Here is a 144,179-nt window from a genome sequence, read left to right as displayed (position 1 = left end):
TTGATATAGCCAAAACAGATACGGTCGAGATATTGGATCAAACCAGCCCCAATATACCAAGTGTAGGCGATGAGTTCGCTTCTTACGGAAAAATATGCAAATCAAAAGTAGTTAATGCTGCTATAGACGCCGAATATTCAGTCAAAGAAATGTATTCATGCGAGAAACGAAGTGAATGTACTTCTTTACAGGGATTCTTGGATGATTTAACCTCAATGGATTTGGATAAAGTTGAAAAGGATACAAAACCCTCTGTTGAGTTTGCGGGGAGAGACGTAGTAGTGTATAAAAAGGGAATGGAATGGAACAAAGATAAGACTTCAAAGTCCGCCGGCTTTGCGCTTCCCGAGGTGCAAGCCAACCCCAATCAATCGCTAGAGGTGGAGAACTCACCCTTAATAGCTAGACGACACTTTGAAAATGCAGACTCATCGCAAATAAACTCAACTGGACAGCATCCCGCTAATCAGCCAACAAGAGTATCTTTCTCTGAAACTTATTTGCCGATGGGAGAAGCCTGGAAATATTGCTGTGAACTGCCTTCAAATATTAAAGAACGCACAGAAATGACGACAGGTTCCAGAGATATTGATAGACATGGTGCAAAGTGTGCGGACTCCCCATTAAATGATTATCAAAAATATACTGGCCTATCAATAACTATCACCTACAATGGCATTTCAAAATCATCAGTTTTTATTCCAAATAAAAAAATCGAAAATATATTTGAAAAGTTGATCTCCGTTGCTTCAGAGGATTCTTCAGATGATCAGGAAGAAAACGGCGTGCTGAGGAAGAATGTGCCAGGAGAAAACACCGCCAGGATTCAGACGAACGAAATAATTGACGAATCTTCTTCTGACCCTATATATGAAGAAATTCCTTGTTACCAACAGGATTTAAAATCCGATGAACCGCAACCTGGGCCTTCAAATGTAGAAGAATTAACAGAGAGAGAAGGGCCGCAATCTACGTGTCCTAACGCTGCTTGCACAAATCTTCTCGATGCTATTCTAAAATGCGGTAGACGTCTGTGTACCAGAGATTGCATTATTATGTAATCAATTAAATGCGGTTTGTATGAATGTATAGATAATATTAGTCATTTTTGAATGCTCCCATTGAAAGGCTCATCCTTATCGGAGATCGGTTTAATTCAACTATTTAAGCCAATCGATTAAGATTTATGTTATTTCTCATGTTCTTGTGGATATGTCCACTGCATAATGAATGTTTTTAACTGGATATTTTTCCCAGATTTTTGTAATATGCACCATTTGACGCTGTTTCCAATGATAGTTTCTCATGTTTATTTTCAGTTTAAAATAATCAAGATATGTATTTTCAAAAACTACTTTGTAATGTTTATGAAAATTTTATTTTATTCTATTTTCATTTCAAAATTTTATGGAAATAAATGATGCATTGAATTCAGAGTTCTCAAATTTTCATTCATCAAAATCATCACCTAACCTGATACCAATTATGTGATACAGGTATTTATTCTGCTATTTTTAATCTACCAAATAATTGCAGTCTTCATTGTACGTTTTCAGTAAGTAGTGCTAAATAAGATTTTTGAGAAAAGGGCCACGTTGTGAATCTATGAAGCATTGAAGAAAAAGGAAGAATTTTCCCGAAAAAGTACTTGTAATAATATCTTTTAAATTCACTCTTTCTACATTTCCATTCGATTAATGCATTGTTTACAAAATATATTACGTGATATTTCCAACTTTACAATCTACTTCTTAAATATGGAGTTGGCCTAAACATACAGCTAAGTAAAGTTATCGGTTATGACTATTATCAAATAAAGCACTTTGTGCTGAATCAATGAAGAATGGAGATCAACAAAATTAGCCACGACATACTTTGGAAATTGACGTCTTTTTTAGTGTGCCAAATATTTGTGTTCAAAATCATTATTTTAAAGTCCAAATTGGTGTCCTATATATACATTTAATAAATAACCATTTTCTGATTGAAAAACCTAACGTCTAATTCTTGAGATTGCAGTCTTTAAAATATTTATATAACAGTCTTCAACGTAGGGTTAGAATAAATAATGCTACTCTAAAAATTCAATCTACTAATTGCTCAATCAATGAAAAATGAAAGAATGAGAACGAATTTCCCAAAATACAGCACTATTTTAAACTCAAGGTTCTTTGATGAAAGAGCTCACCTCGGAAGGATTATCAAAGTGTTTCCCGGACCTTTCAGAATTCTGCCTCAGGAACTCACACTTCCTTTGGAATGAAAGGTACATTCTGCAGAAGGAAGGTGGGGCCATGGGATCACATCCCTCCCCTGTAGTAGCTGACATTTTCATGGAGAATTTTGAGAAGAAGGTAATAAAGGCTTACCGAAAGAAACCATCTCTTTGGATCCGTTATGTCGATAACACCTTTGTCATTTCGCCTCATGGAAAGGAACAACTAGAATTGTTCCTGAAACCCTTAAATCAGCAACATCCTGCCATAAAATGTACCATGTAATTGGAGCAGAATGGTGTCCTGCCCTTTTTAGATGTGTTAGTGACCAGAAAACCTAATGGCAGCCTTGGCCATGCAGTATGCTGCAAGATAACCCATACCGACCGGTATTTGGAAGCGCAATCTCACCACCATCCCGCCCAGAAGAGTTCGCTAGTAAATACACTAGTTCATCGCGCGTACATCATCTCAGACGCCGAATTGCTCCCATTAGAAAAGAGATACCTCATTTCAGCGCTGGTGAAAAACGGATACCCTGAACAATTGCACCAAAGAAAAAGACCGCCAAAAAATAAATGGAGTTGACGGAAGACACTACTGAATCTCATAAAAAGGAATATCTACAACATTATTGCATACACCAACTCATACACATATACCTACATAATCACACGCACACACATGAAAACACACAAAAACGCGCGGTTAGACTCATACGCACACGAGTATTCGCATGCTAACCCGGGCACAGACGAGCAAACGCTCACAAACACACACACGTACATTTGTATTGTTGCATGTAAAAGCTCTGGCAAACTTAGTACAAACTTAGTACATTGAAAGCACTTCAACATCGTGTGGAAAAGCATGGTAGGTAGGTAGCCTTATCTTGAAAAGGTTATAATAAATGATTTTAGCAGCTGCTGGGCATTCAAACATTTCGAAGATTGTTCGATCACATCGTGATCTCAAATTGTGCGAAGCCAATGGTTCTTTCAGAATATTACTCCGTTGTACTAAGTTTGCCAGCGTAACACTCGAATGAATACCAATATTCAAAATACATGTGTTAAGTCTCGCCTATGCAATGTTGTTTCTGTCCCTCAAATGAGGGGTGCCAATGAAGTTGCCATCCATTCTATTCGTTCATTTGTTTATTCTACACAAAATCAACTTTTATCCTTTGTCATTCCTGTTTCGAGGCTTATAAAAAGTAGATATAAAGGGTATTGCGAACATTTCCTCTCACCACATATCCTCTTCACACTCCGCCCCTTAACTCTTCCCCACCCTCCACACCCCTCTCCCACATATTCCCTCCTCTATTCCCCGCGAACGTCATTCGGAGCATCAACGCTGTACCTTCGAAAAAAATATTAGAGAGTGTACTTTTTGGTATTTTTATAAATATTTGTACTTTTAACCAGAGCTTTTACATGCAACAATACAAATGTGTGTGTGTATGTGTGTGTGTTTGTGAGCGTTTGCTCGTCTGTGCCCGGGTTAGCGTGCGAATACTCGTGCGCGTATGAGTCTAACCGCGCGTTTTTGTGTGTTTTCATGAGTGTGAGTGTGATTATGTAGGTATATGTGTATGAGTTGGTGTATGCAATAATGTTGTAGATATTCCTTTTTATGAGATTCACTAGTGTCTATGATGTAACTTGATGATGCCGGAGGGTACACCAAACTCCAAGGACGCCAATTACATTAGTGTTTTGAATATGTTCCCGCCAATAAGGATACGAACAGAGATTAACAAAACTCCTAATCCGGGTATTCAATCGAGTATTTGATTGGTGCTCGGAAAATGACATACATTAATGCACATGCACATTTTTTTTCGTTTTTGTTTACTGAAAATGGGGGCCGCGGTAGTCCAGGGATAGAGCGTTGGACAACTGATCGCAGGACCGGGTTTGCTTTACAGGCAAGCCTCTCTGGGCACTCTCATTTCCAACCAAGCTGTGTGATATTTCGGGTGCCAGATCTTCCTGGGAAAATATGAGCGACACGGGGAAAGAGACTGGCCCCCCTTTATGTGTGAATTACAGAGCAAAACATTACTGTACACCTTTCTGTACAGAAAGCCAAACGTTGCTGAAAGTGCCTATTCCCAATGCATTTTGTCGGCCTGAGAAATAATTTCTACTCATACAAATGCTTTGAGATAAGAAGAAAACTGAACAAAGAACAAAAATTGCATTTACAAGTGGTTACATGTCCATATTTTCGACATTGTACAAAAGGTGATTTCACCTAATTCCGAATGGTGGGTGAAATTAAAAGCATTACACACTACCTTAATAGCAATATAAATAAAACCTCACTAAACTTTTCCAATTATAAAAGATATATATGAGCACGTGTGTGCGTGTGTTCGTGTGCGCGCGCGCTCGCGCGAAGTTGCTATAAACACATTCCATTGGGTCCAGAATTATTTTGCATAATCGAGCGGAGCTCAGACTTTTTCAATGACTTCGACTACATTACAAACACACTAATTAAATCTTGAATCTTAATTAGAATTTCCTCACCAAGATAAATCGCTTTCGGTTTCTTTCATCGTAGATTTAAAGAATGTCAATACCTGCCTTTTAAATTCAATATAATATCATTAAATATCATAAAATCATAAAAAGTCATAAATCTGAAGGTGAGTTTATCACACGGACATCAGGGAATGGGGACAGATCTTTTCCCTGTGTTGCCCATGGTTTCCCAGGTATTTATGAGAAATGATTTGATGAAGAGGTGATAGAAGATTGGGAAAGAATAGGAATAGCTAAGAGAAGATGTTTAAAAAATAGGACACTATCAAGTGGAGACATTTACACTGATCTGGCAAAAAGGAAGGACCCTCTGTTTAATTGATCAACACCTTAGATCATCTAAAAGAGATCAATGGACCCTCTCTGCCTTGCTCACTCTTGTATTGACTCTCCTTGACACATCATCCACAGCCTTCCATAATGATCCAAAAGTTAACTTTCACCAAAAAACCGCATCCTTCCTTAATAACCGAGGTTTCTCTCTAGGTCTATTCATCTCTATTCCTTCAACCCTCATATCCCCCAGCTCCACATCCTTCCAATAATTAATTGATTTAATAATCCACACCAACCAATTTTTAGCTCCCCCAAAAATTGAATTGAACACATTTCCAGTTTTGTCGCTAACTATCCCTATCCAGTCAACATTGCCATATGTAATAGTTATCATTTCCTCGTGAAAGTAAATTCAAACTCTTTTCCACTGATAACAATCATAAGCATAGCCTTTATTGATATAACCTCACTAATCTCAACAAATTAGGAAGGCCTCATCTCCCTCAAATATTTACTTTTCAAATGCCCCACTTCACAAATTCCTGGGCGCAAATATACTTTCAAAGTTATATCCTATGCATGATAACTTCATTCACATTCAAAAACCCCAATACCTTCAAATAAAATTTTGTACCATGGGAAATAGATTCAGCCCATTTCATTCCAATATACACTTCAACCTCCTTGAAGAAAACATTTTTCTCGACCACTCCCTGAAACTCTTACTTGGACAAAGATATATGGATGACATTTTCCTCCTTTGGGAATAATAAACTTTGATTTCTTTAGTTTTAATCTTATATATCTTGAGATTGTACTTTTCCAACCCCTTCTCCACATTTGCCCATATCCCAGTCAGAACTTCTTTCTTGGCTGTTGCATCATATTCCAGCCAATATTGTGTAAAGCTTTCTCATAATCAAGGAATGTAATATAGGTTGGTTCAGCTTTTTCTACCATCTTTTCCATATTGAGAATGGAAGTGAAAATAGATTCTCTTGCTCCTCTGCTTATCCTAAATTCAAATCAGTCCTCACTTACATACTCTTCCACTTTCTTCTTCTTTCTTCAGTATATTATTCTTGCCAGAATCTTTGGTACATTGGTCATCAGATGTTTTGCTCAGAATTTTGTACATTCTCTTACCTTTATTTATGGTTTAGAGATGACTGCATCCTTCTTAAGTCATTCATAATCCTTCTGTCATGAAAATATCACTGACTAGGTTATGCATATTTCTCAGATTCCATTTTCCTGATTTTTTTATTAGTTCAAATAGGTTAGGAGAATCATTCATTCCTGGAGCCTTTTGATTCTTTTACCCCAATGTCAAATTTGGGCCAAAATATTATCTCTTTTCTCATCATAGTCAGAATTATTCTCCTCTTTGAGTATTTTTGCATACATTTCTTTCCTTCATAAAGTCATAAAGTTTCGCCTTCCATCTTTTCTTTTTGTCTTCATTTTCAGTTTGTATTCACCGTTGATATTCTGAACCACATTAAAATTTGCTCTGTATTCATTAACATTGTGTTTCACAGTTCTGAAAACAGCTTCAGTTTTCCCTTGACAAGGTTGGCTACACTTCTTTGCACAAGATCCATTATCCATTCTTTCCTGGCTCTTCTCCCTTTTCTGTTGATTTTTTTTCTCAATCATCTATAGTATATTTGTCCTCGTCAATTATTAAGTTTTTTAAATACTTCTCTGTTCTGTAAGGTCCAGTTTTTCATCACTGAACCATTTTTTACCTTTCACAAGTTTCCTCTTATCTTAGTTTTCCTCTCAGCTACTGAAACTCAAGTCATAATTTCCTGCCGCCTTTCTTTAATTGGTCTTATGTTGCTCAATTATTCTAATTCCTTTTCCTGTTTTCATTGGAATTCCAACCATGGCTTACTGATGCTTAATCTACCTAATATGCTTGAGTCTTCTCTTTCTCTTTTTTTAGCATCAAAAATTTCAATTGGCACTTAATTAGTACTACATTGCAAACCCTCCTGATATATGCCCCTGGGTAGCTCTTGTAGTTCCTCATTTGATTCCTTAATCCCTGCTTCACGAATTCTTGTACATTCTTATATTATTATTATTATTAAAAACACACATGTGCTGATAGACAGTGTCAGGTGGCACACAAGTCCCAAATAATGACAAAAGATAATATATAAAATCAGACTTCAAAACACTAATCTCTTTAACAAAACAAGGGAATCCCCATCTCATTTACATCCATCAATCAGCAAGAAAAAAAGATCAATTAAAAACAATTACGCTATTACGTATAATACAATACACCACACATCAATCAAATTTTTTCATATATTCCTTATATATTTTCTTAAAAGTATACACTCTGTAAGGAAAGGGCTTGAATATTTTTGCAGGCAAGGTATTCCAATCAACAATTGTTCTATTTAGAAAAGAAAATTTTTTTTATTTGTACTCTGTGCCCGGCATTTTACCTTAAATTTGTGGTCATTTCTCCCTATAAAATTTGGATTTCCCGCCTCTTTCCTAAGATCTGCCGAAGCTTTCTCCCCCTTCACAATGCAGAACATTCCACAAAGTCTGCTTACTTTCCTTCTAGTTTATAGAGGTTTCCAGCCCAGCGTTTCTAGCATGTCAGACACCCTCTCCATCCTCCTATGCTTCCCCAGTACATATCGGGCAGCCTTTCTTTGTACCTTTTCCAGTTTTTTGATTTGTCCTTCTTCATGAGGGTCCCATACTAGAGATGCGTACTCTAAAATTGGTCTTATCAGGGTCTGATATGCCTTCTCCTTAGTTGCTCTAACGCTCCCTTTGAGGTTTCTCATCACCCAATGAAGAGTTTTGAAAGCTTTCTTAAAGTTGTACTCCACATTTAGCCCCCACCCTAAGTCCTTAGCTAAGTATACACCTAAGTATTTGCAAGTATCACTTCTAGGAATAACATTTTCCGAGAATTTATATTCCCTATTGTTTCCATTTACCTAGTTACTAAAAGTGATGGATTTGCATTTGCTAACATTAATTTCCATCCCATTATTTGTCACACAATCCACCATTTTATTAATGTCCCTTTGAAGTATGTCGTGGTCTCTGTCATTTTCGACTTTCCAGTAGATAATACAGTCGTCTGCAAAAAGTCTAATCTGAGAATTAATATTTACTGGGAGATCATTTATATAGATTTATATCTCCCAGCATCTTCCTAATTATATCTTTTATTGTTGGTTCTTAAAGAGGATGTTTGTCATTTCTAATTAATATCGCTCACTAAACTTCAAAAACCTTTCTTCTCTTTCCTTTCACTTTCTTGAACCATTTCTTACATTTTTTTCTTTCTGGCCTACTCCAATGATTACATTTCAATCTTCAATAAGTTTTTTCTTTCTCTCACACTTTTGTTACTTTGGCAATATTGTGATGCACTACAATATTACATATCCTCTGCTTCATGATCACCATTGTCATGTGATAGAATGTAAATTTGTACCACTGTAGTAACTAAGGGTGGCCCATACTATGCATAGAGATCCTTTCATTGCATTGTAGGAAACTTCATTCTCATTGGAGCTGTTATCTTAATATTATGCCTACCCCAGGATTCCTACTTAAGAATTCTGTGTGAACGATTCTGTAGCTGCCACTCCAAAAGTCTCATTCTACAGTGAAGTCACCAGAGTCAGTGGAGATAACTGGAAGGAGAGGCCACCCTTAGGTTTAGATATCGTACATCAGTTCACAGTATTTTGTAAGCAGGTCAGAGAGTTGCAAAAATATAGCCCTTTCTTGATATTTTCTGTTTTCTCTTGATTAAACTAAAGGAATCAATGGAAAATGTGAAATGAACAGAAAGGGAAAGTAATGTGGAAGTGCTAGTCATGGTGGGGAGGACAGGAAATTGTCAGGAGAAATCCTAAGGGGGTAGGAAAGTCAGGACATTTGGATTGACAATATAATGATGAAGATTTTCTCAGAGGGGAGGATGTTTAGCAAGCATGGTGGAAGTAAGTAAAAGATGTTGGTATTGGATAGGACAAAGAGAAATAGAGTGCATATCATATGGAGTTGAAGCAGAGTTTATTGAAGCTTTTGGTGTCAGTTTTTGTTTTGTTTGGTGGAGCTAAGAAATGTAGAAGTGCACAGCCTATGTCCACCTACCTTAAATCATGGACTAAAAGTCCAATTATTTATCAGTTTTTAGCATAATTCTCTCTTCTCAATGAATTTTCCCCATTTTTCTATTTGCCAAAATTTCAAGTCTCAAATCTGAGTCTAATATTTAATGTCCCTATTTTTTCCCCAATGCCAGGTTTTGGAATGATAAACATCTGTATTTAGAAAATATTTATAAATGCCAGGTGTAATTTTACCCATTTATTTACCCAACAGTGATTTCGCCTATTTATACTCACAATGTAATTGAAATGTCTGATCATATAAATAAAAAATGATATTTATGTATTAATTTGGATGGGTTAGTTACATTTCCCTAGTCAGACTGATGACTATTTGAGCATGTAGCTATTGTTTCAGATGGATGATGGTTTTTTACTTAAGCAATCTTATCTCCCATAATAGTAGTAGTTTTTAGGGGAGGCAACCGACAGCTAAGGTCATTTGTACCATTAGGGATGGATGGGAAGGGAAAGGTTGAGAGAAACCCGGCATCAGCATTAGCCTACTCTTGTCAAAAGGTGCCAAGGGGTCCACAGTTTAACATCCCATCTGAAGGACGGCCTACTCACTCAAAGTTCCCTCCTCAAAGTACCTCAAGTATGGATTGGGATACCGCTGAAAAATATCTGCAGCCGCCAGGATTCGATTCCAGGCCCACTGACGTGGAAAGCATCTACATAAGCCACTGCACCATCCCAATCCCCTCATCTCCCATAAGCTATTGTAACTCAATGGAACCACCCATTATAAGAAGAATCATTAGTTTTATAAATGACTCTACAGTGTCAGAAAGAAATTTTGTACAGGTTAGAGTTCTAGCATACAATCCAAAAGATTCACATGTTTTGAGATTCTCAAACTTTATTTTGCTTGCAAAAAAAACCTTCTGTCCGAATGAGAGTCAATTCTTATAGAGGTAGTTTATTTGTTTAATCAACAAAATTATATACGAGGGTCATCCGGAAAATGGTACCCGTTCGTGAAATAAAGACACAAAAGTAAATATTAACAAACATAAAAAATTTTATTTGAAAGAGGATACTTTAAACTACTTCTCAACATAATCTCCAAGCAAATTAAGGCATTTGTCATAACGTGTGACAAGTTTCTGTATTCCTGCTGCATAGTCCTTCGCCGCCAGCTCATTGAGATACACGAGGGACCCATCTTGCACAAATTTTTGCATAATGCAGATGGTGTTTAACAATTTCATGAACAATTGTTCGAGAAACATTGGGAAAATGCTCACAGATGTCATCAATTGTGACGCGCCGATCGTTCCTCACGAATTCGTCAACTGAGCTCACCAGTTGGTCTGTAATGACAGACGGTCTCCCCGAACGCTCATCGTCGTGTGTGTTCCCCCTCCCCATGTTGAAGTTGCGACACCACCGCCGAACAGACGACTCGTCCATTACATTGTCTCCATACACCTCCTTTAATTGGCGATGAATATCACATGGGCGAACGTTTCTTGCATTGAGGAATTTAATCACTGCCCTCACTTCACAACTGGCGGCGTTCTCAATTTTTTTAAACATTGTAAACAATCACAGAAACAACACAGGCAATGCTAGCGTCACGCAACTTGGCTCAGAGAAGGCAGACAAGCCACTGAAGCTATCTGACCTCGTCCAGCGGCTACTCGCGTCGTCAGCACTTCATGCGGCACGAACGGGTACTACTTTCCGGATGACCCTCGTACATATACCTTATTGATGACAATATTTTATCATTTTCTATCATTTTTATTCTTAAATACATTTTTAGCTATTCTAAACAGATAAGTCATCTAATTTTTAATAGTGTACTTGCAAAAGAAAACTTGTCTGACAGGGTAGTAATTTTGTCAGCCATGGATGCACTAAAAGTCAAATAAAATGCTTCCAATTAAATTAGTAAATAATGGGCTTCAATCATTTAAGGTTATCAGGAAAATGTTTTGACTTGTTAAACAATTATCAATCATTTTGTTTGTCTCAGCTATCTAACCAATGATAACCTGTGTTATTTATGAAAGAAAGGTATCAATTTTATCACCTATGGACAGCCCCACTAACAGTATGGCAAGCTCCCAATCTGAATTCTTAAATGTTCAGTAGTGACTTATCATCCCCATCAGTGCTCCAGGAAGCTGCAGCAGAGAACCAGTGGAATATGTATGAGAGATTGCCTTACCATAGGTCCTTTTTGAAGTTGAAGGTCATGGAGTGCTATAAGCATACCATTCATTGAAATCTGACTTATCTGTAGCCACTATTAATGGTACAATTAGTTCTGTGCCAATTTAGTCAAAGATTATAGAACAGTAATATCTTCCTCTAGAGTTATTGAGGACAGGATTTGTATAATTTTTTTACTCAAAGACAGGGTGGTATACTGACCAAACTAGGTTGGAAACCATTTATATAAAAGGGTGTACTTTAAACTTCAAATTGTAACTAAAAAGTAGTCGAGATAGAAACTCAATTTTTATTTGTTATTCTTAAGACTTCACCTTGTCATTATCTAGAGTTATGTATTTCTCTCAGCATTTCTGGATCTTTCAAAGGCCATCATTGTAGAACAGCAGATTGCATCGAACACCAATGCACTACCTCTTGCATGATATCATTTGTGCTGACAAATCTCCACCCACACAATGATTTTTTGAGTTATGGGAATAAGATAAAATCAATTGTGGAAAGTCATGGTAGATGTGACAATACTTCAAAGCCGCATCGCTTTGGTCCCTCAACTGAACCTTGAGAACAGGGATCAGGTGAATTGTTGGCGAGAAGACAGATGTCTTTGGTGACTATACCATATCATTTCTTGGGGATCGAGATGGTGCGGGGGCTAACATACTAGCTTCCCACCCTGAGGGCGCGGGTTCAAATCCTGGCGGTGTTGAATATTTTTCAGAGATATCTCGATCCCTACTTGAGGTGCTTTGTGGAGGGCACTTTGAGTGAGTATGCTGTCCATCAGATGGGACGTTAAACTGCGGACCCCTTGGCGCCTTTCGTAAAGAGTAGGCTAATGCCGACGCCAGGTTTCTCCCCACCCTTCATCCTTTCCTGTCCTTCCTCTATGGCGCAAATAACCTTAGCTATCGGTCGCCTCCCCTCAAAACTACTACTACCCATATCATTTCTTTCTCAGAGCATCATACCATTTATTCAGCAGTGTGCAGTAATAGACACCAGAGATGTTCTGACCCTTTCCCAGTCAGGTTAAGATGCTCCCATGAAAGTCCCAAAAATCAGACACTATGACCTATCCCTGCAGACTTCTGCACCTTAGCCTTCTTGGGGGAGGTGAGTTGCTGTATTCCCACTCCTTGTTAATCTCTTAGATTTCTGGATCATATTTATAGATTCAAGATCCTTCCATTGTTACCAGATTGTCCAAAATTTCCTCCTCATCTTGCACCAAAATATTCAGCATCTCCCTTGACAAGTCAAGCCATGTTTGCTTCAGAAAAGGAGTCAGTAGTCATGGAGCCAAGTGTGCTGACAACTCTGACACATGCAGTTCTTTGTGAAAAATTTGCCATACACTGCCGTAACTAAGATCAGTCTCATTCATGATCAATTGGGTGGTTGCTCTTTGTTCTGAATGAATAAAATACACCACTTTCTTCACTGTGGCAGCATCAGCCGTGATAGATGGTCTTCCACTTCTTGGATCCTCTGTGAGGGACACATGGCCAGTTTGAAAATTCCTTTTCCCACTCACCACTGTGTCATATGTTGAGCTCTCATTATCATAAACTATCATCATTTCATCATGGATTTTCCAGGCATTGTAATCTTTCAAATGAAGGACCTTAATAACACTGCAATTTTCAATCTTCTCCATACTGGGAGTACTTCAATCTATGGCTTAATGAAACAAATTAAATCAACATTAATAGTTATAATTTATAAGATTATGTACCTAAGGATACATTAATGTGTAGAAGAAATTTTATCTATATGTCTTGGTTATTTCTTAGTAATAATCACTTATAAATTATGCACCCACATATGTCTTAAGGAATAAAAACTCCATTTAATGATACCCCAATAAAATGTTCAGGAAACTTGGTTAAATTTGTTCTTTTCATTTCTCATCAACAATACACTGGAATGCTTTCTCTGAGTTTTTCACTGATGAGAAAGAAACATATACCAGGTGGTTTTCACAAAATACTGGCTGGTTGGGTGCAGTTGAATAAAGGTGGGAGTATTATAAAAGATTAAATAAGAAGGAACAAATGAAATAATAGGCATAGCAAATAGGATAAGAATTGGTACCCTGTGGATTACAGAAAAATGGCAGTAAGATGGATGAGGAAAATGAATGCAATAAAATAAATACAGCATTGAGAGGAATAATGTACAGGGAGATAAAAAGATAAATTAGGCCAGGAAACTATTAGGGCAAAAGAAATGTGGTGGAAGTAGCAAAGTGGAAAGATTAGAAAAATGGTGAAATTGGTGACCTTTACAGGAAAGTAAAAGAACTTTCATGAAGAAAGAAAGGAAATGTTGGTCACAGTACAAGAGACACAACAGGGAAAGTTTTAACTGAGGAAGAAAAGATTCTGGCAAGAAGGAAAATATGCCTAAAACTACCTTTCTGATAAATATACTTGACCAGTGAGCCTAGACTTTTGATGCGGAGGACATAAGGAAAATATGTCATCAATTTGAGTATATTAGGTCAAAAAATACTAAACAGGGAGATAAAGAAATCATCAAAGGGAATAAAAAGGAGCATGACTGTGGGGATAAATGGAATTCATGCAGAAGTACTCAAGTGCTTAGAAAAAATAGAAGACAAGAGTTTTTATGGGCTCATTCAAGGCTTTTATTTCAGAGGAAGTTTGCCTTACGACTTTGAGATGTCAGCAATAATTCCCAATCAAAACATGAAAATACAGTATTATGTGAAAACTATAGGATTATAAGTTTTACTTCAAATGCAGCCAAAGTAGTACTTTGGATCATAACTAAAAGGATTGAGAAGAGATAAAATCATTATTAAGGGTATGATTGGTTGAATTTTTGAAATGATAGGGGCATATGATGCTATATAAGTAATGAGGTCAGTGACAGAAAAGAATATAGAATATAACCTGCAGTTAATTGCTTCATGAACTCCGGGAAGATACATTACAGGCTATATATATTATAGAGGAAATTGGTACAATTACTGAAAGTATTGTAGAATAAATGACTAGACAAGAGGGCAAGGTGACTTCTCTGAAACCTGTATAGATCTCAGACTGCACAGATACAGACAGTGGATTAAGAGCTTTGACTGGTATGTGTTAGGTAAGGTCATTATCATGTATGATTTTCAGAGGATATGTAGAGGGAAAAAGAAGTATGGGAAAAGCTGGAGAAAGAGATTAAATTGGGTAGGGAAATAAACAAGTCAGAATTCCAACTTATCCAGCTTTAGTTAGCCAGTCAGCTTAAGGATAGCAATTACCATATTTTCCCATCGATAACAGGTGCATTATCTAAACAAAAATGTTCAGGTGATAGAAAAAATGATAATGCGCGTTATGTAATGAAAATTGAAAAAATCCAAACAGAAGTATTTTTACACACACACATCTGATAGAGACGAATTTTTACACACACTATATATATATGTGTATATATATATATATATATATATATATATATATATATATATATATATATATATATATATATATATATATATATATATATATATATATATATACATATATATATACATATATATATACATATATATATACATATGCATATATTCAGATGCACGGCATCTATACAAATTCGCGATAGCTAAAAAGTTCTGGGTGCTCGTTACACATAAGGTGCACGTTAACGATGGGAAAATACGATATTAATGAGTAGATCAAGGTGACAGCTATAAGAAAAAATTAAAGAAAGCAATTAAGGGATCAAGAAATTAGAAAACTAAATTATTTATTACCTTTATGGATCATAAATTAGATCACATTGAGCAAGTCCCCTATTCAGGAAGAATGTTAGAATAAAGGGGTTAAAGTAAAAAGGCCATTGAAGGGTAATATGCAATATAAGGAAATAAGATTCAACATGTAATTATGTGACAGAAAAATACTTAAGTGCCTACTTAATTAGTTAAGACAAGTTATGCAATTTATTCAGAGAAAAACAGAAGAAGGGTTTTGAAAGCAGAGGACCCTCAACATTGAAAATGAATAATACATATCTCTTCAGAGTTTAATTCTTGTTGATATGTTTATGCACTAATTATCATCAATCTTGCAGCATTTATTGAGCATACTGTCCCAGATTTTATCCAGCCTGCAGGTCTCTTCCACTGTTTTCTTTTTTAAGCCATAATGGTTCTTTGAGTGAATGCTATTAAATTAATAATGACTGTGAAAACACTAATGCTTGTTGGCATAGAGTGGTACCAAAATGAACCTTTTTATTGGTCATTACATGAAACTTCATTATTTATTAAAAATGAAATGAAGATAATGTACTTGTAGAGCTTGGCAATCCCATTGAAGAATGGTTTGTTTACTGAAATACCCATTTCAACCCAGTATCATTGTTGTCATTATACACAACATTAAAACTTATTCTTGTAAAGTGAGACTAACATAAACATTAATATTAAATATGTGATATGCCAACAGATACTTGATGCCACACTTTCCTCAAACACCCACAGAAATAAAATTTTAATTGTGTCATATTCTTGTCAGTCTTAGTATATAGATGCAGAAATTCAATAGGTGTTTGGCATCTTCAAGTCTACAAGTCTCGTATTTAATCTCATCTTTTAATCAGCAACTGGGTTAGTTAGGTGAACAATGCACCCTCCTGCAAACCTAAGGATTGCAGGTTTTGGTCTTGCCTCAGGCATGGGTGTTTTGCCAATTCTGGTGGTTCAGTCTCTGAGAAACCTTATGACAAACTATCTAAGCGTTTATCAGAATCCTAAAGGGCGCATGAAATACCAGAGGCAACCAAAGGGCATAAGTTTTGAATTTTTTACTATGCATTAAAGTGATAGACTTCTTAAATGCAATTATATATATATTTACAATATGCAAATAATGAATAAAACTTGTCAAAATTCTCATTTTTTCTTATGTCAAAAATACATGTTTTTTTTCATTCTAAGAAGTTCAAACAAATATGCAAAAATTTGAAGAATTTGTCATTTCTAGACTTTTAAAAATGTAAAAATGATTGTGAAAATCACTAATGCTAAATATGTTGCCTCAATGAAATTGTTGCACCAAAATATTTAAAGAATTTTAAATATTAAATGCAAAAATATTTATTTATTAAATAGTAAGTGAGACAAGGTTGCCCCTATTATGTTAACTATGTGTATTTAATTTATTTATTGAAGAACCCATCGCAAGAATGAAAAAAAGGCTAAAGGCATTGAAGTGAATGGGAAAAGTATTCATATTATCCACTTTTCTGATAATGCAGAAAGGCTCACAGGCTCTGAAAAGCTCAAAATCCTGCCCAACTGCCTAGAAGAGTTTAAATTGAAAATCAATCAGAAAAAGTCCAAAGCAATAATAATAGACAAGAGTAAAGAAAATACCAAACCATTATAAAAAGAGACAACACAATTTTAGATCACATTTAATATTTTGCTACCTAGGGAGTATTATTGACAACAAAAATACATCTAAGACAGAGTTCAAGAGAAGAATATCAATGGTGGCACAAGCATTTCAAAACAAGACAAACTAATTTATTAACTTCTATATGAGCTTGGATACTGGAAAAAGCTCATCAAAGCATTTTTTTGTACTATTGCATGGATGTGATACATCGAAAATCATGAAAGTAGATAGAAACAAGCTGGAGGTGATGAAAATATTGATTTGCAGGAAATTAAGGTGCTACAACATTAAAATATTTCTAGTAGAGCAATGACATTTTATTCTGTAAATATGCCCAGTGAAATCTGTCACACTTGCAAAAATAGGTTTCCTTGAGAAAATGTATGAAAAAATAACTTAGTGCTTAACAAATGCTCTCTTCTGGAAAAGTGTTTGTGCTCATCTCTACTGAATGATGCCTTCATGGTTCCCAGACCACACAACTAACATACACCAGACAAACTACTTGCCTATGACTGCAGATAACTGGGTATAAGAAATGGAAAATTAGGTAGTTATTTTACACAAACCCTTGTGGAACAGGTTTCTGGGAGAAAATGGCACCATTTTACTGTACTGTACTGTATTTGTACTCTACTGTACTTTGATGTACTCTTATTTTCCAGATTGAGGACTCATTTAGTATATTTTCATTAGAGTATATATGTGTATACTCTTCACTATTTTTACTACAAGTAATATACTGGTTTGAGCAGGTTTTTGAAGGACCCAGGCAATGCACACTCTGCTGTACCTAAAATCACTGCATAAAATTCTGCAAATCCCATAATAAATTAAATCTTTTTTAGAACTGTGTGTAATCTATCTTCCTTAATTTCATCCAAATGCCAATTCTTTTCCTCCCTCTTACTTTCTCATCATTCTTCCCTTTATCAATCTAAAGCATAGCCGCTTCTGAATGATTTGTTCCTTTAATCCCGTATTTTCCTCAAATTTCTTCTACAAGCATTCTTCCTTCCACTGCCGTGCAAAGAGCTTCTTCAAATCATTTTTCTGGTGAAATTTAAATACTATCATATTGGATTATCTAGGGCAAATTTTAGGTTAAATAATATGAAGTTCATTCAGTTATTATTATATCCAGTGGGCAAAATGTACTATCACTTAAGCTAACATTTATACTTGAGCTAAAGTTTTCATTCAAAGTGAAATTTTCAGTTTAAGATTTGAAAAAATACTGTCCTACTCCTTATGTGGAGTTTGAAGTTCAATAATGGTTCAAATTCTTTTTGGAATGGTGGGGTGATAAAAAAATCTCCATTTTTATTTGGTTGGGCAATTTATAAACCTGGGAGGTATCTATTATGCAGGGGAAATCAATTATATGTGTCCATTTAATTCCATATGCAATTGATATTTATTTTTAAAAACTAGGAATATTTTAGGAACAATTTAGGGGCTAAAATTATTGCTCCAAGAAAATTATCAAAATCCTGGATCAAGCTATTTGTCCCCACGGAAACACAAAAGAATGCAAGCACTATTTCTATCACCAAAATATTGTCTAGATTTTTTGCAGCGAATAGGTTGTTTGAAAGAAATTTGATACCTTGTGCTGTGAAAGATATTAAAAAAGCACTTTTAATATGTACCTAATACGTTAGCTGAAGTGAATTCCCCCATATGTTACTATTGATGTAAAGAATTTAAACTTAGGTATTAGTTTTTGAGAAATTAGAAAGTGAAACTTCTGCAATCCTATACTCTTTATAATTCAATAGGTCAGATTAAAATTGAATCCAAGACTAGTATATTTGGGTGTGGTACTAATTTTGGACATTGAATCAGGCAGGAACTAATGATTATTTCCAAATGAAAAGATTGCCAACTAAATTGGCCAATAATAGGAGCTGGCTTTCCATAAAATGTTCTCCATAATGTCAAATAAACTGTAGTTGACAGTCTCACCATAGATATGCTGGGAATGGTAGTCAAACTTAAATTATATTACTGCTGTATCTTAATCTCCACTCTGTATGTTGCATCCTTTAAAGAATACTTTTTGTGAATAGGTGAATATGTCTTCTTAAGATGCAAAAAATAAAGCAAAAATGTGGCTCTGTTAATTGCCATTTATTAAAAGATGCATTGAGATTCAGGAACTATTGAGGCCATATTTCCTAACTCTGGATAGGTACCTACCCCAGAGTGGTAACTTTTTTCTATAAACTATGCCATATGTACAGGAAATTTGGGTTGGAAAATGATAGTTGGGTATATTTACTATCATGTAATACCTGTACATGTTCAGAGTTCTTTTTCAACTGTTTTTTGGAGGCAAAATATTACTCTGAATTGATAATTAGAGCCCAGAGACATTTTTCCGTAAATGGCCACAACAGAAAAGTGGAGAGAGTTTTTATTTCATGAATGAATACACCTTGGCAGGGCAAAATGATATGATTTTCAATAAATTCATTGATATCTTTCCTAAATACTCAGCAGCACATGTAGTAAATCAGCTGCTCATATTTTCACAAAATTATAAGAGATAAAGATAGAACTCTGGTCTTTGCTCAGCAATTACAAAAATACGACTGATACACAAGTTTAATAAAGGAGACTTGAAACAAAGAGTATATTTTATTGCGAAATGTGACTTTTGTTTTAGTTTTTATATTAATTAGATAGAGGCACTGGTCTGTGGAGAAAAATGATGCATTCTCAATATTTATTCCAGAAATTAGCATTCTGCAGATTATCCCCAGAACAATACCATTTTGCACAGATTTATCTTCTACCCACCATTATTATGGCACTACCATTTCCATTTATATTGGCATTAACACCAAATTACATAAGTTCAATTTGTATTATTTACTCCCATTCCCTAGTAAGTATCTTCAAGATATAAACTTCCCCTACCCCATCTTCTGCAATTATAAGCGCAAGCAGGTACCTTTTTTTTAAAATATACTGTTTGAGATTAGGTATAATGGAAGTTTTGTTTACTGCAACTATCCACGAATCACTTCAACTAGATGTCTGCTCAGAAAGAAAGCACACGATCATGAAATATATTTTTTATTTCATTGATATCAGAATGCATGAAATGAGATGAAACTAATACTTCAACATTATCATAACAGGTTGAGAAATACTTTGAAATATTAGCAACAACTTATATTGAATTTGCACAATAGATTGTTTGGTAATCAAGTATAATTTAAAATCAATCTTCATAAGAAATATTGCAAAAATTAATGCTTAGATAATATTCCTCCTGAATCATCCTCTTCACCTCCCTTAAGGAAATGCAATGAAATGGTTTCTCTTCCGAAAACCTGATGTAATTTAATCACGAATTGTGAGTTCATCTCCAAAAATAGATTATGAAAACTGAAAGATGAGGAATGCTCACTAGGTAAATTAGCAGCAGTGACCTAGTGACTTTGGCAGCAGCTCTCTTTGATACACTAGGCTCAATTGACAAATATGGGTGGATTTTTACAGTTTTCAGCAACTATGGGTGATACATTGGGTTTTTAGTAGCTGCTGAATGCTCAGCATTGTAACCATCAAGCTTTTAAAGCCATCGCAAATCCAACTAATATGAGTGATGATTATTTTTTTTAAATTAATAGTGTATTCATTTGGGCAAAAGGGACTATCCCCTGAGCCCTCATACATGGGGAGACCCTTACATGTCCCCTTTCCACAACGTCAAAATATATTAATGACCAAAATGAGAAATTGAATATTTTACTTTTTATCCACCACTTTTAGTCAAGGAAGACTATTTAATTTGGTTAAATATCTGCTATCCCATAGAGGTGTGCTCAGTTGATCTGGTCATGTTGATAGGGAGGACTCTTGTCAACATGACCTGATCAAGAATGGCAAAGCAAATATATTCAATGTGAAGAATAAATATTCATGAAAGGGAATTTTAGAAGTCTCAGAAAATTCTGTCATGAGCATACATAATAGGCATAAATAAGACAGAATGCAGTCAGATTATGGTAGTGTAAAAGATAAAAGGTACATTCGTTGAAAGGTAAAAGAGGGTACATTCGCTGAAATAAATTAAAATGAGGCTATTCGACTTAGCCTCCCCTGAAAAGTAAGTATGAAGAATGTGTAATGTATTTTATAAACAGTCAAATGAAACTATTTTTGCATCTCCAATTTTTCATACTTGTTGATTAATATTCCACTTCAGACTTTTCATTCAATAACTCTAATGAATTGGGTGAAAACTCTAAATAGAGCCAAAGTACTTGAAGACCATAATAGAGTACTGCCATGGTATCTATGGTAAACTAAACTTCACAAATTTTTTGGGTGAAAAATAAGCATTAATTTCAGGGACCAAATATTTCAATGATGGGTATTTCTGTGCTCATGCACTTTAAATGAACACTGAAAACTTAAAAGTACACCAGAATGCATAGAAAACCATATGGATTCAGGCGTCTATAGCAAATACTTTTCCGTTAATTATAAAATGTAACACAAAAATAAATTGACTCTGAATAATGGAATAACTTGGTTGTCCCACATAGGAACTTATTGATGTGACCCAGGTTTGAACTATGAATTCAACATCAGATATTGATGTCAGGGACTTTGTAACCAAAACCTGGGTCGTTTCAATAAATTCTTGCATTGAATGATGAAGTGTTTTTGTTAACCATAATGAATATATTCCACCAAGTTGCACAAGTAACCATCAATTTAATGAAGTGACTAGTTACCTAGGACACGTGAATTTTATAACCAGTCACCACGACACTGTTACAATACTTATGCTTGTATTAAGTGTCACAAAAATCTTTCATCCTTTCAATATATGGTTATTTCTTATTTTATCATAATTGAGTATTGAAAATTTCAGCTGTATGTAGCCGTAATTCCATGCCCAAACCTATTGTGGTTCCTGTGGTTTGGCAGTCCACTTACAAATGGGCAATCAAAGAGAAGGAAAATATCCAAGTAAGTTGGTAAAATCAGTAGTAGGTCTAAGGAAGGAAGACTTGTTTTATTTTGCATACTTTTGAGTGCATCTGAAGATGCTTATGAAGAAGTGGATAGAAACAGGGGTAGAGTGAAGTTAAGAGCTTTGAATTAAAGGAAGAATACTGTGCCATAAGAGCGTCGTGAGCGACATGCAGGAAAATGTAGGACCTGAAAGTTGAATCAATGTATGTTATCAGTGCAAACGAGCGTTAAAAGGGTATTCATGTATAGTTAGTGCTTATGTCATGCATAAATGCTCCGTGGTAGATTGCATGAAAGGGCATAAGGGTGGATCACAAAAAAGGCGTAACCTGCTTCTCCGAAAAAATCTCCACGATGCTTACACAAAGAGTGTGATGCCGGCGCGCCGCCGCTGACCGACACCACCGATACGCGCTCAAGTGCGGCGGCCTCCGGCGAAACCGCGGAAGCACGACGCATTCCTCGAGAACCGACGGTGTGTCTTAGAAACCACTGACTTCCGCCGGATTCTTTTTTTTTGGAGTATTTGAACCATAAATGCAGCGCCGGATCCAATATTTCCGTGAATGGAATTGTTCTAATCGTGGGAAAAACGGCTGAAAAACCTGTGGAATGGTGCAAAAGGGAGCTTCGCGACATTTGCTCCAGTAAAACAAACGAAGAATAACGATGACCGTTCCGTAACGATCCCGTGGAAAAAGGGAACAAAACGGTCTTCAGGCGCTGTTGACATTTCAGCTTCTTTGCTGCAATGTGAGGAAACTCCCAAGATACACTTAACTCTATCGCGGATGCATGCGCTATTATGAAATACGACGAGTACAATTAGAAATTTTTAATTCAATAAAAATTAATAAGAAATGCTTTATGAATAATACTGTAGATACGTATTTAGGCTCTTAATTTCCATCTCATATATTGTTCATGCCCTGTAAATCACCACTTGATGAGTAAATTTACGAGTAAGTATATGAGTAATGTCTTACCTCAAGTTACGAAATTTGGATTAACTGAGATCTGCAGTGCTGAGAGGTTGGTTGAAAGTGTGAAATATGGATTATGTGCTAGTGAGGAATGTCAAGGAATAATGCAAAGAGCATGAAATTGGTATTGTTTTCGTAATACTACCTCCCCAAAAAGGATTCTAGGGCCAACTAAATATCGTATCATACAAATCAGAATATATTTATATGCCATGATGGCATGAAAACTTGTTCAACTGGAATTTAGTTATCAGAATTAGTATTATGAGCCATAGTTTGGCAAAGCCTTTAGAGAGAATGTTAAATGTTAAGCGTATTGAACCCAACCTGCATCGGGTTTGCTTCACGAATAAAAGGAAGTTCATTCGGAATTGAATGGACGGTTAAGATGGTGATGCAAGGGGTCGGTTCTATACCAGGTCGTTGGTGTGGCTCTGGTTCCCGCGAGAATTATTATTAACAGTAGTCTACCCGGTTCTGAAAGGTATTTGATGGACCCTCGCGGAACAAAATATGGTGCTTGTGAGTCCTCAGGGGATCGAGATGGTGCGGGGGCTAACGTACTGGCTTCCCACCCTGAGGGCGCGAGTTCAAATCCCGGCGGTGTTGAATATTTTACAGAGGTATCTCGATCCCTACTTGAGGTGCTTTGTGGAGGGCACTTTGAGTGAGTACGCCGTCCGTCGGATGGGACGTTAAGCCGCGGACCCCTTGCGCCTTTCGTAAAGAGTAGGCTAATGCCGACGCCGGGTTTCTCTCCACCCTTCATCCTTTCCTGTCCTTCCCCTATGGCGCAAATGACCTTAGCTGTCGGTCGCCTCCCCTCAAAACTACTACTACTTGTGAGTCCTCAGTAACGTAACACAAAATAGAATTTAACCCCATTTCACCCATTACAATAACTCACTTTTAACTCTACATAATTTTTATCGGAACTGCTTCCATCCAAAATATCAATTATTTCCCCTTGTCTTGCTTTCCTGGAAACTGTCCACTTTGATATTCCTTTCCGCCCATTATATTTCATCCATTCTTCTCCACATTTACTGCTGAAAAACCACCAACCTACGATTATCCTCCCGTCTCAACGACCAAGTTTCCGAGCCAAATAAAACTGCTCATCATATTAAAATTATGGCTATTTTTCCATCACATCTTCATTGAAGATGCCTATCATCATCTCCCGCCTTCTTGTAAACATATTTTCACCTACGCTCACGCGCACACACCCACACACGCGCGCACTCGCAGACATTTAGCTATATGCACAGATTATACCCACGATCAGGCATTCAAAAATATGCGCACTCACGCATAAATTCGTAGACACAAAGACGCACGCGCGAGTGTTTCAGTACTAAAATACCCTCGTTTCGATGTTGGGGCCAGGGGACAGAGCATTGGGATCCTGACTAGAGAGCTCGAACAGGGGTGGCGGACGCTTCTGGCTACCCTCAGCTTCATCCATGTTGTGAAATTTTTCAGGTATCAGATCCTCCTGGAAAACCAGATGTAGCAGAGTGAAAGAAACTCCCCTCCCCTGCTCATATGGTAATTTCCCTTACCATTGGTCTTAGTATTACGTGGGCTCTTCGATCGCTTATCAAACCAACCTTCTTAGTGATTAATCTGATTTAGTGCAAATTTCTAAATGATGAATAACTAGATTATGGTCTATTCCTATGGGATTTTGGGCATGTGACACTGGATAACCACATTGGTTTGTGAATCTCCCATACTACGCCAATGGACATAAAGAACAGAAATGCGGACACATTGCAGGGTAATGTATTCTAGCAAGTGCAGTCACAAGACCGATTTATACCAAATAAAATACTTTATTCCACCAAATTCCAGAAAATTCCAAATCTCAACAATAGTATTTGTTTTAAAACGCTATCGCCCATGAAAACATATTTATTCTGATTTGAAACTTATTGCTAAGCTCATTATATTTATTAATCTTTCTAGTTACCCTGCTTGAATGGTTACAAAGAGCATTGGTGAACTCCATGCACATGGTGTGAGAAAATATCAGGCTACGTAATTTGTAGGAGTAGGATATTTGGGGAAGAGAGATAGACTGGTTAGAAACCCGGTGTCAGTATTAGCCCACTCTTAACAATGAAGTGAAACATATCGCTGAGTAGTTCTTAACGCTGAAACTGGTTTTTGAGGTAAGAGGAATTGCATAAATCGGAGTCTTCAGAGAACGCAAAGTAGGAGGAGAGAGAAAATCAGTTAAGTAGAGAGGTGAGAAAGTGACGAACTATTACACAGTAGCATGGCAGGAAATGTTTGTGGGAAATTTCAAGTGGACAGAAAAATTTTTTGAAAGAGACATAAAGAGGACGGAGGTTTTTGAGGTAGTCCTTAGAATGGAGAATTATTGGCGAGCCAGGAAGAGGAGCCAGGAAGGAATGAGAAAAATAAACAATTAAATGCAAGGGTAACTGGGAGCATGAGTAGTCAAAGAAGAATATAGTTGAGGAACAGGTATTTATGCAATGTTTACGAGTACGCTCTTTAGAATCCCATAAAAATTCAGTACTTTATTTTGTCCATTGGAAACCTATTGATAATCTAAGTAAAATGGCAATTTAGGATCCATATCCACGTCCACAGTTTTCTGTCCAGCGTAATAAGGCGGTCGCGTTCATTGTCCTCAATGACAGCATAGTAATTCTTAGTAGGACTGACCTAAATAGACATTCGTTCAAAGCAAGCATACGAGTACGAAAATACAAAGTGTATTAAGTATGTCTCACAAAATTGAGTATTTGCACAAATGGTTACTAAAAAAATATTTCTTTAGTCCAATATAAGTCTTTTGAGGTGTGAGTGTAGAGTAGGATGTAAAAGATAAAGTGAGCAGAAAATAAAATGAATGAAGTAATAGTCATGGTGGGGGACGTGAGAGGGTTGGTATAGATATCCTAAGAAGGCAGGAAAGGCGAATGCAGAGGGAATTGATTGGCGATAGAAGGTTGACAACTGTGATTAAAAAGAGAACGTTAAGCAAGCGAAGTAAGCTGAGGAAAAGATTATATACGCATACTGGACGAAAGAGAGGCAGAACATATAATGCTTTTAAGCAGGGTTTATCTTTATGTAGAATGCCAGGTTGTTGCGTGGTAGTTGAGGCTTAGAAATAATAGCAGAGGACACTGTGCCCATGAAGTACCTACCTTATATGGCAGACTACCAAATACAGTAATTATGTCCCAGGAGCCATCCAGAATCCACGCCCAGAAAAGAGATGAAAAATTGGGTGCTTCACCCAAGGATAATGAAAACAGAAAAACAAAAAAAATTCCTAATATTTTCAACATTAAAAAAACACATGAATATTTCTCGCAGTGTTAATCAATACATATTAGTGAAAAATTAAAAAAATAAAGTCCTAGAAGAAGAAAAACTTTGTTCCAATCCACCACTTTATTTCAGGTACAGTATTTCAGTACCTGAAATAAAGTGGTGGATTGGAACATAGTTTTTCTTTTTCATTTATTAAAATGAACTTCCACAAAGTTGAGGCTGAAACTATTGAGATAAGTCCTAGAAGGTTTACCGCGAAACAAAAAATTCAACGATTTAACATTACCACCAGAGTAAAGAATTGTTTGATAACCATGATACAAATGTCAAACAATAAACAAAAGATTAAGGAGTTTTTATGGAATTGAAATTTTACTCACACAAGAGTAATACAGTGTAACCGTGATTGCAACTTGTGACTTTTTTTATACCATCACATTACGGAGAACTTGAAGTCGATGCCAACTCGGAGTTAACAAATAACAGTTAAATCATGACTCACAAGTGAAAACATTAACCATTAATATCACGCGCCAACCTGTTATTACCATCTTGGCTCTTAAGTATCAGTCCAAACACACAAACAAGGAACTCAACAGAGTCATAAACAGAAACAGCAGCGTTTCACCTCACAAAGACCGATAAGTTCTTGGCTTTGTTTGGGTTCCAAAGCTTCCGGAGACCCTTCGCCGACGATTGCGATAACTGGGCTGGGGCAGTGGATGTGGGGCGTCAAGGTGGACGAATGGGTGGACGGGTGTGGGCAAAGTGCGGGTGGTAGCGGGGGAACTGCATGTGTGCCCACGAGGGAAGAAGACTCGCGCCGATTCCGCCGCCACCCGCCGCGTGTGTGCGCCTAGCGGTCTCTTTTAACCCGGTCGCCGTTTCCTCGAGGTCAGTGGCACCGTCTGAAGAATCTGAATGCCCACATAATTGCGCCAAGTACGAAAAGCCCCACAACGCGGCACCCTATATGGCATGAACTCAGTTTATTTATTAACTTTATGCGTTTGTTCTCGCATGCGCGTGATTGCTTACTATAATTTCTTGAGTGATTACTGTTAGTACTTCGCGTGATGGTACGTAAATATAATTCGCGGCACCTCTTCGGTGCCTCTTTTTCATGAGTAGTTTTACTAATTGCATGTAGCTTTCCATTTCTAGATTTCCTACTTTCCTATTGGATATGGTCGAAGCATAAATGTTACTTCTTATAGAAGCTTATCTCACCCATGTTTTTCTTCAACATTTCAATTGAACATAACAACACTGAATTGAATGGAAGAGTCGACCTCGTGGCCTCCAGTTTCATGAAATTATAAAATTATTCATACGAATTTTGTATGAGCTATCATAGCGGGCGAGACGTTCGAAGTAGTTAAGAGCCAATCCACGAAACTCAGGTCCCATTGGAGTATTGTGTCAATTAGGAGTTAACGGGGGTGGGCCTGGCCAAGTGCAAATCAGGATCATAACCGCAGTGTCTCATATTGGTGTTTCACTAAAATTTTGGAATAATAATTAGGCTTTTTCCATTAATGATCATGGGACGTGGCAGTCCGATAAGTAGAGCGTTGGTCTACTGGCTGGAGGACATTGGTTTAATTCCTGGAAAGCCTCTGGGCACCCTCGCTTATACCCAAGCTGTGTGGTTTTGTTCGGGTACCACCATTTCCTGGAAAACCATACGCGGCTCAGGGAAAGGGGACTGCCTACCTACCCTGATGCGATAGTTTGTATTTCCTTTTGTTTTCTCGCTTGAATTTCACCCGCCGTTAAGTTTAGTACTCGGTGGGTTCTACCCTCACCTAGGAAACCGACCTTCGGCTTGATAACGGTGACTTTTTAACAGTGAATAAGTAAAGAAATTTTAGACAAGGCATAGAACTTATGCCGGCCTGGGATGGATTCTGGGATTTATAAGATGGGTGATGCATTTTGTGCGTATGTGGGCGCGCATGTTTGTGCCTGCGTGAGTGCTTGTATTTTTGAGCGCCCGATCGTGAGCCTATGTAATCCGTCCATTACAGAAATTGCTACATGTCTCCGGAAATTAGACCAGTAATCGAGTGCGACTCACCTGTAACCGTTAGCACAGATTTTCCCTTCTTACTTCCCAATAGTGTTTTAACCTTCTTGTAAAACGCAACAATTTCACCCCTGCTCTGCAAACTTTCTATATCCTCACTCTACGTCTTCCACCAGCTTCTTTTGCTCTATTTATTATCCATCTTAATTTATTTCTAAACTCTTGGTAGTACCTTATGCCAAACTCTGTGTTTACATTCATCTATTTTCTTCTCTCATCTAACTTTCTAATCATTTCATCCGTGATCCATGGGTTTGTAGCTTTTTTTCTATTTTAAAAGATGATTCCACGCGCAAATTAGAGGCATTCATGTTCTTTAGCCTCTTTTTATTTTGACGCTCTGCAGCGCTGAATGAACTTTCGTTTCCGGCTTGCCTTCACTCGTTCTTCTCATTCACATGATTCATATTCAGTCCCTCACTTCGTACATCCCCGTCTCACTGGTCTCACTTCACTCCTTGTAGCCATCTTCTGCGGCGTCTACCTCTCTACCACGCATCTTCCATTTTTCCTTCTAGTTTAATTTCCTAATTCCTTTGCATCCATGTTTTAGCATGCTCAGTGAATTTTCAAGTCAACTAAATCTTCTTGCTTACATTAAACTCAACACATCCTGGCATTCAAGCACAACTAGCTCCCTTCATATTAGGTACCATAGAAAGTTATGCCATATTCAACCCAATTTGCTACCAATACACAACCGGTAGATTTATTACGAAATACATATAAGTAATTTTTACAAAGAGTAGTAAATTTGAAACTAGTAATTTTATATTCACGAAATAAATATTTTTTGTCTACATTCCTCAATACTGAAAATACATTTGTAAATTCCACGATTTATGGTTGATTTCGCTACATATCTTCTCTACTCTTCATTAACTTTCACAGTTCACGCTGAAATGTTACTGTTTATTTACTTGTTTCTCCCAACACTTAATCATCGGTCAATTGAAATTATAAGAAAAAGAAATACTAAGAAAGATTCAACGTGAATATTAGAATCTTATCACCATTAAACATTATAAGAATATAAATACCTTGCTTTTTCTAATTATCTGATGATGCTGCTTCTGGATTGCAACCAGTTTCGCCTCAACTAGCAAAACTAGTTTCAAGTGATATCAAAATTGTGCAATGTCCTTTATACTATCAATAAATACGTTTGGATTACAGCAAGAAATTCGGTAGTAAATTCATTTCTCAAGTAGTGGAAGTGTATGCTCAATTTCAAGAAGTGATCCTACTAATAGCAAGACATTTCGCATACATAAATCTGGCTTACAACGTCCGCTTTTCGATTTACGAGTGACTGACTGGTAATGCACAATGTGCGCGGGAATGCACGACTGAGTTCAAGGTGTTGTGATCTTCCTGTAATCACACATTGTTCAACATCTTCTTTCCTGCTTCCCTTTCTCTCATGTTAATGGGGTCAAATGATAACTACCCCGTCCCAAGAGGAAAGACAAGGAACAAAGGAAGCAAAATGACCCCGTACCCACACCACAGTGTGGGAAGCGTTCTACTGAGACGAGTGTCTTAGAAATTCTTGCTCGATATCACAGCATAAACGGTATGAAAACATGAAGATGAGAGATAGGGATGAAAGCTATAACGGTTTGATTTAATAATCATCTCATAAATGAGTCGATCTTGAACGCGCAGTTTTGCTCAGACCTCAAAAGATGCTCTTCGTCCATCGTGAGTAAATGCAAGAATGAAGCCAAGTTTTTGTTTTCATGGTTTGCCTGAGTTAGGATCCGTTGGAGGAATATGGGCCGATACTGAATTATAAGCGGCATTCATGGACTTGGAGAAGGCCTTCGACTATGACGAATGGAACAAAATGTTCAAGATACGAGAAGAGCTTCGATTGGAATACGGCAGAAGAATTATTTATAACCTCTACAAGAATCAGGTTACAACAATGCAAACGAAAAATAGAAGCCAAAAGAAACAAAGGAGTAAGACGAGAATGCAAACTCTCCCCAGTAACATTCAACGTATACCTGGAAGAGGCAATAAAAGGAACACAAGAATTGGGTATCTAAGGAATCATGCTAAATGGAGAAGAAATCGACATGCTCAGGTTTGTAGTTGACATCGCAGTAGTGGCGGAAACGCGAGAGGACCTGCAAACAACTCTAAGTGCTATGGACCAAGTGCTGGGGGAATATAAAATGAACTTCGACAGGAAGAAACCTAAAATCCTTGTATGTGTGGAAGAGAGAAGCTGAATGCAGATACCACAATTCTAGGGATAAAACTAGAGCAAGTGCAACTAGCGCAAGCCTTCATCTACCTGGACAGCAGCATAACATGTGATGGAAGAATTTCGACCGACATCAAGCGAAGAATAGCACATGCTAAGAGCTCATTCATAAAGAAGAGGCAATTACTATGTTCAAAGAACCTAAGGATGGAAACAAGGAAGAAATTCGTCAAGATTTTCGTGTGGAGCATGGCGCTCTATGGTTCCGAGACTTGGAGCATTGGAGAAGTGGACCAGCGAAGAATAGAAGCCTTTGAAACATGGCATGGGTGCTGGAGGATAATGCTGAGGGACAGAAAAATTAAGGAACGATGAAGTATATAGAAGAGCAGAAGGGGATATGACCATATGGAGAACTCTACGACAGAGAGGAAATAGATAGATTGGACACACATTGAGGCACAATGGTTTGATTAGGAATATAATAGAAGGAAAAATAGTTGAGAAGATTCAACGAGAAAGACCAAGAGACATGTACATAGGACAAATTAAGAAGGACGTAAAACAGAGAAGGTATCAGGGATTGAAGTACTTGACATTGAATAGAGTAGCATGGAGGGATGCAGAAAACTAATCCTAGGATTGAAATACAGATGATGATGATGCTGAATCACATATTGCAAGTCATCTGATAGTTGATTTAGTGGCCATCCTGTGCGTCATATATTTAGCTGGCATCTTCAAAAGTATAATTGGAAATCATGTAAAAGGTAGACTCAAAAACTCATAAAATAGCATTAGTTTCTATTTCTCGCTAATTGAGTGAAGCATTGCTCGATTGGGCGCCTGATCATGTCCATAAAGACGATGTTCAGCGTATTATATTCATGCATTAAAATCATGCTTGCCTGTATTTTCTTTCCTGCTCTCCTTATACCACAATGAAGTTAATCTTTACGATGCAAGTTAATCCTTCCCTTCCACTTGCTAGACTGTGACAGAGGTGCGAATGCCCCACCAGCTTCATAAGCCATTTATCTTTGGTATTTTTCACGTATCGTATTTTGCTGAATCAAAAAGCAATAGATATTGTCTATCATTTCCCGTGGGCAACATTTCTGTTCTAATGGACGACTAAGATTTCTAGAGAGAGCAACGAAATATGAAAAAATAGGAAAATTCAGTTTCCAGTGAAGCAAAGGACATGATAACATCTAGAAGCTCAAAATTAATAAATTCAAGTTTAAAAATGAAGGATACTTAACACGAGTAAACAGGGAAAAGTTCAAGCTCGGACTTAAGAACCAATGCGGGCCATTACTAGCTAACCCTGATTTTTGCATTCACTCTCCTCCTTTAATGAATCTCATTCAACATCTTTGAAATTTTGGGTTGAAATTAGTCTTTTGTCTCGGAGTTTTGAGCGTTGCTTTTAAAATTGTAACCTTGAATGCAAAACCAAATAAATGCTCGGGACACACACTCAACCAAACATTTTCACATTCGTGCATGCAATGCGCGGGTCATTTATATATTTGAAGCAGGCATTCGACAACTTAGAGAGGCAAACATTGTATCTGATCTTAAACGGTTTGGGCGTACGCAATAATCTAATAAAATCTCCATAGAATTAGGTCAAAACAACATTAAGGCTCAGATTAATTACAGAGGCAGCAGAAGCTTTGATATAACGAGATGAATTGGGGGAGGGAATACGTTTTTAACCTTTATAATCTGTATACTTGCTTTAAAGATAGCATAAGAAAAAACTGTTAGGAAAAGAAACATATTTTATCAGCCGTTTCGAATTAGCACATATGCTGAGAATACTGTTTTGATGGCTAACAATGAAAGAACACTGCAAGAAATGATTATTAAACTAGAAAATATGAGCTTAGAACCAAGTACTCAATTGGAAATAAGGTAACACCATGTACACTCGGATGCCAATCTCATTATCTCGTAGAACTCAACAAGATATAACCCTCGATGAAAACAATTTAGGAGTTAGAAACTTCCTGCATTCGGCTCTGTTTACCTAGGATGGCATCACTCAATAAGATATACAAAACAGAAAAATGCAGGGAATAGTAAGATAATAGTAAAACGCCGATAACACATTAAAAAATGGACACTCGCACAGGTAAGCGTTCCTAATATTTCGGGGTTCATGCCGTTTTCGTCAGGCGAACGCACGCATACTTCCATAAACACTCATTTTGGGTGCGGGGGCGATGTTGCGGCGAGGGAGAGGATAAGGACGAGGAGGTGCCCGCGTTTTCCCTTCCAACTCTCTTCAGGGCTGCCTCGGGTGATCGGAGGGACGGTGATTCAAATGGAAAGCAGGTCTAAGGATTGGATTGAGAATATTGAGGAATGACTCAAACAATGAAATTTCCTGGGAGAATGGAGGCGAAAATAGTTGAGAAGTTGTGTTTTAATGTGTGGGCCTTAGAGGAGATTTAAAAAATGCGGATTGGATTTTTTTAAGATCCATAGGTCGACAAATTCAGGGTGCCAACTCCAATAGCGAGTAGCGAATATCACCGTTAGAGAAGTTGCTGAGGACCTAAAAACATATCGATTGGCTCATGCCATTCGATTTATACCAATGATTTGGGCATGACGCGGGTTGCCGCGAAATTCGCACCAAAATTGCCCAATTTCGATCAAAAACAGCAAGCATTAACATTCCTAATGAGATGTTGGACTCTGTCCGCGACGACCCAAATTTACTCCAGGGGGTCATAACTGGTGACAAATCGTGGGTTAATGGTTATGATGTGGAAACTAAAGCTCATTCATCCCAATGGAAGTAGCAGCACGAGCCAAGACCGAAAAAAGCGCCCGAAGTTCAGTCAAATGTGAGATTTTTGCTCACAGTTTTCTTCGATTGCAGGGCCGTGGTGCACATGAGTCATTGCCACAGGGTAGAGCAGTAAATAAGAAATATTACCTGCAAGTTATGCGCAATTTGCGCGAAGCAATCCGCAACAAACGCCCTGATTTGTGGAAGAAAAAAAATTGGCTTTTGCACCATGACAACGCCCCTGCTCACACATCGTTACTTGTGCGCGAATTTTTGGCCAAAAACAACGCACTAATGATGCCGCAGCCACCATATTCCCCAGATCTGCCCCCCAGTGGCTTTTTCCCATGAAAGGACGACGCTAAGCTACGAATGACGAGATAAAGACTGCATCGAAGGAGGAGCTGAACAAGATCACAAAAAAATTATTTTTTGAAGTGCTACGAGGATTGGAAAAAACGTTGGCACAAGTGTATAATATCTAATGGGGATTACTTTGAAGGAGACAAAATGGATATTCATGAATAAATAAATAATTTTTGAAAAAACACCGAAGTCGCGATACTTTTTGAACAATAATTATTCAAACGAAGGAGCGAGATGGCGTTAGTCAACAAAAATTTAGAAACACATATAAAAAAGGTCACTCACACGTATTTCTGATCTTTGGCCAGCCAGGGATCAATATAAAACAACAGTTATCCCAACCTCCAGATATTTTCATTCCCCCTCCGCTCCCAAAACCTTCCATATCAATCCAACACTTCAAAAACATTCTTGCGGAACTACTGAAATGTTTAGGAAACTGTGGCAGGAAGAGGCTATATGGCCTGATCCGTACTATTTATGAGGAAGGAATCTGGCCGAAAGACTTTGTGAGATCAGTTTTAGTTCCTATTCCGAAAAAGGTAAAGGCTACATCGTGTGAGGACTACAGGACGATAAGTTTGATATCCCACGCAGCTAAAGTTGTTCTAAGGATCATAAACAAAAGGATAGAGAGTAGGGCAAGTAATTACTTAGGGGACAACCAGTTTCGGTCTAGGAAGGGGAGAGGTACGCGTGATGCCATTGCAGTAATGATATTATTAATCGAGAGGAATATAGAATAAAACCAGGAGGTATTCGCCTGTTTCGTAGATTTCGAAAAATCGTTTGATAGAGTGAATTGGGAAAAACTAATGAGTATTGCAGAAAAAAGGAATAGATTGGAGGGAGAGGAGGCTAACCCGCAAGCTTTGTCTCAGACTGCCCAGGTGTGAGTTGGGAACGGGGAGTCCGGATGGGCAATGTTAGGAAGAGGTGTAAGGCAGGGTTGCCCATTATCACCGTTGCTGTTCAACCTGCATGTAGAGAAAATGATTCAAGAGGCATGGGAAGATCTGGAGGTAGGAATGAAAGTGGGCGGGGAATTCGTAAAATCAGTTAGGTTCGCTGATGGCCAAGCTTTAGTTTGTCAGTCAGCCAAGGTGTTGCAAGCATTGCTGAGTGAATTGGAAATTCAGTGCGACAGGTATGGGATGAGAATCAATATTAATAAAACAAAGTTTATGCGATTTTCTAGAAAGAAAAAGGCTACGCTAAACATTAAAATAGGAGGGCAAAAACTAGAGCAAGTAGAACAGTTTATGTATCTCGGAAGTGTTTTGGACCAGCATGGTCAAAGTAGTAGGGACGCAAGGAGAAGAATTGCGCTAGGCAAAGAGGCTTTCACAAGGAGGAGGGAGTTGATGACAGGGACGTTGAGTAAGGATGTTAAGAAAAGACTCGTAAAAACTTTGATATGGAGCGTAGCTATGTGCGGCGCGGAAAAAAGGTCATTGAAGCAGAAGGATAGACGTAGACTGGAGGCTTTTGAAATGTGGGTGTGGAGAAGAATGGAAAAGGTGAAATGGACAGAGAAGAAAACAAATGAGGAAGTACTTGGTATGGTGGGCGAAGAGAGGGGTTTGTTGGGAGAAATCCTATGGAGGCAGGAAAAGTGGATGAAGGGGGTATTGACCGGCAGTGGGATGTTGAAGACTGTAATTGAGGGGAGAATGTTAGGCAAACGAGGAAAGGGAAGGAACAGGATAGAGATGTCGGACGGGATGAAGGGAGGAAGAAAGTACTCAGAGATGAAGAGGGATCTGATATAGAGTAGGATTCTGGATTTTTTGTTTTGTTAGGAGTCACAAAATGTTTTATTTAGTAGCTGTGTTCATCCAAAAACCTACCTTAACCGGTAGATTACCTTATAATAATATATATATATATATATATATATATATATATATATATATATATATATATAATATTTTTATTATTATCAGTAATCTACCTGTTAAGACAGATTTTTGCAAGGACACAAGCTGTTAAACGGTACAGCGGCAATGCCCTTGTCTCTCTTAACTAAATATAATCTGAAATCCAAAATTATAAGTCCCGCTTTGATTCCGGATACTTCTACCTTTCATTCCATCCAACATCCCTATCTTATTCCTACCGCTTCTTCATTTGCTTAACGTTCTCTCTTCTATCTCAGTCTTCAATATTTCATTCCCAATTAAAACCTTCTGCATCCATCTTTCCTGCTTCTTTTTGATTTCTTCCAACCATCCTCTCTCCTCTCCCACTATACCTGGCATTTCCTCTTTTTTCTTTTCATTCTACTCTACCTTTTCCATCCTTCTCCACATCCACATTTCAAAAACCTCCTATCTACGTATCATACCACGTTTCCGCGTTGTGCAAAACCAAACTTCGCATCAAAATTTATAGGATCCTTTTTTTAATATCCTTACGCAACGTTCCTGTTATCAACTCCCTCCTCCTGGTGAAAGATTCTTTGCCTAACACATTCTTCGTCTTTTTTTACTTTAATAGCTACCATTTCGGTGCAGAACACTTACGAGATGGTATGTTAACTGTTCCGCATGCTGTAATTTATGATCTCCTATTTTGGTATTTAACTTGGCCTTTCTCTGGCTGGAATCCTCAAAACTTTCATTTTGTTCACATTTTTTCCAGTGCCATACCTATCGCAATGACTTTCCAAGGCATTCAGCAATGCTTGCAACGCCTTGACTGTCTGACCACCTGAAGCTTGCCGCCAAACATCCGCAAAACGCGATTTTACAAAATACCCACCGACTTTCATTCACATCTCCAGTTCTTCCCATGCTTTTTTAGCCATTTTCTCCACATCCACAAATACCCTGTCTTACTCCTTTGCCTAACACTGACCATCCGGACTCATTAGCCCTTACTCGCACCTGAGCAGTCAGAGACATGTACAGATTGAGGATTAGCCTCCTATCCCTCCAATCTAACCTTATTGCCTGCAATAAATTCATTCATTCTAATATTTTTCCTCTACGCCTTTTCGAAATATAAGAAGTAGCCATATATATTCTGACTGTATTCTATATTCCCCTCTTCGTATTAGTGACCTAATTACTGTAATGGTATCATGTATGCCTCTCTCCCTACTGAAAATAAATTAATCGCCTCCTCAGTATGAGGTGTGTTCAAAAACTTCCTTAACTATTTTATTGCAACAAAATACTTGAATATCAAATTATTGGTCTAAATACCTTTCAAAGTAGTCTCCTACCCAACATAAACACTTATCCCAATGTTGTTTCCACTTTTTGAAATAGTCCTGCAACGCTTCTTCCGGAGTGCTCTTAAGCTTCTCCGTCGAAATTTTCTCTATCTCGAACTTTTTTTCTTTGAACCGGATTTTAGTTGGGGTAACAGGTAAACGTCACACTGGACCAGGTATTTTTATTTTTTTTATTTATTCAGCATTAGTCCGAAAACAGCACATTTTGGCCTTTACATCGAACTATTAATAACGATAACAATGGTCACATTTACAAACACCCAAGCCCTAGATGGAGGTAAACTCACCCAGGCGGGAATCGAACCCGCGACCCTTAGAATGGCAGACGAGGACGTTACCCCGCCGCCACCGGGGTCGGCAAGTGGTGAGTAGTGTGGGTTGGGAGCACAGCGATCTTGTTTTTGGCTAAAGACTCACGAGTTGTTACAGAGGAATGAATCGGCTCTTTGTCATGACGAAAAAACCACTCGCCGTTCCTCCAAATTTTGGGCCGTTTTCACCTGATTCTCTCTCTTAGGCGTTTTCTAACCCCCAGGTGGTACTCCGTGTTGACTATATGGTCTTTATGTGGATATTCGTGATTTAAAACCCCCTTTGCATTGAAAAAAACAGTCAACGTCACCTTGACATTCGAGCGAATTTGTCGAGCTTTTATAGGGCGGGGGATGCTCGCCAATTTATTGTGAAAATTGCAGTTTTGTTTCTATGATATAGCCATAAACCCACGACCTGTTATGATCCAGGACAAGGTGTCGTACTCTTCAGCTCGATCAAACGATTCCCGAGAGACTTGAACTCGATGTTGTTTCTGGTTTGCTGTCATCAGACGAAGCACGTTTTTGGCGGTGATGCGATGCATCCTCATTTTTTCAGTCAGGATTTCATAGCACGAAGTAATCGAGATACTACACTCTTTTGCAAGCTCCCTTAGAGTGAAACTTCGATTTGCACGATCGAGATGTTCACTTCTCGATGTGTGAGTCTTCAGTCGACGTTGATCGTCTTCCGGAACGTTCGTCGTCTTCCAACGGCTCTCGCCCCTTCCTGTATGGCAGCAAACCTCTCATATGGAGACACGCAGTACGTTTCATAGCATCTCACCATGAGCCTTGACAATCAACTCAAACTTTTCCGTGAACGATATGCAGTGGTTCCAGCAGAATTACACTGAACAACGTTGCTCCTTCAAAGAGCTCATTTCCGCGGATACGATTTTTCGCCGAACTTCACAAACACCTCATAAAAACGGCCGTAATGAATCAATAAAACAAGATATCAACAAAGTAATAAAAGGCCGTTATTTGGTATGTTTCCGCGGACACAACGCCTTCAAGCGCATGAAAAAGTAACCAGCTGGAGGTGTGCCATAAAAAAGTTCGAGAAACTTTTGAATAGACTTCGTAATCATTTACCCTTCTCTCAATTCTGTAATTGATGATCCTGAGAACCACTTTAGCTGCGGGTTGCTGCTAAATCGCAACCCACCTCTAGCCTCGTCGGTTGTGAATTACTGGCTTTTGACAGGATTTCATGGTGAAGAGGTGAATCCTGTTTAAAGGCTTGAAGGGCACAGATGTTCATAAAACCTGTGCAGACGAACGAGGTTTTTACTGCGGCAGGACTAGATGAAATGCGCATCCGCTTCCAGAGGGAGCGTAATACGCACTTCGGCTAAGGACGCGGCAGATGCGCTGGTCGCTCTACCTTCGATATTTAAGGGGAGGGGGGAGATATTTTTTGGCGGAATGGTCGGAAGTGGAAAGGGATGGAAAATTGGTCGGAAAGTGGTGAGGAGAGGGTGGATGGCATATGTTAGCTTAAATGTTGGCTCCAGTGCACCTACATGCACGTTAATAACGGTAGAGTGATTCCATACCAGCCATGGGGCCCGAGGTCATTCGTCTAAGTGATCCTTCCCTGTGGGGCAAAAGTTAACGTGGGACTTGAATATCAACTCATTATCAAACTGGTGAGTGGGAATGACTCCCGTTTTTACTGCGCGCGTCAATCACGGTATTAGAGGAAACACTTACGGAGGATGACGCGACGGGGCCGGGGAGAGGGGACAGAGGAGGGGAAAGGAGCGGAGGGGTTTAATGAGGAGGCGGGCGTTAATCAAAATTCTGCCAGCACTTTCATGCCCGCTGCGTAGTAATCAAACAACGGTCGGGGAAAACGAGTAGAGCCTGCGGTTTCGAGTGAATAAAACCTAAAAGTGAATAAAACCTCGTCGCCCGTTTCAATTAGCGCTCGTTGCTGCGGTGGCTGGGTAGGAAGAGAAGTGCTGAACTGCTTTCAAATTGAACGGCTCCAAGTTCATTTTGCCCAACAACGGGGGGTATCCGAAACGACCGCAATCGTCGCCCGTCCTGGGCGGCAAGTCGTTCTCCTCACCGAAAGTAGGTCACCGAATGTTTAATCATACAAGATTCGATCAACGATTACAATTTACGATTCACGAGTAATTTCAAATTAATGGAAATTTGCAAAGAAAATCTCTCTTATGGCTTACTCTGGTTCACCTGGATTTAGCAAGGTCAATTAAGAATGTGGGATTGAACCAGTAATAACCCCCAATTATCAGGGATGTATCCTGACCTTTAAAATAATACTTCTCTTTTTTGCCCCAGTACAGAGCGTAAGATTCCCATCCTTGTCATACTGTTATACATCCAAGCCATACTGCTAAAGCAAGTTTCATCTTTTAAATTAAAATATTAAAGTTTTTCTCAAATCGTTTAGACATGACAAAATTTCAACCGGAAAGGGTCAGCTAAAAATAGAGTATAGGGGTGATATTGATATGGCGAATAAAATCTCGAAATCTTTTCCAAGATGCAGTTTCAACTGGAAAGTATGTAATTTACACTACAAGTATCAAAGAGGGCGCTCAGTTACAGGCTATTAATCGGAGAGAAATTGTTTGAATGTTAGAATGCTATTTCGGAAAGTAATTATAAATGGGCAGGCTTTACATAAAATGGAATGGCATTAAAAATAGATGAGCTTTGAATGAAAAACATTTTTGAAGGTATCATTAAAAATAAATAACGTAATTAGTATCAAAAGGAACCTTAAAACATCATTAAAATGATGATCATTTATTTAGTCAATGTATGGTAGTGGGATATAATGGAATTGTACTAAAGTTCCGTGCTTTGCATTTAAAATATATATGAAAATCAATGAAAAATCAATTAAATGAAATCAACAAAAATTTGAAACTTAAGTCGAAAGATAATTTGGAGTGTAGCTCATAGCATTATTAATAATAAGAAATCCACTCCCTGAATTTTAAAATTAGAATTATTTAACCACACCAAAAAGAGTAGGTAGTGCGTGTCTGTGCATTTTTTGCCAGAGCAAATAAGAGAATGGGTATAACCACATAATGACTGCTCTTGGAGGAGAAGTAATCTTTATTGATGAGTGTTACCGGCTCGAATAATTTTCCTTGCAGAGAGTGCGAACATTCCATTCGTCGCCTCAGGGCATGAGAGGGAGGGGTTGGAGAGAGAGAGGGAAGAGGGAGTGGAGAGGAGGAGGTGGCGGACATCGCACACGCACCATCGACCGGGAACGGACTGAGCTGAGGAAGGGCGAGACGTACCCACCGCCGCCTTCCCTCCTCGGCCTCCCATCCAATCCCTCCCTTCACGGTCTCCCCACACGTCCCTCCGAGGAACGGCGCGACATATCACAGCCGTCGGTAGCCGTCACTCGGTGGGAAGCGCCACAGTTTCCTTTCCGTTGGGAGAGCGGTCGCGCAGGTCATTCGCGCCATTTATGATGCGTAGGTGTTTATGACTAGGGAGGGTCCTGAAAGTGCAAGAACCCGGCAGTAACCTGAAGGATTGACATAATTGTTCTCCTGGGCCCACGTTCCGTTTACTAGTGATTACTTACTATGTGCTCATAAGGTAACCATTCCTTTAACTCAAACGGCTAGAAACACAAGTTGAAAAAATTAAATAGTCATCAACAATTCTAAACCAAGCGATTTTTTTCAATTAAAAGCCTTAGCGCATGATCTGTGCAACAGATTACGAAAATTGATGTCGTGAGAATATTTTAGTATTTTATGGCTCTTGCAATCGGAATGAAACTGACTGAATTCGTACAACGGTATGGGGTATTCTTATTCAGAATGAACAGTTTACATGAAGAGAATAGGGAGTTGCTTAAAAAAATCGCCAAGTTTACAAACGCTCTTCCTCTCAGACGAATACCAGCTTGAAAGATATGCAGTAGGTTCGAAACGGATAAACTTTGGGCAAGAATTTTATTATTTCAAATTTGGAGTCTCTCCACTTATTATAAATAACAGTGGGGATGTGGGCGTGTAGGTAATTAAACGTCCTACATGAATGACGATACCCTTCAAGTGAATTTTTCAACACTTAGAACTTAAAAATGGGTCACCAGGAAACAGTCTCGTCATATTTCTACCACGGGAACATCGTGGGAAACTTATCCACTTAGCAATACTTCCATTCAATTTAACCGTACTTCAATGACTCTCTGATGTTATTCCTTTAAAAATTGGACGCTAAAATATATCGTCAATCCTCTAAACCTTCGCCGCACATATTAAAATAAATAGTACAGAGACGTTCGAATTTCTATTCCAAAATAACATTGTTTTCAAATGTTCCCCTGGAGTCAAGACCAGTGAAACTTTCGTTCATTACTGATCTATTGTTTGTATTAATTTGGAGTCCTTTTCAATCAAGTTATATGAATTAATTATAAAAATATTTCTCTTTTCTTAACCCACTGCGTGAGAAATTGTTTTATTTTTATTTTTAGTTCTTCCTACAGAGAATATGAGGTGAACATTGGTGATAAACTTACAGTATCACACGATATACTATATACATTCAGGACACGGACAAACAAGGACAAATACAGGACACGGACAGCGTCCACAAAGGAAATGTGGTAGCTTCATAAATATCCGCAAAAATAATGTAATGGGATCTCATTTTACCCGAGGATAAAACCTGGAAACTACAAGTAATAGAATTTACTTGCATATATGAATAATGTCAATCTTGGGATTCATAAATGTAAGTGATATTTTAGAATCAGATACGCATACGTAAGGTATATGGATTAAAGCTAAGTAAACTGTAGACCCGCACTTGCAGTTTTTACACCGCGCGTCCATTTGATCTTCATCCATCCTCCCTAAAAAAGCACCAATAAAAACATCAGTAATTTCAGAAACCATATTTTCATAGAGCTTATAATTATTCCAATTCCTTCATTGGATGTAACACCATGGAATTTACAATATGTTGCATGGAGATACCTTCAATTACACTTCTAAAACTGCACTAAAACTCCTCAATCATCAATCATGATTTTTAATTATGAGTTTCGATTGGAGGCATGAACAGGACTCACAGGTATATTGAAATTTTGATCAAAGCATTTGGAGTGCATGGGTAGTCTCAGTGCGGGTCTCCTCCAGTAATTCAAGCATCATGAGCCACCAAATTATCAAAATATTGGTCTATTGGCGAAAAACACTTCGAAGGAAACCAGTCATATATTTCTTACTAGTCAATGCAGTCAATAACTCATGACTTAATGAATTGAAACATATAAATCAACTACATGAGGAGGAAACAAATAAATCGCGGTTAGAATAAATTGGGTCTAGAAAGGAAAGGTGCATATTTTTAAGGAAATCTGGGCGAGAAAGGAAGATAGACTATAATCAGGAAGTATGTTTGCTGCGTGGATTTAGAGAAGTGGTACAACTTAAGACAAAAGAAATGAACATATTGTAGAAGATAGGAGTAGATTGCATGGATATAGGCGATTAATCTGAGCATGTGAACCCATGCATACAAGAGGGTATTTTATGAAGAATCAGACTGAAGAGTGACGCGCAGGGGAGTAATACGCGCGCGGAGGTTTCCTCTATCGCTCATGCTATACTATGCATATGCGGAGGAATCAGTAAGAAAGGAATAGGAAAGACTGCACCTAGGAATGAAAAGATTAAGTTAGATCAGTGGATGAACAAGCTCAAATTAGCCAGTCAGACAAGCAGCCCATGCTGGGCGTATGCAGAACCGATGTGGGATGATTATAATGAATCTCTCATGAAATATGAAGTCGAAGTTAAACATTAAACATCGAGACCATTACATGAATGAGTTAGGAATCACTAGTATTGGAAGTGTTTTGGATGAAAAGGGGAAGAGTATTAGTGGCATTAAGACAACAATTGCATCTGATAAAGAAAAATTTATTGAGAGGAGGGAGTTAATGACAAGCACCTAACTTGGACACTAAGGAAAACCTCAGAATTAAAATATCCATTAGTGCTGTCGGCACTACTTTGATATCATAACATACTTTTCGAATATCAACATTTAGTTTTCATTGTCGATTCTATAAGCATAATCAACAAAATGTTCATGCCCCTTCATCTCGGAGGCATGCATACAAGCGTCAGAGAGGAGCTCAGGGAAACTCATTATTATTTCGGTGGGTGGTGCGAATACACGAGTGTTTTCCTCACCGCCGAATCGGAAATCGACAGCAATGCTGCGTTTCAGTCTCAGTATGCCTCGTCCTTGATCCTTCACATTCCTCTGATGGAAATAGGAGATGAAGCGCATGTGGCTATCGTGAGGAGGGTCAATGCATCCACTTGACAGACTTGAGGAGGCTAATGCGTAATCCACCGGAAGCCCAGGGAGGCCCACGGCATCCTACTGATCCACATTTGGACAAGCCCATTTCGTTCCTTCGCCAAGTGGGATTCTCTGGATCCCACTTGGCAAAGAGGGACGATGAGGGGAAGCGAAAGGGGAGGTTGTCGGCCACTTCGATGGCACGGAGCTCGGAATCACGACCATAATAATCCCCCCAACCCCGTGGGAGCTCTCGGCACGCGGGGGACGTGGGAAGGGCGGTCTCGTGAGGCGGTGGTATCAGCCGCGACTCCGACGGCCGTGACCCAGCGCGGGCGTGGAGGCCGGAGGTTACGACGCCCACCGCGCTAGTGCGTTGCCGCCGCTTCCGTTAGGGCGGCCGCCCATCCGACGACCAAGCAAGGAATACGCGTACGGTACTACGGCGTCCCCTTTGCTCACCTTCCTTCCAATCCACCATCCTCCCTTACTCCGCTCCGCCCCCTTCCACGACTCCACGCCCGTCCCTCCTCCCACACGGTTGAGCAGGAGAGGCGAGGCCCCCGCAGAACCTAATGCCCCCGATCATCCTCTTCCTCGCGAGCCCCAAAGGGGTGGTCATTTCTTATTGAATAATTGGGTTTTCGGTTGGTATTCTTGTTATTGCTCCAGGAAGCGGTTTTGAGAGCTGAGCGCCCATAAGGGGTACGTAAAGCTTATGGCATATGAGGTCGCATTTGAAAAATGAATATTATTTAAATTGCGTTCAATATTTAAAAGATCTTTTAGAAAGGTTTCTACTATTTTTTTGAAGAGAGATACCCAGGGTGAACAGTAAGTAGCCTCGTGATTAAATCGATAGCGGCACGTGATGCTTCAGTCAGACACTTGGAGACGGGGGTGCGTCTATTAAAGAAAATTGGGAAACACTGCTGTGAGATAATCCTGTGCTGACGGTCGCAGAGAACAATATATTTTCTGTTTCCAAGTGCTACTGGCGTGAATTCCGAGAAATCGCTTTCGACTGGTTCCTCGTAAGTGGGATATACTAAACAAATAGTATTATTGTTCCCAGATGGCCAGCACGCTTTCCCATTGCGTCATTCACCTTCTACATACAGAAAAGAGAAATGTGCATGAAACGAGTAAAATTCTTCGAAATGAATGTAATAGAGTTGAGTATTTGCATACATTTACTAATGTACGGCATTCGTACGAAAAAAAATTGAATCTACTTAGGAAAATGAAATTAACAAATCTTGGATGATATATTTGCCTTAAGAACGGAAGAGCCTCTGATAAGGTTAGGTAAAATGAATGGGATTCATAAGTCAGTGATATAATTTTCTCTACTACACTTCCAAATAATACCTTGAGAGCATATCGCAAATAAATATTTTTTAAAAAGTTCGTAAATATTTTCGTTTTTGTTTATTATCGCATTAAATAATGCCATACTTTATGAATGTCTACCAGCTTCCAAGATATTTTAACACTTCCTCCTTCCCCTCCTGAGGTTTTTCGGACTAGGAATGGTATTTCATCAATTCCTTAAGAGTGGAGGGAATATACTATACTTTAACACCCTTAATTTCATATTTAAATTTGATACAAATACGAACATTTTCTATCCAATCAGATCAACTGCCTGATAGTTTAATAATTGCGAGGCTTCTGAAGGTTATATCGTTCGCGTTCTACAAGCATGTGTGCATTACTTTTCAGCCTACTCTCGTAACTCCAGAGAACGTTTCGACCACAAAACGTACGCGGGACTTAGGGGAAGTTACTTTGCGAGCGAAGGATTAGTTTTTCCTGCGCTTAGCGTCGTATTGCACTGTCACCATATACCAATTAATAATAATCAGCACATCATGTACCGCCTGGAAAGGATTCGAACTAATGCTGAGTCAGCCGGTGGGCAATGTACGTAGTATCCATTCCACTAACGGTGACGGAACGGGGTATTGGTGAACATTTATTATAACCACCGAAGAACATATCATTCCATATTAAATTGAAACGTAGAAGGCCGTCTTGTTCTCAAGACTGTACATATTGTATTAAAAAACGATTTTCTGCAACCCACGATTTAGTAGAATTAGGTTTGCTCAAGCGTCGCGCATGATAATTTACGTGGCAGTTATTAATTTTATTCTTTTCCTTTGCCATCCTCGGTATTCAAGATGTTTCCCATCTACTGATTGCGGGGCTACAGACTGTCTGGAACATACTATTAAATGTATGCATACAAGTTCCGCCACGTGATTGTCTTCCCGCGGGATTTCACTTAATATATGTTTTCACTACTGATTACTGACGTATCCTTTTACGAGAATACAATATTCTGCTTAATTCCGCTAGCTATTTTATTTTTGCCAGGAGTAAAACCCAAAATGTGCTTTATATATTTATTTATAATTCATAGTCTTTTTTATATTAATATGTCGCTTGCATCCAATAAGTTTTTATTAAATATATGTATTTTCTATGTACTGGCTTACCTCGAGTATCTTATTAAAGGACGTATTCTACGATCAATTCAAAATTAAACCGTAGTTCTTTAATACTTATAAATCGTCATAAACCCTCCTTATCCAGTCACATTTTACATATTCATTTCTAATTTATCAATAGTGAAATGCAGTTTTTTTAAGATACAGTTTGATATGAAATGGAATTCTACAATTCGAAAGAAAGAGTATTTAATACTTCATTTGATAATCCTAAGGATAATAAATTTGTAACGATTTTTTCTGACAACTTTACTGTTTGGAGTCGCTCCATGGGCACCATCCCAAAGGGATCCTTCCAAAAAACATCCTTATAAGTTATTCCGCGTAGGGAATGTACGTATTAAAAGGCAGCATGTAAGTGCCTAATGGAAACAGCTAGTCGGTGTCTACCAGAAACATTTTCCAGCTACTGAATCATCTATAAATATTGAATACCGTGTTCACGTCTAATTAATCCTGAATAAGGGAATTAATATGCTCTGGCATTTAGCTTTTAGGTCACCAATACTATAATTATAGCGAGAGTAAAAAGAGTTGAGATGAGGAACTCCAAATGATGAAATAGATTTCTGATGTGAGTAACAGATGCTGTGATCTTTCAATTGGTTTTGGGTTTCATTAATTTTACAGAATTTAAATGGCCGCTCAAATAGATGTGAGAAATTATTTGCCCAAGGTTTGTGCCTTAATATGCAGCTCATGGATATAATGCACGTTTTCCTCGAATTTTAATAACATTAAATATTAAGTCTTAAATCAATAGTTTATCCTGTACTCCCGTTAAATATTGATTTTACTTAATATAATTGACGTAAATGCTAATCAGCTCAATAGGTAAACACTTTAACGTTAATGGTTAGCTATTTAACTTATTTTATTAATTTCGACCACTAAAAACATCAAATTTACAAAACTATCTGCTAATTTAAATATTTTCAGGTTTTAATAACTTTTAAAAGTTCTGACAACATTTTTTCGGTGGAATGCAGTTTTTGATAGTATAGAAATAACTAAATTGAATTGATAAACATACCAATGGAAGTGGGATCAGATAAAGTTAAGGAGAAGTGCGACGCAATGTATGGGAGATACTAACTAATTAAATCAAGCAAGTAAAAATCTAATCGACTCGAATAAGTTATTCGTGGAGATGGATTGCCCAACGCCTTCGTTTATTTAGCACTGTTGAAGCAATCAGGGAAAATACCATGTGTCAGAACACTATAGACCATTTATCCCTGAGGTGGATTCAAACCCGCAAACTTCAAACTAGGTTGCGAGCACGCCACCCAACCGGTAGGGATAAGAATATACTCTACCTTATAAATATATCGCGATAAAGGAAACAAGATTAGTTTTACATATCAGTGCTCACTTTCATCGCGTGTGGCATCACACAAAATGTTTGCGGAACTCCCCAGGCGTACCCTTTTCCATGAGGTATGGATACTATGGCAAATTACAGTTATTTTGCATTATTAAGGTCTCTTGCAGCGATAGTCTCCTTCTCACACCCGTGTCCATGCACACACGCACGTCCTAACACACGGGATTTAAACAACCACCCCCCTCTCCACACCATAATTACCCTCTATTTTCCGTTAATGACGCCGCGTGGAATTACAAGCGCGTGGGAAGCTGAGGCTGGAGTCAGTCTCTCCTCAGGAAGTAGACCATCTTGATTTCAAAATTAATTACATTGCGGATCACGCTGATGAATGCCTCCAAACTTTTCTCCCAAACGGGAAGGCACCTCAGACTTGAAAACATTTGCCATCGCCTCCTTTGTACGAAAATGCTCCAGATCCATCTCCTTTTCATAAGCTCCAAGGTCACTTACCAAAATTCCTCTCAGTTCATTCACGATATTTGCACAGTTTTTTACTCTTCGACATTTCAACTTTTATACTCGGAAGAGCTCGAATATTCACAACCCAAATAAAATGGCTAGCTCTCTCTTTATAACTTGTCAATACTCCATTTGTTGCGAAATTATCATCATTTTTTAATCACTTTGAAAAATATCCGTGGTTTACGCAATTTTATTTTTTCTCTTAATTTTCTCTTTACATTTTGAACCCTGCCGATATTAGTACTCGTAGCTTGATTACTTTTGCTGGCATTACCGATGGACCATTATATGAATTACAATCCTTAACAAAACATATACAAAAAATTCCAAACAAATACATATATATATATATATATATATATATATATATATATATATATAATATAACCTTACATATCAATAAGTATAATGCAGCAATCTCCTTAAAGCATTTTCATTTGCCCATCTGCCATTTTTTCATCCGGGTCTTCCTCTGCAATTCCTCTCGTCCGCAATTCCCAACATGACCATAGTCCGATATTCCGATTAAATTTGCTCTTTTTTCAGTTTTCCAAAAGCTGTTTCTCCCGGGCACTACGCTAAAATGTATCATTTGTCCAGTCATATTGGTGTTGCTCCATGTTGTTGCTATTATTTGGGTAGGCCAGCGTTGGTGAATGTTACTAGGGTCATCGTGGAAACGTTAGTAGAATTGGTAGGATTTCGAGATGAGAAAGAAACCTAACGTCAGTATTATCCTACCAACGATGAACTGCCAATGGGTAAAGCTCTTATCAAACGAACGGAGCACGACAATACGATTGTCCCCCACAGGATGCCCAATTACAGACCGGGATTATGAATAACGGTAGTGTACCGGTTTAAGTAGTTGGGCACACAGTTTAACCGCAGCTACACTTCTATGCCTCAATTAGGTCCGACACAACGTAAAACCCAACACTGCCATAATCACCTCTTCCAATCCGCGTACTTTCTGCCTTACTTCCAAAGGAAGTCCAACGTACCTATTCTTTTCCTCCCCCTAACTCGCCTACCCAACATTCACCTCTCTGTTAGTCTTCAACATTCCATCGCAAATTAAAGCAATCTGCATCCACTTCTCCTGCTACCTCTGAAATTATCCCAGCGTCCCTCTCTCATCCCAGTGTTCTAATCCGATTTTCTTGAACTTAACCACTTTCCGGTGCTCCGCTTCAATAGCTTAAAGCTTTTCATTTGCGAATCTTAGCGACATAAAGAAACACTCGATACGGTTCGAAACGAAATAGCATTCATTTCAGTTGCAGACATTATTCTTTTTTTGTTCTCTTCTCAGTTCTAGAGGTTGGGCAAGAAATCTTGTGAGCAGTATATTACGTACAGCCTAGAGATATACACAGTGGTTCACCTAAGCAATCATCTACACATCGCCCATGCCATTTACCATCTCCCCACTTCCCCGGTCAATTGAGGCCGGTTATTTTGCTTCTTAACGGTGAATCAGTGTGATTAATCGCGTCCCGGAAAAGTTATGAGCCTTTCTTCAAATGCGAATACTGCCAATAAAATCTGCAAACTGCAAAAGAAGGAAGCCATAAATACCAACAGCAATAAATGACATTGGCCTGAGGTTCGTAGGCCCTTTCCTCTGTAAAACCGTCTAGAAGATGCTTTAAATCGAACTATGCCTCCAGCGTCTCCGTATGCAAAATTTTTATGTGTTTTCCCAAGTACCGTGTACGGAGGCATAGTTTTAAGAAGAGGTTTTATTTTGCTTTTGGTGCGTCTCTTCATGAGAATACCTTGATCGTTTAGTGCTCATGAGAGAAAGATTTGTTAAGCCAATTTTGAAAAAGGAAAGCCGCTAGATTTGTTGGAATTGTCACGAACGATCAGTCAGCACTCTCATTGCAAAATATCTGATAGAAATCTCTAGAAGCACGAAGATAACGTGCATACACGTATTCACCTACTGGGAAAACCAAATCGTGTGAGTTTAATGCTGACACCAAAGGAATGTTCACCTTAGAACCATACTGCATTGGTGGTCCGACCCAAATAGGGAATTTCACGGAATGGTCAATACAAAAAATAATATGGGGAATTATTTTCCGTGAACTCAATTCACAATATTAGAAAACGTTAGGTGCAGCCATAAAAATTACGCAAAAATTATTTCCCAACTGCGTCAACCATTTCATCTTCAAAGCGCAACTTCCTTTAGCATTCTGCAGGTCCCTCCAATACTAACAATGCAATACTCCCTGCTGCATATTTGTGGTGGCTATCGGAATTATCTGTTAATGCATAGGTATCTGAGGGCATAAAGTGTCTTCGGTAAAAAAAGTTGTTCTCGGAAACTCAAAGGAAACGTTACCAAAAAAATTGTGTGGATAAAAACAATGTCGGAATATTAGTATTTATGTATTGTGTTTGAAATTTCATATAACGAATGTTATCCTGCCTTAGGTATTGATAATTTTATTTTGAAACTCAGCTACTGACAATAAAAAGAGACGTTTCAGGCGTGATATGGTGGAATATCATGATTAATTAAAAATAGCAATTTTCCACAAAAATAAAATTTAATGCGACCGGTTTCAATGTTATTACATCATCATCAGGTGAATGATGATCCTGATGATGATGTAGTAACATTGAAACCGGTCGCATTAAATTTTATTTTTGTGGAAAATTTCTATTTTTAATTAATCAGCTACTGACTTTTGTTTCGAAAAAATACATCACGGTGCCGACTCAAGTGTAGCATCCCGGTTCCCCTATGGAATGTCGAACTCTTCGATAACTATGTACTGTTTAAACGAGCATACAAAATAGCCATTAAATTTTTAAATTCATTGAATTTTGTGACAGATGTAAAAATAACCTGTGGTAACCCCCATCAATGTATGACCCTCATTCTGTTGAATGAGGGTATCCGTACGAGACCACTTGGCGGCTTGTATCATTCATTGTCAAAGGAAAGCGCAGACTCATCGCAAGGATCACGGTCCAACAGCCTAAAAGCCGCTGTCGTCGCAAGTGTCGTGAGGGGAAGGCGGTGGAGCGGCTAGGGGTAGGCACCGTCCGACCACGCCCGCTCTCCACGCCCCAGCAGTACAATTGACCGTTCCGTCGCGGCCACTCCCACGGTTGGTCCTCCCAGATTCGGAGGACGCGAAGGGACGTTAGGGTGTACGGAGGGAAGAACGCGGTCGAAGGTGAGGGATGGGTAACACCCGAAAATGGATACTCATATCTGAGAATCCGCCGGTTAAAAGAAAAGGTTACTTTTTCGGCGGAAAATACCGTTTCGGGAGTACTTGATGAATTTTTTTACTCTAATCTGAAAGGAGACCCGATGGATGAAAAGGAAATGAAATGGATAAAATAACAGGAAAACCGTCTGCATGAAAAATAAGTAAAATTATGTGGAAAAATAATTCATATTCACAAAGCCTGTGGCCCAAAGAAGTAATAAGATGTAAAAATAAAACAAAAATACCCTAAAATGTCCTTGGAAAGTGGTAGAACGATGCTGCTTTGGCAATGGGTGACCAGCGACGTAAGAGTCTATAGAGAGAAATTGAGCAGAATAGCGTGGCGGTTCTCTATCAGTTTAAGTACCTAATGACGAAAAACAGCACTTGACTCGGCATTAGTAATGGTCCATTGGAGCTACCATACGGAGTTTTCTTCGCTTATGGCTGCGAAATATATTGCGGCGCTAGAGGAGAATGAAGACTAAAACGGAAAGGATAAGTGACTGATGAAGTTTTTCTCCATTTGATGCGAGCACTCTTATGGAAGACATCGGAAATACGGTCAAAAGTATAGCTATATGAAATACGAGGGTCATCCGGAAAGTAGTACCCGTTCGTGCCGCATGAAGTGCTGACGACGCGAGTAGCCGCTGGACGAGGTCAGATAGCTTCAGTGGCTTGTCTGCCTTCTCTGAGCCAAGTTGCGTGACGCTAGCATTGCCTGTGTTGTTTCTGTGATTGTTTACAATGTTTAAAAAAATTGAGAACGCCGCCAGTTGTGAAGTGAGGGCAGTGATTAAATTCCTCAATGCAAGAAACGTTCGCCCATGTGATATTCATCGCCAATTAAAGGAGGTGTATGGAGACAATGTAATGGACGAGTCGTCTGTTCGGCGGTGGTGTCGCAACTTCAACATGGGGAGGGGGAACACACACGACGATGAGCGTTCGGGGAGACCGTCTGTCATTACAGACCAACTGGTGAGCTCAGTTGACGAATTCGTGAGGAACGATCGGCCATCCACCGTATAGCCCGGACTTGGCCCCTTCAGATTTTCATCTCTTTACAAAGCTTAAAGACTTTTTGGCAGGAAAAAGATTTGACAGCGATGAAGAACTTAAAGAAGGAGTGACCCTGTATCTCAATGAGCTGGCGGCGAAGGACTATGCAGCAGGAATACAGAAACTTGTCACACGTTATGACAAATGCCTTAATTTGCTTGGAGATTATGTTGAGAAGTAGTTTAAAGTATCCTCTTTCAAATAAAATTTTTTATGTTTGTTAATATTTACTTTTGTGTCTTTATTTCACGAACGGGTACTACTTTCCGGATGACCCTCGTATAAGACTCAAATTGTAATTGAAATCCAATGGAACTGACTATTAAAGTGCCACAGAAGAAGTATAATGATGGATTCCAAGAAACTTGCCAAGACAACAGTGGAACGAGCAATGAAGGAATAAACAGATTGGCAAATACGTATGCTGCAGGGCATTTAGAATCTGTATACATTATTATTTTAGGTGATCTACTGGCTAAGGTAGGTTTTGGATGGACACAAATACCAAATAAATATCTTGTTTCTCCTAAAAAAGCACATCCCAAAATCCTACTCTAAAACGAAGTCCTTCTTCATCTCTGTACACTTCCTTCCTCCCTTCATCTCCTCTAGCATCCCTACCAACTCCTGCCCATTCCTCGTTTGCCCAACATTATTCCCTCTATCACGGCATTCAACATCCCATCGCCACTCAATATGCTTGTTATTCATTTTTCCTAGTAGTTGTACATCCCATTTAAGGGGAGGCGATCGACATCTAAGGTCATTTGCGCCATTAGGGATGGATGGGAAAGGAAGGGTGGAGAGAAACCCGGCATCGGCGTTAGCCAACGAACTCTTGTCAAAGGCGCCAAGGGGTTCGCAGGTTAACGTCCCATCCGACGGACGTCGTACTCACTCAGAGTGCTCAACGCTCCACAAAGTACCTCAAGTAGGGATCGCGATATCACTGAAAAATATCTGCCGCCTCCGGGATTCGAACTCGGGTTCTCTCGGTGAGGAGCCTGTACGTTAGCCATCGCACCATCCCCCATATGATTTCTCCTAAGAACCCCCTCTCCTTAACCCCATATCCAGTACTTCATCATTTGTTTTCCTTTCAGTTCACTTCACTACTCTCCATCCTTCTCCACACCTACGATATATTTCAAACGCTTCCAATTTACACCTATAATCCTGCTTCAATGACCATTTTTTCGTACCGTTCATGACTACGCTCCATATTAAAATTGAAAGAGTGTTTTCTTAATATCCCTACTCAACATCCCTGTCATTAATTCTCTCCTTATGAAAGCACCATTTCCTAACGCAATTCTTCTCCTAATGTCCATACTACTTTGACCGGTTTGCTCCAAAGCACTTCCGATATACGTAAACTGTTCCACCTATTCTAGTTTTTTCCCTCCTACTTTAACAGCGTTTAACTGATTTTGAGACACACCATGGCTACATGAAATATCAAAGTTATTGTCCTGTATTTCTTACAAGAAGTAGCCTTTGCCTTTTTTGGAATAGAAATTAGTACTGATCTGGCAACGTCTTCCAGCCAAATTCCTATTTAATAACTGCTACGTATTAGGTCATAAAAACTCTTCCTTCCACATTTTCCTAAACCTTTTAGTAGTTTCGCGGGAATGCTATCTACCTCCTCGGCCTTATTTGAGTTCATTTCCCTTAATGCCCTCTCTATCTCCCCGTCGAGTCACCCTCAGCAATCTTCATCGACGTCATATTGTGTTTCTATGTCTTACCTTGCTGGCTTAAGTTTTTAACCATGTACTTCTATATATTACTACCATCTCTCTTGGATTTTTCCTGGTTCAACTAGAATTTTTCCCCAGCTTATCTCTAATTGTTAACGAAGATTTTCTCTTCTTACTTCCCGATAGTGTTTCAACCTTCTTGTAAAACGCATCAATTCTCATCCCTCCTGCGTAAATTTTCCATATCCTCGCACTGCGTCTTCCATTACGCTTGTTTTAGTCTATTTGTCTTTGGCTTTCTTATCATCTCATAAGTGATCCATGGTTTCCTTGCCCTTTTCCTATTTACAGTCCCTATGGTTTATTTTGCGGTTTTTGATATTCCCTTTTGGTATACTCCCATTTTTCCTCGATAGTACTCAGCTCCTTTCCCTCACTCATGATTTTCTCCACCGCCAGCTGATACTCTTTCCTTGTCAACTCAGTTAATGCTTCTACACTCCAGTTCCTAACCAGCCGCCCTTGCCCTATCTTTTCGAATTTTATATTGCACTTCGTAACTACTAAATTGTGACCAGAGTCCGTACCCGCTCCCGGAAAAATGTGCGAAATGATCACGTTGTTCCTAAATCTGTGCCTAACCAAAATATAATCTATCTGATACCTTTCTATTTCACCTGGCATTGTCCATGCACACCGACGCCTTTTGTGGTGTCTAAACCAAGTGTTAGTGATGACTAACCCCTGTCTCCTACAGAATTGAATTACTTTCTCCACGCGGTCATTCCTCGTATCTAAACTGTAATCCCCCACCTCAGCATTATCCCTTCCTTCGCCTACCATCGCATTTCAATTACCTATCAAATGTTACCCTGCAGGAATACATGCGAGTATGTCCTCGTATTACCTATCAACTTCTTCCTCTTTATGATTTCTTGGTGGCATGTATTCTTGAATAATGTGCAAGTCCGTCGGTTCTGCTTTTACCTTTCCAAATAATATTCCGTTCGTTGTTTGTTTCCTGTTGACTACGCTTCTTCCTACCTTTTTATTCAATATTATGGCAACCCCTCGTGGGCTCTCGTCCCCTCCGCTGTATTTTTATTTCTCTATAACTATCACTCCAGTAATCCCTTCCCTTCCATATTACCTCGCATAGACCTGAAATATCTGTATTTCCTCTTCCCATCTCTCGATTTATATTCTCTAATTTTCGTACCCACAACATTTTCCTAATATTCCAAGTACCTATTTTAACTATTCCGGTCTTCTTCCGCGTCTTCTTCGCTGCTGCTATCGGTTTTGCTTTGCGAGGGTTTCGTGAGATGACAACCGCGGAAGCTTTACATCTGCTGCTACCGGGTACGGCTCACGGCCGACTGAGTCGAGTCCCGTAGTAGCCAGGACTCATTTTCTCTTTCTATGCTGTCCATCATATAAATATTGACAATGATTCGTCTTGGGAGGTGATTTACCGTTGCCTTCCTCAACAGTGTTTTTAACGTGACATCATCACTCAGTGACCGCCCTATGGTGTCCGACGCCTTTGCAGCCGCCTCACTGAGGTTCAGACACTGCGTGGACTACCTTTCGTCTGGCTCCTATCCTATGACCTATCTGGTATGGGTGACCCTACCAGGAGCAATTATCCTTGCTCCCGCCAGCACACCTCTAGGAGTCGTCGGAACGCATAAGCCGTTCCACTACGTCAAAGTCCATGGGTGAGAGCTGAATTATAGGCTTATTAATAAGTAATTCTGATGATGATGAATGAAATTTTATTCTTATCGCCGTATTATTAGTAAAAGTCAATCAAAACTTATTTTAATTTTGACCATCTATTCAATACCTCTTGTTTGAAGTAGCTTAGGTAATTGCACCAACTTCGCGACCTTAAGATACATGCACATCAAACAACTCCTTTAAATTTAAAAAACCTCGTTCCCGCTCCCCTCCACCGAGCAGGTAAAAATACTTTTAATGAACCTGAAAATGACGCTAAGATGCTGAAATACGTGAAGCACTAAAACTAAGCGTGAAAAATCTATTGGAATATCCACGAATAATATGGCGAGAATAATTGTTTTAAAAGCGCGCTTCATCATCACACCTGATTTCTTCGGTATTTTCTTCCTTTCTGCGATTTTTTCCAAGGTTAGGAACAAAAACACTATCTGCATTACCGATGACACACGAAGTCATAACACACGAAGACTTTTTCAAAAAAAACCAAACACATTTCACACGCAGTTTCTCTGAATCTCCTCTGCTTCCTTTTTTTTCTCACACCGTTCTCAAAAATACGCTTAATTTTCTTATTAAAAACTAACATTTTATAATTATTAATTTAACCCCAACCATAGAGTAACCAACTAAGTCCGTTCTGTAGGCACGGGAAACTGGCGGGTTGTGGACTTTTTCGTTCAAGAAATGGTCGGGAAAACGTTACAGCAGTCGATCGTTTACTCTCCAATTCGATTAAATGAACCCAGTCGAAGTTCATATATCGTTGCATTGTTCTGCTCTTCCTCTGCCTTAGTTTGGACATATGCTTCAACAAAATAATACAAGAAAACAGCAGGGACTTGAATAGAGGAGAGGGAGAGATAAGATATCAAACGCCTTCAAAGAAAATCCCGCATGTTTCGATGACAATAACAAATTATAGCTTTTTTATTTGACTAGGGTTAGGTGAATGATAGACATTCCCTCGACCTATATTCACCAAACTGACGCAAATATCAACCTGGGCAGAAGTAAAAAGCAAAAACGAAATTCGATCCGCTATGAGAAATTTCGGGATATGGCAAGAAGTTCGAGGAGGCTTATTAGGATTAGGTTTGACTAATATTACTCTATTAAAAGAACCATGGGCACACAATAACGACGAGACCGCTCGATGTGTAACCAATTCAGGCCAGAGGAAGAAGTGCTCCCTGTTGAAATTGTGGCATATACGAGGGTCATCCGGAAAGTAGTACCCGTTCGTGCCGCATGAAGTGCTGACGACGCGAGTAGCCGCTGGACGAGGTCAGATAGCTTCAGTGGCTTGTCTGCCTTCTCTGAGCCAAGTTGCGTGACGCTAGCATTGCCTGTGTTGTTTCTGTGATTGTTTACAATGTTTAAAAAAATTGAGAACGCCGCCAGTTGTGAAGTGAGGGCAGTGATTAAATTCCTCAATGCAAGAAACGTTCGCCCATGTGATATTCATCGCCAATTAAAGGAGGTGTATGGAGACAATGTAATGGACGAGTCGTCTGTTCGGCGGTGGTGTCGCAACTTCAACATGGGGAGGGGGAACACACACGACGATGAGCGTTCGGAGAGACCGTCTGTGATTACAGACCAACTGGTGAGCTCAGTTGACGAATTCGTGAGGAACGATCGGCGCGTCACAATTGATGACATCTGTGAGCATTTTCCCAATGTTTCTCGAACAATTGTTCATGAAATTGTTAAACACCATCTGCATTATGCAAAAATTTGTGCAAGATGGGTCCCTCGCGTATCTCAATGAGCTGGCGGCGAAGGACTATGCAGCAGGAATACAGAAACTTGTCACACGTTATGACAAATGCCTTAATTTGCTTGGAGATTATGTTGAGAAGTAGTTTAAAGTATCCTCTTTCAAATAAAATTTTTTATGTTTGTTAATATTTACTTTTGTGTCTTTATTTCACGAACGGGTACTACTTTCCGGATGACCCTCGTACGTACATACACTCGAGCATGGTTATACATCTCAATAGTACACATAGTAACAAACAGATAGGCAATATGTCATCTGCACCTTACAAACTTGACGATCAAGAAGCCCCTCGATTCATACATTCGTAACTACTGGCTGGCTTTTTTCCACAAACAGATAATTGGACGTTTTTGTATGCCAAAGCTGTCTATTCATACGGAGTATTCTAGCAAAAAAATGCTTACTGTTCCAGAAATCAACCAAAAATATGTCCCCAAATGTCCTTTTACATAATACCTCCTGTTTCTTCTTTTTTAATTAAATTATTTTACACGCGAATACAGTCTAAAAATTCAACGAACGACAATCAGCCGTTTTGGCTGAATAAAATCTTGAGATTACTGGAAAATAGGAAATCCAAGACCCTAAATGCTCTCTTGCTCACTTCAATTCCCCAATGAACTTCCTGAAATGTGTACTTCTACCCCAAACCACATGGTAATAAATTATAAGATCCCCCGAAAGTTGGGGGCCTAGGCTCGAGCCCCTGTGCCCTCCTTTCCCGCCTCGAAGATATCTCAGCATGGCCCCATAGGAAGTATGTAGCCCCGAAAGTATTCCTACAAACTCTTTTAGTTAGCGAATAATTGACAATAAATTTCAGTTTCCTGGGCGTCAGTAATTTCATCTATGTTTACATACACGTAATACCCTGCAAGCCAATATGTCGCATGGGTATGTTTGGAGGTGGTACCAGACTAGCAACACCAAAGGTAAGTGTTAATCAATTGTTAGTTTCAATTATAGTATAAAATGAAAATAATGATAATAACAGCTACGTACACTACTTACTTTAAGTTTAAAGCACTTCTCTATTGGGTTTTAACCCAGTCCACCCTTTCTTGTGCCTCCAATCTGTCTCCTACACTACGGGTACGATGGGCGGAAGCCACAAGTTGAGCATTCGCTTGCTAAAGCCTATCTGCAGTTTGATCCCGTGAAAACTGTGGGTCAGTTTCTCTGGAAGTCATTGGGTGAATTATAACCTTCCAAATAGAAGGATGTGACATGAAAATGTTGATTCCACATCAACATTCTTTCATAACATTATCATTATCAGTATTCTACCGGATTATCAATGCACTACACGCGTACGTCTAACCCTGATCTACTAATCACAAAATATTCTACAACACACGAGTGTGATAGTCGTTTAATGCACTGGTAAGTTCATATTGAGAGAATAGGTGAGGGTTGATTCCCCAAAGAATGTGAAAGAATTCCTCCATATGAGACAAAGGTAAATTGTTTCGGGGGAAATTTTACATCCCGAGTTATGGAGAAATTCGGTCGAAGAGACTCTCATGCCAAGAAATATTATAGAATCATAAAATCAACGTATAAAACAACACTTGAATATGACAGAGACGAGGAAAGTGTACAAGGGCGAAGGTGTATTGAAGAAGTTTGTTAATAGGGATGAGTTTTCTGAATAAACATCCGATCAAACTTTTTGATTTTGCTTACGTTGAATGGAAATGGAATCAAGGATATGAATTTCAATCCCAGTTTCGTGTTTCGTGCCGTTACATGCTAAAGTGCGGTGCATTGTGCGTGTGACGTTAAGTAGTGGATAACAAAGGTCTTTTATTAATAGTAGAAAGATGCGGCTTCGCTTCACTTTTGGTCGACTTTCTTATTCCTATCTTCTTCTTTTGTATAGATACTTGTACAGATAGAGGTGAAGTTTCATACCTATAGATCCAGGGATAACTGCGTTCTTCAATTAATTCAGCTTTACTTTGGAAGTAAAAATATTACTGCCAACGGTGACGCCTCTCTTAAGTATTAAGGAAAATATAATGTTGTCAAGTAAGCCGTCACAATATTAATATTTACAGACGTATTTGAAGGAGTTAGTTCCGATGACAGAAAAATAGGCAAAGATGTGTGTAACAACGAAGGAAATCAGAATTCCCATTCATACATATCTTTTTTTTTAATTTCACATTTTTATGAATGGCACAGAATTCACATTGTCTACGCAATTTAACGCCATTGTACTAATGTTGCCGAAATTTTTCTTCTTCTAAAATTAACTTGGTGTAAGCGAATCACCTAAATGGCCCTGAAGAGTAAATAAAAACATGTATTACATTTTTAATTCTGTGCAATACATGTGTACAGAAAACTATGAGCATTTGGATTAATTCAATGCTTTTAACACGAAAGATTACGCCATGAATCCTAGTAATGTACAGGTATAAAGCCGAAAATCAATTAGGTTGTTTGTTTCAGGGCTCATCACGCCAAGATGGTACGGAATATGGGCTCCTGATTTTTTGTCTAAATTTGGAAAAACTCCTAAAGAAACATAGACTGGATCCGATTTGGTACTTCGTACTTTTTCTGGAAATTTTTACAGATGGAAAAAATCAATGAGAAAATTTTGTTTCGCACAAATGGCAGCATACGTTTTACACAGAATTAAGGTTAAAATTCAATCGCTTCAACAAGGAGGTTGAATCAAACTCTTGCATCATTTCTCTATCGATTATATCTTTGATGAACGTACATTGTGATGTTTGCGGAGATCTGGGAAGACGCTTCGTACATTTCAAACAGCTGCCACAAACTCCGACTGTCTTGGATAACTCCTTAAATGTGCATTAATTTTTTTGGAAAACTCCTTCTGCGAAACTCGATGGTTTCGAATGATTTCTTTAAGAAAAAATGTATAAGTGCATTTTCGCTTTCCGAATTCAGTATTGGCAATTATACTTGGCAAAATCTATCTATCTACCTGGTAACCACAAACCACCGCTAGGGTGTGTGGCCAAAGATTATTACACATCAGGTATGAAGCATGAACAATTTATTTTTCTTAACTTTAACCTGGGTTGGGTTTTGGGGCCCTCTGATATGAATTATCTATATGGTAATTGCCCGCCATCGCTAGGGTGTGCGGCAGGGATGATTATACAATAAGCATGAGACATCAAACATTAAGTCTTTATTAAAATTTATTAACAATACATTTCTGTAAAATTTCTGATTTTATTTTGTACGGCGCGGAAACATTGTCATTGAATCAAAACGATTAGCGTCGATTTGAGGCTTTTGAAATGTGAGCGTGGAGAACGATGGATAAGGTGAAATCGACAAAAAGAAAAACAGATGAGGAACTGCTAGTCACGATGGGGAAGAAGAGAATATAGCTAGGACAAATCCAAAGGAAACAGGAAATATGGATTCTCAGAAGCAATCCGTATTCAAATTGCATTTGTCCCACAGAATCTGCAAAATCGTGTGCCCACAGACGATACCGTGATAATAAAACCGCCCAGGTTCATAAAATAGCCTATATTACGAGGTAAATCCAGTACAGCTGTACGGATAAATTGGTTCGGTGATGCCGGACATTGCCGCTAGTAATCGCATATCCATGTATGCAGGCTCGGCCTACAATAACCGAAAGACTTTCCCGCAGATTCAATTTTAGTTAGAAAAACGGGACTTCCCGCCTTCCTGAGCTTGAACAGATCTCTTGATGCGGCTCCAAGAGAGTTCTTAGTATTTCACAAACACTCTTTGCCTTTTTAATCCACTAAAATATACCTTCGCATGCCAGTGTAGCGAAGGGTCTCTCGCCACTGGTCTCCATGGGCCACAAATGACTCCGCGCGTGAAGGTCGGGTGCATGAAACCTGTCTACACAGCGCGAAGGGTTCTAACCTCTGAGGGCACGCATGCCTCCTAAGGTAAGTCTCACACCGATAGCATTTATCTTTGTCACAGAGTGCCTGTCCACATGAACCTTGCACTGGAATGTGACATAGAAAACTCACCAACGCATAGTTCGCTCTGTATACCAGCAGGCCCCGAGCAAAACGAGAGCCCAACTAACGAGCAAACACCGGTAAAATAAATACCAGAAAATTTCAATTATAGATGTGTGTATATATGTATATATATATATATATATATATATATATATATATATATATATATATATATATATATATATATATATATATATATATATATATATATATATATATAAATTATATATATATACGTATATTTAAGGTTATCTACCGGTTAAGGTAGGTTTTGGATGGACGGAACTACCAAATAAATATTTTGTGACTCCTAACAAAAGAAAATATTTTACCCTTTCTTATTTAATAATATCTTACTCTAAAACAAGTCCCTTTCAATGTGTATATGTGTGTGTGTACATACACCTAACAAAGATACGACACATTTTTTCTGAAATTTTCTGAAATGTTTGAGGTCGGAAACTTTTCAGACCACCCCCGTATGTGTGGGTCGCGGTAGTTTCTGGGGTAGAGCGTTGGACTACCGCGAGCCGGAAGGGCCCGGAATCGATTCCCGGGCAAGTCTCTGGGCACCTGCAGCTCCACTCAAGCTATGTGATTTTTCGGGTACCAGATCTTCCTCGGAAACCATAACCGGCACACGGAAAGGAACTGGACCCCCTACCCTGATATGTGAATTTCACACCCCGTTGGCCTTAATACTGGGTGAACTCTACCATTACCTGCCAAACCGACCTTCGGCTTGATTACTGTGTCTATGGTTTAATTATTTAAAATTATTTAAATTAGTTAAATAGCTCGTGGATGAAAACCAGAGCCACTAGTTATCGCATGCCATTGTCTATCATAGTGAGTGATAATAAAATAGATTTTAATCTACTTTAACCATCGATACCTGCAATGTCTTTATGTACGCTTATGTGAACTTTTTAAGATGATTTATTAATTTCAATAAAATAGGGTTTCCAGAAATGGTGAAGCTAAGTAACACAGTCACTTGCGCTCTATATTTCGATGCGTCTCAAATGGATGGGTAGGTTACATTGGTATGAGTTTTATTTATGCTTGGATGTTGAAGTAAACTCTTCCTACTGCACTATTTTCAATCTCAAATTGCTATTAATTATCGTCCCCAAATGCAGAATAGGTGCTGGAGACAAGATTCGAGACTTTTGGGTTGTTAATAACCTCTTAACGCACTGGGTTAACCAAGTGAGCAGTATTATCGTTGTTTTTAAATAAAATTATCGGGCAATATTAGCCATGAATGTTCATCTACATATACATCAATACCCTGCGAGCCACCAAAAAGGTGTATGGCAGGGTGTGCAGCGCCAGGAGGAAAGGGTAAGGGATGAGGGGGTTAGGGTTTTTCAAATGGATGGGGAAAGGTGGGGAAAACCTGCAAAAAAATATATAAATATACTAGTATAACCATGCGCAGTCGCTACCGCTATGTTTCGGGGCAGAAGTTCGTCGATTTCCTCACTGTAAGGCCAAACTAAAAGCGCATTAGGATTTTCCAGAGAGGCTTTATAGCATCGTAATGTAAATAACGCTGCTCTGTAAAAGCTTATGTTATTTTAATTACAAAAATTCCAATTTACGATTTCAAAGCAATATATTTTCCAGCATATGCATAGGCCAAATTCCTAATGCTAAATCTTTTTCAAAATAAGTTTAGCAGTGTGGATATACTCGATTTCTTGAAGTATTTAAGATAATTTACACCCTATGGAGGAGGCCTTCTACAACAGTGTAGCTCGCGAGGACCCATATTATTATCGTACCATCGAATGCTGCCCAGATTACCTTTACCGCTGGTTTATCAAGCCACAACGCTTAAAAAAATGATATCCAGCTTATAGCCAGTGTTCTTCACATTTGCAAATACTTTAAAGCCATATGCACTAACTCATCAACCGATGACCCTCAAGATTTTATCATAGGAATTTTGGTTTTGCGAGACAGCATGTAATGAAATGGAAAACGCTAAGTTAACAGTGAAGATTCCATAATGATCCAAACCAATGCCAATCCAATCTAATAGGAAAGAAGGGCATGCACAACTGTGGAGTACAAAAAAAGTGCATGTGCAAATAGGCGCATACTTACAATCCTTATACACATGTCCACCTCCTCCATCTGGTGAATCTAGCTGCAACTGATATTCTTCAAAGCAATGATTGAAACAAAGAAAATCAAATACCATTCACCGAATCGGCCTTTGACAAATTAAATTTTCACTTGAAAAAATCGATTTTCGTCAGTATCCATTCCGAAACTCTATGCTTAAACCTAATCAAAATGTTACTTACTTCATATTGCCGTAATATAATTCTATAAGCAATTCCATACAGTACCTCAGGGGCTACCGCTAAAGAATATATTGATATTTTTCTGGTGGTAGTAGTGTTTAGGGGAGGTGAACGACAGCTGAGGTCATTATCGCCATTAGGGATGGACAGGGAAGGATAAGGGTGGAGAGAAAACCGGCGTCGGCATTAGCCTACTCTAAACGAAAGGCGCCAAGGGGTCCGCAGCTTAACGTCCCATCCGACGGACGGCGTACTCACTCGAAGTGTCCTCCACAAAGCACCCCAAGTAGGGATCGAGATATCACTGAAAAATATCTGCCGCCTCCGGGATTCAAACCCGGGCCTTCTGGGTTGAAGCCCAATACGTTGGCCACGGCACCATCCCGATTCCCATGTTTTACTAATGATCTCAAATTTTTCGAAATATGAGTCACGTTCTTGGTGCCACAATATACACGTATGTATAATGCGATGAGTACATTGAAGAATGAAAGAAAATTATTGATTTGACATGGCCAATAAAAATCATGAAATATCTAGGGATTCAGAAACAATCTGTACGAGTGTCAAATCTTTTTCATTATAAATTTAATTCATTTTTGTGATATTCGTTGATTCTGGGGAGTAAAAGCAATTCCTCCATTTCGTTAATAGTAACTGTAACCACTTCGACGCTGCAATCGTTAATTCTTATATTGCCAACATTTGATATACTTTATTAGGGGGTAGGTATGGTGTTGCATAATATGTGCGACTTTTGCTGTACCTTCATGAACTTATTCGGAAAAATACCTTGAAAATGTTTAATGTTAACTTAGATTTATTTTATTCAAAATCGGGCAGGTTCTTGTTAACTTATTCAATGCGAAATCCTAGAAAACTTTAACAGTATCGGCAGAGAAGACTTCATCTTTCCTTCCATTTACCAATGCATCAAATTTCCCCACAATTACAGAACTAAAGGCGGGTGACCCAAACACGGCCCACGTCGTTACTCGCGCCGCACGCAGTGCAGTCAGATATAGAGAGAAGTTGAAGAGGTTACACGTACGCAGGAGAATTAAGTCACTCTGCAGGGTATCCTCACTCTGGCCTGTAGTCCTGACTAAGTATGGAAGCGGCGTCCATGATTTTGGCGGACACTCTCTCACTCGTTCGATCCTAAGCGATGCGCTTCTCCCGTAGTGGCAGGGAGCTGGCGGGAGAGCTGCTCTAGCGGACGCCGTGGAACATTGGGCAGAGTTGGCCGCTAAGGATCAAGAAATATACTCGATATACTATCACCGATATCCGATTTAAATCCTATGATCAACAGTATCGGTCATGGATGGTGAGAAAGACACGAGTATGAAGAGCTATGATTGTTATTTACGGTTAAAAACAGTTAAAAATTTTAAATAGAATATTTTTCAAAACCGATAAAACCTGTGATGCTGTGATTTTTCCATTTTTAAATAAATTTCTATATCTTTGATAATGGTGCGTATATGACATATATTTGTCGATTGGCCTTCAGCGCAAGGTGCAACAATCTTCTCATCAAAAGTGCTTCAATAGCCAATGATTTACTACCAACCGAAATATGCTTGTTAAATTACGTAAGTGAGTTGTCTCTTACGCCAGAACAATAGGCCTTCTTTTACTCTTGATAGAAATTATTTTTCGCTGCGGATGGTGGAATCGATAGTTCGCCAACAATCCTCGCCGAGGTTGACGCTATGAACGCGGAAACCCGGGTCGCTTGGATGCAAAATGAATTCGCCAGCGGAGGGGTCAGCTTCCGTGGCGGAGGGTCACTCTTAAGAAGGCCTGGGTGCCGAAATAGCTTAGGCTCGCCCACTGCTAAGATTGTGAGGAAATATCAGTATTTATATCGATTGAGAGCGTGAAATTACACGCATCCGTAGACACGGAGAGCTCTCAGTGCCTTTCCTTCTCCCTGCTATTCGACCACCGTGTCGGCCATTTTCACCGAACAAAGGGGACCATGGACTTGATTGAGGGTTGTGAGTCGGCCCTTTCGGTGGCCTCTGTCCACTTTGGGTGGTGCTGCAAAAGCACACCCGGCAATCATTTGAGAGAAAGAAACTCCGCCTCCTGTGCAAAAACGGCCAAATTGATAGCAACGCTTATGTGTGCAAGTCGCATACTTGCGGCCGCAGTGTCTCAAATACTCTTGAGACTTCTTTAGCATGCTTCTAATGATGGGAAACACTCGAGATACCCCGGTTCGCAAGGCTTAGTCTTTCAACCATGAAATAATATAGGCAGAAATAGTTTCCCCTGGCGGCCGTTTCACCTTTTACATTTAACTTCCCGTCGCATATGTGATTTTGTTGTTTCCTGTGGCGTTTTTGTGAATAATAAGAACGGAAAGAGGCAATGACATCTGCGAGATATGTTTTGACTTTTTTGACAAACTGTATGTGAAAAGGATGGTTTGCATTGATAATGGAAGACATACTTTAAAGATATAACGTTATTATCGCCGTAAAATGCTTACCAATTTATCATCTTTCATTACGTGTGCGTGTTTCTTATTTGAGGAGAACTACTCTAAAATCTCTTTGCACAAATTTCTATCCTAGGTATTAATTCAACGTCTATTCATTGTAATGACAATGAAGCATCCTCAAAACAATATTCATAAAAAATAAGGACTTCGATGAAAATATACAGTTATGAAATAAAATATGTACTGCTTCATGCAGACATTTCTGCTCATTTGATGTTCCCCCAAATATTAATATTTCAGCATTAAGGGGGTACAGAATTTCTGTATCAGTACTTATTGTTTCTCGAATAGGACTCTGTCATTTTAAATTAAACTAATAATGAAGAATCAAGGACACAAATTTTTGATTAATTTCTTAATTATAGCCCAACATATCCCTCAAAGTACTGGGAACTAAAGCAAGATTTTAAATCTTGCGAATATAGTTATGAGAGAGCATTAAAAATGTCGCTATATTTATAGAGTAAAGTGGATTGGATATATTTTCAATACAAAACGCAATTCAATTCAAAAGATGATGCATGATGAGATAGTCAAGAGCACGATAATTTAAACTTTACTTGGGAAATTTTAGGCAATGATTATATGGCTGTCTTTAATTGACTCTCCTGATCATGAAGGTCATTGAAAAAATAATGGTTCATGCTATATGAAAGCTTAAGGCAAACAATACAGTAATTTGGGAAGCACTCTTCACGTGTTTGACAACATTTCAAAAGGGAAATTACGTCAAATACGATATAGGATTTAGCAGGCACGTTTTCACCACGCTAGACGCAATATTAGAGATTTAAGAAAGCTTCTAGATAAAATCGTGAGTTAATTTACTAATTGCATGGAAAATTTTCAAGAATTTGTTTTTTAAAAAGTTTAGCAGTCCCCATTTAGTTTTAACAGTCCCTTGAAAGACAACTAAAGATGAGTTTCCTTCGACTTCATATAACTTGTATAATATTTAGGCTACCAGTGTGTTTTTGGCAATAATGTATTGTTTTCCATCATTTTATATGGAATATCAATTAACGACATATATGAGTTCAAAAATGTAATATTGCACAATCATTACTAGGGACTAGGTAGAAAATGAAAACTCTCAGTTACAACTACATGCATATATAAATGGATCTTCCTCCACACAATTTTCACAGTTATTGATAATAAATATAAGTCAAATGCATGGCTGCCTAGTGTTTGGCCTAATCATTCCACTTTTTCTGAAATTAAATCCTGCTATTACTGCTGGTAAATATATGAACAAATTGCATTCGAAAAATGTACCAACGCAATAAATACGATGTTTCTAGGAAAGAGATCGATACCTACCGTGTTCGACCACCAGCCTCCTCAGTAACTCCTTTACTTGGGAACATTCATTTATTTTACCAATGCTTCCTATATTCCCTTCATAAATTACTTTTTTACGCACTTCAACTGTCTCCCTCCTTGTTTCGTAGATGGATGCATTTTTCCCGTTCCTTAATAGCATTCCGATAACTCCAACGGTAAATTCCCTCAATAAATGTTCATTATCTTGTATTTTAAAATGCTATGGCAATCTATCGAATAAATAGCAACTCTTACTACCTGGGATATATCGTAAATAAGCACAAGGAAATTGGGTATATCATATAGTGAGAGAATTTACTCTTAGAAGTGAGAATTGTAAATATTTAGAGGTTACCCTACATTAAATGTTGAAGATGGCCGCACATATACAAGGTGCATGTAATTTTTTTATTCTGAATTTGGTCAACGAGAAATTTTAAGGGAAGTAATTGGATCGCTAAAGAAGCATCCTATTTATCTTTTGCTTGGACTATAATGTTGTGGGCAACGACGGTTTGGCATCCTCGTGATATGGTCTATGCTAAAAACCTGGATATCGAGACAAAGTGTTACGTTTTAGGCAAGCATAAAAGAGCAGACAGCGTGACAATTAAGATAAAAATTGCTTTCAGAAATTTATTCACTTTCCCAATTAGTTCATTAACACAAATAAAAAAAGAGATCTGAAGCGTGGGACTCACGCAAGGGCCCGCGATGCATGGGTAGGCGCAGGATTGCAATCGACTCGAAAATGTAAAAAGATGGTTTTTCACGCCCAGTTACCCATGCACGGTACTAAAAACAACACGAAAATCAAAACTGTTGCGAGAGGTCTGCAGAAAAACGATTAACGGCGGGCTCACGCAACTTATGGCGGCCGCGCGGGGCATCGGGATTACCGAAATGTGTCGCGGGGGTAACCGGTTGCGCAGCGGCGCGTCAGCCGACGAGAGAGGGGCGGAATGTGAGACGAGGCTCCCTCCGCTGAGGAAGACGGTCGGTCGGAGATTCGATCGCGCATATTTCCTCGCTCCGGAGGGACGATGCAAATCTGGCGCCACAACTGAGGGCGAGCGAGGTGGATGAAGGAGGCAAGGAGCCCTAGGCGGTGCGGGAACCAGTTGGCCGTTGCTCGAGAATGGGGGCGTAGGAGATGGGGAGGAGAAGCATCGATACCTCGCTCGCATCGATGCTTCACAGTAAACCGGCCACACACCATGGCCGACAGGTTCACGCATCGGTCGTACCGATATTCCCAGGCTGATGCGATTGCTTAATATTCGATGCATGAAAAAGCAACTTCAGGATATTAACATGAATGAGAACACATACGAGTTCAGCTTAAGCGGCCGTTTGTAAACACCTCTTTAAATAACTGTTTCCCCGTGCGTCATAAAAAGGTAGACTAAATAGTCACATGAAAACGATCTTAATAGCCGTAATAACCCTTTTCCATAAGCGGGCTATGAAGAAAGAATTTGGTATTCGTCGCGTCAAGAAGGAAACTACAATAGGTTACTATGCAGTCGTTGTTTAATGCTAAGATTTAAGTTGTTATTGAAATTTTAAAATATCCATCAGTTCCTCAGGTTTTTCTGGAGCAAAAGGTTGGACAGCATTCTTCCAAGGGAGTATAATAATACCAAGAAAGTATGTGATGGTATATATCGTAATTACATAGTCCTATCTCCTAAATTGTTTCTTGCTGATATATTTTCGAGATCAATTGCGAAGCTGATATCTATCAAAATCCGACACAATATCTTTGATAACAGAATCAGGAGGTGCGCCCACTCTAAACCAAGTATGATCTAGGCATCGATTTCAATATCGAGAGATTTCTCAATATACTTAGCAAACAATTCGGTAAGGTTTGAACACAGCCTCCGAGGCATGATTACATTTATTTCAAGCAGTATAATGGACACCTTGGCCATTCCAAATAGCTCTAATAGGTACTAATTAAGAAAGAACCACTATTTATTAACGCATCTGATGCATGAGAATGAAATACTTATGCAACTTATTTATGAATTTTCGCGAACCAAATCTCGACACAATATGACACATTGAGATAAATTTTGAGAAATTGGGACATAAAAAGTATTTTTAATTTTCTTTCTCAACAACTAAGGAGTTCGACACAGCAATACTGAAATCGCGCGCTCTCCTTCTGGCATTATTTAAATATGCGTAGGATTTTTTCAGCAGTTGATATATGCACATATGCTCAGGGCTGCGAAGTTTGATAGTAACAGAGAGGTAAGCAAAACAACAAATCGATAGCCTGCACAAATATGCAAAAGTGCCAGAGGAGAAAACTTAGACGTGAGCAGAAGACAACAGAGAAAAAAGAATAGGACTGACGCTGCTCATGCTACGACGAAGTAAGGCACAAGAAAAAAAAACCATGGTCCGACGGTTGGGGAAGAAGAAATGTAACTTGTGAATCGGGAAAACGGGTTGGTTTTCCGAGAATCTTTCATAAAGGAACGGCACCCATAAAATTGTGAAAATCCTTGGTCATTATGGTCATTGGTCTCCTGCACCATAATGTGATATCAATATGGAAAATTTATTGATATATACACGCATTCAAAAATATTTTCACGGACGCATGGGAAATTTGTAGATATTAAATACAATTCAGTTTTCCGGTTCGACTCAATAACAGAAATAATACATTTGTGAGGAAAAAAAACCTGATGGACGACAAATCGAACGTGTCCATACGAACTGTAAAGGAAAATAACGAATGCGTGAAAACGCAGATCAAGAGCGAGAGGATTCTCGGGCGAATTTGAAGCCTCTCTTCCGTTCTTCCGCCACGGTGTGTCAGGATGAAAGAAATTTACGAGCGCATTTCGTTAACCTCGAAAAGGCATAGTCGTCCCAGAGCCATTTTTTTTCATCGAAAAGTACAATACCGACAATTGAATATTTTTTGCCACCCTCCATTCCACCCCTATGGACAGTGGAGTCGAACATTCCCACAGGGGTGAGGATGGTGTGTGGGAGGGGTGCGTGGGGGGGAAGGAAGGGGTGCCACGGAGGCATGGTGAGAGAGCAGCCCGTCGTGTCGCCGGAGAGACAGCAGTGTGTGGATGAAGAAAGGAGGGCAGAGGGTGAGGGGAGGGGGAAGGGAGGGTTGGTGCGGGGAGGGAGGGATGGACGACTAGGGGGAGGAGCTTTGTGCACGGAGCACGGCGTGGGTGATGCGGAACCTCCTCGCACAGCGGTTCCTGGTTTGCCGTTCAACTGGTGACCGACTCCGGCGCTTCACCGCGCCGCGTCACGGGTCAAGGTGATCCCCGCCCGGATTGGCGGCGAGCGGAGGGGATCGGGAGGGGACATGGGGAAGGAGGAGGGGAGAGTAAGGGGTGCACCCCGCGGTCCCACCTCTACCCGCTTGGCGGCTAAATGATCGGGACTCTTCGCCCACAGCACCATTCTCCATCCACTGCGACTCCGCGGCGGTTACTTCGCGATACCCTGAACCTCCATCCTCGCCGCCCTTCCCCGGAGACGACTGGAGCACGCCGTGCCTGCGCCCTCAGAGCTTTGTTGGACAGACGCGTCGGCGAGCGGCGACTTTGACGCGTGAGCGGCACCGCGCTCTCGGCACGGTTATTGGTGAAAGGGCAGACGCCCGCCCATGGGCTGCTGAAGAGCGCGCCCACCGCTTACCATGGAGGGCCGACTGGTGGCCCTGTTCGTGTCTGTGCTGACGGCCGTGCAGCAGGCGGCCTCCTTGCCTTGCGCCGCCGAGGACTTGGCCTTCGAGCTGATCACGGGCCACGTGCTTAGCAGCCCCAAGGACCTCATCGACACTAAGGCTGGCATTCTGCGGTTCGGGGAGTGCATTGACAAATGCCGCCGCAACGCTAAGTGCAAGGCTGTCAACTTCGAGACAGGACTGTGCCTGCTGATGGCCGCCAACCTTGAGGACCAGCCAGGTGAGCCCTTGTACCTCCTCCACACGCTTCTTGCGGCACGGCCGCGATATTAAATCCAGACGCAAATGCCTTCAAGCCCACCGGAGTATTCTTCGTCTCCTGGATAAACCCTTCTGGATTTAGTTTGTCCATGTCTTTTCTTAATAAAATAGTCAAACTCCTCATGGTAATTCGCAGTACATTTCTCAGTAGCAGTTTATCAGTTGCGCTAAATATTGAATTTCAAATTCATTCGAAAAATTGTTTAGTCAAAAAAACTCCGAGTGGACTTAATCCGTCGGAACGATTTTGGAAGCGACTGCTTTTCAGTGCTACGGCCGAGATACCTTTTTGTTGTAAATGTGAATATTAAATGCTAATATTAAAGCAAATTGTCATTTCTGAAATATTTTCTGATCCAAAGTTCTTTCAATAGATCGGTGCTAACAAAACCCAACGAATTAACCTTGCCTAGGTCGCTTACTTGGTAAATATTCATACAATTAAATTTAAGACTGAATTTAATTTCACCCGAGAAAGCTAATATCAATTAGTGCAAAATTTGTTACGCCACCGTTAAGTAAAAATCAGTTCGATGGCTCACACCGGGCTATGTAAGAGATTATCAGGGTAGGTCGCCGTCATGCAATTCGACGTGAGGTTAAAATACCGACACCGACTCTTGATACAGAATCATTTACTGTAAATGGGAGCATTTTCTCTGCTTACCTCTCTTTTTCCTTCTGAATTTTCAATGCAACAATTTCAGAGTGTAAAAATCATTCGCCTTGACTGGGATTCGAACCCAGATCCCTCAATATCCGGTCGAGTGCTTTAACCACTTAAGCTACCGAGGCGTCCTAAAAAAGCTTAAGTGGTTAAAGCACTCGACCGGATATTGAGGGATCTGGGTTCGAATCCCAGTCAAGGCGAATGATTTTTACACTCTGAAATTGTTGCATTGAAATGCACATTAGCGGATGACTCCGTTAAAAGTTACTGTTGCGGCATCTCCCGCAGTTTCTTTGGAATTCTTCTGAATTTTGCTTTATCAATACGATCGTCAGTCACATCAGTTGTGAAAGCAATATTTTTAGTTTTTGAACGACTTGTTTTCCAGTCAATTATGGTGTATTCATGGAAAAAGCATATTAAAAGATGTGTATGCCCTAAAAACTCCTGATCATTATTTTTTCTGGACAGTGAGTTTTTGGTATTTCATCATCACTTCAAAAACATAAAAATTAAGTGCCGAAGAAGTAGGTTTAACATTTAAGTATAGTATTCATGAATATGTTATAACGCAAGTACCGCGGCTATGAGCATATTCCCCATTTACTAAATAAGCAAAAATATAATCACAATTTATGGTTATTCAATTTTGTTCTTAATACTATTTCAAATTCTTAGGTTCTACGGAACAGAGTAGTTTCCTTCGTGCATAATAAAGGCAGCATGCTGCCGCTGATATAATAATGGCAATAACTTGTCGACTATCTGGAATGTATTCAATGTGATATATAACACCCTATGAATTCAAAGTATTACAATGTAACATACAAAATCACAAACACAAGAAATAAGACTGGAATGTGTCAAACTCTCCCAGGCGTGATACTGCCATATTCTATGTTTCGGCTTATCTTTACCCCTAAGTGACCGACCACTCGTGCTGAGAGTCGTACCGACTGCCTTCCTACAGCCCCGATCCTTTGCACATCTCCATAAACTGGGAGACGGAGCAGGAATGCGACCTACTGATCAACATGTTAACAAGATGCCCCTTCGAGAAAAATTTTGGTATGCCACCGGGAGCGGCGTCACTCGCATATTGACAACGGTAAATGATACCGAAAATAGAGGCGCGCGATTACGTAATGCGGACGGAGTCCGGGGTGGGAAAAGAGGGCCGCATTCCCCTCCCCCTCTCCCGTCGCTCTTCGCCACGCCATAAAAATAAATTTAAGTCGCTGAAAAAATTCGACGAATCTATTCGCAGTTAACTCACGTCGTAAAATTCGGCTCTAGCATCAGCGATTGGCCGGAGGGTTGTCACTTGGCCTCCGCGCCGGCACCACGAAGCTCCACAGCCGAAACACAAGGGAATTCGTCGCAATCACGACACAATCCCTTCCTCCAGATTCCGCCATCGGTCGAATCGTACGAACTGAGCTCCGTATTTGATTATTAATTTCACATCCGACCAATTACCGTAATTAATTCAATGGTGATTGTCTAATTCCTCTCAGCCGGCATTGGGCTAGTTACTGATAGAAAACTTGTTTGCTTCATACGACGATTAGAATGATAATAATAGTCCGTATCACTGACCGGTAGAAGGAAGGTTTATTTGTTTTAAATCTTTAATTTTGTGTTTCCTTGGCGAGTGAATACTTTCGAGTAGACACCATAAAGCATCCGACTTCTACTTATCCGTTTGTTACTTTTGAAGAGAATATTAGCAGTAAAATGTTTCAGATGGCTGGGATATTAATCTCCACTTTTCCCATGCTCATTCAAAAACTCCAGTGTCTCAGGAACTATGGGTCAAAACGCTACCCGAAATCCATTAGTATACGATTGATTAACTTGATATAAATATATCCGACAAGGAAAGAAACTGGCTTTCCTAATCTAATGTGTGAATTTCACACACAGCTGGGCTTAGTGCTAGTTGGGCTCAAACCAATCTTTCTGCCAAACTATCAAACCAATCTTCCGGTTGATAACTCTGGTTTAAATATACCCACCATTCAAACATAATTCAGGGCCGTATCGGTCGCGTGGTTAGAGCGGCCGGCAAATGACCGGAGGGTTCTGGGTCCAACTTCTCGGCGATTCTTTTAGACAGCCCAGCCTAAAGATCCAAGCGATGCGATTTTCTAGTCAGAAGAACTTCACCTCAAACAGAATGCACAGGGAAAGGGGCTGACCTTCTACTAATCCGCTTACCTTGGGTGCGTGAAATCCACACACTTAAGGTGAGGACGGCATTCACAGTAAATGGGGAAGCCAAGCTCTATTATCACCTATCCAAAGCAATCATTCAGTTGATTACCGGGGATTGATTGAGGCGATTGAATACTCCTTTTTGATTCGGGGAATCACTGAATGTAATAATTTTGCGCTTGTTCACCCTGTTCATCAAAACGAAAGAAATGCACATACGAAATGAATAATCAACATGAATTCAGTTCTTATTCGAATGTTCAGGGTGTTATTTGAATGACTATTATTTGGTCGTCTACCGTTTACGGTAGGTTTTGGCTGAAAACCGGCTTTGAATAATTAATAGCCTTAAAAGCGAAATTTATTTGCGTAGTTGAATATTACTGGGAGAAAAGTTAGTAGTTCAAATCGTTATCCTCAAGATATGCGTCGCGAGTTTTTCAGAACCCTATGTACGAGGAAATTAAATCAATCGATCTGAGTTGCCTAATTTTTTTTGGTAAATTGCATTAATATTTCTGGTTTTACTTCTGGACGTATCAACGCAAGAAAATATATATTAATACTGCGTAGCGTAGCAGCTTCATGTTTGGTGAATTTTGACGGGAAAAAACATTGGACAACACATTCATAAGACAAAAATGAGCAACACTTAAATTCCGCACCACAAAATCTACCATTGTGTAATTTCAGGTTATTTGAAAATAGTTTCTCCATATTTTCGTCGTAAATCACGTTAGACCAAAACTCTGGAAATGTTCAAAACTGAAAACAGGTTTTTTTTTGCTTTTGTCTCTTCAAGCTCTCTGAAACTATTTGACTAAGCACTCGCCGTTCCCAAATGTAGGTATGACTGACCACTGAGAAAGCAACGAGTTCCCAAATACATATTAAAAAAAACGCCATATAAGCGTCGGGAAGCACAAAAGCAACGGAATGCACACGAATTCCAGAAAACGGGATAAAATCACAGATATTGGCCGAAAAAAAACAATATTGCTTAGTTTTTTGGACCCTCTTGGGAATTTCGCAACGGCTTCCAGACACCAACCGAGCGGAGGACGGATATTGAATCGAACATTCTTTGACTTGACCAGGAGTTGGAATTCAGAGCTTATCGCCAAAGAGGGGGCACGGTAAGCTGAATTGAGGGAATGCTAGCCAGCACTTCACGCATCGAATCGTGCCTGTCTGCTTTTTATGGTTGTTGACTGCCTTTTAAGTTAGAATAATTTAGGTGACAAAAGACGAGATATGATAGAGGGCACATTCATAATTTCAATTCACCGCTTCTACCATTTTAACTACTCGTCAATGAATATTCTCATTAATATGCGAACGGTTAATTTTACCCGAGCCTCCCATTTCGGACATCTCAAATGGATTACATGAAAATCCTAATAATTTTGAAATTTAAACTATTAAACTCAAAGTAATGTTCAGCTTGGATGAAATATACCCGTTACTCGACCAAGAAATCAAAAATGTGAGTTGACTCCCCTAATGCCAGTTTTTTGTACGTTTATGATATATGAATTCACTATTATAGAAATAATTAATAAAAACCTTAATTAATTTCAACACTGAAATGGTGTTTATTTAATGAGGCACGAACACTATTACCGGATATTGAACTTAGAACTTATCATTTGGACATTTCTGATGCAAAAGCATTCGGTTCTTCATTGCTGAAATTTCCAGGGAACGTATTACAAGTATATTAACAAGTTAGAGGAAAAAATTGCAGTTGCAAATAATAATTAAAAATAGAATAAGGGGATTTCATTGTTTTTCAAAGCGTACCGTAGCGTCTATATTTATCTGTAATATTTAATTAATCTGAAATGTTAAATTAATAAATCATTTTTTTTTTAACTCCGGGTGCTCTCTTTCATTTAATTTAGGTCTACAATTTCAACATTTGTTGAATGAATTCATTGTGCACGGATTTTCTATGCTGGGTCATGTTCCCAAAATTGATGTCGCATATTTTATAACGTTTCTTACACAAGCAAGTTTGTCTTTCCTTATATATAACGCACTCAAAAGATATTTGGGGCTTTTTTATATTTTCTTTATTTTCATACCATTTCCCCAGCATATCACTCTATGAGAAGAAACAATTTCCTCATGAAATGAATTCTAGATAAGAGTAAACCTATTTTTTTCCGGATTAAACCACGGAATTCTATGCTTGTCGGAAATCACACCGCTGAGTTTTTATTTATTTTTCGGAAGTCAAGTTTTCGGAAGCCTCCTTTTGCATGGAATATTTAATAATTGTTCATAGTTTTATTGTATGCGGCAGTAGTGTAGCTTATTTTTGTGCAATTTGTATGATGTATTTGATTATAAATTAAAATAAATAACAAGTGCTCGCAGCCCAAGGAATTAGAATTTTATTAACCTCAGCATGAGGCAGCAGTTTTTTACTCCGGCACTGTTGGTACTTCACGTACTACTTAGTTTAAATTCATAAAAGGACAGGAGTCATTTTCAAGAAAATTGGAAAAAGTATATTATCCCTTCGGGATAACGGTGAAAAAAATCAAGGAGCTACGCAGAACAGCGCACTAGCTGTGGTTTGGCTCTCCATTTTCAAACACAAGAGAGTTATTCTTTCATTACGAAAACGATTGTATTTCATGCGGAAATCAAGCAATGGAACTAACATAAGACATATATTTTGCATCGATTTGGTATCCCCTCGGCAGAAAAAATGGCTAAATTATGCCCAATTGACTGCCATTACTTGATGAGGTTTTCCATTTACGGAATAATAAATTCCCAATCGCATCCAGTGAGGTTTGCGTAGGAGTTGGAAGAAATTATTTCTCGAAACTTGGGGCTCGATTCAAAAAAGCTAAACCAGCACCATCTTTCCATGAGCAGCATAGAGAGAATGTTGTTTTTGCTACAAGGGTTCATCCTAAGATTTCGCGGTTTCTATTGGAGGACGTTCTGAGGGAAGCAGGGACGGAGCTATCGAGAATATTTCCACGAAGGTGTTTCCAATCCCAAGGCGTCTCACGCCGCGCTGACAAATGGGTTGACCTGCTTCCTCTACGGCGAACGTGAATGTTTGGAGGTTCCGGGTTGGGGGAGGTTGAGGGCATCATGAGTCAAGTCCCCCCTCACTGACAACCGTTTGACCTTTTTCCTTGGGGATTAAAAAGCCATGAGGGAGTATTAACAGAGGTGTCATCCCGATATTTTATTCTCAAGACAGCTAAGAACGAATTTTCTCGGTGTTTTAATGGTTAATGACTGCCTACAATTTCTGTATGAACTATGGTTACAAATTGATACAAATAAAACCTCCTCATTGCAATAACCAGTATTTAAAGGCTTGAGTAGTTATTTAAATTCCCAATAGCAGGTTTCAACCACTGGTTTCAACAGCAGTGTCACCAATTTTCTTGTTTGATATTCTATCATTTTCTGAATTTAAAATGGGCTTTGCATTGATAAATGCGCACATATTTTCTTGAATATATAATATGATTGGGATTTTGCGTGCATGGCTGGTGATATAACACCCCCCGTCACACGCCCTTGCCGCGGCTTGCGGGGTATTGTTGTCTCTCTCTCTCTCTCTCTCTCTCTATATATATATATATATATATATATATATATATATATATATATATATATATATATATATATAGTTTATATGGCATTTTTAGAGCTAGATTCATGAAAAATATGATGTAGGTGCCACAATGGAAAGCGATAAAGTATTTATCAACGGCCATTTAAGTTTGCATTAACTGGAAGTTTACTTTTAGATGGAAGCACCGAATAACATTCTACACACAAAACATTCCTGGTCCTAAATATGGGAATGGGTTTTATGTGCGACATTGTCCATATTAGTGTGACTCACCTTTTTAGTTGATTAGCGGCATTCCCACCAGCGGTACGGAACTAATTTCTGAGCTATCTCTACAAATTGGTGGCATGCCTGCATTGAAAAATACTACCGGAAGAGTAGATTTCGAGGAAGTATTGTGATATTATGGCCAGATTTTGCTACACTGGGGGTGGAAAGTAGGCTGTAACAGCCCACGGGATACCTTTTCACCCTTCAAGGGTCAAGCGATGGCGTGACGGCCCCTATCGACCGGAGACGTGGGCATGTGCCGAAAGAGGGCAGTGAATGTTATGAGTTAACCTTCATCATCAGCCACACACTACTAATATCCTTCGTTTGCTTAAATGGCATCAACTCCTGGTACGTATTTTTGAAGTCGTAGTCGCCGTCGACGAACTCCACGTAAAGCCTCTTAATTCTTCATTTCCTAACCGCACTCTAGGGGTTGGGGATTGCAGAATTTTTTAATTTTGTGTACTACATCAAGAAATGGCCTTGCTTACCTTGAAACTTCACTTGAGTCGCCCAAAGAATGCATTATTGGTGAAAACTCTCAAATATTTTGGATAATGGATGAATCCTGGCGTAAGCACTAATATTAATTCCTCTTAACCTTTAACTTACAGAAATTTTCAATAAAACGAGCAGGGATTCAACGATAAATGTTTGGAGAAAGCTAGCTGAGTATATCATTAATATAATGCATATTTGGATTTCCAACGACAGCGAAAAACGTCTTAGAACACTGTGCAAAATTCTATGTGAATGAATCAACAAAATAATCAAAACCTCTTAAAATAAATTGCTAGTAGGCGCACTTTTTCAACATTCTTATACCTCCATTCCGATCGTCTCCGAAAACAAATGTGACAAGGGAACAAAAAGAGCGAGAGACAAAACAATGAAACTGCATAACGGCAAAAGGCGGAAAAAGGGAGTTGTTCGGTGAGGGAAGAGCGGAAGAGACTAGCGAAGCGAAAAAGACACAGAATGGTATTCTGTGTTAACAACTGTAATGAACGCAGTAGTTTGCAGAATTTAAATTTGGCAGTTAGTAGCAGTGCAGCATGAAATCGTGTGAAGCACGAAGCAGAAAACTTTTCGCCGAGACCAGAAAGGCGTGGTGTTTGGTAATGTTCCCACGCCCAATTGTTCCGGAGGATTATAGGGAGGGAGGGTTCGTATTTTTCGGTGCGTCCCGTACCGTCGCCTTACAGAAAGCCGTGTGAGTACCACTCAAAGTACAACAATCCTCGCCGGATCAGGCGCCTTCAACCGGAGAGGACACCCTGGAATCTTTCAATGGCAGCAGATAACATAAAACCGCCGATGAATTTTTCTCCAACATCCGCCTCTAGTCAATTCCAAGTCGTCAGACATTCTCATAAAAATGGTGGAATTGACCTTCAACTCCACAGTGGTAAATAATTTGATGTTTACTTCAGAGCCAGACGAAAGAGTTTTGCCGTAAATAGTGATTTAATACGCATAAAACGCGACTTAAGCATGCTAGTTATATATTCAGCAGATTCAGGCGAAATGTAAAGGAAGTTCGTCATTATGAAAAAATGCAAAACGTGCAAATTTGTTTCTCATTATGCTAGTTATGGTAACGTAATATTTTTAACTAAGGAGAATTTGCAAATTCGCATCTTCACATGTCAGCTGGGCAAAATTTGATACCAATTTCATGGTTATCTCACCCGAGTACTCCTCTACTTCTTATTTCTATAGGAATTTGTCTTTTTTTTAATGTTTTGCGTAGCTTCCATAGGCGCTTGTGCTGCCCGGGGAATTTTCGGGAATTCATTGCAAAAACCTTGTTCCTTCGAGATAAGTATTTTTGAGAGATAATATAGAGAGAGAATTTCGGGGCTCTCGCCGAATCGTACGACGCTCGAAAACGGGAGCGCCTTGCCTACAAGTCCCCGCTGGCGGTGTCCCGCGGCCGGCCCTGTGCTACGGTGGTCCCTCCCCATGTACGTGCAACACCTGCCCCCTTGCGAAGGTAAGGCAGTCCCCAGGGGCTTCGACCCAAATCCGAGCATTTCCTCCTCCCGGGGTAATTACACGTTCGGGGAACAAAAGGAGCAGCGCGGCGAAATAAGAACCGTCGGCGTAGTTTCCCAAAAGCATTCCAATTCCGGGAGGACGGCTGTTGGTGAGGTATTGTTTTCGGGGGCGAAGTGTGTCGACGGATGTGGGGGGAGAAGGAGGGTCATCGGCGTCGGAGGGTTTCCTGGGGAACGGGGCGGACGGAATGTGCTCACAGAGACGGTCGCCACATCTCGAGAGCCCCTCGCCCCCCCCCCCCCAATCTCCCCGAGGGCATGCTTAAAGCTCTCCCTTGTCCAATTTCGAATAATATAATGCCGTTCCATTTGAAAATGCGGACGTATAAATTGTCCATTAATTGTCCCTTCGACTTCATTTTTCTCTCACCGGAAATCAAAATTCGCATGAAGAGCAGTCGCAGCTTAAAAAAAACTCCCTTCGTTTTTTTCATATTGAGAGCGCGATCGTGATCTTTCTATTCATGAAAAAAAGGTCGAAACCCATTCCGCCTGAGGTGATTTCCGCCATTCTACGTCTTATTTGAATTTCCGAATTCAAATTACGCTTTAAAAAAAGCGGCATAATACACGAAAGCACGGAAAATTATTTTGCCATTTTTCATTGCTATAAAACATAAGTGAAGTAATGAGGCGATTTCCTTTCCAACAAATTAGCTTCATAGCGCAAATGCAGTGGCATCAGTTGTACGACCAATCCGATTGACAATAGATGCAAAACTGGTATTGAGCGAAGTCAATGAACTCAAGACTAAACGTTGCCTGATTGCAGCTGCGAATGCTTACCTACACAATTTAGTTGAAGAATTAGTTGTATATCTAAGCTGTAACGGGATATGAATTGTTGTATATCTACCTGAAACGGAATCAAAGCCGGGTCATGCGAGAGCGCTGCGTTGATTTTAGCTGGGTCATTTACTGCAAGCTTGGCATGTTTCCATATAGAAGGAAAAATAACTAAGTATATATTATCTTTTTTTTACCGTCTATTAAGTCAACTTGTAAATTTATGTAACGGAAAAATAAAAGGAAAAATACTTATGAAAAGGACTCTTGGAATCCATAGCAGCGTCGGATGTAGAAATATGAGTATTTATTTATGCAGAGCGTTCACGTAGGTCATCCCATTGTTGCTAAATTTGCTCAATAATTTCCATTGCATCATCGATTGCGTCTAGCTCTTAAAGTTATAAAATTGAGGTCACCGCTCGCACGATGTGGTCATACCTAATGCGTAACACACCTCCATAGGTCCGGACTAACAGTTTTCTTTCACGTGGGTAGGTTTTAATTTGGTCCTCTCGGTTAAAAGCCGTCTCACTTAACCGCCGACACATGAAAGAGACATGGTTTGTGGAATGGATGCCTCCCACATGTGGCCAACGGCAACAACACGGATGAACCACAAGCATTCTCCTCGCCCTCCAGTCCAAGAGGATCCCGCGAGTTATATCCACTTAACCCCCCTCTACCGAAGTGTTTTTATTTGCTTCACCTGTGTTTTCCTTGTCTTTAAAGGTTTTTTTTTTCGTGGAACTCCACAAAATAACTATAGGTTTGAGCCGATTGCTTCAGTGATAGCCTTAGGACAGAGGAAAATCCGATATCCAAAAGCCAGGAATCTTAGATTATGGCGAGACTTTGATTTTAATATTTATGAATGATTTGGTGAATAATTTTCAGAATTTTTAGATAGCGCAAAACAAATACCTACTTGCAGCATATTTTTCATTTTTAAGGTACCCAGAAAAAGTTAACTTATCCAAAGTTAATATATTTTCATGGAGTTTCAAAAATGTATGCATCTAACATACTATTTTGAATTCACACCTAGTTTGAATAAACTGTGGATAGAGTTTAATAATACTAGTAATATTAATTTTAGTGCCCTAACTTATTTCTGCAAAATGGTCATTGAACATCATTTGTATTCACGCAATACCTCATAGCTTGAAATCTGAGAGAGCGAAAAACAAATGACGCTTCTAATTGGTCACCTTTCCTTTCACCCTATATGTTTTCTAGATGACATTTTCTTTTATTACGAATATATTCTTGGTAAATTTAAGTGATCAGGTTGTTAAACAAAACTTGGTGCCTCTGAATTGTATGTGGGCTCCGAAACTATATGGGAAAAACAATCATTCCTCCTAGCTCCCTGATGCTGGCGACCATACACGTATACCACTTGTTGACTTCATCGCAAATTTTCTTTGAGCCATAAATCTTGGAAATAGATACCTGAATACAGAACTGTTCCCTTTCTAGAACACATATTAATAAATTTAATTAACATTTTCTCATTTTTTTGGAGGCTGTGGCTATTTGTATGATATGAGAGGTTAATGGATAATGCTCTGAGATAACCAGTCGCCCATTGGCACCTAGAGGGTGCAGAGGGGGAAGATAGTTCCCCCGACCGGCATCAAACCTTGACGGTTGACTAGGGAAGCAGAGCAGATGGACGCATTAGGCTATTCCATTCCCACTCGCGATATATGTACCAGGGAGTTCTTCGGTGCGATAACTTTTTCTCCGCCATGTATATCATACGCTCTACACCAGTTGCTCGGAACGAATCTGACCATTGTTTCGCAAAATCTCAGACAACGGCATAGCACTCCCACGCTCCCTTATCTCAGACGCTTCCCACGCCCCCGATGTCGCCTCATAACGGAAGAGCGTCATGCTACTTTACCCTTCCCATCCCTATCCGCCCACCCCCGTGCCATATCCACGGAGTTGAGTCAATCTGGGCAGCGTCCAATCACCCAAATTACAGTGCACATTGCAAACTCCGAGAGCAATCTCGTTATTACATCGTTCGCGAACAGGGTATTCCATCCCATCTTTAGGATCATCGCTGTAATCAGCCTTCGGCGCAGTTGAGTAAAACTCGCCTTCGGTCAATATGAAAGTAATTTCGAGGCGTGATTTGACACTCCCGACGCAGGTTTTGCGGGTTGCAAGGAGCGTTGCTTTACAAGGAATGAGTACTTATCGTACGAATCTCACAAACTCTCTGTACAATTTATCCGCAGCGAGATGGCATCATCACGTCAACTCTTCCGAATCCGTAAAATGATGTCGCATGTTCTATTCATAAAAAAAAGTATCTCGCATGCCAGCGGCGATATATTTAGAACGCCGAACAACTTTCTTGTATATTAAATCGTGCGAATGGAACGCACCGAGTGGCTAAAAATCTTATTTCAGCACTCCAGATGCAACTCTTAGAGGAGGCGAGAGGAAATGAGTAGGGATAAGAATATGATGAGCAAAGTAGGGGAGTGGAGGTTCCCGAAATGACGATTTACAGAGTAGGAGGTTATACTCTAAGATGGAATGATAAGACACATAGAGGGTTAATCACGAATTGATATAGTGGGGAAAGTGCAAGCGCATATGTGTGGGAATGACAAGAGCTGGGATTCTATGTGTTAAAAAAGTACAGCACCGATACCAATCAATGGATGAAAACGTGTAGTAAAAACGTAAGGACTTATCATGAGCCAAGCCTTCCTTCGCCAAAATATTTCTTCACATTAGTCCAAGTTCTCCTTGAGATGACATCGTTATCACGGAATGCATACTTTTGTACGACCGCTATTATTTCTTATGAAATCTGAAACAACATCTAACTTGCAATGAGAAGGTTTCAGTACACGTATTTAGTAATTTTCTGGTGGGAATACCTCTTACCTCTTCTCATAAAGAGGATGCAATGTCATTACGGCGCCCATTTTATTTCTAGTATAGGCTCTCGGGGGCGATTACTTCGGCGCCCATGTTGTGATCACAGATGAGTTCAATTATTTTTCAGAAATACGAATGCCCGAAAATGGTAACTTATTAATTTGTGCAGTATTTTCATAATGGAGACGTATTTTAATGGTAATCGAAGTTAGTAAAATATGATGGATTTGCAAATAAGTATCTATATGATATCTCTTTTAGTTTTAAAATATATTGAGTGTAATGTTTTTCAAACTCAATTGATAATATTGGCTGAGTAGTGTAATCTGTTGGTGAAGTATTGGTTCAGTGTTGATTGTGAGGGATGCAATGATTCCCCTGCGATATTAACTCCAAAAGTCTCATTAATTACCTTTTTCGGACTGCCAAATCAAGAGGACTCCACTTAATAAAACAAGCAATAGCAATTATCGATTGAATAAAAACCTGAAGCACGTATTCACTTCGAGCGTCTAAATTAATTTTTCATGCACACGATCTTTCGATTTTTATCTTATTCCTTGATAATAACCTTCTCCCATGATTCCCAAGCTCTTTCAGAGAAAATCACATTAATTAACTTTGTGATAGACCGAATTTAGGTTCATCACAAAATTTGAACAGGGAATACTTTAATTTGCCATCACGAATGACTTTTGTTCTCATTTAGTAGAACCCTGCAGGAATTTAAATACCCAAGAGGAAAAATATTTATTTTTATTAAGAATAATTTCAAATATTCGCTTGAAAAACTCGAAAATTAATTGCAAAATATTTAATGAGAAAATTATCAAAAATTTAACGGAGCACATGATACGATTTCTTTCAACCACTCGTGGATTAAATTATTTTAAGTGCAGGGTGCGGCAACATAACTTCATTTTTTGAAAGCGTTTCGGGTTTGGAAAAAGGAAGTTATGTTGCCGCACTCTTACATTATTAACATACTATCATGCATAATACTATTACATTATAAATAAAAATATTTTATTTATATATGCAATTATACTGAAAAACCTTATATTATAACCGTACTGTGTAGAGGAAAATCACAGTTTCCATGGTAAATGGCTATATTTATTCCTTAAATTAATATGTTGAGTGTGATTTTCTGCTATGTCTTTAAATGTCCCAGACAGTAAAATAGGCCATATGATACATCGATGTTGCTTGTGTTTGTTTAGAGCGCATTAAATTTGAGATGATCCCTTGGTGAGCCACACCTTCAGTACACCAACGAATTCATGAATTCATTGTTTTCATATTAGTTGCACATGATGAAAAATTCTGGAGAAAAACTTCAAAAATTAAAAATATTCGTAAACAATCCGGGTGACATTATTCGAGCGGGCATCATATCATGTGAAGGGACATTAAATTATCATTTTCTCTGCGGCATAATGGCACCATTTTTTAGCAAATCTTATTTTGAGTGCGATCAGCAAAGTAAATATGGCATAGAATGGTTTGAGGCGTCACTTTGTGGAAGCAATTCATATCGGAAAAGAAAATGCTTTTTTCTTCCACATATATTTTATTATACGCGACCTAGGTTTCAACTTACAGAGTCATCATCTGGTGATGCCTGATGCTGACTTAGTAAGTCGGTCGTGTATAATAAAATATATGCGGAAGAACAAATTATGTTCTTTTCCGATATAAATAGAGCATATTAAACTGCAATAAGCAGTGAAAAATTTGAACTTGAAAAATTTTTTGGCTACTCTCCCAAATACGGACACAGTATGCCATCATAAGTGCAGAGAAATGACACTTTTCCTGTTTTTTTCATACTACAGAATGAAAAATATAAATTCTAAGGGTTGACATGGTGTAGGACTGGTAACCGACAAACGAGTGCGTGGGTGAGGGATTGAAAGTCCTTTCGAAAGTCAAGTTAGGGCCCCTGTAAAAACAGATATGCAAAGGTAATGGCTCTATCCTTCTAAATACTCCCTGGAAGTAGAGATAGGGAAGAATGTACTTATGAGAACGCTATCGCACAGGAAATGAATAGTTTCTCGCAGGTTTACTTAATCGAAGATCTCTCAGCACTCCGATTCAAATTTGCGAGGGAGAAACTCCGCGTTAGTTATGGGTCCCGTAAACATCGCCGGAAAAAAGTAATTACGGGTAAGTCCGGAAAAGCATGATTATTGTTCGTCTCACTTTTTAGAGCGTCCAACAAGGCAATCAACCGAAGCACGCTTTGTCTTAATGGACGGAAAATTTACCTGAAAGGTGAAATTTTCAATCGGCCCATAAAAAAGCTAGGTTTTCCTCACACAATACTGTGATCATTGATTGATTCCCATCAAAATACTGAGTGCTTTTTTGTGCACCTGAAGACAGAGGATCATCAAATGTCATCTCTTTTTTGGAACACTTTGGCCGCACTTAATCCAGTTACCTCTCGAACCAAATTGTTCATATGCCCTGCAGGTGTAAATTCTAGCGTAAATAGAGAGCTAAACAAGATTCCGAGTCAGCTTTGTGCAGTGTTGTCACCCCCTCATACGCCGTTCCCGGAACACGGTTGCTGCAAAAAAGGAAAGGTGAAAGGCCTTAAAGAAGACTTGCGATGCTTATACACTTATTATGTAGACGAAAATCCTAGATAAAAGAAAATCCTTGGAAGGGAATTGAATGACCAGAGCATATTTCGCAGATTGTCAGTATTCTAATTAATGGATGTGACATTTTCGAAGAGACATGACAGTGTAAATGCAACCCCTATTTTAATCAAATATTTCAATAAGGCACTATTGAAACATTTGAATCACAACTTAAATTAAACAAGTTTTTCGATAAATTAAATATGTAAATTTCTATACTTAAATTCAATTTCTATACTTAAATTCAATTTCTATACTGTAAAACAGAAACTGATTGCTTACGTCGCGGAGTGAAACAATGTGGGAATGGGGGCCTGGAATACTGAAACGGTGCATCACATAGTTTTTATGCTCAAGTACAATGAACATGTTTTTTTCCTTTAATTGGTTACACCGGCTATGGACGAGTAAGAGAAACCTTCGATGAGCTCTAACTAGGGCATTTGCAGTTGACAGAGCCACAGACAGCTAGGGGAGGTGTTGGGAGGGACTTTAGAGGAAGAGTTTCCTAATGTGCAGTGAATCGTGCCATAATGACAATGCTCGAACCATCCAAAGGTCTCGGGCGAGGGGCGGGAGACGAGTCGAGCGGGGCGAGGCTGGAGCGAGGTAGGGCGAGGCAGGAGGGGAAGGCAGGAGGACGTGGGAGTAACCGAAGCAGTCACGCCGTTGAGTGTGTGACGGAAAAAGCTAATCGGCTTGCTAGTTCCTTTGTGAGCGGGTTTTTTCACTGTCCCGCCGATAGAGGGAATAAAAGCGGAAGTATATTTTCGTGAAAGTGTGAGGTGGACAATGTAAACTCGTGGGAGGACTGGAATCAGATTGAAACGTCTCTCGTAAAAATGAGGCTGGTTAATAAATGGAAGAGCAAGCTTTCATTATTTCGTCGTGATAGGAAAGTTGCTTACAGCCTGGTGAGCGGAACTCAAGCCCTTTGCGGCTTAATCTTAGAGCTAACACGCGCAAATGTGTAGTATGAACTAGACCCCGGTGAAGTTTGAGTTCAATTGTTATAATTAAGAGACTTAAAAATCCGAATTAACCGTATTGGGATTCATGTATCTTAGGTCAGTTAATTATTTTTCTATTCAGTCAAATATTTTACCTCAGTGCCATAAAAATGCGAAACACCCGGAAGTCACTGGTTACATGAATGGAGGAATTGTGCTCGGGAGAAGATAAGTAATTCTAGTTTGATGGATGTTTGCTTGCCCTTCGAGAATATGCTAAATGCTTTGGTAACGTCTTCTCGATAATATATAGAATTTATGGCGCGTGACTGACATATGTCCCCCGCTCATAAAGAGAGAGGGGGGATATGCCAGTCACGCGCCCTTATGCGTGCTGGAGTTTGCATCAAGATTGATTGATTCTGTCACGCAGGTGATGGATTCTCTCCAACATTCCGAAACACTTTCGCCACCAACTGCGTTATGGAGACATTATACTTACTGTAGTGGTGGACCAATGACAAAAATTAGCTTTCAAGGTCATCTTCACCTCTGACTTCAACCAGCTATAATAATTTCTAAACTATGCTTTTCGGTACGCTAAGTATTCGAACACTCGGGCTAGAGCATTCATATATCCGTCCCCATGTCTTTTCAGAGAATATTCTGGTATTATACATCTGCATATAGTACACGAGTTTACGTGTAAATCTATAAATAATACAGTATAATAATACGTTTGCATTTTTTTACTAAATGTATGCACTGAATTATAAATGATTTGGCATATGATAAAGCAGCTAAGTGCAATTTAGTGTAATTTTATCCTATTAATATCCATCGTGTCAAAGTTATTCTGGCAAATCAAAATGTAATTTGTCGATTCAAGATGTAACTCTTCATCGACATAATATCCCGCAAGCCGCCGCAAGGGCGTGTGGCGTGGGGATCAATCATCTTTCAATAGCACTGATACTATACTAATTACGCTGCTGCACACTCAATTATGGCTCGTTTTTGACGAAATATTTTTAGTTTATTATTGATTTGAAAAGGAGGCCTGCAAAGGATCCTCACAAAAACTAAGCAAAGAGCTTCGCGAGGGAATGGAGAATGAAAACGTAGCTTTTTGGCTGACTTGGCTAATACGTGCAAGAATGCAGTGGATATTGGCATTGTTCCTTGTTTGCACACGTCTCAGAGGGTCTTTTCAAACTCACGGCAATGACTGAAGAGAAAGAAAGAGTAGGACGTTTTGGCAAGCAATAAAACTTGGCACCGATTACCTGTAGCTCGGATGTAGCACCAAAGTTTGAGCGCTCATCTATGATTCTTTTTTTACAAATCTTCATGATGGCAATTGGTTTAATCAGTGAAGTTTCCGTTTTATTATTAAGCTGGTAATAATATAGCCTTTCTGTTGTCTACTGAGATTTTGTCTATGGCACGTTATAATTTATGAACAGACGTGGATAAAAAAGTATAGGTCAAAAAGCATTTATGATTTTAGCATTGAATTCTTGAAAACTTCAAATAGTGTTATTGGTAGCTCTCAAAGCAAAGCAAGCCTGACATTAAATAGAGGTGCACGAAACTCTCATATTTCTTCCGGCACCCATGGGCGAGCGACAGAGCACCCAGGTGACAGCCGGAATGAGCAACTTACCGTCCCCTCGTAAACGTGGCATGTATCACAACCACGGCGAAGGAGGAGCGCTGGCGACACCCTTTCACTGGCCCACCCTTCACTCGTGAAACGGTCTCAACCTCTTGGAGCGCATCAGCACCTCGCCGAGCTACGGCAGGTATTACTTTCCGGCCGGCGATATGATCACTCCCGACATAACCACTGCTTCCACTCGTCTGCCCGATCAATCAAATTGCCCCAGCGATCGTACCATACTTGGCTTAACTGGCTTCTCCATCTCCGGACATATTTAAATTACCGTTTATTCAACCATTATGGTATCGTGATTACCGCCGGAATTCCTTCATCGTTGCCTCCTCATCATCCTGTTTCCTATTACATATAAAAGATATAGACATGAAAATTACTGAAAAATTTCTTTTCACTCTGAAGCATATAAATTGGAATAAAATCGGAAATGAAAAAATATTGACTTTGTGATTCCACTGAAAATTTATTACGAGGCGACCCTGGTTTCGAGGTTCTACGTCATCTTCAGGTGAAGATGACGTCACCTGAAGATGACGTTGAGCGTCGAAACCCGGGTCGTCTCGCAATGAATTTTCAGTGGAATCAGAAAGTTACTATTTTTTCATTTCCAATATGAATCGATTCCATAAAGTTACGCCGGAAACCATCAATCATGGAATAAAATCTTTGTTTAATGCTCTGCGAGTGGCATGCCTATATTAACACATCCAGTTCCATTTTAATGGAGAATTCCTGATTTATGTTCGGACTTTCACTGTGCTTAGTAAAGTCGCGGGTCTTAATTTCTATGTCCTTCATTTTGAATAGTGTAAAATCATTAAGACTTCTGACTGTTGAAAAGCTTTTATTGGCCGTTTGTATCCAGTTCGACAAGCATCATGACGTCCACTTGAAATTTAATCAAATATTACACGCATGCACGTGCCTTAGTCCTTACAGGTATATAAGTATTTCTAATTCAACCACTTCCAACCCTTTAGAAATCATATATATTTTAAGCGAGCAGTTAACCATCCTAATTTAACGTCTCGAGCATAATATCCATTTTTTAAAGCCCTACACACTATATTTCCCCCTAAATGGTATCGTAAAATAATAGTGATTTTTATAAATTTCTTTTACAGAATATGATATAATCCATTTGATAGCATCTCTATGTATGTTTACAGGAGCTGAAAAATTTTATTTGCAAACATCAGCGTGCATTTTTCAATTTGAACCTCTCACCCTCAATCTTTCTCTAATTGTTAGTTTTTCCACTTGTGTCTGATATTCTTTTCGCTTACCCCATTATCATTTACATTTTGCCATCTGATTAAAATTAAGAACGATCTCTACCCCCTCTACATTTCAAAGGCTTTGAAAAATATTCTGAGAATCCAGTTTACGTCTACCCTTACCGATTCAGTTTATCACATGAACCAAAATACGGCCTAAAATGTTTATTGTTCACAGATGCAACAGCTTTTAATTTTGCAAGCAGTATATGCTTTGGCATAAAAATAAATAAAAATATATCAGGCAACTCTTTAATATTAGTCAACGCTTCAGGCACAAATGGCCATGTTAATCTCTTGAATAAATATATGGAAATTTGGCAATGTATTAAATTATACCCTTTTAATCGCCTATATCTTGCTATCAACTCCAAATTTATACGGTCACAGCCAAGTAAAAATCTAGTATTGACAACTGCAGTAACCATAGTGACAACCGTTCGAAGATAACTGGCATTTTAAATTAATGTAAATGGTTATTTCATATATAAATATGAAGCCAATAAAAAAATGTATGCTTTAAACTCCTCACCTGATACCAATGAAGACAAAACGTGAGCTAATAACAACTACCAGTACAACAATCAATGCATGGCAGAATATTGTTTCGAAAACTACCTCGACTGAACTAAATTGAAACCGCCTCTGTAAAATTTTGCACAAAGTGCGTCCTCATGCATATACTAACTCTATTCCTCAAATCTAATGGTAAAGCCAATGGAATTTCCACATCTACCAAATTTTATGGCGTTCTTGTAAAAGAGAGGTTGAACATTCTCCCTATGCATAGGAAAAAATAATTGTTATGACATATTTCCATAAGAGAAAAATGAATGCTTGCTCTGTCCTTTTTGGCATCCTTAAATGACATACTATGTCATTATCCAGAGTTTTTCACTTGGCTAAGGTGTTCTTTAGAAATCCTTTAGAAAATCCTTTAGAACTATTCCAGTAATACAGCAAACGATTTTTCGATTCAATGTCATGCCGTGATAGTAATGTATTAGAAATATTAATGAACCGCGTGACAAATGCCTGCATTCGGACAACAGTCAACTTTATTTAAAGTAATCGGCACTTGGCGCCGCCCTTGGGAGTATAACTTGAAGTCCAGACCGGGCATTGGACGTTTTTGATTATGGCCTAGGTAGCGACTAAAATTTGGGAGCTCTCCCTCCGCGGTGAGCTCTTTGTTGGGAGCATGCTCCACGCCCACACACCACGGCAGAAGACACGTCGCGCCAAGCGTGTCTCTCGCATCACGCGAGTGGACGTAGAAACGGCATCGAAAATTATCTGCGACCCGGGAATTAAATCAGGGTGCATAGTATGGGGGAGGGCGGGTCGTTAACCTTCCCTCTTGTGCGGCGAATTTTCAAGTAATATTCTCTCGACTCAATGCCTACGCAGACACAAGAGAGCTGGTACGCTTGCCTATTCATTGTGATGCATGTGGGGTGGCGTATCAAGATTCGGTCAAGATTTACTAAATTCAATATAGTGAATAATTTGAAAGGTAATTTGTGCGCCGATGATTCTGCGAGCTTCTTCCCTTTCCCTTTACTTTGCAAATACGTAGTTTCTCCATAATGGTTAGGAATGTTGCTATACTTGCCCAGAATTTTAAATTTGGAGAGTATTAATAGAGCACATTCCGGGCATTGGCGTCACTCTGAGTGGATCAGGATTACAAATCATTTTATTTCTACCCCAAGGTGACTGAAGGCGGTTTGGGGAGAGCCCATGAGTTTTCGTAAGGGGCCAGGACCTCTCTTAGTCCACTTTGGCTCCTCCCCTGATTAAGGAAAACTTCTTAGGACACTCGATGGAATGAATACCCAAAGGATTCCACGCTCCAGACGAGGATTCCAAATGCGTCACGCTTTCGAAACAAAAATCTCACATAGGAATAAGTGCCAAGTAGTAGGCTAAGTTTCTCTTAGGTTAGCGTCCACTTCGTGAGGTGGGAAAAATTGAAACTAATGTAAGCAAATTAGATGGAAATTGTGGAGCGTACTACACGTGTGTTTGTGTGTGTGTGTTGCAATTCCATCCCTCGTGGCTCGAATTCAGAGCCACGAGATGGAGAGACCAAATGCATTGATACATGTGGATGAACCTGTTTTCCCACGAGGTCCTTTTGAAGAAACACTCACTCCATCCAATTGCAGTGCTCCCCTCGTGCCTTGACCCTGAAGGCGGTTAGGAGAGCACCTGGTTTCGCAGACGCTCCAGTGGAATGCATTGCACGCATTAACGTGCCAGCCTCGCGGGCAGCATCGCACGAACTGCCATCTTACATCCCCATGCACACAACTCAGGGGATTCTACGTTTAATCTATTTGAGACTTTTTTCCGCGAGCAGCACGTATATATGTGCATGTGAGCATCCTAATGCACCGCTGCAACGCAAGCAACTTCGCAAAGGGAAATACATATTATCTTATGCATGACTTGCCTTCCTCATTACAGTACCGCAAACGCATCAACTTCGACTTACGCGTTTCTGACGATTGAGTTTTACTTTAAAATTTCCTAAGAAATGAAGTTTTAAGTTTCTTGATTAAAACTCATATTGATTCCGGCCTCGGCGACTGCAAAGTAACTCCCTCGAACCTGTTAATCAAGAGACCGCTCCAGCTTAGGGCTTGAGCTTTGGTAATTGCCATCGTCGACGTAAACCTATCATTCAATGTCCCGATTATAACTCTGAGTAAATGCCAAATTTGTTGTTACTTTTGGTTTATCATGAAATAAATATTAACGGTGTAGTTTCTTTAATATTATCATTTCCTTGCTCGATTAGTAACGATGTACAAATTGAATCAAGTGCTAGTTATCATTTAATTTAGAAATCAAAATGTATTTATGAGAATGTACATATATGTAACAAATGTAATATTTCAAATTAATAATTGATGATAATTTTGTAACTTATTTTAATTAAATTTGCATAGTTAGCTAGGCAAACAAACGCAAGATACGCCTGAAAATATGATCTTTATGGAAAAGAATCTTGAATAGAAAAGGATCTTCCCCCGCCCATTTCGCCTTTTTACATTAACCTTTTTCATCACTGTGATATTCATTAGTTTTATTTTTTTATTGACACAAAGTCTGCATTCATTTCTTTATTAACAGCATATTTGTGTAGAAGTCGAGCTATCTCTTAGAACTCTACCAAAGATCGTGTCATATATCAAAATGCGACTGTGAATAATTCCACTTAAAAATTTGAGTTCAACTAATATGCAATCACAAAAAAATGTACGGAGACAAATATTTAGAGATCTGATAGCCACTGACCCCTAACGTCAGCGTGCTTTCGAAGTTACTTGGGAAACTCATGTATTTGCACTCTCCCTTTAGCTCTACTCGGAAAAGTGTAACACTTTCTCTACAATGGTATTATTATGAAGAATATGAAGCCAAAGCAAACAACAAACGCACCGTGAGGTTTAAAGCATTTTGTCAATACGGCTGTTTATTTAAAATACACTCTGAATAGGTCTTGGATACCACTTACTTAACGGCACGAGTACTAATTGCAGAGGGATCACCAGCTGTATATTCGATATTGATAGTTGAGTCCCTGTAATAAGAAGATATAACAGTTATAATGATAACCTAAATTTACATCCTGTATATATGCGATAGGTACAATAAAAAAAGGCATTCAGACTCATGGCGCCGGTGAAAAAATGTGGGGGATTGTGCATGAGAAACGACAATGTAGAAAAGTACTTATGAAGATTAACATAAAATAAAAAGATCGTGAGCATGAGAAAATGGGGTGTGCTAATGATTTAAAAAAATCTAAATATGTATTCTTAATGGCAGGACATATTGCATGCAATTTACTAAATTTCAATCTAATTATGTTCGTCCAGAATTTATTCTCTTTTTATTCATGAAAAAATCACGCTGAGTACATTTCCGTAGTGAGAATTGGAATCCGTGATAACTGACTCAGGAATGGAGTTCAGTCCGGAATCGAATATACAAAACATACAAGAGAGTACAATTTAACGTTTTGCAATAACACATTGACGTTATTTTCTGTTGCAAATGCACGGACGGCTATTAGTACCCCGGGAGCGCAATGAATAGTATGCGGGACGACGCACTTTTAATGGAATTCTACTCCTCATTTCCCGCATCGGTGACCGTGCATCTCACATAAATAAAGCTCTTCCTTGCATACACACTTCAAGTATAATGGAACAGCCAACGGTTAAAAGACTTCTAGGCATACCCTGAGCTCTCTGCTCCATTTCTTTTCCCGGACTTAAGTTATTCCCAAATCAACGAAGCCACGTTTCAGAGGAGTGGTGTAATTAGTGTTTTTTCGATCTCAACGTATTACTATTTCGTCTCCTTTTGTAATTACTGCGTGAGATGGCCAGTTAACTACCACGTGCGAATAATAGTCATTACCGCCGCAACCCTCGCATTTTTCTCACCGGAGAAACCTTAGAACGCCCTGGCTCCCATACATGCTTCCATTTTCATATGCCGTGAAAATAATTTCTTATGCTAGATCTAATGTTACTCATCCAGGGAATTTATAAGGTAATCTACGGTGAAATATATGATGCAAATACGCGTACTTTATTGAGGAATTTTCGCATAAGTTGATGAGATGAGCTTGTTTCACCCTTGATAATGATTAATTTTTAACTTCTCACAAATAGACTCATCAATGTGGCCATGGAAATTTAGTTATATACGCAATGAAACTTGTTCTAAATATTTTGAATATCTGTATGCGTACTTTAACAATTATGTAACAGTTGTTTTTTTTTCAAGATGAATCTCTCTAACAGCATGCCTTAAATGCAAAATTGGCAAGAGCTTATTTTTCAAGCTCAATAATGAAAATATTCGATAAGACCCGCCACAATACTTTGAGTTAAGCTTTTTCTTGTCATTTAACTTGATTACACCGCGCATGAAGCTTTCATCGGTTTCCTCGGCATTTTTCCCATCATAAACTACTCTTTTATCTGCCATCATATCTGTTTCAATGGATAATTTTCCCGGATGACGAAGATACTTGTTTTAAATTCCAAGTCTCGTTTTCTTTAGCCATGCACATATTCTCCGTTTCTTCAAAAAAATTATTTGATTTTCCCATTAGCTTTGGAGTGTATTGAAATGATGCCTGCTGAATATTTCCAAAGGTTATTTCTCAGTAAGAAAAATTCGATCTCATCCGAAAATTGCATTTCATATTCTAGTGCCATATCCCTAATTGCTTGCATCTCATTCCATGAGTTTTGAAATTATCGTATGCGGCGACTTTCATCTTTCATAGTTTCATTAAGAATCGGACAGATTTACCACTTGTGACTGCTCCAGCGGGCTTTCATTTTTTTTTATCGTTGCACGGCCTCACAATTGCCTTAGGTGGCGTCATTTCAGCCTCCAAATACGTAAATGGAGACTAAATTTGCTTCCCGGCACTCATAAACATATAATGGCGCACTATCTTTATTCACTACTGACAGTTCTCACCTCGGAACTGTATCCTTCAGACGGCAATAAAATTGGCATTTTAAAATTGCGGCGGTGAATCAAAGGTGAATATTCATTGTCCATAGTGCTACCGAGAGAATTAGTTTCCGATTACATATGCGTTTAAAAAACGGCCATACGGACCATCGGCGCCGCAGATCTCATTACCTAGACTCATGAAAAGAACTAAACACAAGGTTCGATTCAAAGACCAGCGTATAGAGTCACTCTCAGATAGGCCGGCAGTCGTAAAATTTGCCAAGCCGTGGTTTTCGATTCGCACCTTTTGCACCCCTGGCCGTCGCTCTCGACTGACTGGGTGAGAACCATTCCACCTAACGGGTAGACACAAGTATCAACGATCTGTCTCATCGCCGTAGTCGTAAGGAATTTGCTCGTGCGGAACGACCTCAAATGACGCCTCACAGTTCTTGCCGCACTGCTTAAAGGTAGTTTTCAAAAAACGGCCAATATCTAGTGAGTTAGTTTTTTCCAAGCGGTCATATCCCCCAACCCCTATAAAACTTCATCCCCACATTTTACCGTTCTAACAGCACTAAATATTTCGTATATAAGTCACTTGGAAAGCATGAAAAGTGCGCATGTTTGAAGCGTTCCGGGGCAATATGAGAAAAAATCCCAGTACACATTCCGCGAGTACTGTAAAACCGTGCGTATTTCTTGCGCCGGAGGAAAATATTTTTCCAATTCTGTGAATAAAATCCGCGGTCTCTAGCTTAACGTTTTGGAACAGTCATGATTGAAAAATGATTTAATAGCCGTCCCGTGAGTGAACATAATTATCAGTGGCTGCATACCCATGGCATGCGGACCTGATGTACTCCGACTCCGAGTGGATCAAAGCCGAGAATGAAACCGTCCATTTATTGTAACCATGCTCCAGTAGACTTAGTGTTCCTACCAATACGCATTATATGGCCCGAAGCCTCAATCACCAATTTCATTTTGGGCGAGTAATCCAGCAGTTTCGAAGTTAACTATTTAAGTTACACTATATAAATTAATTTTTATCTCCTCATGCTCATAATATGTTATCTTTCATTCAATAAGTATATGTGGGTCGCGGTAGTCCAGGGGGTAGACCGTTGGACCACTGACTGAAGAGTCCCCGGTTCGATTCCCGGACAAGACACTCTGGGCACCTGCAGCTCCACCCTAGCTATGTGATTTTTTGGGTACCAGATCTTCCTGGGAAACCATAAAGGGAAAGGAACTGGCCCCCCTACCCTGATGAGTGAATTTCACACGCCGTCGGGCTTAGTACTGGGTGAACTCTACCATCACCTACCAAACCGACCTTCGGGTTGATTACTGTGTTTATGGTATATATATATATATATATATATATATATATATACCATACTACTCTTATTTATATATATATATATGGTATATATACCATATATATATATATCAAATAATGTCATCTCGATTTACCTTAATGAAATATTCGTAGACCATGACAGTCGATATATTTGAATTCATAAACCTAAATTTCCTCCATACTCGATTTTGAAACGACGCTTTTATGAAGATTGAAGCGAATTTTTCATTGCCGACAGCCTACACCAGCCCATTGAACGACCAGTGCAGTGGTGTTAATGGAGACACCGAATTCAAGCTTGCCAAGCTTTTATTTTAAACCTGTGCACTCGTTCTACAGCTGTAAGACACATTGACCATTAACAAGTTTCAATCTACCTCTTAATATTACAATAGTTATAATTTGTGGACGTGACATCTCTTGTAATTTTGTTGCGAGAATTTTGTTTTGGCGTGACCTAACACGATAAATCGTCAATATATCTTATGAAACACAATTTATACCAAAAAAACTGAGGACACGACCTGAATCTATATATTTTACTTTAAATGGTGAATTATTTGTCCCGAATATTATCATAAAAATTACTCTACGACCATTGACATCAGGGACGGATCCACGGGAAAGGGTTAATATACACTTTCACGCATTCAGTTTTGCGTTGCATCTTCGCCGCATTGTAATTCGTCGGCCTACGGCAGAAGGCAACAGAATGCAACGATAATCTGTGTTTTGCCGAGGGATGAACAAATGACAGACGCCGAGCGTCAATTTCGCTCGCCGCAGCAACCGCGACGCTGCAGCCTGCGGGGTAACTTGAGAGATGAAAAACTTATTCAAAGTCGCAACCTGCGGCATCTATGTGTGTGCTGATTGGCTGGGCAGTCTATGTCAACGAGAAAAACCTGGCTTAAGAAGACTATCCCCCCTCCCAAAATAAATACTTTTCCTCCTTTAGCAAAATCTTCCTTAAAATGCCAGACCCATTTCAGAATTAACTCTATCACAAGGGGAATAACCACAAAACATTACTTATACAAGAGCTGAAAAGAGTGCTGTGAATTTTCGTATCATCGTAAATCCATCCCTCAGCCAGACCAAGATTTTAGATCCTTTTCCAAACAATAACATCAAAATTCCTATTCTCGTGGCTGCAGCCCTACAGTCTTTTCTTGTAATGCCTACTCCCATACTCCATGATAGGTCTTCCTCCTAACGTCTCTCTTTGCTAGTCCGACGTTTTGGTCCCCTGGAATCCCTCATGGATTTTTGCCTTCCATTTTTCGCTCTAATATGTTCATGAAAAGTTTATTACTTCAAAATTTGCCTAATCATCTGGTTCTTCTTCTATTCCTAAACATAGCACTTCATTTTGTCTTTCCCGTCTGCACTCCATTTTATGCTTCTTCATTTCTTATTTTATCTGTCAATTTATCCTTTATCATCCGCCTCCAGTACCAGGTTTTTCAATCTTCTCTGATCTGCTCTTCCAACGGTGCATGTCTTTTGTCAATAGGGCACCATTCCTCATGCGATTATTTTAATACCGGCAAAGGATCTCATTATAGTATTTCGAAATGGCATACAAAATGGAGATTGGAACTTAATAATAACAAATGTTCGCTGGCATATTACTTTGAAAGATCCACGTGTTGTGTGTAAAAATTTATTGGAGTGGGCATAGAAATGGTTGATACGGTAAAATACCGAAGTGAAAATATCACAGAGGACTTATCATGGAGCCCTCACATGCGTAAAATCTGCGAGCAAGCATATGAAAAGTTGGGATTCTTTAGACAAATTGTTTGCAGGAGCGAATATAAAGTCAAGGAACGTTGCTATAATGCACTCATGAGACCCCATTTAAAATATGTATGTAGTGCATGGGATCCGACGGAAGAAAGCCTTATTCAAGAAATTGATCTGGTTCAACACAGAGTGACTCATTTCATTAAAAACTGTTACGACAAAACGAAATTTTGCCTTTTTCCGAAAAATCCGTTTGTTTCAGCACGGCAGACTCGTCAAATACTCTTACTCCAACTCGTACATTGGTCGTTTGGATCATGAATATAAAATTCCAGAAATTGACGCCAGAGTTAAGCTAAACTCAAGGAGTCCTAATTCCAATGAACGATTTTAGATGGTAACAGTGGAATTTTATCTATCAAGAATGCCACTCGCCCCTCGCAAAATCTAGGGAATAAATAGTTTTACTTGTTTGCATGCATTTTAAACTGATCACACATGTTTTGTTGGCAAATCCCTTCCCATATGATCGAGTAGGGCCAGAGTAACTTCTAACAAGGGCATTTAAAAATACTCTCCCTTTAAAAACAAGCTCCCTCTTTCATCCCTCGTCCCTCTCCGTTGCGATGATGCCTCAAGCCATCCACTGCCATCAGCAGGGTGGCTCATTTTTGTATGTGACGTCAGGGATTGGTACCTTAAATTGCATGGCCGTGGGTTAATAGAATTTTCCCTTCTTGCTTTCCAGTTCCCCAAGACCTTTCTTAGTGTGGTGGTTGTCTATCGTATTAATTGATTGGTTGACATTCATTCCTATCGCGTACTATTTAACCTGTGAACTTTAAATTATAGATTTTCTGGGTTTGTTCTGAGTTTTTCTAGGTTCAATACTTCGGTCAATATTTATATTGCATTCCCTGTGGGAAAAGGTGCGAACTTATGGAACATTCCATTGAGTAGTATCAACCAAAAAGATGTTTGAAGCATTGACTTTAAGTATGGTCAGTTTTTATACAATGGCTTGATTGCTAGGTACATGACTTTTTCTTCATACAGAAATTCCGATGAAATTGCACAGTATATTACAACTTCATGCTTCTCTAAATTTTTCGAAGTAATTCAATTCGAAATTTTCATGCCTTCCGGCAAAGTTGACTTTACATGGAGAATGTTAAAGCAATTTAATATAAAATATTTAATTTTACCATGCACATCCTTTATGTATGATATTAGACCAACATGTTAAGACCTAGAAAGAGGATATGATGCTGAGGATAATGGCAAATATTCATACACATTGATTGCAAGATACAAGTAGATGAGGCAATTAAGATTGTGAAATTGAGAAAGGTGATGGGAGTAGATAATTAAGGTGGGTATTGATAATAAGGAGGTAAGATAGGTGCAGGTTAGGATAAGAAAAGTAGGCTGTTCATGATCACCAGTGTTTCCAACACATAGGCGGAGTAACCTAGAGAGACATGGGAGGAGCTGGAGGTTGAAATTAAAATATAAAGGGGGCTAATTAATCCGGGTAGATTACAGGTGATCGAACTTCAGTTAATCAGCCACGGGATTGCAGTTATTGCTGAGCTCAGCACAGAAACAGTGTACATTGTGTGGAAAAAAATATCGGGAACAATTTTTTCCCTGACGCGACTGTACGTTGTACTGCGCAGGCTCAGTGGTGGAGGGTTTGATCTTCACCAAGCGCCAACCGCCGGCGGGCGTTTGTTCAGGCTAGATCGTGTTCTTAGTGGACCCATGTCGCGTGACAAGGTGCAAGCACAAAATGCAGCGAACGATTGAACAGCGGTACGCCATTAAATTTTGTGTTGGACTGGGGTAATGGGGTACAGGGACGTTAGGCCTGAGTCGCCAAGTGTTCAAGGATGAAAGCATGTCACAAACTGCAGTTTTAAGTGGCACAAGCTCTTCAAAGATGACCGAGAGATTGCGGAGGACGAGCCCAGCGCTGGACGCCATTGACGTCAAGAACCGACGACAACGTGCAACGTGTGGGTGAAGTGGTGATTCCAGACCGTTAGTTAAGTGCGCGCATTATTGCAGACCGTATTGGTATTAATAAGACGATAGTATACACCATTATCACTAGAAATTTGGCAATGCGAAAGATCTGTGCCAAACTCGTCCCGAAGGTCTTGACGGACGACCAAAGTAGAGTGGAGTATCTGTTTGCTGGACTTTCTGCAATACTTTGTGACGATTCTGCAACCCCCTTATACTCGTAGTCCCGACCTGGCACCAGCAGACTATTTCCTCTTCCCAAAGGTGAAATCACCATCAAAGGACACCACCCAATGGACCCCGTCAAAGTTTACACGAATACCCTTAAGGACTTTCCGGTATCCGCCAACCAGGGAGCCTTTAAGTCGTGGAAAAGCCGCTGGCAAAATTGTGTCGATGCTAAAGAGATGTGCTTTGAAGAATTTTGACGCATTGTAGCAATAGCTGAAATAAATCTATTTCTCTGAAACTTTTCCCGATACTTTATATACAAACCTTGTATGTATGGGTGATAATAAATTATAAGAAAGTAAATATGGTGAGGATCTCCAGAAAATGGGTAAAGTAGTAAGACTTAAAAGTAGTCATAACATTGGATAAAAAAGTTTTAAACGAGAGGAGGCAGTTGAGCTGGCAGTGGCTTTAAGTTAAGATTAAAAAAGAGAATAGTGATTTTTGGCGAATTACTATATTTTATGGCTAGAATATTTGGCCGTTGTGACAAGAGAAGAGGCGTACATCCACATCCACATTATACCCTAAAAAACCACCGCTAGGGTGTGCGGCAGGGGGTGATTACACATCAGGCGTATTACATCAAAAATTTCAGTTTTTCTCAATTGTCAGTGACAATTCACTACGGTATCTAAGTGATTTATAGTTTTCTACGCAAACCCAGGAAGCTGTAGGTGACAATACGGATAAAAACTAAAACTAGACGAGATAAAGACAACATACACGCTCTAGGTTTGGTCGAGAGAAAAAAGACAAACAATTTTCCATCAGAATGAGTTATTCTGACCTCTTATCGTTCGTGGGAAAAACGGCATCATAAATCTATCCTTTCTACACCTATTCTTCTAATTTTATTGGCATGATACCTCCTACCATATTTTGATTGGGCTAATAATACACTTTCAACATCATCGCTTAAGAGACCGCCTTCCAATTTATGCAAGAGATTTAATCAGTAATTAACTTTCACTCCGCTCCGTGAGTGATGCCCAACCCATCTCCTCTAATAATCTTGATAAGTTACTCAGGTTACCATTACATTTTTTAAATCTAGCTCCTTTACGCTGCTCGCGGTATAATTTGGCAATAACTCCAACTTCATGAGGATGTCATATACTTGCAGCATATTTAAATGACAACTAACTAGCGAAAGATGGCATCGCTCCGTAAACCTTCTCGTCACATTTCCTCAAAGTGCTAATAAATCCTACATGTTGCTAGCTCGAAGGGCGTAGATCGGGGGGTTTCGATATTTTGCTATTGAAAAAAATGAATAAATTAAATTGAGCAGAAAGGAAACAAATAAAAAAGTGCAACACATATTGGGGAGAAGAGTTTTCTTGGAAGAAACTCGAAGAAGGCAGGAAAAATATATGCCGTAGATACCTAGAGAGAGGAGATACAGAGCAGATAAAGATGTTAAAAATGGAGTTGAGAATTTTTGCTAGCGGAACAAGAGGGAGGAAAGGATTTGGCATATTGGATGAAATAAAGGGATACAGAAAACATGTGAAGTTAAAAATGTTGTATCATGCATGGTTTGAGGGCATTTGACGACATGTTGTGAAGAGCTTTTGAGTGTAGAAGCACTTAGACAATCAATCCATTCAAGCCAACTTGAGTGATAAATTACTGTTGAAAATGATAACAAAAAAATTTTAACGCAACTGCGCCCGTGACATGGACCGTTTAAGGGGGAGAATTTCGTCATCACGATCTAAGTTTTATATCACGTCACGGTTGGAACATTTTCAGGTGAATAAATTCATCAAATGCATTTACTTTCCTCCATGTGGAAAAAACTTTACATTGCTCGACCGTGACATTCGAGTTACATTTCGTACCAGGGTCATCTCGATGAAGTCACCTATCATTTCGAGTATCTCTCCCCCCGCTGACACTATCACAGAAGCGATAAACTAAAAACTAACACCTCTGCCCCTCTCGCTGATGAGCACTCATTACGAAAAATGACCTGGCTCCCAGACCATGACCATTCGCTCACATGCCCGTCTCTCTCTCTATCTCTCCATCCCGATACGCAGATGCCCTCGTCCCGTCGCAGTTCCCCGTTTTCACGCTCTTCGCGCAGAAAACGTGCCTCAGCGGGAGCGGCCAGGCGTGCATCATGGGCCGCCGAAGGAGGCCCTGGGCCGTGGAACTGGTCCCAGGCTACCGTCTGAACCACGACGCCCCGCGACGCCAGCGGCAGGCCAAGACGCGGCAGCATTGCGAGCAGTATTGCCTCGGGGAGAAAGGATTCACATGCAGGTAAAAGGCGCAGCCCAGAGTGTTTGCTCTCGTGTCTGTGGTGAATTCTGGGCTTAACATTCCCAACGGTTTCTTTAAACCCATGTGCACGCATGTATGTGTCACAAGTAACGCTGAATGTGCAATTATATAAAACAACAGCCAGAGCATTTCATTTGATTTGAATGAAAATACATGGAAATAGCTTACATTTTACTTTCATTTTATTTAAAAGGACTTTATTAAAAACGGAACATATTTTTTAAGCAGATTAGAACAGTTTTTGGAAATAAACGCGCACGTCCCCAGTAATTTGATTTAAAAGAAACTCCCGCCCATTCCACGCTAGTTGGCTAGTTATGTTAGCTGCGTTATCACATTGTCAATAACTCTGATTCTCTAAGTGAGCTGCTTTATAATAACTATGAAAAATTCAGGAATCCACGTATTCCTCTTCATAAGCCCAATTAAAGCCGGTCGGTGAATTTAAGGGCAGGTCATTCCAACGGCACTTCGAGCCGGAGTCGTAACTGTAACTCACGGTCTCGAGTATTGAGAAATGAAATATTTTTGCATAAAATAAAATATCATCGTTCAAATCTTTATCGAAAGATATTTATTTACGTCCTTTACAAGACTGTAAACATTAATCCGAGATGAATTTCCATTTAATTCAAATCATGAATTGGCCAACTAAAAGTCTTGACCACCTTCTGGATCCTCACAATTACCAATCCTAATAACCTTCATTTGTCAATGGTCAATGATCCGAGTGACAAGCATTATAATCTGACTCACAGTGCTCTCAGTACATCGCAACAGTTTACCGTTATAACGCGAAATTCGTTTTAAACCCAGATAAATGTTATTCGCCGCAAATTTTTACCTTTTCAACCACAATCAATTGCTATTCAAAAGCTAAGAGAGCGACACTTTCTCGCATTCTTGCATCAGTTAATTCAGGTTAAATCAGGTTGAGAGGTCAATCCATTGGTCAACTACCTGTATGTATAATCTAAATCATAACGATATACCTGCTGCATCCGCTGAAATTAAGTTTCCCGTCTTTATCCTGTCTCACAAGGCATTGCTGACTATAGTTGTCGACATTATGAAAAGTTAGACCTTCCCTATGTCTCCATTATCCTTACCTATGTATTATCTAGATCTAAATTTTACAAAAATAAGCCAAAAACTGCAGGCTTCGGATGAAGTTGATTTCCCTTTGAAGGTAGACCGGCACTAGTCCACGAATATGGTTTCTGCATTCAAATGCTACCTTGATCAAAATTTATACGCTGAGGAATAAGAATAAAGTTTTATGAATTCCTAACAGCATATGGCTGTTGGGAATATAGATAAAAGATGAAACTCAACGGGAGTTTTCGGCCTGGAGGGAGCCCTTCCTTTCGTCAGCAGCAAAAATAAGTGTAGAATATAAGAGTGTGGCGTAAAATCTCACGAACTTGAATAACAAACTTAGTGGTCAATCATTCAACACGTAAAAACCCAAAATGAAAATTTTTCTTTGGATTTTAGGCTTCTGTACAACCATTGTCAGAAGAAAGAGAAGTAATATAGGAAGTAGAGTGGTTATAGGACAAGAAGGGGAGACAAGAATTTCGGGTAGGAAGCCAAGGAATAGTGATATAAAGGCAAGAGGGGGAAGGCTGCTAAGAGGAAAATAGGGTTAAAGAATTGGTCGTACTGGTAGGTAGCAGGGTAGGCGCGGTGATTCGCGAGAAGATTTCAATGCGATATATTGAGTTCCGGGAAATTATATGCTGGGAAAATCGAAATACATGCCTTTTCTATTGTTTTGAGGCCAATGGGTGTGTCTGTAGAGGAGAGATGGCACGATGGGTACATTCCAGTAGTTACCTGCATCCAGGCCATGAAGGAAGCGTGTTCTGGAACTGGGAGAAAGAAGAAAAAGAAAGTTGTATTGCAGGAGGCTCTGTGTTATAAATACGGATGTTAAGAGGTGTGGAGCATCGACCAATGAAAAATGCAGGGCCGAGTTTGCATTTAAGAAAATAGGCAATGCTGCTTGTGGTGCAGAAAGCGTTGGAAGGAATGTGAGGGGATTCTGTTATGAAATGGAGTGAGGAGTCAGAATGGGAGAGGTTTTTCATCTTACGTTAGAGTCATTGCGATATTTGGTGGAGAAAATGACACCCTTCATTACCTTAATTAATAAAACTAATAGGTAGAGTGATACGAGAAAATATTTCAAAGCAATTGACGCCATTATTTTCCATGTACATATGACCCTGCATGCTACTAAACTCCCATTCGTAAGCTAGTTTAACTATCTTCTAATTTTGAGCGCCCACTAATAATGTGTCGATGGCATAGGATTTAATATCAAGCAGTTTGCCAAAGTTTCAAAGTTCTTTCTTGCTCTTTTCTTTCCCCTTTACTGAGTCCTATAGAAGTTTCTTTGCTCTTAATGGTAAATATTACTGAGATTATATTCTAATTGCCTGACAGATAATTCCATTAGGAGTATATCGATTGATTGATTGTAGGTTTTCTGGGTGCGTCAACTTGTGAATTATTAGTACGATTTGATACAAGGTTTGCATGAAAAGTATCACTAAAAATTTTTTCCTACCGTGTGCGTAATGTGCTGCATTCAGACGTTGTTTAAGTGTGAGCATGATCGTAGATTGCCATAGATAAGATAACAGTGTACACTATTATCACTGAAAATGTGGCGATGCGAAAGATCTGCGCTAAGCTCCTACCGATGGTCTTCCAAGAGCTGAGTCGAGTGTCTGCTTGCGAAGACCTGCAGTTCTTCGAGACAATTCCCCAACCACCTTATAGTCCCGACTTAACGCTGGTAGACTTCCTGTTCCCAAAAGTGAAATCCTCCCTCAAAGGACACCACTGTGGGACCCGAAGTGCCGTCAAAGAAGCTTGCTCGTATACCCTTAAGGACCTTCCGGAATTCGCCAACCCGGGAGCCTTAGAATCGTGGAGGAGCCGCTGGCAAAAGTGTATTGACGCTAAAGAGATGTGCGTTGAAGAATTTTGACGGATTGTAACAGTATCTGAAATTAATCCATTTTTCCGAACATTTTCCCGATACTTTTTTTTAAAACTATGAATATTGTAAAACCAAATAAACTTTTCAGTATCTTTATTTTTATTAAATTACTCAGAATTTATGTAAGTATATTTCTATACGTTTCCATACACAATTAGTTTTGAATTGAGGAAAATAGTGTCAATACTAACGTGAATCTTACATAACTAGACGTAGGAAACCGTTCCCGTGAACCAACAATAAATCGAAATAATACGGAGATATAGGAAAGCATAAATTAATAGTCTTCATGGACGCAAAAAAGGCAATGACGATGAGCCCGTAGGCTGATTTGTTAGTTCAGATGCATCCCCAAAGTCTATTTGCCTCCTCTGCTCTAGGCAGACTACCACGACTCCTTCTCTGCTCAACCGTCAAGATGGGCGGGAGATCTCTGCCAAACTGAAGGCTGGAATGTTGCTCCCTAGCCTAAAAGATCCTCTTGTATGCATTCTCAATTCATGTCCAAAATCAATCTTGTAAACTCTGCCAATACTAATGCATAATCAATTGCTCAATTGAAATGTTGAGCAATTAAGGTAAATATTCATTTATGATTAAGATAAGGTACAACGAATTTGTTGCTATTGGTAGGTAGTGTCGGGGCGAGAAACCGTTGAAATGTTGAGCAATATAACCTGACATATGTTGCACGTGTAACAGGCTACGCTGGTATATTGTATCGCCGTCGTACTCAGTGGCTGGGATCAGTCTGTGTCACGATGATCGGTCGGAAGTTGCTACTGTACCCCATAGGACATGCATGGTAAACGTGAATTAATAGTGTTTTGTCATGTTGATCTTACCTTAATTATAATAAACAACTATTCCAAGTCCTTACGAAGCAAAGCAGAATCGGTATGCGGGAAAACAGAAACTTTGACCGACATTGTATACGTACTTAACTAACTAGTTAAAAGGTGTAGCGCAACGTATCTTACAACTGGAAAAATCATTTGGCGGTTACCTAAGGTTAATGGGTATTTCAAAAGCAATCTCCTCAACCGACTCACAAAAGCCCGAGCGCGCGAAGTGAATTAGGAATGGTCTGTCAAAAAGTGTGCCCAAGTGATAGGTTGGTGAACTTTCGTTTATCTAAAGAGGGAGGAAGCCGTTGGATCGGACAGACGTCTCTCGTCTTTCGAGTGCTCGCGTGTGGCCCGAGGCGGCGCTGGTGGCCAGCCGTTAAAAGACCCCGAAAAAGACAGACGGGTCTCTTTCGAGGTGTTTTAACGGCTGACAGGGCGCAACGCGTTTCGTGAAAACGTTCCCGTCCATACGCCTGCGCGGTCAAGTCTCCGCCACCGTTAATGCACCTTCTAACAATACTTGACCGGCATTCATAATGCGATATTCTGAGAGCAAATCTTCAGCCAGGAAGCATAAGCCGAAATCTGGAAAATGCCCTTCTAACTGAATTCTATCACTTAGAGGTAGGTATTCTATCTCAAGATATACATTACGACGCTATACAGTACGACGCTAACAATGCTTGGTAAAGCCAATCACACCCCAACATTATCTTCTTTCCCAGAGCTGGACTCAAACCCAGGACCTTAACTTGACCGTGCATTAATACTCCTCTGAAAACTAATAATTTTAGCATACGTTCATTAGTTTCTTATACACTTGGCGTTCAAGAGCATGGGACATGGTATCGTTCGATTACTTATATGCGGTTACACAAATACCCCGCAATCCACCAAAAATGTACGTGGCAGAGGGTGCAAGCACCAGGTGAAAAGGGTAAGGGTGAGAAAGAGGGATTTGAGGGTTTTAATGGCAGTGGGAAAGGGAAATTTCTCCCACGGGCGTAATGAGTTCGCCATAAACGGGCTAATTGAAGGAGAGGACGTTGTGTGGAGCTATAGGGAGAAATGTAATCCTTCGCCAAGAGGTAACACAAGAAGGAAGCGCTCACACAGACTAGTCTGCCAATGGCGACATATTCATTTTTCCCGTAAATAGACACAAAAACGTGTGTACGTACGTTGAGTGAATGTTTGTATTGTTGTCGCCTGTGTGATACCTGCGTGTGCTAAACCCTGGCGAGGGATTTAAATTCCCCAAATTCAGTCACCATTAAACATCCTCAACTATACTTATTTAGTTGGTTCAAGACACTCTACAGCCCAAGGAGCATCTCCCGGCCTTATTTAATTTATCATTTCTCCCTTTATTATAATTCTGGAGTTATTCCACTACTCAAATGATCATCCAACCAAATAATAAATGGAATAATTCATAAAGCGGAAACTGGGGATGTCCTCGGTTAAATATCGCCGCTGCGCTCATTCTTGTCACACATTCCCCCGTAAGAGAAGGTATGAAATGGATGTCAGAGGTGCATACATATATTAGCTCTTTAATCCGATTGCTATCCTCGTGGTTGTCACGTTCATCAATTAACTGTTAAGAGGTAAAGTTGAATTATTATGCTTTTATATTTTTCGCCGACGTTATGCATGTTCCTCAATTACAATGAAGGTACGAAAATGAGGTAAGCCGTTCGAGTTCCTTCAAGAAAATGCTGACGGCACTTCATTTAAATACTCGCTTGAGTAGAATAATGTCAGTTAACCGGTCACGGGGGTCAAGTCTTAAATAAGGCCCTTGGTGAATTGCGCAGATGCCTCTGAACTTGACCTTTGGGCTGAAACCGGAGGATAAACCGGTCGTGTTAGTTTGCAGGGTGTCGCTTGGACTGATTTTGCTTCCTCTTCAACCAACCAAAACGTTCCATTTCGGGATGCTGATTCAGGAGGACAATTGGAAGGGAGCAATGAACGAATCTGTTCTGTGTCAGCACTCATGGTTTTTGAGGTGCGGAGTAATGACGAAACAAAAAGACTGTGCAATTGCCATGTAAATGCTGTTTCGTGAATAAAAATCGTGTCAACACTAATTTTCCCGAGCATAAAAAAACTGCTTTCTTCGCTGATGAATGACGAGCACAATGGAAAGTTAATCGAAATTTTATGAATAAATAATTTTCAATCGAATCACTGAAGGATCAGGGGGAACAATGAGAAATAGAGCCGAAAATTACATTTGGGATGAGACCATAGTGTCCCGCAGCCCATTCCAAATCCTAGTTCCAATGTTATCACATGGTTGGCATACTAAAAACAAAGTCGAATTTTCTCGAATCGGTGTAAGTGTCGGAATAAACTGTAAGGACATACGTGCATATACATCTGATATTGTATGCCTTTGCGTTGGTAAATGGTGGTTAGAAGAGGAAATCACTCACGAGGTAATAATCATTAAGGCATGCGGATAAATAAGCACCAGGTCCTCTATTATGGAACTTTTACGTGTATATATTTCCAGTGAGAAACCTTGTAGTGTTATTAACTTTCGCACTTTATATATTTGATTTAGAGAAACATTATCGTTTATGATAGAAATAGGACAAAAATGATCGCCACGCCGTTTGATTAATATCGAAATAAAAAGTTTCATAATAGATGCTCTTAACTCTGTTCCATTTCCTGGATCTCATTTAACTTGCGTTCTCAATTCAAAAAATATATATTTGTCTTTATGCATGGTGTTGACTGTTTGCTGATGGGAGAGGGCCCCTTTCGCAGGTCATCAATTACGGTAGAGCGGTAATGCGATTTATGACAATGGGGCATCTCTGTGAAATTTATCTCAACAGGAAGCAAATAAAGGCTCACTCTTTCGTGCAGGTGAATTCTCTAAATAATTTATCCTTTTGGTGCAAAAACGGCCATAAATGCACCCCAGTGAAAAATTTGTCTTCGTAGCCCATAAATCTCATTCGGCTTAATGCATCCAGGTTGGATTCGTTTTTATTCACCTGTCATCAGACAGATATCCTTGGGGTTCTCAACGTATTTATCTGGAATCATTTTCCCACTTCCAATCACAAGAAGAATGTTATTCCCAGTGGTCATCCTCCGTCCCCCTTCCAGTTCTTCTCAATTATCCCTCCTCCATAGCGCCAATAGACTTCAGTTATTGCGAGCCTCTTACTGCAACTTTCTCTCATCCCACCGAGAAAATAATGTCACCATAGGATTTTATCATGCATTCACTCCATGACAGTATATTTGAAACGGCTGATACGCCATTCATGATGTTCACTTGATATTCATGATACCGGAAGAATTTCCTCGTAACTCTTTCAGCTTTCTTCCAGCGTTAGTGTTCTCGCTGGATATAGTCCTCAGATCATGAAACACTCGAATGATCCTCTCGCTTAAAAATTTAATTTACATTTTGCTGTTAAGTCAATTTGTTATTATTTTAAACTCAATCTATGCACGCACAAAAAGGTTAACGTCCACAATTAAGTTCGCAGTCCGCGGGGACTCCTTACTTTTGAAACGAGCCCTTGAATATGTTCGAGAACAAGTGATTGTAAAGTCTTCCGCCGCTAAGTGGTCGAGGGCGCGATGATAGAAGAGCACCCGGAAAAGAACACCCATTCATTTAGTTTAATGAAATTTTTTTTCGATGGGGCTGCTTAAAACGTCGCGTGGATAACCCGCGCGCGGAACAAGGACAAGAAATGAGCGTAATAATAGGTCGCGCCTCGCCCCTGATGGAGCAGAGCGAGGCATCGGAACTGGGTGGAAAGGGAAGCACGGCGTGATCGGGGAGAATGATGGCTTCGGGTTTGGGGAGAAGGTTGGGCCTACCATTAGCATAGGGTCACAAACGGCCTGCAAAAAAAGCCCCTCTTTCTTTCCCTCTCTCTCTCTCCCACTGCCTCCCTTCCAACCCGACCTTCCCACCCACCAGCTAGCGACTGATTCCCCCTCTCCTTCCCCCTCCTCAAAGCACGCGCTCCGCCCCCTTTCCACATTCCCCACACTCTCTCGAAGTGTCGAGGGGGCAGAAACGGTACAGCCGAGAGAGGGGAGGCGGAGGGGAGAGGTGGCCTGTTGGAAAGTGCGGCGGGGGGACGAGAGGCGGGGGAAGGAGAAGAGTGGAGATTTCTCGACCATAAGCGAGCGGCTTCATGCGTTGCCGTTATGTGCTCTGTGCGGGCGGGAAGGATTCGGTTCGTGGATGGCACGGGGGCGGCGGCGCGCGTCCACCGCCCCAAAGTTTGGTGTCGGCCGCGGCTGATTGAAAGAGTTGAGGACGCCTACAACATCTGCGACGCCGAAGGGAGGGGGTGGGATTCGGCGAAGGAAAGGTAACCGTCACTTGCAGAGGGAGAGATGAGGCGCATGCACTTTTGATGATTTCCCTTCCCAACCCCCATTCCCAAGTGCGCTCCGACTCTCGAGTTTGTCCTAGACCAAAAGGCTGACGCACCGCGACCTTCGATTAAAAATGTTTCGAAAATGTAATCTTCCGGATGTGGAAACCTACCATCAATACGAGCTTCGATGTTATCGGCCATAATCTATGTACATTCTCGACCGAAATAAATTATCGGCGATCACAAAATTATTTCAACTTCCTCATTTTTCTGTTTAATTATTTCACACTACGAGATATGAATCCGCCTTCCCCATGGCCTAAAACGTGTTGCGGAAAGGCTTGTTCCTTCTGAACACTCTTAGAGCTGTGCTTCTGATATATAATTGCTCCTACGATTCCACCAACCCGACATAGGTGGCCTTAGGGCCACCCATGTCGGGTTGGTGGAATCGTAGGAGCTAGACCAAAATCGGCGTCTGTTTCACAATGAGGCGGTTTTGAAAGCGTCTGACCCAGCTGGGATGCTCATTTAAGTGATGGGGTGACTTAAAAAGCAATATGAGGGAAGGCAACAGGAAACCAACTGAATTATTTGTCCCAATATTTGGAAAGATGGGTATCATTATGATAGTTGAGTCCTGGCAACTACGGGGCTTAGACCCAATCGGCCCTGTGTCTTGCCCGGAGGCGCTAGAGGCAAGGCTTCCGAAATCGTCTTCTCTACGAATCTACACAAACACCTCGTGGATCCACCATAAAAGATGTGTGGCAGCGGGTGCAAACGTCAGGAGGAAAGGGAAAGAGATAAAGGAGAGGAAGGTTTTTTAAGGGGTGAGAGATAGGAAAACGCATCCACTAAAAATCCCCGAAAATGACTTGTACGGTGGGTAATAACAATTTACACATGCTAGCGAAACAATTAGTTTGAATCGAGTGTTAATTTTACCTACTAAAGAAGTTTCAAGTATATTAAATAGGAGGGAATAAGGTAATCATTAACCATTAGGTCGATAAATCAACATTATAAAAAATCAGGTCATGCAGAACTGTAAATGAAGAAAGGGAACACAATATTCAGCTACAGCTATATATCTTAAGCTCCACAACCCTGACGTCGCAGGTAAAGCATGAGATACCCTCCTGTCGGAACTGACCATGTGAGGTATCAACCCTGCGGAGAGGAACGAGATCCGGGACGTTAGTGAACTCTGGTATACCTCAAGAAAGTATAATCGGGCCTTATCATTTCTTTATTTTGGCAAGCGAGTATAATGACGTGGTAAATAGTAAGATACGGATGCTCGCGGAAGTTTAAAAAATTAAAACGCGAATTTTACCACATTATTAAAACTACCGAAGCCGATATAATTATAAAAACCGAGACCTGGTTATCTGGATGAGGAGCTTTCATAGCTGTTAAAGATATTTGCGGAAGCAGAAGTGAGTCTTCCCCTAATAGTAACATAGAAAGCGTTTGGTCTTCCATAAAAAATTCCTAGGTCGAAAATATTCACTAGTTAGAATTCCCATTTACACAATAGGGTGATTGTAATCATAGGGGTTTTCAATCTTCCATCAATAGAGTGGAAAAACTAAAGTTTCGTAGCAGGAGGTAAGGACAAAGAGTTATGCGAAACGAATGTGTTTTCACATCACATTCGTTAACAAATTAGTTAAGCATCCACCAAAGGAAACAATATACTTGATCTAGTAGCCGTGAATTTATCCGAAGACGTCCTAAATACAGCAACACACGAAGTACTTCACAGAATAGTGCCAGTTAACATTAACTTGATTACCATGAAAATTGAGAAACCCCGAAGACAGACTTACTTCTTTGATCATATGTTTTTATTATGAAGGATTACGAAGGATTAAGGCGTTAGCTGCAGCCATCTTATGGTTCATTTAAGGAAAGTAGTAGCAACAGAGAAAGTGAGAGTTTGCGGAGTGGTTTCCTTGACGTAACACGGACTGCAACAGAAAAATAAATACCTTGAAAATTTACAAGTGACAGGATGGAACCTAGATGGTTCAACATAGAAATACGTAAAACATTAACACACCAAAGAGATTGGTATTCAATAATGAGGATCACACAAGGACGAGTCTGACAATAAACAAAATGAAATACTATGTACATACCAATAAAACAGCTAAAGCGTTAGCAAGGAAAGCATGTCGCCAGGCGATAATAGAATTTAAAAACATAAGATTTTGTGAATATTTAGACGATAACCCAAAACCGTTTTGGTCATATGCACGGAAGGTTCAGGGAAACAAGTCTTCAGTGCCATCGCCGAATAGTAACGGGAAAAACTTACCACCAGTTATGAAAAAACTAAAACATTAAATTACTATTTTCATAGCGTTTTTAATAATCGTCCACGGGAACAATGTAAATCACTAACCGATTTCTCCCATGAACCCATATCTAAAGTTTGTAATATCTTCTGTTGGAATCGAACGCCAACTTAAAGACATTAGTCAAAACAAATCGCCAAGTCCGGGTCAAATCTTTACTCGCGTAAACAACACGATGGCCTCAGAAATAGCTCCTTTCTAGGGAATAAAACATAATAAATGCCTAAATGATTGCGTAGAACCCAAAGCCTAAAAAGTGGCTAATTCAGTCAATTGGTTGGGACTCTCACAGAGTAGGAAAGTCTGCCAAAAATAGATATACTTGCCAAGACCTCCTCCTAATATATATCAAACCCTCTGTGGAACAAATTGTCAAATCACCAACACGGGGCCACAGCATACTTCATATCATCGCGACTTCTAACTTGGAAATCATTACATACATTGAAATAATGGGCGGTATCAGTGACCATTAAGCTATTCTTGCAGCACTAAAAACTCTGTTCGTGCAAATAAACAAAGAAAGTAAAAAAATATACTTATTCATTAAGACAAATTTTAACGGACTACGAGAATATTTAAAAACAGAATTACCAGAATACAAGACCAAAACCTTGAAAGCCGATACAACGAACACTGGAAAATATTTCTTAAATATTATATGCCAAGGAATGAAGACGTACATTCCATTCAAACTTAAATCTGACAGTTAGGAAGCAAAATGGTAATACGAAGAAGTCAAATCGGCTTTAAAAAGGCAAATAAGGCTACAATCAGATTTTGAAAAGAGTTTAAAAAGTGAAAATGTATTTTATATGCATACATGCGAACAGAAACTGAAAGAAAGTCGTGGGAAAACGAAAACTAATATACGCAAAGCCTTACACTCTTTCAATGCTAATATTCTATTCGAATAGCTCGAGGAAACTCCAAAGTCATTCTGGTCCTACGTTAGAGAAATACAGGGTAAACGTCAAAGGGTACATTCTTTGGAGACGGAAAATTGTTAACTTATTGCAGACAGCATGAAAAAGGAAAATATTTTAAACAAGTTTTTCCAGAGCGTCTACAATAAAGATACAAACGCACCAAATGAGCTTCCACAACCACCCTGGGGAACACATGAGCGACATAACACTGGCCAAGAAAGGAACGGAACATCAGCTCCGTAGCATAGTAAAACCAACAAAGCACCTGATCCGTAAGAAATACCTTCGAGAATATTGAATCAATTAGCTGATGATATTGCTCCATTTTTAGAAAGTATTTTTCTAGAATCGATGGAAGAAGGCTCAGTGCATCGCGACTGGAAACTACCCCATATAACTCCCATCTATGAAGGCGGGGATAGAGAGAAACCTACCAATTACCAAATCATTTCTTTAACAACGATCTCTGGGGGTAGTTCTAACACCACGCCTTTCATGGACACCACATATCAGGACAATATACGCATCCGCATTCAAAGGAATCGGCTTGATTAAACGGGTGGTGGGGAAATGTAATGACAAAGAAAAAGAGAGGTGTTATTTCGCTCTAGTTAGGCGTAATTTGGAATATACTACAAGTATATGGGATCCTTGGAGGGAAATTAGGCAAAAAGAATTGGATAAAGTTTGGAAGATATCCCCCAGATTCCTCAAAAATTGTAACAAATAGAAGACGAGTGTGACTGACCTTTTCGGGGAATTAGGCCATGTGAGATGCGAAGAGAACAAGCGAGACTTAGAATTTTAGAAATGTTGAGAACAAACGAGTTTAAAAATGACACATAAGGAATAAGTATTACCACACACTATTTAGGTAGATCAGATCACAAAGATAAGATAAGGAAGATGGACTCCAGTATACTCATACAGGTACACTCACCTGTAGATAGATACAATAACTCGTTCTTTCCGTGGAAACTCTGGAATCATAATGGTAAGAAACCAAAGTCGCTATAGAAATATTAAAGACATTTGATTTACAAGTCAGGACAATATTAAACGTAGCGCAGAAATAAGGTATATTCGTAGGTGCATGTGAGTTGATAGCATTAGCATTTGCATGCGTGTTAATTGGAAAGTTTTTGGACGGATATCCCATTCACCTCTGCGGTTGTAGATTTGCATGAATTTTTTGGTTTTGCATATGGTTTTATTCTCTTTTACGGGTGGTGACCTAACATCCCCCTTCACACGCCCTTGCGGTGGCTTGCGGTATTGTGTAAAAATAGAAGTAGATACTTAACATCCCACCTATTATCAGTTGGGTTTAGCTAAAAGAATATGCTAACTAATTTAATTTGAACGGAGGACATTCTAACTCTCTTTCCACCCAAAAATGCCTTTTGCTGTCATCATATAAATATGTTTCTAAAGGTCTTCGTATCTTTCTAAACTCGTAATCAACAACGGTATTCCGCAAATCTTCAACTTCCTCAAGAAATTTTCTGCAAATTCAGCCTGTTTCAAGTGGTACATGTAACTGTAATACGATGTCATACATACCGGAATAATATCTCCAGTCATACATTATATGCCCTTAATATTCGCTAAATACTCAACTCGTTAAACCTCGGCCCTCCCCGTTTGAAGTGACTGAAATCCGATCATTCTAGTTATGTGCAAATCTGTTTAATAAGTCACACTTTTTCGGTGAGCAGTTGCTCATCTTCATAGTTTCCAACGCGACAAAATCTAAGTGTCCACTCAATATATGGCATCATACTTTGCTCAGGATAACAGTATAGCCTCTTATTGCTTTAGTGAAGCCAAAACGCCATGATTACGCAACATGTTGATCTCTGTCCTCAAAATCAGTCTAATGCGTTTCATCGAAAAGTAAATATTAATATACGAGTAAACACTCAATGAAAATCGAAAAGAAAAGCTTTATTTCATAAATATTAAGATATTGTATAAATATTATTAATATTTAAGAAAAATATTTATCAATAAGAAATAGAATAAATAAATGTCTTAGGGTTATGTAAAAATCTTAGGTAGCTTAAATTTTTAAAAAATTTAAACAGCTTAGAAGTTCCTTCAAGGACATTGCAAGTTAGCAGGAGACTCTTGGAACTGTGCAGGACTCTCGTATTAGCTTCATCTCTTTATGACCCTAAACAAATTTTTAATACCTCAAACTACGTAGCCTCAAAGAATTTACAGGTACGATAAAGCAATGTTTTAGCAATTCAACAAATCCTCTTGTCAACCGCTATCACTTATGCAGACGCTTAATCAAACAAATTACAAATGGCGAACCACTTCGGTGTTGCTGCGGCACAATTAAATTAAAAAAAGAAAGGGATAATGCAAACGTGTTGTAACCAAAGATATGGCATGACTTTCGCAGCAAGTTTGCCTTTGGCGGGGTTCGATAGACTTCACCGCTGTTCTACAATTAATAATGAGACGCGAAATATGATAGCATCTCGCGGATGGAGGATAAAACGACAAACGAGTTCTGACTATCGAAGTCAGCATTCACGGAAGCAAACTCGGACGTTCTAACATTTCATACACTGGACGAGCATAAATGTCAATTTACCCGAAAAAATAAAAATATCATCACCATAATCAGCGGTGATTTTAACTTTCCCGGATTTGATTTGGATAGCAATAACTTTAAAACTCAAATTCGTGACCGGGATTCATGCAATATATGGTTAAAGCTAGCGCAGAAGAACTCATTTCATGAAGCAGTGCACTTATCAACCCGTGGGAAAAACACATTAGACTTATTCCTCACAAACCTTCGTGAGAGTATACTCACTGTAGCTATTGACGAAGGGTTGTGCGACCAAAAAACCGTGCATATCAACTTTGACGGAGAATAAAAAACGTAGAAAGGAAATAGTAACACTTCCCTGGGGATTACCTGAAGTGACTTCTACAGCATTTGAGCAACACCATTAATGGCTATCCTTTGTAGTAGTAGTTTTGAGGGGAGGCGACCGACAGCTGAGGTCATTTGCGCCATAGGGGATGGATAGGAAAGGATGAAGGGTGGAGAGAAACCCGGCGTCGGCATTAGCCTACTCTTTACGAAAGGCGCCAAGGGGTCCGCAGTTTAACGTCCCATCCGACGGACGGCGTACTCACTCAAAGTGCCCTCCACAAAGCACCTCAAGGAGGGATCGAGATACCTCTGAAAAATATTCAACACCGCCGGGATTTGAACCCGGGCCCTCTGGGTGGGAAGCCAGTGCGCTAGCCCCCGCACCATCTCGATCCCCGCTATCCTTTGTACACGACCATTCGCGACAAGAGTCTTTAACCCAGCCGAGGATATATTTATCTATCTATGTCATAGGCTTCTGATGTTATGAGTAATTGGCAGATACACTTTGTCGGAGGTTTTTTTTTAGTCTAGAAAAACGACGTCCACCGGAACATTATTTTATCCCGCATCAAAATATCATGAATATAAGGGCAAGTTTTTTCTCGCAGGATCTACCCTTTCGGAAGCAGCGCCAGTTTTTTTATCCGTAACTCCTGACTATCATGGTCCCTCATTATCGAACTGACAATTGTATTTTCCGTGTCCTTGTCCAAATATAATATGGAATAGAGATGCGCCTCCACATTCGTTTACGGAGAACCTAATTAAATATGCATAAGTCTAGAGAAATAAATTTCATAATATTTGGGAAATATTTTACTATTTTTAATGTTTAGGAGCAATCGTCTTTGGAGGTGACATCTTTAACGAGAAATTCCTGAATTCCTTCCATATAATGTTTCATCAAATCGGATGGGAAGCTCTCGCATTAAGCTCATTTGGACGCCGGATTAAAATAGAATTATATGTGATCAGGATATGAAATTTTCGACAAATATCTATTTATGACGCAGCGTGCATATATTTTTCCCAGAAAATTTCTCTCCTTCTTTGAAAACAGCACCACCTCCTTAAGATGGATAAGGTGCATTATAAATCCACGAACCCATATCGAACACAGTTTCGAATAAAGAAATTAAAGAGCTTGCAAGTAATATGCATTATTTTTGCGGTGACATAGAAGTTCTCTCCTGGAGTATTGACTATTCCGCTTATCTTAAGGGCCCGGACGTGCAGGGCGTCAATAAAGACCAAATGCTTTTGGCTATCCTTCAGCGTTATTCTACAAGAAAATTTTCATCTGGTCTCATTGCGATCATCCCTTTTTAATTCTCCCTTGATATTTCATTTCAGGTCTGCCAACTACAACTATCAGACTGGTCTCTGCGAGCTAAGCGATATGGACCGCTTTACTACCTGGGGCCACCAGATGCTAGTCCCGTGGACCAAAGGGAACGATTCCCGGAAGCGGAGTCCCAAAGCGAAGCTGGACGCAGTGGGAATGGGAGACGGCAACAGCAACCCCGACGAGGAAGATGGAGGGAGGAAGAAGCAGTCCGTTTACATCGAGTCGAACTGCGTCACAGAGCCCGTCCGTATGTGCGACTTCCAGGAGATTGAAGGGAAGATCCTCAAGACGGTGGATTCAGTGAAACAAGACGTCAGCAGCCTCGAGGACTGCCGGAAACTCTGTCTTGATGCCAACTTCCGCTGTCACACTTTCGACTATGGGGACACCGGCGACAAGGTGTGCCGTCTTTCGCACCACTCTATTGCCAGCCTTGTCCACATCGAAGAGCCGTACTTGGATGTTAACGAGGCGACCACTTACCAAGTGACTTCCTGCTACAACGTCACAATAGACTGCCGGGCCACCGACATGGTGGCTCGTATTCAGACGAACAGAATATTCAACGGGAAGGTGTACGTTAAAGCAAGACCGAATTCATGTGTTCTCAACGTCACAAATAGTCTGGAATTCGAATTGAATTTGGGTTATCACGACTTAAACTGTGATGTACAACAAGAGGCTCCGGGAAAATTCAGTGCTAACATAATAATTCAGGTAATTTCTAGCTTTAAATATTTAGTATTATGTAGCATCCTTAATAAATGTAAACATTTTCCGGAGTCCTGTACGTTCCTGAAGGCAATGTGGTGATCCAGTGTCTAGCTCGTTCGGTTGATGACCAAGTAGATTCCGGGTTCAAAGTCTGGCTGATGCATTGGGACAGCACAACCTAAAATGTAATCGGTGTTGTACACGAATTATGGGTACTAGAACCAGTGGGGAACCATATGGTGATAATGGGAAAGGAGTTGGTCTTCAATCCTTTTATGTATTTTTTCACACGCTTTATGGCTTAGTTGACAGTCACTTCCTAAAATATCCTTCGGGTTGATTACTATGATGATAACTTTCATGAGTTAAATGCACTGGACAGGGGGGCTGAGTTAAAACGTTTACGGTGCATATTTTCATTGAGGTGGGTACTTAATAGGGGGGGACGTAGCTTATGTACCCCTTTACTCGTCTCTTAGTCATTATTCTCCTCCACCTCACATGTTTTTCTTTACCTTCTCCTAATCACTCCCACGAAATTGTGCGGTGAGACCTTGAAATCATATGGGTGAAAGCTAATTCATCGGATTTTTCCATATATTTTAATTATGTAGAAATATACAGCTCGCATTCTATATTCCAAGAAATTACTACGATGAGAACAGGAAATTTATTGCTATAAAAAGCTTTCTTATGAAATTTTAAACATTAAAATTTACCTAATCGATTAAAACTACATTAGGCATATAAATATTCAAATAACTGCAAGATGAAATTCTTTTGAAGACCATTCCTCACCATTCGGCTGTTTTCATATATTAACGACGCATACACTACTTAATGCCCAAATATCTTAACCAGGATTGGTTGTGGTTGTAACTATGTGTTTACATATATATATATATATATATATATATATATATATATATATATATATATATATATATATATATTTATATATATATAACCATAAACACAGTAATCAACCCTAAGGTTGGTTTGGTAGGTAATGATAGAGTTCACCCAGTACTAAGCCCGACGGTGTGTGAAATTCACACATCAGGGTAGGGGGGCCAGTTCCTTTCCCTGTGCCGGTTACGGTTTCCCAGGAATATTTGGTACTTGGAAAATCACGTAGCTTGGGTGGAACTGCACGTGCCCAGAGAGGCTTGCCCGGGAATCGAACATAGGCCCTCCAGCTAGTAGTCAAACGCTCTACCCCTGGACTATCGCGATCCTCATTATATATATATGAGTGTACGCGACCCTCGTGTGTGGATATATATATGTATGTATATATATATATATATATATATATATATATATATATATGTGTATATATATATATCCCTCCCCGGACTACAACCTTGACGTGGTGGAAGGGCTTGTGCGTTCCGATGACCCCTAGAGCTGTACTGGCGGGAGTAATAAAAATTGCTCCTGGTAGGGTCACCCATGCCAGATAGGTCGAAGGTTAGGAGCCAGACGAAAGGTAGTCCACGCAGCGTCTGTTCCTCAGTGAGGCGGCTGCAATGGCGTCTGACCCCAGTGGGGCGGCCAGTAAGTGATGGTGTCACGTTAAAAACACTATTGAGGAAGGCAACGGGAAACCACCTCAATTATCATTCCCAAGAACAATGTGATGGACAATAGAGATATTTTGAGTCCTGGCAACCACGGGGCTCGGCCCAATCGGCCGTGTGTCGTGCCCGGCAGCGGGGGAGGCAAGGCTTCCGCGGTCGTCATCCCACGAAACCCTTGCAAGGGAAAACCAGCAGCAGCAGGACAGAAGACGCAGGAGAAGAAGACCAAATTAGTTAGAATAGGAACGTGGAATGTTAGGACAATGATGAGGACGGGGAAATTGGAGAATGTTAAGCGAGAGATGGAAAGGGGAAATATAGATATTTTAGGTCTATGCGAGGTGAGATGGAAAGATAGTGGGGATTACTGGAGTGATAAGTATAGAATAATATACAGCGGTGGGGACGAGAGCCAACGAGGGGTCGCCATAGTATTAAATGAAGAGGTAGGAAGAAGCGTAGTCAACATAGAGCAGGTAACGGATAGAATACTACTAGTGGAGATAAAAGCAGAACCGACGAACTTAGTTATTATCCAGGTATACATGCCACCGAGCAACCATAAGGAAGAAGAGGTCGATAGGATATACGATCAGTTAGAGGACATGATTGCATGTGTTCCTGCAGGGAAACATTTGATAGTGATGGGGGATTGGAATGCGACAGTAGGCGAAGGAAGAGATGGTGATGAGGTGGGGGACTACGGTTTAGGCACGAGGAATGACCGCGGGGAGAAAGCAGTTGAGTTCTGCAGGAGACAGGGGTTAGTTATCACCAACACTTGGTTCAGACACCACAAAAGACGCAGGTATACATGGAAAATGCCAGGTGACTCGGGAAGATATCAGCTAAATTATATCCTGGTTAGACACAGGTTTAGGAACAGTGTGATAAATTCCCACAGCTTCCCAGGAGCGGATGCGGACTCAGACCACAATTTAGTTGTTATGAAATGTAGCGTACGTTTTAAAAAGATAAGGCAGGGGCGGCGAGTTAGAAAATGGAATGTAGAAGCATTAAATGGGTTGAAAAGAAAGGAATACAAACAGGCGGTAGAGAAAATCATGGAGGACGGTAAAGAGCTAAGTACTATTGAAGAAAAATGGGAATGTATCAAAAAAGGGTTGTCTAAAGCGGCAAAAGACACTATTGGAACCGTTAACGCTAAAAGGACCCGTAAACCATGGATCACGGATGAGATGATTACAAAAATGGATGAGCGGCGAAAATGGAAGAATATAAATACAGAATTAGGCAAAATGAAGTACAAAGAATTGAACAATAAATTGAGGCGGGCAACAAATAAAGCAAAGGAAGCATGGTGGAAGACGCAGTGCGAGAATATGGAAAGTCTGCAGAGGAAGGGGGAAATCGGTGCGCTTTACAGCATAGTTAAATCTTTATCGGGAAGTAAGAAAGGGAGATCAACGATAGCAGTTAGAGATAAGGCCGGTAAGGTAATAGTTGACGCAGGAAAGATCCAAGAGAGATGGAAGGAATATGTAGAAGACCTGTATAGTAAAGAGCTTAGACCAACAAAGTTAGACATTGAAAAGGAACATGACGTAGAGGAAGATAGCTTAGGTCCAGGCATACTAGACAATGAGATAGAAAGGGCATTAAGGGAGATGAAACTAAATAAGGCCGTGGGGGTAGATAACATTCCCGTGGAACTTTTGAAATGCTTGGGAAAATGTGGGAGGAAGAGGCTATATGGGCTGATCCGTAGTATTTATGAGGAGGGAATCTGGCCGGAAGACTTTGTGAGATCAGTTTTAGTTCCTATTCCGAAAAAGGTAAAGGCCACGTCATGTGAGGACTATAGGACAATTAGTATGATATCCCACGCAGCTAAGGTTGTTCTCAGGATCATAAACAAAAGGATAGAGAGTAGGGTAAATGATTACTTAGGGGATGATCAGTTTGGGTTTAGGAAGGGGAGAGGTACGCGTGATGCCATTGCAGTAATGAGATTATTAATCGAGAGGAATATAGAACACAACCAGGAGGTATTTGCCTGTTTCGTAGATTTCGAAAAAGCGTTTGATAGAGTAAATTGGGAAAAACTAATGAGTATATTGCAGAAAATAGGAATAGATTGGAGGGAAAGGAGGCTAATCCGCAACCTGTACATGTCTCAGACTGCTCAGGTGAGGGTGGGAAACGGGGAGTCAGGATGGGCAGTGTTAGGAAGGGGTGTAAGGCAGGGTTGCCCATTATCACCGTTGCTGTTCAACCTGTATGCAGAAGAAATGATCAAAGAGGCATGGGAAGAACTCGAGGTAGGAATGGAAGTGGGCGGGGAATTCGTAAAATCAGTTAGGTTTGCTGATGACCAAGCTTTAGTTTGTCAGTCAGCCAAGGGGCTGCAAGCATTGCTTAGTGAATTGGAAATTCAGTGCGACAGGTATGGGATGAGAATCAATATTAATAAAACAAAGGTTATGCGATTTTCTAGAAAGAAAAAGGCCAAGCTTAACATTAAAATAGGAGGGCAAAAGCCAGAGCAGGTAGAACAGTTTACGTATCTCGGTAGTGTTTTGGACCAACACGGTCAAAGTAGTAGGGACGTAAGGAGAAGAATTGCGCTAGGCAAAGAGGCTTTCACAAGGAGGAGGGAGTTGATGACAGGGACTTTGAGTAAGGATGTTAAGAAAAGACTCGTAAAAACTTTGATATGGAGCGTAGCTATGTACGGAGCGGAAACGTGGTCATTGAAGCAGGAGGATAGACGTAGATTGGAGGCTTTTGAAATGTGGGTGTGGAGAAGAATGGAGAAGGTGAAATGGACAGAGAAGAAAACAAATGAGGAAGTACTTGGTATGGTGGGCGAAGAGAGGGGTTTGTTGGGAGCAATCCTATGGAGGCAGGAAAAGTGGATGAAGGGGGTGTTGACCGGCAGTGGGATGTTGAAGACTGTGATAGAGGGTAGAATGTTGGGCAAAAGAGGAAAGGGAAGGAACAGGATAGGGTTGTTGGACGGGATGAAGGGAGGAAGGAAGTACTCAGAGATGAAGAGGGACCTGATATAGAGTAGGATGATTGATTTTGTGTTTTGTTAGGAGTAATAAAATATTTGTTTGGTAGTTGTGTCAGTCCAAAAACCTACCTTAACCGGTAGATTACTTAAAAAAAAAAATATATATATATATATATATATATATATATATATATATATATATATATATATATATATATATATATATATACATTCAAACACGAAATCCCGCCAAACGGCGAATAAATACTCATATATACAGAAACAGATATAAGGAAAAGGGATAGGAACACATATAAAGGACGAACACAATAAAGGTGGGGAAGGCGGAATCGAACGGAATTACGGAACGGAGTTTCACCCACCTTGGTGGGTGAAACAGTCCCCTGACGCCATCTCTTGGCTAAAGAATCGGGGCGCTTGGCGACATATTAGACCCACGGATCTCAGGGTTAATTACGTTTCCTCGATAGCTCAAGTGGTTAAGAGCATCCGCCCGGCAAGTGGAAAGATCCGAGGTTGAGTCCCGGTTAAGGAAATATTTTTACTCTTGTGATCCGTTCGATTCCGCCTTCTATGTGTGCATAAATATACACACATATATATATATGTGTGCATAAATATACATACATACAATATATAGTGCACGGGAATATTTTCATGATTATACCAATCATAATTATTCAATATCACATCTTAAAATTAAACGTTTGTGCTTTTAAAAACCTGGTTGTAATTATCTCCAAGACATATTTTAATATTTACTCCTTCACATCCATACATTACCCCGGAAGCCGTCACAAGGGCCCGTGATGGGGGACGTTAGGTCACCACCTGCAAAAGAGAATAAAACCACATGCAAAACCAACAAATTCATGCAAATCTACACCCGCAGAGGCGAATGCCATATTCAAGCTAAAACCTTTTCAACTTACACCCATATCCACCCATACTATCAACTAATATAGACGTGCACCATCGAATATACATTATGGATACGCAACGTTTAATCTTGCTGTTACTTGTAAATCGAATTTCTTTCATATTTCTCTACTTTGGTTTCTTACCTTTATGATTCCTAATTGTCCAGGGAAAGAACGAGTATTTGTATCTATCTACGAGTATACTGGAGTCCCTTATCTTATCTTTGTGTCCTAAGTAGTGATTAATTTAAAAGCTTCCGCGACATCTTTCTGATAAAGGATCCATGCTGCTTCCGGGATTAGTAAGCTCCTACGGAAGCATTTTATAGTAACTAGGTTCTCCACAACGGGAAAAATCGGCGACATCATCCCTAAACCTAAGTACCGGATCCCCGAACTCATGTGCGAAAAAGTATATGAGATCAAGTGCACATGTGGAGAATCCTATATCGGCCAAACAGGAAGGTCCATTAGATGCAGAATTTAGGAGCACCATAGGGCCACGAAAAACAAACAGTTCCGACTCTCGGCAATCGCCGAACAGACGTGAACGGTACCTGGATACATTTATTGAGTTCGCCCAAACAAAAGTGTTGGCAATACAAAAATGCTATTTCCCGAGACTCATAAGAGAAGCGGTAGAAATAATGAAAAATTCAAATAAATTCAACCGTGAGAACGGCCACATCCTGACTTCGACTGGAACTGCACCTTACCGCTAAGGAGCAAATAATCAGACCGCTCCGGGCCAGCCAGCGGCTCCTATATATAGGAGCCGCTGGCTGGCTGGCTAAAATGCAACGATAAACTGAAACTGAACAACGAAGAGCACTTCGACCTGAAGACGCCTCCAGGACTGCGAGCGGAACTGTTTTCCAACAAGCCCACCTACACGACGGTAACAACCGGAAGCTGCATGGACCCATTACCTAAATAGTGTGTGGCGATAATAAATTCTTTAGTGCCATTGTTAAATTCGTTTGTTCTCAACATTTCCAAAATTCTAAGTCTCGCTTGTTCTCTTTGCAACTCAAGTGGCTTCCAGCCTTATTCTCCTAAAAGGCCTGTCACACTCGTCTTCTTATCATAACAATTTTTGACGAATCTGGGGATTTTGTTCGGACTTTATCTATTTCTTTTTGCTGGATGTTCTCCCAAAGATCCCAAATGCTTGCGGTATATTCCAAATTAGGCCTAACTAGAGCAAAATAACACCTCTCTTTAAATTTTTCATTACATTTCCCCACCACCCGTTTAATGAAGCCGAGTTTATTTAAAGCAGATCCGCATATTGTCCTGATATGTGCTCCCCATGAAAGGCGTGGTGTTAGAACTACCCCCAAATACTTAACTTGATTGGCCGTAGTTAGCACTGAACTTTGTATTTTCTTGTTTATGTTCTGTGTGCCACTTCCTTTGTTCCAAAATTTCAAAACTGCGCATTTGTCTAAATTAAGCATTAATCCCCATTCCTTGCACCAATCCGAGTTTGAGTCTAGGTCTCTAGAGAGTAGCTCGCGATCTAGTTGGCTCCTGATATCCCTGTATATCAACGTGTTGTCAGCAAATAATCTGAGATTACTACTAACGTGTGCGCTTACTATAAGTCATTAATGTATATCAAGTATAGAAGGGGCCTTATTACACTTCCCTGGGGGATGTCTGAAGTTACATCTCTATCCGTTGAGTACAACCCATCGATGACTACTCTTTGTTTGCGATTTGACAAAAAGTCTCTCATCCAATTTATTAATTTCTCATTGATACCTTAGTATCTTAAGTAACTTAATTGAAGGCTTTCTTGAAATCCAGGAATACTGCATCGACTTGAGTGTTGTTTCCTCCCGATCGTGAATAAAAATACCCAATTGTGTTTCGCAAGATCTACTCTTCCGAAATTTGTAGCTAAGTATCTTCCTACTATCGACAAATTTCATAGTATTACTGACAATAATGTGTCCTAATCTTTGACCAGAGATCGTTGTTAAAGAAATGATATGGTAATTCGTGTGTTTCTCTCTATCCCCGCCTTAATAGACAGGAGTTATATGGGGTAGTTTCCAGTCGAGAGGTACTTCTTCTATCGATTTTAGAAAAAACAATTCCTAAAAATGGAGCAATATCATCAGTTAATTTAACATTGTAGACGCTCTAGAAAAATTTGTCTAAAATATTTTCCTTTTTCATGCTGTCTGTAATACGTTAATTATTTTCCGTCTCCAAAGAATGTACCCTTTGACGTTTACCCTGTACTTCTCTAGCGTAGGACCAGAATGACTTTGGAGTTTCCTCAAGCCATTCGAATAGAATATTAGAATTGAAGGAGTGTAAGGCTTTGCGTATATTAGTTATCGTTTTACCACGACTTTCTTTCAGTTTCTGTTCGCATGTATGCATATAAAATACATTTGCACTTTTTAAACTCTTTTCAAAATCTGATTGTAGCCTTATTTGCCTTTTTAAAGCCGAATTGACTTCTCCGTATTACCATTTTGGTTCCTAACTGTCACATATAAGTTTGAATGGAATCTACGTCTTCATTCCTTGGCATATAATATTTGAGTAATATTTCCCAGTGTTCTTTGTATCGGCTGTCAAGGTTTTTGTCTTGTATTCCTTTAATTCTGTTTTTAAATATTCTCGTAGTCCGTTAAAATTTGTCTTGTTGAATAAGTATATTTTCCACTTTTCTGTTTATTTGCACGAAGAGAGTTTTTGATTCTGCAAGAATAGCTTTATAACCACTGATACTGCCCATTATTCCAATGTTTGTGATGATTTAGGGGGTGGAAGTCGCGATGATATAAAGTACAAGCTTGCATGCTGTGGCCCCGTGTTGGTATTTTAACAATTTGTTCCAAAGAGAGTTTTGTGGAGGAGTTTTGGCAGAAATCTCTGTTTTTGGCTGACTTTCCCATAAAATATATTTGTATATTCTCCTGACACTAGTTGAAATGTAAATCAACCGGATATATCAAATCAATTGGCATGATATTTGATGAAATAAATTTGAAAGTTATACATCATTATCAATAAACTATTCGACACTTCGTATTTAAGATAAGTATAATGTAAAGTTTGCCCGTCTATTATATTCTAAACTGCCCCTATCTATACTCATGGGCGTGGTAGTCTAGTGCTTAATGATTTACTGACCGGAGGTTTCGTGCTTGAATCCCGGTACCTTTGGAAACCCTTAGCTTTAACCAAGCTATATTCTTTTTTGGGTTGAAGAACTATCTGAAAAACCGCGGGAATGAAACTGACCCCTATACTCAGACTTGTGAATGTCAAACGCCGTAGGGCTTATGATTATTACGAGGTGAATTTGCTCTCCTCTCATATATTAACCACTTTTATGGATGGTTATTGCTTTTCCTGCGTCTCTAGTGGATCCAAGATTGATGGATCCCCAACGGAGCCATACACTCAAATCCTCAGAGAAACCTTCCATGATATATTATTTATTTTATTAGGAGCCGATAATTCGACTGGTTCTAATTGTTTGAAAAATACAAGAACCAAAAATTCGATTAAGTGGGATTCCAACAAAACGTTAACATTTCAATTATCACTGACTTTAGTCTCGTCTCCCCAATTGGTTCAACATATGGCCAAGAAACTCGACCCTGGATCCGCCCCTGGCTTACATATTATTGATGCACCTATTCCAAGTGATTTAAATCAGATGTAAACGAGGTAAAACTGAATTAGATGTGCAGTCGTACTAATGACCTTCATCAGTCTTGTTCTCGTTTTATTTGGAGTGCCACTTCATATTCCACTTGTATCGATTTAATTGAGTTTCCTTAGGCGTAACATTAGTGTCCAGGGAGCCCTCTGTTTCTAAATTATTACCTCCTCCCGTGAGCACTTAAATAACTGGAAAAAAAGGTCGATATGATCCCCATCTTGACAATAAAGTCATAATCCGGTAAACACCAAGAGAGGCATTACTTCATCGACATCAACACAATATCCTGTAAGCCGCCGCAAGCGCGTGTGGCGGGGGTGTTATGTCACCAGCCATGCATGCACAATCTCAAACAAGTTACCTTATATTAAGGGAACCCCAAACGCTTTCTATCTTACTATTAGGAAAAGACTCACTTCTGCTTTCGTAAATATCTTCAACAGCTTTGAAAGCTCCTCCTCCAATCCTATTTTTTCTGTCCCTTCAGTAAAACCTAAAGCCTTTAGGAAAACTCTCATCGTCTGCAATGTCTTGCGATAGCCAGATCTCAGTTCTTATTATTATATCGGCTTCGGTACTTTTAATAATGTGGTAAAATTCGCCTTTTAATTTTTCAAACTTCGGCAGTTGTTTATCCTTACGGAGATAGCTGTGGTGTTGAACGATTAATTGTAACTTCCCTTTCTGATGTTGTTTACTCTAGGAGATATCACTTCAGATCGAAAAATTAAATGCAGTGAGGTCAGTTCGCACACAGTTTTTTTCAAACACTATGGTGCGAAGTAGGAGCTTACAAGGCATTACAGATACATTGCTTAACTTCGCTTGGACAGTAAAATTACAACATCGACTTCTTATTACGCGATAACAACGCGAGTCGTTAAAATGCCACTCTCAAGTTACTGATCCCATCCATCGAGTTATAATTTTTGTCTTTGCTCAATAATACTTAAATATTGTAACTATTTTTATATTTGCTCTTTCTATAACACCATTTCACGTGGAAAGGCTTTGAAACTAATCCAACTATTATCCTATACCTCCCTAGTATTTCGTTTTATGCCGCCGTTTCCAGGCGGCATAAACACCAGTCGTTCGCTTAATAAAGTTTCGCGCTGATTGCCGAGTAACATCCATTATTTCTTCTCTATTCCAGCACCACGACCAGATTGTGACGAGCGAGGACGTGGGCCTATCTGTTAAGTGCACGTATAACCTTCAAAACAGAAGCGTGAGCAACGGAGTGCAGCTGGAGATCGCTAACCACCCGGCCAACGCCGGCTCAGAATCTTCCTTCGTCCTCTCCCCCACTGTCTCCATGCGGATCACCGACCGCTTCGGCAAAGATATCCACACGGCGCAGGTGGGAGACCCGCTCAGCCTTCGTTTTGAAATCCTAGACAGCGACACCCCGTATGACATTTTTGTGCGGGAGCTCATCGCTCTGGATGGAGTTGACGGCAGTGAGATCCTCCTGGTGGACAGCCTGGGCTGCCCCACAGACCCCACCATCATGGGTGCTCTCACCAGCGAGGACGGAGGAGGATCCAAGCGGGTGCTACAGGCTCCGTTCGACGCTTTCAAGTTCCCCACCTCGGATGTGGTGCAGTTCAAGGCCCTCGTCACACCATGCCTGCCGAGGTGCGAGCCCGTGACCTGCCATATCGAGGACTACTACGGCCTCGTGAGGCAGACGAGCTCCTATGGAAGACGGCGGAGGAGCGTGGATCAGGAGGAGGAGGAGATGCTTGTGGTGCAAAGCATCAGGATAGCTGATAAATTCCAGTTCGGTGCACGGCAAGGAGGAGCGGGAAACGAAAGCGAAACAGAGGCAAATGGAATCGGTAAAGATGGTGGAAGTCGAAATAGCTCGTGCATCGGGTCCTCTACCATGATATTCATGACATTTCTGTTCCTATTCGCTCAACTACTCATCATCGCTGTGTGGGCTGCGCTGCTGTGGCGGAGGAGGAGTGCTCAGAGCGGAAAGACTTCGAGCGAAAAGGGACCTTCTCGCCTACCCCACCTGCCGCCTCACCACCCAGCTCATCCATTCTTCCGACTGTATCAGTGAACCAAAAAATCAGCTCAGTATTTCCGATGTTTGTGTGTGTACGTCTGCGCGTGAAAATGTATGTATAAATATTATTTATAGTCTTCAGAGAGGTGGGCTCCGGGTGGTGCGGAAACCTTGCGTAAGCTGAAAAAGGACCATAAAAGAAGAATATTTTGTGAAAAAAATCTAAGACCAGTTGGTGTGAAGCCCGTCTTGATGGGCTGTATGGACGCGATATCAGTATCCTATCGCTGCGACGGTCTAGTCTCGCAGAGAATCCTACCGGGAAAACTGAGTGCAATAAAGAGGCCAACTTGCGCAGTGTCCACCGGAAGAATCCATGTTTTGGTATTGAATTGTTCTTAGCACTCACCACACTGGTTCTGCTTGAAGTGAGTTCAATTATATGTTTTGATTATACTATCTCACCTTAAGCTGTCGCCAAATCTACCCAACCGTTACAACGATATTTCGTCTTGAGTCAAGTTAACGAAGTTTCGTTGAACAGTGTCTTGTGGGATGCTCAATCGGAGCATGTGGTGGTGCCTTTGGGGATCGACTCCTCGTGGAGGCCGAAGTTCGGATCTACCTTGTCTACATTCACGCCTGTAAGCTGTCCCTAGTGTATTCCACAGCAATGTACTTACGTTTATAATAAAAAGTCCTATGATGCCTAAAAATATTTCATCTTTTTATTCTTATGCAAACCATGTGAGTTTTTGGAACATTTCTGTTATGTCATTTATGTTTGTTTCTATCCCTTTTCCTTACCATACCATATGATTCATGTTGCAGGATATTATTTTATGGACTGTGTGTATACATAGATTCTGGTGATGAAGGCCATGCCGTCGAAATTTCAACTAGATATGTCAGGGTCCTTTCTCTGTGTTTCTGTCCTTACCCGATCGAAAAGGTCAGGCATTAGGGAGGGGAAGTGTTTTAAAGGGTGAGGGAAGGGGAAAATATTAAATTAAAATCCCTGAAAAAACATCCATGATGATGCAAGCATAATCGATATGGTGGTTAGCGGAAAGTTTCAAACAAATGTATATTTTACCCACTACAGAAATTCTCAGGTATATTAGATAGGAGGGAATAAAAATTAGCATCTACCACTCGCACGATAGACCCCCTATATACTAAGAAAGGCCACGTTGAGCTGTGAAGTAAGAAGGGAAAAATTCCTTTGATTCAGAGCCATGTAACTTAAGGTTCCCACACCTGACGCCGCATGTAGAACATGTGGCATCCTGATCTTGGCAGCGGACCACTTGAGGCATCACTACCCACCAAGAGGGACGAGGAGTGAAAGGGGGAAAACTTAAAAATACAGCCAAAGGCGGATGGAGAGTGTTTTAGCACGCACTTCGTCAGATGTATATCAGTTTTCCTGGGTAATGTTAGAAGGTATTTACCAATAAAATATACAAATTCTGTGTGCAATGCATATATGCAAGTAAACCAATTTTTCCCTCAAAGTTGCGGCGGGCAAGTGGCATTCTGATTTTATATTACTCTACAGTTACCATCCCATATTGTCCGTGTGAAGAAGGATCTCTTGAACCTGCTAGTTCTGATGCTAATTTCTCGAACTTAATATTCAAGATGCGAAAGACCAATGTACGCGGTGGGTTCAATAAATAACGGAAATTTGAGTTTTTTGGAAAGAATTTTATTGATTCGTCTATACCAATGTTATGCCCTTTGATATAGTCCTCATTAGATATATACACTTATACCAGCGCTTTTTCCAATCCTCGACCACTTATGGAACTGGAGATCTTTGGCGTAGCTTTTAGCTCTCTCAGCAATCCATTTTTAATCTCACCTATAGTTTTAAAACGATGGCCCTTTATGGTTTTCATATTTTTTGGAACAGGAAAAAGTCACACAGGGCTATTTCTGGCGAACATGGAGGCTGGGACATCGTTGCGGTGTTTTTTTTGCGTTGGTACGAATAACTGGCTAACCGAGAACATTAAGGGTGGTTAATGCCTTCATGCTACAGCATTTTACTGAGGAGGAGGAGGAAGGAGCTATGCGATCAAATTTGACGACCAGACTGAGAGCGTTAGGCATGCGATAGAGAGAAATAACCAGAAAAAACATACACATATGATCATTTTACAGGTTACCACTTTCCCTTTCAGACGCAATACGCACCTTAGATAACCAAGAATTGAATTTCAGCCACAAGAACACGAAAAACGGTATTATAGTTGTACGTGATTTCAACCTTCCTTCAATAGACTGGGTTAACTACTACATTGTCACCACAGCTTGAAACTGCGATTCACTTGAGGCAATACTTAACATGCCAAACTCGCTCAATGTACCAAATAATGAGATAACCAAACAGGGAAAAGAACATTCCAGATCTCTGTTTGATGAACTGCCCTGAATTGATCACTCATTTAGATGTAACCGAAGGTATAAGTGGCCACAGAGCCATTGTTGGTGAATTATATTCGTCGGTAAATGAAATCGTAAAACCCAGAAGAGGAATTTATCTTTTTAAGAAGAATAACCCAAGGATTTTGCCCATTATCTTACGAGAAATCCACATTGACTTATTAGGAAAACGCACAATACTGGAACTGAATCTATATGGAAGTGTTTTGAAACAGAATGAGGCACGGTTTAGGGAGCCATTTTCCCAGAAAAAACAAAACAGGAAAGCAAAGATCAACGATGTTATAACGGCGTGGTTAGAAATGCTTCAAGTCAACAAAGGATTTAGTATCTGAAACACAAAAATGCATTTAAAACCAGCTTAGAAACTTCTGAAAAGGCAGTGGACAAAAAATGAACACATCGCAAGGAAACAAAAAGATCAAATGCAAAGCGCTGCAATAAACTTAAAGGGAAAAATTCTGCGTAACTACTCGGATGACCCTAGAGCTTTCTGGTCATATGTTAGGCAATTGCAGGGGAAACGTCTAAGTATTGGGTTTCTTAGAGACACAACGCTAATATATTTACAGTCAGCACTCAAAAAGAGAATTTTCTAAATAATTCTTTCAAAGCCTCTATTGAACCACCAAAAAAAATACCCAGGAGAGAAAAAGTCAGATCTATTGGAAAGATGGATGATAACATATTGGCATATTTATGACTCCCCAGAGATACTAAATTCCGAGCATATGGCTTACGTAACAGCGGGCGGACAAGAGATCATCAAATTGCTGATAGAGATTAAACCCAACTTATCCCAGGGTCCCAAAGATATACCGGCTACGGCGTTAAAACGATAAGCCCCTGATGTTGCCTTGTACCTCTCGGTAATATTATATAAATCCTTCGTAGAATACAAAGCCCCTAAGGCTTGGAAAACAGCGCATCAAACGCCTATTTTAAAAGTTGCGAAAGAGCGAATCCCAGTAATTACAACCCAGATACCCTAACGTCGATTTATTGCAGAATTTTGGGACACATTGTTGCCAGTGCGATAATAGGATGTGTCGACTGAATTAACTTTATTAGTAACGGTCAGCACAGATTTAGAAAGCAGTTCATGCAAAACTCAATTAGGATAATTTACAGATGACGGTAGACTTACGGTAGACGGTAGACAAACGACTTCAACGGTAGAGGCGGGTAGGTAAGACTAACAGATTTATTGGATTTTCAAAAGTCATTTGATAAGGTTTGCCTTGGTCCTCTAATTTATAAATTGGAGCTCGCCGGCATAAATAAGAGCACACAAAATTGAGTGAAAGACTTTCCGTCAGAAGGGGAACAAAGGTTGGTCATTGTCAGAGCTAGTTCTGATGGCGAATGAATAACCTCTTGGAAGTACCATTGGGGCCATGCATTTCTTGATTGCAAACGATTTGAACCACGAAGTAAGATTAGGATGGTCGCGGATGACGCGGTGGTTTACTGGGAGATATCTGGGGAAGAGGATCCATTAATACAAGCAAATGATCTTGATATTATTTCGAAATTGTGTACAAAATGGGGATTGGATCCTTTGAAGGTTCTACGGGTTTTGTGTACAAACTTGCTGCTGTCCACGTAGAAGTGATTGATACGGTAAAATACTGAGGTATAACTATCACAGATGACTTTTCATAGGGCACGTTTACAAGGTTTATCCCAAAGTAGTATTACTGAGTGGGTTTATGAAATGTATTACCCGAATCGATACATTCACTCATAAGTCTTCGAAGTAGCACCTTTGTGCGTCCACACACCGCTGCCATCGGGTTTTCCACGCCTCGCACGCCTTCTTGAAGGCAGCGCTCGGAATGCTTTTGGGACAGACCTTTACACGGGTCAAATCTGCGGGCACGCCAGTACAAAACTGGGATTCATTAGACGAATTCTTGGCAGGAGTGAATTTTTGATCAAGAAACGTTGCAACCATGTTACGAAGCCTCATTTAGAATAAGCATGTAGTGTATGGGATCCGATGGAAAAAGTCTCATTCGAAATTGATAAGGTTCAACAGAGGGTGATTCGTTTCGTTAACAACTGTCACTGCAAAATGAAAGGCGTAGCAGAAAGAATTCTAGAGCTGTGTTGGGAGCTATTAGAAAAAAGACGATATAGCGCTAGTTTAAACTTTTTAAATAAATCCAGATATGCTTGTCTCAGCACTAAGGTCTCGCAAATCATTCATGTTCCAAATACGAGGTGTGTTAAAAAAGTAACGGGAATTATGTAATTTCGCATAGTGTGTCGTGCACCACACGTTCCTACGACAAGGTAAAACGATCAATGAAGAGCATTACTTTCAAGCTCCATGCCGTTTGCGTGAAGCAGTATAAAAAACGCCCTTATTTGTGGCAAAACAATTCATGGCTTTTGGCCCACGATAATACAAATGCTCACCCTGCTTACCGTTTGTTCGTGAATTTTTGGCCAAAAACAACACTATGCCAGCATCTAAACTACGGAATATACGTCCAAAGTAAGCTCTATTTTTAATACTTTGACAATTTAGCATTATTATAATGATTCTCTCGACCGGCACTAATTTTTTTAGCTTTAATTTGTTCAATGCGCGTGTTGAGAGGGTTTTTGCTTAAATTACTCTCTTGACTGAAAGATCCTAAGGAAATTGCACTATTATTTGTTTTCCAAAAAGAAGACCTACGTTCCGAGTTACCAACTGCACTAAACTTCCGTCGTGAGTCCTTGTACACTGCGTGTTACCTTCTGCGATGGCTTGTTCGCATCATGAACTCTAGAAAGATTGAAAGGCTCCGACAAGATACAAGGGCAGGCCGCAAGTCAATACAATCCCCTACCATTCCCCGCCAAAAATTTCCGTCAACTATCTAACGCTTCTACTCGGCTCCAAATCATGGTACCATGTTCAACTTGCGGGGTGATAGCACAAATACTTAAATTTACTGAGATTTTAAACTGCTACCCGAACCGATTCATCTCCCAATTCTGGTTCTCGAATGAACGTAGAATTGCTTCGGATCCTTGGTGGTTGGCGTCGTTAGTCCCTTCGTGTGCTACAAATTGTAGCTTGCAGTAACCCAAGCCCCGTGTAGCCGCCTTCACCACCTGCGTCCTCGGGGGATTTCCGACGACACGCTCACTCACTCGCTCGACACCAAGACGACAAATATTCTCCATCTCCTTCCCTTTGGACTCTAAGTCGCTGTGAGAACATTATACGGCAGACTTTGGAGCTACATATTACAATAGTTCCTTCCCTTCCCATACCTTGACGGCTTTGAGTATCGGCAAAAGCGGCTTCGAAGTTGGTGTAGGGGCTGCAGATACGATGGCACTCTGGCATCCGGCATCACCTGGTACCTGTTGGAGACTGGGGCGGGATCTATCTCCGCAGATTCCAATCCCAGCAGCAGCATAACCTTCCCTCTCTTTACTTCGGGAGACGACCCTACAGTCGTCCGATTGAGGCAGACTCTGAGGTACTGAGAGGCGGCACTTTCATTGGGAGATGGGACAAGAGGTAAGTCTGCGATCGCCCAGCCACTTTTAGCCTAGGGTGAACCTTCGCAGCCCTGTTTGGGGCTTTCGAATTCCCACTCTAAGTCAATTAAGATGGGGTGACTTCTCTCAAATCCTTTGGGAGAAGTTACCATGCGAAGTTACCTCGTCGTTAGTGAGGATGGGGCGTGAGCTCCGCTCCAAGACCTATGGCGGGGCGACTTCTCCCAAATCCCTTGGGAGAAGTAACCCCGCCATCGATCTTGGAATGAAGCTCGCGCCCCATCCTTTCCAACGCGGAGGTAAGGACCCTCGAGAGCCGCGCATTCGCCAGCATTGACGCCCCACCACCTAGCAGAAGGGCACGAGCGGGGGACGCCAGCCGTGAAGGGAGTTGAGGTGGAATATAGCTCGTATAATCCTAACCATTTTCGTCTGGGTTCAAGTCCTGGGAGCAACAAATTTTTTCAGTGGTATTCCGATCCCTAATTGAGGTGCTTTGTGGAGAGCCCTTTGACTGAGGACAACGTCCGTCGGATGGGACTTTAAACTGCGGACCCCTTGGCGCCTTTTGACAAGAGTAGGCTAAAGCCAAGAGTAGGCTAATGGGCAAATGATCTTCCAAACGCAGAAGGCTCATTTGAATACAATTTTTACGTATTCCTAAAGGAACATTTAATGTGGCCAGTTCACTAATTTCTGCCAACCATTTTATTTTTATGCCTGAAGGCAAGGTCAGCATTACAAATCGATGGCAAGTCATTGCATTATTCAGGTCCATTTCAAATTTTCTTTGTGCCTCTGCAAGGTGAAATGAATAAATAGCCTCAAAACTCATATCTAAACTCATATCAGTTTTAATAACCTAGTGCCAGAAGGAGAGCATGTAAGACAAAAGCATTTAGAAATGTACTGCACACCCAAGGTTGCGACACCCAGGGAGTTATCAATGCTCCACATTACAGTGGCAGGTTGGATACCAGAATAAGACAAGAAAAAGGAATACAGATGCCATCACTGAGGTATTCAGGCAGTCATTCATCCCTAACACAATTCACAATCATAACAAACTCACCTAAGAAAAAACTTTATTTTTTATCAAAAATTTAATTTAAAGCCTTACTTAAACTCATCCATTATTGCATAATGTGAGCAAGCAGTTACATATGTTTTGCACAAATAGGCGGTGCCCTAAAAGCCCCATTACAACCAATTTCAAGGTGAGCTAATGAATGTGTATGAATATATTTATGTATAAGTGCAATATAAGTGGCTAGCATTCTAAAATCCTTTGCCATATGTCCTTGTTGGTTTTGTAGATGTAATGGTTTTATAAGTATAGTAAAATATGTTAATTTTTATTTATAAGTACCAGTAAAATAATAATGCATCCCTTAAACATGGGAACCTCAAGAACCTATTTTCAGGAGTATTGTAAAATGTGGCATTAAGTCCCAGGAGTCATGGGACCTGGTATGCTTATTTTATTTATTTATTTGCTTATTTTCAAGAATGGCATGATGGTAGTGGAATAAGTAAAATGGATGATGAAGGGTAAGAATAAAAAGAGGCTTTGAATGGTGAAAGATCTTACAATTAGCCTAGATACTGCACCTGAATTCACTTGGAGGTAACTATAGTATGTCTTTAGGATCTGGAATACCCGCCACAACAACCTAAATTTCACTGCCACAGCTCTCATGGCATTTAAACATCACTGGAAAACAACTGTCAGGTAGCTGTTTATAAAACTTTATATTATTCCTGCATATAATGTGTCTAGCATAGTACAAAATCATCTGATATAAAATCAAAGAGCATGCAACAATATTATGCATTATTATTATCAGTAATCTACAAGACAAGGTAGGTTTTATTTAGATGATCACAAGCTGCCAAATGGTATAGTGACAGCCCCCTTGCCTATACAAAACAAAACAACCTGACATCCAACACTAGAGTAAGTCGCTCTTCATTTCCGCATACTTCCGTCCTCCCATCTTCCCATCCAAAATCTCTATTCCATTCCTACTCCTTCCTCATTTGCCTAACATTCTTCCCTCTCTCACTGTCTTCAATATCCCTTTCTTAATCAAATCGCTCTGAATCTATCTTTCCAGCCTCCTTGGGATTTCTCCAAACAGTAATCTCTCATCCCCCACCACTGCAAATCAAAAGTACAAATAACTAATATTCTTCAAATTCCAAATTGAAATAGCACCCTTGTGCATCAGTGCATTGATACCAGTGCCTCTGCCAGTCATGGTACACATGCTGTAAGGCATCAATGGGAACCTAGTTTAGGCACCTCCTCACAGCTTCTTTGACATTATCCAACATTCCAAAATGGTAGCCTTTCAAGCTTCTTTTTATTCTTAGGAACAAATAGTAGTCCAGAAGTACCACATAGGGGCTGTAGGCAGTTGGGGCAGCATTACCATATTGTGCTTGGCTAGGCACTCAGTCATGAGAAAGGTGGTGCGGGACGGACATTTTCATGGTGCAGCCATCACTAGCTAAAGTTCTCCTTCCTGACACGTAGCACTCTTTTTTGCAGCTTTTCAAGGACTTCCACTTCAAACATACTGTTCACTGTCTGCCCCTGAGGCAAAACTCTTTGTGGATAATGTTTTTCGAGTCAAAAAAGATGGCAAGGAAAAGACCACTTATTTTTAGGATGGACCTTCAATTATCCATTGAATCAAGTAATTCCCATTAACCTTCCAACTCACCTTGCGCATACCTAAAACATTTTTATTTCCTCTCTCAAACTCTTGCTCACTATTTTCTAATTTTCCCACCCTCAATATCATTATAAAATTCCAAGTCCTTATTCTAACTAATTTAGTCCTATTTTGTGTCTTCTGTGCTGCTACTATCACTTTCATTTTGCAGGAATTTTGTGGGTTGATAATCATGGTAGTCTTGCCTCTCCCACTGCCGGGCACGACACGCGGCCAATTGAGCTGAGTCCCATTGTTATCAGGATTCATTCTAACTATCCTGTCCATTATTGGTTCATGGGATAATTATTGAGGTGGTTCCCTGTTGCTTTCCTCAATAGTGGTTTTAATATGACCATGACACCATCTCTCTCTCTCACTCATTGGTAACCTCACTGGAGTCATATGCCTTTGTAGGTGCCTCATTGAGGAACTGATACTGCATGGACTACCTTTTGCCTGGCTCCTACCTTTTGACCTTACTGGCATTGGTGACCCTACCAGTTGGAAATGTCATTACTCCCACCAGCACAGCTCTAGGGATCATCAGAACACACAACCCCTTCCACCATATCATGTTTGTAGTTCATGAGTCCTGGCAAAACAAAAACAATGGGTGTAGGGTCATTATGGAATTCTCCTGCAGAGAGAACCAAAGCACTTAGTTCTGCATAGCTTAAATTTTGACCTAGGAAAGTAACTATTTACCATGACTAATCATTGTGATATCAGAGACACATTAAAGCAAAAAACCAAAAGGTTGGGCACAAGCTCTTCTACCAGATAGAAAATATTTTTTTCCAAAGCAGAGGCAAAAATTCACCAACTGAGAAATGTGATGAATACCCAATTATTTTACGGAGTTATATTCATTCCAATATTCATCATTATTCTACATTATTCATTCAAAAACTTCTAATACTTAGTTATGCTCTATGAAATATTCCTTATCCTTTATTTCATCTTAATTTTGACTGTAATGCCTGCTGTCTTGCTTAGTATAACCTTTAATATTATTACATTAAGCCAAAATGTTCATATTTCTAAAACCTCAATTCAATTATTAATTTTACCATTAACTTTTGGCTTGATATATTTTTTTAAATATTTATTGAAAATCTTTGCATGCTGATAGTTAATTCTTCAGGTAAAAAGGGATGCTCGTTAGAAAATAGAATTTTATGTCGGCACAAATGCAAAGGAAAAGAAAAAAGAGTGAGAAGGCTACTTCAATAAGACATTTCCACTCTGATTAGGGAAATGCAACCAGTCATCATATTCCAAAATAATTCATTTTTTGTTAATGGGCAGATATACTGACAGAATTCAAAATATTATTACACCTAACTTTTGGTTATCATTCTTTGCCATATGAAGATAGCCTAGCCATTTTTGGAGAAGAAATGGTATACGCTTATATATATTGCCATTTCCTTTACTAAAATGAGTTGCACATTGCTCACACAGTATACTTGTTTAATAAAGTTTCAAAATGATCAACATAAGCGTTAGTTTTTGAACTGTTGAATATTTATAATGTTAATTTTTTTCAGTATTCCAAAAGCAGCGCAAATTACATTGGATGAATAGCAGAAGCTACATAGATATTTACTCATGAACTATCCATTTCATTGTATTTTAAAGATAGTCAAAGTAAAATGTTGTGATAAAATGTTGTGATAAAATGTTGTGAGAATATTGTATGAAGGCAGATTTATTACATATGTTCTTCAGGGAAGAGTTCAAGAATTTATTCTTCAATTTCCTTACTAGTTTTCTAGGTTTAATGAGTATAGCTTTCTCTTTGATTAGCAACATTGCGTAATCATTCATTATGACATATTTGATCTTGTACATGCCCCTGAATGCATATCATCCTGAAAGCAGGATGAAATTGGAAAATAGGAAAAAAACCTTTTTTCCAGCACGAAAATTTTGAAAAAAGTCATGCATGGTGCATCTGCTCTATGATTAGTTCTCAACTGGGTTTGATCCACACTCGGAACCAATTCCTTAAAAATAATTTTGATTGCATTTGATGTTTTTTCAAATAAAGTTTTTTGGCTTCCATACAAAATCATTTCAGTATTAATATTTCCCAATAGTTCCATAAATCTTGTGATGAAAATTTTAGAATCTATAAATTCTACAATGCCATGTAGGATTGAGGCAAAAGATAGAGTGCTTCCCATTCCTTGGCAGTGAAGCTTGAAATTCCTGATAGATGTCACAAAATTCATGAAAACCATTCTAATACTTATAATTAGAGGTTTTGTTTTGGAACTTAATGTGCAAATTGGAAAGGAAATAGCATTTGTCAGTAAATAAACATATCAAATATTATCTCAATAATAGAACAGTTAGTCATCACAATGACAGGTATATCAACTACTTTGACATGAGGGTCTAAGCTGTCCCAATAATACACATCTTACCAAATTAATTAATGCATCTAAAAAATGTAAATAAAGAACATTTTTTTCTTAACATTAATTTATTTTGAAAAGGTGTTTCATAAATGTATTTCAATTATCGAACATTTCTTTTACTTTTAAATAAGTGAAAGGTAATCTGTAATCAAGTCCTTGGTAGAATATGGGGATTATACGAATGCGTGATATTGAACAGTAATGACAGAATAAATATGCTATTCTATTTTGCACATAATAATAATGTCACACATGTGAAGCTTTATCAATAATTTTTATAATAACAGTAGCACTGCAATGCATGATGATTTTAGTCAATTACTGCCCATAACAACTAAAATTTGTTTCTGGTTTCAAACCACTAACCATTAAGTAAACTACTGCTGAAGATTGGCGTCTGTAGTTGTAAATATTACTTGAAAATTTATAGTGACTCAAAGTTTATTGTGCAGCATCTTTGGTTTCAGATGCCAAACAGTGCTGAAACAGGTTTATTTTAGAATCACTTCTCTGTTAGTGTAAAAGTAGAAGAAGGAACCCAATGAATTTTGGATGTAAGACACATAAAAATAAGCTTAATGAACAAACTCAACAAGAGATTGGATTGGTTTACTGGGTTGCCAAAGTGAAGTCCACATTTTGCTTCACTTGGCAGTTATTTACTGTATGTTTTTGACTTCTGTTGAATGTTCTAATGAGAAAATTTTAGGTCATCTAACCTTTATCAGATGAAATATTAAACTTTGGACCTTAAAGTGGCTTTCATTTTAATCAGGGAACATCAATGGCAAATTTCCAGACATCTATCTGACTGTACCTTTCTCTCACACTGCCCAGCCTGCCATTGCTACTACCATAGAGTAAGGAGCACTTAACTCTCGGAGTATATCACTTATTGAAAGGAGGAGAATATTTATTGAAAAGTAAACAGAGAATACTGGGCAACTATAAGCTTAATTTTTCAAAAATACAAATAAAGTAAATAGATACCTATGTATTGGTGGATGAATGGTAAACTGGTAAATTTTGTGTCACCTCTGCTTATTTTGTACCATACTAATAATAACATCTAGGCAGTCACTTCTTGATAACCTTCAAATGGTACAACAGTGGTCACAAATCATAATAACTGAATTATGTTGTCCAAGCAATGGCCATTTAGCATGATTTATACAAGGTAGCTAGATAAATATTATTGATTTACTCTTATTTTTATAATAACATGACTTTATAGTTAGGTACATGAATCTCCATGCCATATCAAAAGACCTATATCAATAACTACAGCCATAATTTTTTAAAAGAAAATTTGAGAACTCCTATTAGGGTTGCTTGGGACCAGCAAAAAATAACTTCCCTTTACCTGCTTGAAAACCCCACAAATATTTAAACTTCCAAAGAACTAGGCAAATGTTACTAATATATATTTAATGTTATTTTAATGTAAAACAAAATTTAAAAAGATGAACTAATGCACTTTTATGCAGTTTTAGCATGCTAATTTTACTTTGATTTGCCATGTTTTTACTTCCCGTATAGAGGACACTAC

The 144,179-nt window shown here is 39.6% G+C and overlaps 1 protein-coding gene across 1 annotated transcript; it reads left to right on the top strand.

Annotated features, from left to right (window-relative positions):
• Window positions 1-71,250: 71,250 nt before the first annotated feature.
• LOC139685825 (uncharacterized) lies at window positions 71,251-131,577 on the top strand. Its single transcript, XM_071582943.1, has 4 exons — window positions 71,251-71,518; window positions 103,566-103,791; window positions 119,597-120,308; window positions 130,660-131,577. The coding sequence occupies exons 1-4, from the start codon at window positions 71,251-71,253 to the stop codon at window positions 131,575-131,577; spliced, it is 2,124 nt and encodes a 707-aa protein (XP_071439044.1).
• Window positions 131,578-144,179: the final 12,602 nt, after the last annotated feature.

This window comes from Hetaerina americana, unplaced genomic scaffold, assembly GCF_022747635.1.
Source record: "Hetaerina americana unplaced genomic scaffold, ioHetAmer1.1.p SCAF_12, whole genome shotgun sequence".
Taxonomy (NCBI): domain Eukaryota; kingdom Metazoa; phylum Arthropoda; class Insecta; order Odonata; family Calopterygidae; genus Hetaerina; species Hetaerina americana.
Note: the sequence above shows the minus strand (reverse complement) of the source record. Positions and strands in the feature narration are given on the sequence as shown.

Coding starts and splice junctions, on each gene's coding strand:
- LOC139685825 (XM_071582943.1), top strand. CDS start 71,251: ATGGAGGGCCGACTGGTGGCCCTGTTCGTGTCTGTGCTGACGGCCGTG. Junction 71,519..103,565: donor CAACCTTGAGGACCAGCCAG/GTGAGCCCTTGT, acceptor CCCGATACGCAG/ATGCCCTCGTCCCGTCGCAG. Junction 120,309..130,659: donor GTGCTAACATAATAATTCAG/GTAATTTCTAGC, acceptor TCTCTATTCCAG/CACCACGACCAGATTGTGAC.